The sequence below is a fragment of the Ziziphus jujuba genome, chromosome 9 (assembly GCF_031755915.1).
Source record: "Ziziphus jujuba cultivar Dongzao chromosome 9, ASM3175591v1".
Lineage (NCBI taxonomy): Eukaryota > Viridiplantae > Streptophyta > Magnoliopsida > Rosales > Rhamnaceae > Ziziphus > Ziziphus jujuba.
This window is the reverse complement of record NC_083387.1, coordinates 9,425,466-9,558,493: the sequence shown is the minus strand read 5'-3', so window position 1 is coordinate 9,558,493 and position 133,028 is coordinate 9,425,466. Positions and strand designations below refer to the sequence as shown.

The following is a 133,028-nucleotide window of genomic DNA, read 5'->3' as shown; positions in this document are numbered from 1 at the left end:
TTATTTGATCCTGTGTAGTATTGTTATTCTAGGAGCACATGTGAGTCGTAAATTGATCCTATGGAGGATCTTGATTGGATTGCGTGCTCAAGGTGAGTGACCCACCTTCAAAATTATTTTCGGGTGTTAAATTAATTACATTTTGGAATATTCTAATATTTGAATGTTTTTATTCTATGTTGATTATGTGATAAAATGTGAATTAAATTTTGATGCCAATATTTGAATAATTTGAAGTATATGATTTTTTGACAAATTATGAAAATTAAGATTTTATGGAAATTTGATATTTAAAGAAATTGTAAATTTAATGTTACTTGATTTATTGTGGAATTTATTTATGAGAATTTTGATTGTTGTGGATTTTATGATGTTTAAATGACATATTTGATTCAAATTGGTTTTTTTGAAAGTTTGAGAAAGAAATATTGATTTAAATTATTATGTTTCAAAAATATTTACGCCATTGGAAAATTTGTATATTTAAATTGATGGATTTGAAATTGATGAAATTTATGCAATGGAATTATGACGATGATTTATAAGGAATTGTGAAAAATTTACGGATTTAATTGGATGGAATAAACTCGATGGTATTTATAAGATTTTGAGATTTGAAAATAAATATATTAATTTTATGATTTTTAGATGCACCATACACGTACTGATATTCTGTATACATGGATATGATTAGCGCGCAGGTGGATGTGGTTAGTGCGCAGGTGAGTGTGAGTAGCGCACAGGTGATTATGGGATTGTCCTGTGGTTGCCATCGGATAAGGATAGGCCGCCCCTCCATGGTCGGAACACCTGTTTGCAGCAGCGCGATGGGACGCCACACGACCGTATGCCGGTTTCTCTCTTTAACCTCCTGTCTGGTGGTGCTCGGGACGCTGGGTACCATTGGCACTACTGGTATATAATGGTTGCATCAAATAGTTTTCACGACGTAATTTTAATCATATAATATTTTAGAATTTTATTTAAATTAAAATGTTTTTAATAGTGTTTTATAAATTAAATTGTTTTGGTAATCTAAATTGAATTCTATTATTAATTATTTGGTTTTATTTTATTTATTTAAATATTTCTTGGATCATTTTTCTTAATGTAAATTTTATTGTGTTTTTGTATTAATTGTTTACAATTCGTATTAATTGTTTACAATATTTTATTCCCAATTTAATATTTGTTATTAGCATTATTTTTTTTATAATTATTTCTTACTAAGAATTTTGGATTATTAATTTATTGTCTTTTATTTGCAAATTATTAATTAAATATTTTTCTAGATTTTGGGGGCATAAAATGTTGGGTTTTGCGAAAATGTTTTAAAAGTGAAACTTTTCTAACTGAGCGAATCGTGAGAGTTTTGAGAGAAAATATTATTTTTAACTACCTGTTATTTATTTACTTATTTCTTATTAATCAATTAACTAAGTTATTTACCCTTTTATTATTATTATTGTATAGTAGATTGGGTTACTCACTGAGATGATTAGCATCTCATATTTTTAAATTCCGTTTCCTTAGGCCCAGGTTAGTCAATGTTGATCATCCGGAGGCGAGCTCGACGTCTTGGTTCGTTGTCGAAGACCAAAAGGCTTTTCTTTTCATTTCTATCTTGTGTTATTTCTTTTTATCTTGTATTGTATTAAATTTCATATTCAATTGTAGTGGATAAGGCTCTGTATACTATTTGGACGATTATTTAAATTAATTCTACACTGGTTCCCTGTCATTTATTTGAAGTCTTGCAAACTTGTGGAAGTAAATTGTAGTAAAGTGGGAGGAATAAGGTGGTGCATATAGAAGTGCGTTTTCTGTGCAGGGAAATTGTGGTAAGTTATACCCTTAGGGGAGATACTGTCGGATTTTCTGTTGGGAGATTCGGTAATGTTTCCCTGGGATCAGAACTTGTCTAGAGTTTCAGTGAGAAATTTTGGACGGGTCCTGACAATAAATCAAAATCTTAAGTTTTTAAGTTCATTGTAATTCCATTTTGAGTTCTTGAATTGTGTGTTTGTAACTTGAATTTCTTTTGTCATGTCATTTAATTTGGTTTAATTTAAGATTCTATTGTTTAATTTATTGTCTTAGTTTTATTTTTATTGTCTCATTTCAACTGTATACTAGATAAAAAGAATAAATCAAAATTTTAGTAATTAGTTAAATATTTAAACCAATTCTTATGGGAATGATACTCTCTCATCACTCTTATTTGATACAACCCGTACACTCACAGAATTCAACCGTCAATTACAACTACATTATATTTTATAAATGTCATTTTAATACTATAAAAAATTTCTGGGTAGTTGAAAATTATAAATGTCATTTCAACACTATAAAGAATTCCTGAGTAGTTGAGAATTGTTTGTATATGAATTCCTGAGTAGTTGAGAATTGTTTGTACCTTCCTCATTTTTATTTTAAAATGTGAAATATAAGAAGTAATTATTAAAAATGTATCTCCCATGTTTTTTCTTTTTTTTTCTTTTTGGGGTCACATGTCCAAAAGTTGCATAATGATTTAGATGATAAAATATATGGATAGTCTCTTAGCCCGCATATCATGATTTTTAATTAAATAAAAAATGCTTGTTTATCATGCATATGCCTGTCTGTCGGATGAATTTATAAATATTGTTTAAATTTAAATCTAAAAATCTGGATATAATTTTTGTCATTGCTGTACTTTCATTACTCCAATTAGGTGTATTACCCCCCCAAAAAAAAAAAATTGCTCCAATTAGGTGTGCATGGTCAATGTTGGAGCCTCTTTACATTTGCTCTTGGAAAGTTGTAAAACTTTGCTATTATTAGCTGATGTGATTAAAAAAAAAAAAAATCTAAAAATCGAGTTAAAATATACTATGCATTTTATAAAGTCAGATATATAGGGTCTATCAGCTTGCTTTTAAAAGAAATTTTACAAATTTATTTTTACAATTAAATTCACATTAAATTTATTTAAACTTTCTTTATTAATTATTGTGTTATTTTAAAAGTTAAAATTTAAAAATACATTTATTGTTCAATGGATTTTTAAAAATGTTTATTTTTTTTTAAATTAAATTTTATTATATCATTAAATTCATATTATATAATTAATTAATTTTTAAATTTAAGAAGTAAAGCTAATCAAAAACTAATACAATTATTAAATCAATCCATGTGAACCTAGCTTTTCTTTTTGTTCCTGAATTTTTTTTTTTTTTTATGTGAATTATTCCTCAATATTTTCATCATCAACAAGTAGTTGGCCTTTAGCATTGAAGAAAGTTTGGCCTGTTGGCTCATGAGGCATGACCATTGTTTCTTTTGTTGGTAAATTCGTGCGTCATGACCATAAACAAAGATGTAAAGGCATGTCTTATGCCCTTGGCTTAAAATCATCGTGATGGCTCATGACAAAGGATTGCTCTATCATGATATGCCGGTTTGTTATCTGAGCCGAGATTATATCTGCCTTAAAATCATTTTTTATTTAAATATTAATATTTAAAGTATAATGATTTCAAAGTTAAAATTGTTGATCAAAAAAACAATAGTTTTACATTTAAATTGTTCTTACAAAAATAGTTGGAATTGTTCCCACAAAAATGGCCGAAGTTTAAATTATGGTCCAAAATTCGAATGAACAAGCTCCGTGATGGCTTTATTTCATAGCTCAATTTTATTTTATTTTATTTTTTTAAAATAAGGATCATACTGAGACACAATACAAAATATCTAATTACAAAATATACGATAATTGTTGTTATTAAAAAATAATTAATAGATATATATATATTTTTTTTACCAATAAGGTTCGAACCCAGCTCATAAACTAGGATATTGATGCTTCTATCTATCAGCACTACCATATGACCTCAAAAAATAATTGATATTATATCATCATTTATCTACTACTTTTATTCTTATTCATGTCTAAAAGCTCGAATGTACTTAAAGGATTATCATGAGCTGATAAAAATTTGTATACAATTTATTTAACTTAGAAAACACTTTAGGATGTAGTTTTTAATAACTGTAACTTCTTATTCTAACTTTCTAAGGGAATACCAATTAGGTCTTGTTTGTCATTAGTTTTTTCAACGTTGCTTTTAACTTTTAAGGTTCAAAACTAGCTTTAAAATTGTTTAGTTAGATTTTTAAAAGAGTTTCAAACCGAAAAATTAAAAAAAAAAAAAAAAACTTTTAAATAATGTCATTGAAATGCGTAGTTTTCTAGGCTTTTCTCCAAAATTAGTTTGTTGAAATTCAATTTCTAATAATCAATTTTTGAAGAATTATTTTTTTTTGAGTGTTTAGAACTTAAAAGTGATTAAATTAATTTGTATTCTGAAAATTAAAGAGAATTGTCTTAATAAAATATGTAAAACTATTTTCTTCCAGGGATCTATCTACCTTACTTGTCTACATTATGAGATTTAATTTTTTATTAGGATCCACAATTTTCTTTTTCTTTTTTTTTTTTAATAGTCATCCAAATTCAAAAAAAAACTTAATCGGGTCTTAAAGAAATTCTTCTAAATGAGCTAAAACACTAATAAGCAAAAGTAATCACCACTTTAGTGTTTATATATATATATATATATTTTATATCAACAATAAACTCATTGCAACCAAAGAGAAAGATTTTATTCAAATCAAATTTAAATTCTAAATCTAAAAATGTATTTTTAATAGTTTTTATAATTAAGCCAAGCCTAAGAATACAAGAGGATGACATTTTTTTTTTTTTAAGTGTTCTTTTACTAGTATTGAAAGAATGTTATCGAAAGTAATATATATATATATATATATATATTATTAAAGTTTTTAGTAAAACTTTGAGATTAAAAATATATGTCAAGTGTTAGTTAATGGTAATATATAATTTATTAGACATTTAAATTCTAAATTAACTATAGAATTAAGGAAGAAAAAAATTAAATATAAAATTGAATACAACTGCAAATTATATATATATATATATATTATTTTTCTCATTTCCTTCAAGTTTTTAATTGTTAGGGCCGTAAATAGACTTAAATAGCTCATGATCCGTTCAATTTTAACTCGCTCACTCAATACTAAATAAAATGAACCAACCTTAAGAAAAAAATAAAGCTCACAAATCGATTTTAAATAAAATAAATCAAGTTTAGAAGTAGTTTGAATTTATCATTTATATATTTGTACAAAAATGATATTATGAATTTACACATAATAAATATTTAAAATGCATAAACAATACTTTTTATATTTTAATTTGTTAACTTATTATAATAAATTAATTTTTACAAGAACATAAATGAGATTTATTAATTATTAATGTTTAAATTTTTATTTTAAGAAAACAAATGTTAAAGTTATTAAATTTTTATATTGTAATGAAACTAGTTGATCTAGGTTCAAACCTTTTAGTAAGGAAGCTGAATTAAACAACTTATTTTAAAATTTTATAAGTTTAAGCCAAATTTGAATATTCCTAAAATCATGCAAGCCAAATTTAAAAATACTAATACTAAGCTCAATTTGGCTCATTTACGTCCTTAATTACCAGTTAGCTAAAATTCTACATAAATAAATTACACTCAATCAAGTCCAAAAAATTATAAAACAAAAACTAATCATAAATTATTATTATTATTATTACTATTATTATTATTTTGTTAGATACATGTTAAATAAACGATGGGTGTACCTGTTTAACATGGACCGCCACTACAGAAAAACCCAACACAAAAATTGCTAATGTCACACAAAAATTTGCTTCTCTCAAACCATTCACATGCCTGACTGCGAAACGACATGCTTTAAAATTGAGTGGGGGGAGGAAATGCAGCTCTGGCAATAGTAAACTAGAGGGGTAGTCGATATCTTCAGATTTTGGAGACGAACACACAGAATCACACTCTCGGCTTCATTACCAAAGCTGCTCGAAACAGAAAAGCCCGTCGATGGAGGAAAAACGCCGAGATGCCGGAACCCTAACTGCGGCGGGTGTCGATTCGCCGGCATCCGAGCCGGCCTCGTCACGGCGTAGAGGCGGGTCCCAAAAGCGAAAAGCCGGCGGTGCCGGCTCGTCGGGTTCTTCATCCACACCTTCGAAACGCGTTACTAGAGACAAATCTTCGCTCGCTCATCTTCCGATCCACAACGGGCCGTTAACAAGGGCTCGCCAAGGGCCCAGCAGCCTCGCTTCGGCTTTGGCCGCTGGTGGAGCTACGTTGTCAGCGGGTGCCACTAAGCCGGCGGAGAAGTCTAGGCTGTCTGTAGCCACGGCAGGAGATGCAATGGTGGCATTGGCTGAGGAGGTGAACAAGGAGAGAGAGTTGCAGGCGTTGGAGGCTCAGTTTGAAGCGGAGTTTGAGGCCATTAGATCTCGTGGTGCCAGCGCCCATGTGGCTCCTAGCCATTGTGGTGAGTCTTCATTGCCTTTTTCTAAACCCTAAATCTTTTTTCCCGCATTTTCGCAATGAATCGCTCACTGCTTGTTTGGCTTCTGAGGAGAGTGAACGAGATGAAATGAAATGAAATTTTGGACATGGTTAATGAAATGTTTTTGATTACTTTGGTTCCAATTGGGTCAAAGAATTATGGTTGACCTTTTTTTTGGTCTGCTGTGATTCGTATTATGAAACCGTAATTTGTGTGCATTTCGTTAAGTAAGCTAGGAAAACTGGAATTATGAAGAAGGACAACAATAAAGTTTAATTGTAGTTATTTTTTATTTTTTATTATTATTTTTTTTTTCAGAATTCTAAATTTTGTTACTTCTATATGCTGGATATCTTGTTTTATGGGATTTTGTGATTTAAAAACAATCTAGCATTATTTTGTTATAATTTCAAAATGCTTCTTTCTTTTCTAATTTAAAAGGTTTGGTAATGTGATGTGGAAGTTTTTGGGTCACAATATATGTATTTTTACTTTCTGCTTTAGGTTGGTTTTCATGGACTAAAATCCACTTCATTGAGGAGAGCACATTGCCATCTTTCTTTAATGGGAAATCTGAGTCGCGAACCGCTGATATGTACCTGGAGATTCGTAATTGGATTATGAAGAAATTTCATGCAAATCCAAGCACACAGATTGAACTGAAAGACTTGTCAGAGCTTGAAATTGGAGATTCAGATGCAAAACAAGAGGTAATGGAGTTTTTGGATCACTGGGGCTTGATTAATTTCCATCCATTTCCGCCAACAAGTTCTGAGGCGGAGATGGTGGCTGCTGATGATGGTGATGGTGCGGCAGAAAAGAATTCTTTGGTTGATAAGTTGTATCACTTTGAAACACTACAATCATCTATGACTGTCATTCCCAAGACTAACATAACGACTCCTGCTGTGCCGTCTGGATTGTTTCCAGAATCTGCTGTTGCTGAGGAGTTGGTGAGACATGAGGGACCATCTGTCGAGTACCACTGCAACTCTTGTTCAGCTGATTGCTCTCGCAAGCGGTACCATTGCCAGAAGCAGGTTGGTGGTTTTAATAATTTCACATATTTTAGGTTGCTTAGTAGGCTGATCCAATCTACACAGGGTGACATTTGGGTTTGAGATTCCACTTGACATATCACATATGCTTAATGTTATAAATGTGTTTATCTACTCATTACTCCTAAAAGTGAAAAGGACGGGATTCCTTACACCACTTAAGGAATAAACAACTACTAACATAAGATTATTTTTCTTTTAGGCCAAATTTTTGCTTAGTAGGATGATCCAATCTACACAGGATGGCATTTAGGTTTGAGATTCCACTTCACATATCACATATGCTTAATGTTATAAATGTGTTTATCTACTCATTAGTCCCTAAAAGAGAAAAGGACAAGATTTCTTACACCACTTCAGAAATAAACAACTACTAACTGAAGAATTCTTTTCATTTACTCTCAAATTTTAGCAGTATCTAAGTTGGGAAGTTGCAATATATGTGATGGAATTTTTTGTTGCATGTGAAAGTGATATCTTCCTCGACCAGTTTTGTTAGGGTTGGATTTGTTATTCCTTGGAAATATTCAAGATCCATTACGAACCATATTTTCTACAATATGAAATTTGACCATACATGTACAGTCAGCACATTGGCAAATAGATCACTGATAACTAGTGGCACAGTTGAAGTGAATGACTCACTTTGTCTCTTGTCCTATCATGTTGCTTCTGGATGGGATCAAATGTGCTGCTATGTGCAAATTCGCATTTATTTACCATAGTATAAATTTTTTTATAGTGTGCTGCTGCATTGCAAATTTGATTTATGCATTTTTGCAATTGATTTTATAGTTGTATGGACACAATTCGTAATTAATGCCATCTTATTACTAGTGAATTGTTAATTGCCAGGTGAATGTCAGACTCTCTGGTATGTATAGTAAAATGGGCTTTGGTAATCGAGTATAAAAACTGGGACTTGCCTTTTACAGTTCCAATCTTTTACAAAGATGTAATCTTTTTTTAAGATATCAAATTAATCATGCTCTTGAAACCTCTACTTTTACTAAAGATGTTATCGTGTTTTATGTGTAGAGTGATACTTTTTTATTTAGATATTTAGAATATGCTTTTCAAGTCCACTCAACTTCCGACGAAGGTCTATGGGCTATTCAATTAATTTAAGCTTTTTCCCGTTACCTGTGTAACTTGCTTCAAGTGTTAGTGCCACTAGAATCAGGCAGGTAGTTTCTGTTGTTATTAAAAGCTGAGAAATCAGAATAGTCCTCTAAGATCTCTGACTAGAAACCAAAGATTAAGATTGTGGCTAATAATGTTTGTGTAGAACTGGATAAGAAGGCCACATAACTATCTTATGAGTGGGATATCATAGTATGTTAATTACATGCTTCTTCTTTTTTCTTTCTTTGGAAAATAATAGTTTCCAATGAGGTGTATTATGGTTCTGATTATATTGTGATTTGACAGGCAGATTTTGATTTATGTACCGATTGCTTTAATAATGGAAAGTTTGACTCTGGCATGTCATCCTCGGATTTTATTCTCATGGAGCCTGCTGAGGCTCCAGGGCTAAGTGGTGGGAAATGGACAGATCAGGAAACTCTGCTTCTCCTTGAAGCATTGGAACTTTATAAGGAAAACTGGAATGAAATTGCAGAACATGTTGCTACGAAAACAAAAGCCCAATGTATATTGCACTTTGTTCAAATGCCAATCGAAGACACCTTTCTTGACTGTGATGATGATATTGATGCCAATTCTAAAGAAATTCAAGATATAGATTCAACAGAGAAGGATTTGTCGATTCCCAAAGATGCATCTGAAGCTACAGAAAGTAAGACTGGGGTTAATGAGAATCACTCCCCAAGTTCCCCAATGGATACATCAAAAGAAAATATGACAGAAGTAAAAGATGGTCAGGACAGTTCAAAACAAGAAGCTACAAATGAAGTGAAAGCTGGTCAGGAAACTTCAAAAGTGGAAGATACAAGTGAAGTAAAAGTTGGTGAGGAAACAGGTGAAAATTGTGCATTGAAGGCTCTTAAGGAAGCATTTGAAGCAGTGGGCTACTCTTCAACGCCTGATGCCCCACTCTCGTTTGCAGAAGTGGGGAACTCTGTCATGGCATTGGTAAGTTGATCACCAATATATCTCTATTTAGGCAATTAGCAGGTCAATAAGTGACAAATGGCTTCAAAGATCTGGAACTTGTTTACAGCAAGAAAAAAGAAAATGAAATTGAAGTTATGAGCACATTGCATAAGTTCTTTTATACAATCTAATATGTAATCTTTTGCAATTAATTTGTGAGCTAAATCATTATATTTTGGTTTATTTGTTATGTTCACATTTATAAGTTTAAGCGCTTCCAGGAATTTCTTCTTGTCATTGGAATTTACTCTCTTGTTAATCACCTTTAAATCCTCTGGGAAAGGCACTTGAATGGGCTTCCATATTTTATTATATTACATCACTAATTGAACTTCCAAGGCTATTGAGATTGTTTTACCATTCTAGATAAAATATCAAGAATTCTGGCATTCAAAATGGCTGCTAATATATCAGTGCTTAGAGGTTGCTTTATTGCTTTATTTTCAGGCTATTTTCTTGGCACGTTTGATAGGACCTGAAGTTGCAACTGCTTCAGCTCATAATTCTTTAAAATCCATATCAGGAAACTCTTCTGGTATTGAGCTGGCTACTAGACACTGCTTTCTTTTGGAAGATCCACCAAAAGGCGATAAGGACAGTGTAGATAGGTATGTTATTTTAAATGGAGAATTTACTTCTCTCGGTTTTCATTGTACTCTTTGATAAATTAGAAATTGCAGTGTTGTTGCTGAAGTGGATAATAGAGAGACTCAGAAAGAGGAAACCCAGGGAGAGGAAAGCCACAAAGAGGATTTATTAGATGGTAGTCATGACAAGAAAAATGAAGATTCTACTCCTGAAGCACAAACAATATCAAATTCAGCAATTGATGGTTCAACAGAGAATTTAGATTCTGCAAAAGAACAGGATGCTAAAGTTTCAAGTGAAGAAGTTGGACCTGGTAATTTGAGCACATCAAGCAATTCTGAGATACCGAAGGACCAACCAACATCTCCGATGAGGGAATCAAATGGTTTAAAATCTGAGGCAGAGCTTCCAGCAAATTCTGTGAAGGAGTCGGGAGAAGGAACTTCAGCAAGAGAGCATTCTGAACCCACAGAAGCATCAAAGGATGATTCTCAGCACTCAGAAAAGAATGATGCTCAGCAAATTGCTGTCTCAAATTCAGCAAGGGAGCCTTCCCATTCAACGGAACCTTCAAAAGATGTAGATTTAGTGTCTGATTCTCTTCCTTCAGAAAATAATGATCCACAACATCGAGTGACCTCCAATGCAGATAGAGAACCCAATCAACCTTCAGAGACAGCAAAGGATGTTGATATGGTCTCTAATGCTGAGCACTCAGAAAAAAATGAGCCTCCTCAATCGGTTAAATCTAATGCAACAGTTGAAAATGGAGAAAGTATGTGACTCTCTTTTTTGTATCTTTCAGTTTATAGAAGTCGGGTGTTGATGAAATTGTGTTAATGGGAATGTCATTAGTAACAGTTTACAATTTCAATGAACGAAATGTTTTCTTAACCAAAAAGAAAATATGTGGTGAAGTATTGTGTCATAGCTCACTAATTGTCACATTTTCTTTTGCCATTTGCAGGTGAGGACCAAAATAAAGACGCTATAAAAGAGAAGCAAGACAGTACAGAGACAAAAGACATCCTCAAAATCGATAAAATAAAACGCGCTGCAGTTTCAGCTATCTCAGCGGCAGCAGTGAAGGCAAAACTCCTAGCAAATCAAGAAGAAGACCAAATACGGCAACTTTCGACACTGTTGATAGAAAAGCAGGTAATATCCTCTAGATGAACTGGTTTCTCACAATTGTTGTCTGTGTTAAACATAGAAGCTTACTCCTTTGGAGGCTTTATCTTCACCTGCAGCTGCAAAAGTTGGAAATGAAGTTGGCTTTTTTCAATGATATGGAAAATGTTGTAATGAGGGTAAGGGAGCAACTGGACAGATCAAGGCAGCGGCTTTACCATGAGCGAGCACAGATCATAGCAGCCAGACTCGGCATACCTTCTTCCTCATCAAGAGCAATGCCACCATCTTTGCCTACTAATAGAATTCCCATGAACATGGCAAATGCAGTTCCAAGACCGCCATTGGGCACGATTTCCCAAAGGCCACCAATGTCAAGACCCATTGGACCAGCAGTTCCTAATCCTTCGGTACCACTTCCCTCCACAACAGTGTCAGCTAGTTCAATTCGACCTCCTAGCCAGGACACACTTTCTTCTGTTTGAACCTAGTGAAAGCTTTTCAGAGTACATCTCAGAATACATCCATTATCTCACTACGTTTACCAACAAGATACGCACCCAATGAGTTTCTGTCTGCACCGGCCCAACTTTATTTGTGGCCTTAGGCGAGAAGCGATGGGGTCTTTTAGTTGAATATTTTTCATATAAATAATATTATAATTAATTATTGTTTACAACATATTTTATGGTAAATTATACGTATGCCATTTAAGTGGTTTAAGTACAAAATTATTTTCGCAGTCCCGCAAAATTAAATTGCCTCCTCTTCCGGGAAAATGCCATTTGAACTCCCTTCTACCAATCGATTAAAAAATCTCTTCACCTAATAATTTATCTTAAAAATAGTTTGATAATGACGATAATTGTATTTTAGTTTACTTTTTTAAGCTAACGTTCCATTCTTCCATGCCTTCCACGCTGCAAATTCTAACATTTTAATCTGCTAAATACCAAATAATGTGATATAATATCAAGACCTTGATTGCTTCACAAAAAGTTTGAGTCACAAAAGAGACCATAATTTTTATTTAACTTAAAGGTGCTTCAAACAACGCAGTAATGGGAGAAGTGAGAAGATAGAAAGAAAACAATAAAGCTCAGGGTATTTATACAATGTCATAACCAGAGTAAAAGCATTCATTCATCTCTGAAGATGTCGGACCCATAATCATCAAGCACCAGAATCAAATACCAATCCAACTCAAGCCCCATCTTTGGAACTGCCCCGAAAACCAAACCGATAAACATACAAACTAATAATAACCCCAGAAGTTAAACCAGAAATATCCATAAGCATCATGTTTAGGAGAAGAATTTTCGCGAGAGCTGCTGTCCTCTGTCATCAATATGCGTGTTCACCATTTCTCATAACAAAGCTCGATAAAAGGATACAAGCATCCGAATTATAAAAGCATAATTGAATCCAGCATATCTTCTCTCTCTCTCTCTCTCGATTATTTTATTTATTATTATTATTTTTTTTTTTTTGGGGTGAGGAGGTGGGGGAACAGTCCTCAGTCAACAGTAAAGGGAAATGGGGAGGATTCAAATGTAACTCATCAAAGCAAACAGTAGTTACACAGAAGGCACATTACAATCAAACCCAATAAGCATTAATGGAACCAATTTGTTTCCCACAAACACTAATGTACAATTTAGTAGCATACAGTACCAATTAAAATGACAAAATATTTTGCAGCACTTCAAAAGATAAAACTTATTGATTACTGGGAAAGAATCTGGCACATTATTTAGCACTCGCATCCGGCTGACCTTGGCTGACTGTTGGTCGCAACATCAATGGTGTCTGGCAAGTATCTTCAGAATGCAGAAAATTTCCACCAAAGGGAAAATAACAAGATGAAAGAAGTCAGACAAGAATTGACTGGTAAATTTTGGAATTAGAGCACTAACAATCAAGCCTCCAGCAAACATGAAATTCTCAGAATCACAAGAGCGAACAAATGATTTCACTTTTTTTAACTGCAATTATGAATCTATTATGATCTTGACATACTGAAAATTTCCAAGCAGTTTAGTAAATTATTAGAGGAGATGATGCAGCGCATTTTGATTATATAATAGGGGTTTATCTTTTAGCAACTAAGTAATTCTCAGAACCACAAGAACCAACAAATGGTTTCACTTTCACTACATTGATGATACTAGTAAGACATCAAGATACCACATGTAATTTTGAAGTAATTGAACATATTAGTGAAGGACATTGTGAAGCAACATGTTCTGATTATATAAAAGATTCTATATGCTCAGTATAGGTCTTCAGCATTCAGGACAGTGAGCTTGGTAACAAATTTCTATTCTGATAAAACTAATATGTTAAGAATTAACTTGAGAGACCGTCAGCACTCATTTGGTGAGACAGCGATAAAAATGATGGCTAAATATCACAAATGCAGTAACTAAAACAAATTTCAGAATGATCTTTCTGGAAAGCCATAAAATTAGGGGGTTAAAAAAGCATAATCTAGCATATATACAGGTTTATCAAGATAAGGTTTTCTGTTCACTTACATCTCTTCCTCTTCCCCAGTCTTGAGAGCATTCTTTGCTATGCATTGGAAAGCTTCTTCCACATTGATACCCTCCTTGGCAGAAGTCTCAAAGTATGGGATATTCCCTTTTGATGCACACCAAGCTCGAGCCTTTTTTTCTGAAACCTGGACAATGAACATTGACATATGGGCTCAAATGCACAGGACAACATATCATATGCATCTCTATATGTGTTTACATGAGTACGGATATAAATAAAGAAAGGAGAAACCATTCCAGGAAATACATACCACTCTGCTATTTCCACCATCTACATCAATCTTGTTTCCTATAACAACAAATGGGAAATTTTCTGGGTCTGAAGGGCTTGCCTGCAGAGACAACCTCAAGAAATCACTCATGATAAATTTCAATTTTTAATTGTAATTAATAGATCATGGGAGGATCCACAAGACCAAGAGATGTAGTTTCAAGAAAATTTAACAGGGGAAAAAAGTCATACCTGAATGAGAAACTCTTCCCTCCAGTTGTTAAGGTTGTCAAATGATTTCATCGAGTTCACATCGTAAACAAGAACGCAGCAATCAGCACCACGGTAAAAAGCAACTCCAAGGCTTTGAAATCTTTCCTGACCAGCTGTATCCCAAATCTGTCAAAACAATTTTGTGGAATTTATTTTACTAAGAGTTAAAAACTTGAGAACAACACCTCATAATTATGGGACCAAAGACTACTCAAAACACTTCTATAACTTGCAATGTGGTTGTGGACATAGCATGCCCTTCAATTGTGTAAAAGAAGGGAATTAATGAAACCAGGCCCTCAACACATTGAAGATTCCAAGGTTGTAACTTATAATCCTAAAAGATATCACTTGCCAATAATGAAGAGTAACTGTCCCATTTTCAACATATTCTGTGTACATTGGTTTCCTTTCCTGGTGGCTCATTCTCAAAACCTCGAACAAGGATGGTCAAATACCATAACTCCACCAGAACTCAACATATGGCTTTGCAAACAGTACAAAACCAAACAACATCAGGTTAAGATAGATACCTCCAGAGACTAAATCAGTAACAGACACATTAACTGGAATAACACTGTACTAATCTGAGCACTGTCATTTTTCGTTATCATGGCTATGAATTTTTATACAAATATTTCATGTACAAGGAAAAATTGCATCTCTCAATTAATGTTTTTATGCGAGATGATAAAGGAAATTTACCAATACATGGTAAAGATCTCCAGATTTCTCATAGTTTCTTCCCCTTAAGTCAGTCAGAACTCACTAATTTTCGTTCTTTTTAACTTTGTTTTCTTATCTTATCAATTTTCCTTTCCCTTTCACTTTTGGTTGTTTAACTTATTTTTCTCCTGCATTAACTCACCTAGTCAAACTGTTCTGGATAGGTTCCTATATGGCTTGCTCATGAAAAAATCCAACAAGAAATTGAACAAACACAAATAGACAATATGAAAATAGCTCCAAAAGTAAACATCCAACATAGAAAATCAAATCAATCACTCATTTCCAGTGATGCACATAAATTTATGTATTAATTTTTATTTTTTTTAAAACAACTAGCAAATGGAATAAACCTAAGAGATATAAGATATAAAAACCATTGCTAACCTGCAAGGTGAAAAGCCTATCTTCAAACTGCACCTCTTTGGTCAAAAAGTCGGCTCCAATCGTTGCCTTGTATTGGTTACTAAACTTCTTATTTACATATCTATAGGAAATATGTCAAGGCAAACAGCACCACAGCTCATAGAAGAGCTTGCTTTACCAATACAACACGCTATTTAGATTAAATCACCAAACCACATAACGCTATTTAGATTAAATTACCAAACCACATAACACTATTTAGATTAAATTACCAAACCACATAAGAGAAAGCAATATAACGATTACCTAAAAACAAGGGGGAAAAAAAAAAGATTAACTTTAAAATTGAGCGTTGAAGGATACTGATTCATCAAAGAGGTCTTCCCCACCCTGCATATTACAGATAGAATGAATTTAACGAAACTAATTCACTTAAAACAGAATGAAGTTAACGAAACTAATTCGCTTAAAACAGACATAAATGGAATAACCAAAATTCTAAGAAACAATTTTAACTACACATTCAAAATGAAGATAAAAAAAAAAATAATCCCCTTAACACAGACTTAAGCGGGATTACAAAAATTCTAAGCAACAAATAACTTCTCATTCTAAGAGGCAGAATCTAATACTCATGCTTTGTTTATCTCCAAATTAAATCCTCTAGCCGGAATAAGACACAGCTTTATGTACTACAACAATTGTGAATTCCATTGCCATAAATTTAATAAAAATAAATAAAAATAAAAAAGTGATAATTTAAACACCTAACAAAGTATAAACAGAATTGAAAATAATTTTGAGCACCTAAAAAAGTATAAACAGAATTGAAAATAATTTTGAGCGCCTAACAAAGTATAAACAGATTTGAAAAAGAAATTAGAGAACAAAAAACAAAAAACACAACAATTTTCTGCCGCCGAAATAAGAAACAACTTTATCTACCACAGCAACTGTGAATTCCATCGCTATAAAATAATATAAAAAAAATTAAAAAAAAAAAAAGCAATAGAAAAAATTTTTGAACACCTAACAAAAGTATAAAGAGAACCTAAGAAGGAATCATATACAATTATTCACTAAGCTCATATTCGAGTAAACCAATCAAACTCGTGTACTGATTCAGTATCAACAACTAGGGTTCTAGATCATTCTTTGTACAGTAAGATCTAGAAAGATCCACAAAAATCTTCCAAAACGAAACCTCGAAATCGAAAAATCAAAGCGCAAAATGCACAAACAAATATAGTAAAATATCTATAAATTACGAGCAACGGAAAGAGAAAGAGAGAGAGAGAGCGAAAAGTTTGTTACTGACCCGCTGTCACCGAGGATGATGACCTTCAAGAGCGTTCTTCTTCGGGAAGGCATCGTACGGATATGGAATTGGAAAACGATCTCAGAGAGAGAGAGAGAGAGAGAGTCTGAAAAGCGGCTTCAAATAGGGTATTGTGGAGGAGACAGAAAGAAGACCTGCCTTTCTATACGGTTTTGTCTACGCTGCTTCTGGTCGGAGCTTTCTAGTCTTTGCCCTTCCAAAGCTGGACTGACCTGTTGTTTGTTTGAAATCACACCAAGCCAAACCGAATTTAATTTTCCTTTTTTACAATTATTTTTATTTTCCGAGAATAAGTATCCACAATAGGTTGGTGATTTTCGTCAATGTGAATGTCCTGTCGAATCCTTCCACCTGTAACCCTTATCTGACCCCCTTCCCTCTTTTTTTTTTTTTTTTTTTTTTTTTTTTTATTTATTGTGCCATTTTTTCGTCAATTTTATTAAGTATATATTTCTGTTCAAATGTTTCAAAATCATTTCTTTAATTAAAGTCGAATGTAAAAACATCTATCAAAGAATAGTCAGTGCAAAAAATATGTACAAGTTCTCTTTGCCTTGATTTGAAAAATCAAAAAGTGGTAGGAGGCTAATGATTTATATCGAGGAAAATGAATTCTAATTGAACATATGTAATACTTAATTTCAAACAAATATATGTGTTTAATAACAAAAAAATACCTAATATTGATTAATAAAAAAATGAAAAATAAAATAACTGATTTTTAAAGTCATTTTAGAGATACCAATAGTTCTTATTTTTTTATTGGTTGAAAAAATAATATAGTTTAAATATGATGAAAAAATAATGTAATTTAGATATGGATAAATAGACTTTTAAAAAATTAAATTTAATTAAATTTAAACCTTTTTTTTTAATACTAAATCTAAACCAATAAAATAATTGCACTCTATCACTTATAATATTGTAAACTTTTTGGATCTTGAACATTTTAGTATATTTGAAGGGTAAAATAACCATAGTTTTAACAAAATTTTTTTTTTTTGAAAGGAGTTTTAACAAAATTAAATCACCAAATTTTGTCTATCAACTAATGTAATAATATAGCATGATATTATTGGATTCACTCTCAATAATTTCAAGATTTAGTGCTTTATCAACCACTAATCTTTTTCTCATCACTTGGTAAACATAATTTAATAGGGATGGCAATTTACCCCGCACGGCCCGATACCCAAGGTGCACCGCCCCTAATGGGGCGGTTTTTCTTCGAAAATTCAGGGATGCGGGATGAACTCGGGGCAAATGCCTAAAAACCGAGTCGGGGACGGGGAATAATAACCCCACCCCGAACCCACCCCGATATATATATATATATTTATTTATTATTTTTTTTTTATAAAATTTCATTTATGTAAAATCATTTTCTTCTTTTTTTTTCATTTATTTTTTTAAATATGTATTTTATTATAATTGTAAATTTGTTCTTTAATGTATTTTATTATATTTTTATTGCATTGTAGTCATTTCCTTTATATTTTAATTATAAAATAATTTTTTTATATAAATTTCTAAAAAAAAATCAATTAAAAAACAAAATAGGAAAAACCGTCCTGCCCCATCCCTGCCCCGCAAAATCCCCGATCCTGCCCCGCACCTAAATAAACGGAGAAAATCGCGGGGATGGAATGTAAAATTCATCGCGGGGACGGAGAGGTGATTTTAAAAACCGGCCCCGCCCCGCCCCGTTGACATTCCTATAATTTAATCAAAAAATTTAATGGCTCTTGCATTAATATATTTTTAGAAACTTATTATTTACTATTCAGAAAAAAACCTGTTATATACCAAAATACATATATATATATATACATATTTTTCAAAGCTTTGTCATTATTGCATGATCTAAAAAGGCACATAATTTTTATATATTTATTTTTTTATTATCAGAACAATTTTAATTTAAAAAGTAAAAAGAAAATGTATGCTTAAATCCAAAATTTTATAGATCATTTGAATCAATTTCATTCAATACACAAACATTTAATAATGCTTTTCATTAAAAAAAAAAAAAATCAATAATGCTTAGCTGGAATACATGACTGTATGAGATTGTAATTTGCAGAGAACAAAATAGGTAAAAACAGGGATGAGATCCCTGGCATGGGATTTTAGTTCAGGGTAAAGGGTAAAAAGGACAAGGATCCTCATTTAATCTTTGTCTAATCTTGCAAGGACGTTTTGCCATATGGCATTAAAAAATTGTACTTCAATCTAAATATGGTTAATTTTTATTTTTTAAAAAGCATGATTAATTTTTTTATTTTTTAAAAAACCATGGTTAATTTTTTATTAAGTCAACGTAATTAATATATTAGACTAAAACTTAATATTGTTCTTTCTAATAGAAAGATTAATATATTGTTCAAACATGATCAATTAACTTTTAATCATTGTGAAACTACTTAAAAATCTGAAAAAAAATATTTTTGAAAATAATAAAAAATTCAAATTTATGTATATATATATATATATACACACACACTATAAGATACACCAAAAAAATTCGAGAAAACAATAATTCACTGGAGGAGAAAAATAAAATAAAAATAAAATATACATGGTAATTGCCACAACTGATTTGTAAGTATTTAATTCAAACAAGAAAACAACTTTTCTAAGTATATGTAAAAAGAACGTTTAGAAATATATATATGTATATGTACCACAGGAGGTAAGTCTGGCAGTTATGCAATTATTTTAAACTCTTTTTAATATTATTTTTTTTAAAAAAAATCTTTTAGTACTTTTCTAGTTTTTTCATAAAAAAAAATATTATTTTTTTCAATTCCTTATTTTTTTTTCTTATTTTTTTTTTTTTTAGTAATGTCATACAGATTTTAAAATATTTTATTATTTGTAATGTTTAAATGATTTTTTTCCAAATATATATATATATATATATATATATATATTTTAGTTACGTTAGAATTTGTAGAAAATTTTAAGCTATCATATTTTCTTACAATTTATTTTAGATTATTATATTAAAATAATAATTAAAATGTCGAAAAATTAACAAATAGAAGAATACAGGGAAAAAAAAGGGGGCATATGTTATTAGATTATAATCAGATAAAAAGAGAATCCGATTTCAATAAGGGGAATCCAAACATTTCGGTTTGAACTTTGAAGAATGAACGAGTCTGCCTTGTGAGTTATGCCGTCAATAAAATCGTAACAGTCAGACAACAATGCCCCCCCTTGTAAATTGAAAAAAGAGGGTACATGTGTTTTCTCTTCTTTTTTTTAAATAAAATTTTTCAGGTCAAAAATAGAAAAAGAAAGAGAAAAAAATGTGGTTAAAAATAGTAGGTTGGAAGTTTGTACAGAAAACATTCCCTGCTTTGTAGGAGGTGGTCTGAGGTAGCGAACACGGTTTCATTGTTTTCTTGATGCCACAATCACCATGCAACCTGGTCTTTCTAATTTCCTTCCTCTGAATAATTAATTAATTAATTTTTGAGTATTCTCCTGCGTGTGCCCTTCTCCTTCAGGTATTCCCACCTCTCCGCCGTCACCATTTCTCTCTTTTGTTGTTTTTCTTTCACTTCGAAACCAACATCATTATAACATCAAAAATTCAATTCTAATCCCTTTTTTTTTTTTTTTTTACTTGTTACATTGCTAAATTGATATTAATTTCTTGTAATGCATGAGAAATATATATATATATATATATTATATAATAGATCAAAATTTGAATTCTAACTCAAATCTCTTTTTTTTTTTTTTGTTTGGGCATTGCTAAAATTGATATTTCTTGTAATGCATGAAAGTATATATATATATATATATATATATTTATATAATTATTTTGTAATTTATTGATTAATAGGGGTTCTTGGGGTCATCGTTTGGAGGAGAATCGGAGTATTTCCGGCACCTTTGGAGGGTGAAATCTTGGTCGGGAGCTCCGAAAATGTCCTCTACATCCCCTTCTCCGTCAGATTCCCCACCTTCACCACCATCTTCATCTCCACCACCCTCATCACCACCTCCCTCATCTCCACCTCCATCTTCACCTCCTCCATCATCTCCTCCACCATCATCGCCGCCTCCCTCATCACCTCCACCGTCATCTCCGCCACCATCTTCACCACCTCCATCGTCATCATCATCTCCTCCTCCAGCCTCCCCACCTCCTTCGTCACCTGCTCCACCACCGCAAGACTCCGATTCCTCTCCACCACCTCCACCGTCTGGTTCGCAATCATCTCCACCGCCTCCTCCTCCGCCTTCTGGAGGAAAAGGTGACTTCCATCCACCACCGCCACAGCCACACCAATCTTCCTCTGATGGCGATTCACCGCCTCCTCCACCGCGATCATTGTCCCCATCGAAAAGCTCGCCGCACTCAAACTCTAATGATTCTCCGTCGGGTGGTTCGGGCTCTTCCAATACGGGTCTCATAGTAGGAGTTGCGGTTGGGGCAGTGTTCCTGCTTCTTGTCCTGGTTGCGATCTTCGTCGCATGCACTAAAAAGAAAAAGAAAAGACCGCCCACGTCGTCGTATTACGCGGATAGCGGACCCCAAGGTACATATATCAGTCCCATCTAAGCCTTCGTTCTTAAAACAATTTGACAAATTAATTGTTTTTTTATTATTATTATTAACATGCATACTATGAATAATATATGACAAGTTGACAATTTCTTTTCGGTGAATTGAAAAAAAAAAATTCATGGTATAATTTATGTGATCTCATTGGAATCCTTCCAAATTTGCAATGCATGCTAAGTTTAATCATCATTTTAAAAGAAAAAATGTTTAATCGTGCTATAATTATGGCTCTGGTAGCTTTGGAAGAATTAAAACAATAATTTTTTAATTTCAAAACCGGATTTTCAAGACAAATAAAAAAAGTGGCACTTATAATCTTTAATTTTCTCATTTTCATCTTTAATTTAAAATAACTTTTACTTTTCTATTCTGAAAAAACAAATTGCGTCATTCTTTTCTAAATAAAAAAAAAAATTAAAGGACAAAAATTACAAACTCCTTGTACATAATTCTATATGGGATTCATATGATGTAATAGGTTGTGTGCATAGGAATTTTGAAGCATCAAAACCATGCAATTTTTTATCATTACTTTTTAAGCTGTAACTTTTAGAAGTTATTCTCAAATTCTATGCACCTTAGTAAACCATCCACTAGTATTTATCAAAGAGATAAGGAAAAAAATAAATAAATAAAAAATTCAATAGTACATAATGAGTATTCTAATTATTTTGTTTCAGGAGGTCAATATTACAACCATACACCACACAACAATAACAATTGGCAAACCGGACCCAAACCTAACGACCACGTAGTGACAATGAATTCAGGCAATGCCGGTGGTGGTTGGCCAATGCCACCGCCGCCGCCACCGCACATGTGCAGCAGCGACATGAGTTCCAATTTCTCCGGTCCACATGGTCCTCCTCTGCCTCCCCCGCCACTTCCACCATCTATGGGATTCAACAAGAACGCTTTCACATACGAAGAGCTAGCCTCTGCTACATCCGGGTTCGCCCAGTCTAATTTATTGGGTCAAGGCGGGTTCGGGTACGTCCACAAAGGAGTCCTGCCAAATGGCAAAGAGGTGGCTGTCAAGTGTCTCAAATCGGGTAGTGGACAAGGAGATAGAGAGTTTCAGGCCGAGGTTGAAATTATTAGCCGAGTTCATCATCGCCACCTTGTTTCGCTTGTTGGTTATTGCATTGCAGGTGGTCAAAAATTATTGGTTTACGAGTTTCTTCCCAATAACAACCTCGAAGCTCATCTTCACGGTATTTTTTTTTTTCTACGAAATTTTTTTATTTCTCTATAGCAATTTGTTCAACATTAATTTTATTTATTGATTAATCTCGTCTTCAAACTCGAATGATATATAGCGCCAAAGGATCGACGTGCATTGGACTGGGCCACTAGGTTCAAAATTGCAATGGGATCGGCCAAAGGACTAGCTTACCTGCATGAAGATTGTAAGTAGTTAATTTTTGCAACTCTGTCTCCCTCTCTATCTTTTTTGCTGATTAATGATTTTATTTCAAAATTTGCAGGCCATCCTCGCATTATTCACAGAGACATTAAAACTTCGAATATTCTACTTGACTTTAATTTTGAACCTAAGGTACGTCCAACATTGATATATAATCTTTAGTTTTGTTACGTAAGTCCAGGGAGTAAAAAGTATTGAAAGATAAGAAAATGAAAATATTTATTGGAGTTTTAATAAATTACCCGTACATTATTCAGGTGTCGGATTTCGGCTTGGCAAAGCTTAGTCAAGACAACAACACCCATGTGTCTACTCGCGTCATGGGAACATTTGGGTGAGGAACTTAATAAGCTCCTAATTTAATCATACACAAAATTAACTATTCGGTGAATTAGGCTACAACATGTATATATATAGAGAGAGAGTACATAAATATTGTTTAAATATGCATTTCTTAACCAATATAATTTTTTTCTATGATGAGCGAGCAACTTCAATAATCCTATTTGCACTAATATAGGACCACCTATTATATATGGTATTTACATCAAATTAACAATAATATCCAGGTACTTGGCTCCTGAGTACGCTTCAAGCGGAAAGCTAACAGACAAATCCGATGTTTTCTCATTCGGTGTTATGCTATTGGAACTGATAACTGGACGACGTCCTGTGGACACTACTGGTGATTATATGGAGGACAGCTTGGTTGATTGGGTTGGAACGCTAGCTCACTAATATATAGTTCAAATTATTTTGGAATTGCTTGGTTAAGGGGTTATAATTTATGAATGCGTAATGATTAACAGGCTAGGCCAATTTGTGTTCGTGCTTTGGAGGAAGGAAACTACGATCAGTTAGTGGACCCACGTTTGGAGGACGACTATGACAAGCTTGAGATGGCACGCATGGTGGCTTGTGCTTCTGCAAGCATTCGTCATTCTTCAAGAAGACGACCCAAGATGAGCCAGGTCATAATTTCATTTTAGTTAACTTTTCTTTAATTAAAAAATAATAAGAAAAGATACATATTCCATATTATATATATATATATTTTTAAATAATTTTGGGAGCACAGATTGTGCGTGCACTGGAAGGTGACGTGTCACTGGAAGATTTGAACGAGGGAGTGAAACCAGGGCAAAGCTCATATTTTAGTGGCGGTACCTCAAGCAGTTCTGATTACGATGCTAGCTCATACAGTGCTGACATGAAGAAGTTCAGGAAAATGGCATTGGACAGCCAGAACTATGCAAGCAGTGAATATGGGGCTACCAGCGAGTACGGCCTAAATCCTTCCTCCAGTAGCGAATCCTCCGGCGAGATCGGCAGGAAAGCCTCTCGGGTGCAGAATTAACATTTTGAAGATTATTCGCATAATCATAACATGCTGGTTTTTAATTTGAATTAATGGCGAAAAATTGACAGATTTTTTCTTTTTTTTTATAATTTTTATTTTCTTCTAATTTTTCGACGCATTTTATTCGCACCGTCTTGTATTTTGACATGCTGACTACAAGTCGAAAATGAATTAATATTTGAACAAGAATGGTGGTCACGTTACCAACTGAAACGCCGTCGTCAAGAGTCTCATGGTTGATGGTTCTCACTGGTGTATTTATTAATTTGTATATTTTATTGTTTCTTTAAGGAAAAAAGAAAAACATGGGAAGGGATTAATTATACAGCTTATTAATTTGTTTATATAATCTATTTATGCATGTATGTGCTAATTATTTACATGAATTGTTTTGGTGTATAGGATCTAAGATGCTGATTATATCTCCATGATGATATGCGTTACCTGATTTTAATTTATCTTTAACATTGGTACATTGACTCTTTGGTGTTGGTATCAATATTTTTCTTTTTTACAATATGGTTCTCCAAAAATGCTAACTATACTTGAGTTATTTATTTATTCACTTTTATGGAAATTTGCTAACTTTTTACTACTAAATATATTTTTAATTTAATTATAAAACAACTATATTTATTTGTTTTTAAGAAAATTAGCTACCTTCACTTGACTTCCTCCATATATTTTTAATTTGATTATAAAACAACTACACTGACTACAAATTTAAAAGAAAACCATAAATCCTATCACCAAGTGGATTGGTATTTTTGTTTGAAAATATATATTAAATTTTTATATGTTAGTTTGATTAATAATACATATATTATAAGATAAATAACCTATATGACATTATAGATGTAATCATATATTCTATTTAATTTGTGTCAATTTTTTTTGGTCATCCTATTTGGTGTGCAAAATTTATGGATGCTCGATCAGGACTCCCATATTATTTTTAGATTATAAAAGTAAATTTCAAAAGGTCACAAATTTTTAAATTTTGAAAAATTATTTTGTGTTGAAGTCTTAATAGACATTAGTATGCCTTAAATCTAAAAGGACAAAGCTTTCAGTCTTTAGACATATTTTTTTTTTTTTTAAACATCTTAAACAGTCCGGAATTTGACTTAATGCCGCGGAGAGAAAACATAATTTTTTCAGTTTCCATGCCAAAGTACTGAGCATACGAAACTCATCAACAAATAATAATGATTTAAGAATGTTTATTAGAAAGTATGCATGACTTTATTTTTAAATTTAAATACTGTAAGATATAAAATAATAAACACAGCTGTTCAAGTTTTGAAGGATAAAATAATAATAATATATATATATATATATATTAATTTTCACATTGAAAACTACCAAGATAGAAAACCATACATTTAAAATATTTCTTATGAATTTTTAAATTTCTTTTATAATTGAGATTTAAAGATATAAAGTCTTTCTATCACAAGAATTTGCTGACATGTGATAAAATAATAATTTTTTAAAAAAATTGTTGTTAATATATCATTTATAGACACTAGTTTATTCAAAAATTATTATTTTTATTTTCATATTTGCATTTACGTCATAAAAAATCTATAAGTATATATTTGGATTCATGATAGAACTTTAGTATTTTATAAGATTTGTATAAATTTAAAATATATTTTTAAATTTTAATTTTTAAACTAATTCAAAATCTAATAATAAAATTATATATAAGAATGACAACGTATAATATATATTACATATATAATTAATTTCATATTAGGTCAACCTATTAGGTTGATAGTAAAAATTATCAAACTTCTTTTGTAATCTTTGTGGATCACTTTCAAATGCTAGCATTAAAAAAATAATAATAGTTTTTTTGTATTTGAATAAAGTATACTTTACAATAATTAAGATTTTAGTATATTATTAAAATAACATATGCATGTACCAAATGATTTGCTAAAACATTTACAAAATTATATGGTATTAATTTAATATTATTATCTTATTAGCTTATGTGTAATCTAATTATACATAAATGAACATTTAAAGGATAAATGTAATATTATATGATTTTATTAAATTTTTTTTTTTTTAAAGAGATTGGATTGGTGAGGGTTACAAAATTAATTTTTGTTTTGAAAAGATATTAATTTTTTTAATCTTTATATGTATTGTTTAGTTACATTCTTATTTTTAATCCAAAAAAGTTAGTTTTAACTATATACATTTTCAATTTTAATTATTTGTATTTAATATTTATACTTGTTAGTAATTATACTTTAAAGTTAAAGAAAAAAAAAATATATATATATATATATATGTGTGTATAGAGAGAGAGAGAGAGATAAAGAAGAACATTAAAATTATTAAAAAAAAGGATATATTGCATTGGAATCCTTGTCATTTACATTTAGCACTCATCCCAAATGCCTATATGGACTGTCAATAGCTTTTAAAAATAAAATGTACAATTTTACTCTTGCATCATTACATTTAACAATCAGACCAATGGCATAGAAAATGTTTACAATTTAGGAAAATCCTAGAAAGTACAGTGCGATTAACATATGGAAAATAATTACGACTTAGGAAAATATCAAAGGGTGCAATGTGATCAACCAAAACCTTAAAGAAGGGGATGAAATATACCCTTAATTAAATCCTTCCAAAAGTTGACAGAACGGACATATTACTTGCTCTATAGGTATATTTGCTCAAGCAGTGAGATTAAGAAAATTTTTTAATTGAATGGACATTTTCTCCTTTAAGCAAAGAAGTAAGAAATAATTTATCCAGAGTTGTTTTGGCATCGTTATAAAACAGTAAGAAAAAAAAGTTACAAAAAATAAATAAATAAATAGCACTTACATTTTAATTGAATGCAATACATTTTCAATAATTAATGATTAAAAAGGACTGGATTTTTAATTCTCTCCCAAATAACAAAAATATCTACAGGTATTTAAGTAAAAAACCATATCCCGTGAATTAAGATATCTCAAAATTGTATTATTATAGAAAAATGAGCTAGCCAATGCAACGTATAATATCAAAAACTTGTATAGATTCGTAAATTTTGCAATATATTTTGTAACAAAACAAAAATAATTTTATCATCTGAAATAAATTAGTTCCGATTAACTAACTTTTCATCTGTACAATTTAAGAGTCAAAATAATGATGGTGTAATAAAAAATGAAAAAAAAAAAGTGATGGTTTATAAATAATATATGTGAAAATTACAATTATGTAGTATTTGTTAATTATTACCCACCTGGCTCAATCGTAGCAAAAACAAAAATTCCTATGCACCTTTTTCTCTGTAATTAAGTTAAGATTTGTGGGCAATTTTAGCGATATAGTATAACATATTCTAAAGCGACGCAATTTGGTTTGGTGGGTACTGTGGCTCTATTTACGTTTACCCGCACTAGATCCTAGCCCATCCACACCATCTGATCTGAGCCCTCTTTAGCTTGTGCATTTTAGAAATTGGTCCTCTTATTAGTCGCATTTGCGAGCCCATCTTCAAAAACCTCACTACTGCTCACAGAGACAGAAAGAGAGAGAGAGAGCATTACACAGGTCCGTCCGTACAGTCCCTCGAGATCTCGGAGATTCATTTCGGTCGGCCATGGCTCAGCCTTTGGTGAAGAAGGACGATGATCGTGACGACGAAGGTATGCCCAGGAAACTACGTCAGAAGTCCTTTTTTTCTCATTCGCTCAATTGCGGCAATCACTCATTTGTCATTCTCCGAATTCGATCCGCGTCTCGTTCCATTTCCCGTTTTGATTTTGATTCGTGATTTGTTGCAACTGCTAAATTAGCCAATTTTTATTTTTCTCAGATCTCGTTGTTTTATATGTTTTACGTTTCAATTGTTGACGTATTGTGGCAGACATATAGTAGATTTGAGTGAATTAGGGTTAAATTGTTGTTGATCTGGTTAATTCTTTGCTTGATCTGATTAATTTCGCTATTGGTTATTAGCTTCTGAACATAGTTTATAGTGGTTGGCACGAAATGTAGATTGTTGAATTCTTTAATATCTGCTTGTTTCCTTTTGAGTCAATGCGGTAGTTTAGTAATTTGGATCTTGTATCATCTTTAGGTTTGTTGAGGTCTAATTTCCTTTCTATAGTTTGATTTTCAATTTGTCGTGGATGGAGGGAGGTAGCTGTTTGATGTTAACGGTGTCTCTATCATTTTTACAGCGGATTATTCTCCGTTTCTGGGGATCGAGAAAGGTGCTGTTCTTCAGGAAGCTAGAGTTTTTAATGATCCTCAGCTAGATGCTAGGAGATGCTCGCAGGTTATTTATTATTTGCCTTTGGCCTTTAGTCTTTTCTGTTTCGCAGGAACTGATTTTGGTTTATTGATGTATTCTCTTTCGTTTGCAGGTTATTACCAAGCTTTTGTATCTACTGAACCAGGGTGAAACCTTCACAAAGGTCAAGTTTCCTACAAACTGGATGATATGTTATTTTCGTTTCATTGAAAATCCATGCTTCTTTCACATTAGCAAAGGATTTTTCTCTTCCTTGCGTTTTCCTTAATTATCTATCTGTGTATGATGTTGAGATCTATTGATATTTTTGCATTACAATAATAGATCGAAGCGACAGAAGTATTCTTTGCTGTGACTAAGCTTTTCCAGTCAAGAGATATAGGATTAAGGAGAATGGTTTATCTAATGATAAAGGAGCTCTCTCCCTCTGCAGATGAGGTAGCACACATTATTTTAAATATATATATTTTTTTAACATATATAGTTGCATGTGCTAATATAGTTACTGACTTTTCTATAATGCTTCCAAAAATTAGGTTATTATTGTCACGAGCTCCCTTATGAAGGACATGAATAGTAAAACTGATATGTATCGGGCGAATGCTATCCGTGTGCTTTGTCGGATCACAGATGGAACTCTTCTCACCCAGATTGAAAGATATTTGAAACAAGCCATTGTTGACAAGAATCCAGTTGTTGCAAGTGCAGCTTTAGTTAGTGGGATCCATTTGCTCCAGGTACTGGTTGCAGCATTCTCTGGAAACTAGTTTTGGATATTCAGTCTATATTTTCCTCATGTGCTTTGTTTTTTTTGGCAGACAAACCCAGAGATTGTGAAAAGGTGGAGTAATGAGGTTCAGGAAGCCGTCCAATCTAGAGCAGCTCTCGTACAGTTTCATGCACTGGCTTTACTCCACCAGGTATGCTGGTTTACTGTGGTGTTTTAGAAATTGGAATAAGGTCTTATAACCCTATCTTTAGGATATTTTTAAAATGCCAATAGACAAACAGTTCATCTTCTTCTTAAGCTGTTGTAATGTTAAAATGTTGTGAGTAAGTAAAGTATCAGGAGTTGATTGAGCATGTGGAACATGCAGATTCGCTGGTTATGAGAGCCCAGTGATCGTAGCCTTTAGTTCTTAATTAAGGGCCTCCCTGTCTAAGATCATCTCAATTATCTATGTGGTTTTCTTTTTTTCTCTTAAAAAGAAAAAGTTTATGTTCTCCCAGCTGTTTTAGAATTTCTAGATTATCACTTTTTGTTGTTTGATTAAGGATTTCTTCTCCTGTTTTAATTTCTGATCTATACAATGTGTAGAAATTAGGAGCGATGCTTAATCTCTTTTAGTTCCTAATAATAGAATGGGCACCTCTTTGCATGAGATAAAGCTCCAACATGTAAGCTCTATAAACTTAGCTAAATACTATAGAATTTATCTTCCTTTTTAGAAAATACAGTATAATTATTATGTGGGAACTTGATATTTATTCCATGATATAAATAGTTTTTGGTCTTTTGACTGTTGTTAGAAAATGGAGTATCCTCCAACTTTATTCATTCTTATTTTTGAGGAGTTGAGGTAGCTCCAGCTTGCTATGGTGATTTCAAACCAAGTGAAGTCTCGATCTTGAGCCCTTAAAACCATAGAACTCTTAGCTTCTTGTCATATGTGTAGTTGAAGTAGACAAAAGTTCGAGATGCTTATATCTTGTAACACACAAAATATGGATATTTTAACTCACATTTAAGATGAGAGACACAGCATGAAAGATTTTCCTTTTCACATTGGAGGTCTGACCATATATTGTTTATCCTTTTGCTAGTGTACACTATATCTGTGCCAACACTGGATGTGTTTCCTGAATATTTCTTATTGAAGTCTAAAACTCTATTACCTACATATAGACCACTTTATATATTTAATTTTTCTCTAATAGGTAATGGCTGCTTTCTCAGATTTAGTTTACTGTGACAACTTCTTTTGTTGTACGCCTCCGTATATTATGTAGCACATTGTGTTATTGTTTTTGCGGGCTGACAATTAGGGTTAATAGGCATGATTAAGTTAATTTACAAGGATTGTGCTTAGGATTGAAAGGTGCTAACATGTATTTGCCTAATTGCAGATTCGGCAGAACGATCGACTAGCTGTGAGCAAGTTGGTTACCAGCTTGACGAAGGGAACTGTTCGCTCTCCATTGGCTCAGTGCCTGTTAATTCGTTATACTAGTCAGGTGCTTATTCCCACCAGTAGCATTGAATGTTGAGAGTGATACCCTTTTTTTTTTCTGTTTTTTAATCTTTTATATTAACTGTATCTGGACAGGTTATCCGTGAGTCAGCTGGCAACACACAAACAGGGGACCGTCCTTTTTACGATTATCTTGAGGGTTGTCTGCGCCATAAAGCAGAAATGGTGATTTTTGAGGCTGCCAGAGCAATCACAGAACTCAATGGTGTGACCAACAGGGAATTGACTCCAGCAATTACTGTTCTTCAGCTCTTTTTAAGCTCTTCAAAGCCGGTGCTGAGATTTGCTGCTGTGCGCACTTTAAATAAGGTTGAATTTCCAATGCCTTGTTAAACTACAAATTATTATAATTATTTGTGATTAAAACCATTCTATTTTCTTGTCTTTACTTGATGAAAACTTAAACAGACATGTGGCTAGGGATTCTTTTGTATCTTTATAGCGTATATTATTAGCACAATTGACATGAAGAGACCTTATTCAGAGTCATTGTCCATTCTATTTAATCTTTAACTCCAGCACATTGAACAAATGAAAATATCTGCTCTCACTGTAGTTATTGTATTCGTTGTCCTACTAAATTATTTTGCCAAAATTTGAACTATGGGTATGAACTTTTTGCAGGTTGCAATGACTCATCCAATGGCTGTGACAAACTGCAACATTGATATGGAGAGTTTAATTTCCGACCAGAATAGAAGCATTGCCACTTTGGCAATCACCACACTTTTGAAGACAGGAAATGAATCTAGTGTGGACCACTTGATGAAGCAGATAACTAATTTCATGTCTGATATTGCTGATGAGTTCAAAATTGTTGTTGTGGAAGCTATAAGATCATTGTGTTTAAAGTTTCCATTGAAGTACAGAGCTCTGTGAGTGACTTGTCATCATCTCAATGTTATTTGCTTTGGAAATTTTAAGTTTTCTATAATCCTTTCAGCTATACATATTCGATTCTTCATCTTTATAGGTTATTTACCTTCTTATTTACACAGGATGAACTTCCTAAGCAACATTCTTAGAGAAGAAGGTGGGTTTGAGTACAAAAAGGCAATTGTTGACTCAATTGTCATCCTGATAAGAGATATTCCTGATGCAAAAGAAAGTGGGTTGCTTCATCTGTGTGAGTTCATTGAAGATTGTGAATTTACGTATCTTTCAACACAGGTGACATTTTTCTCTGACCTTGCCAAACCTTTTCTTTGGTTTTATTTATTTCTTTTAATTACCTTATCTCCTCTTAGCACCCTAAAAGTCATCAATTTCTTTTGTTGTTAGATACTCCACTTTTTGGGGATTGAAGGGCCAAAAACCTCAGATCCAAGTAAATATATACGATACATATATAATCGAGTGCATCTTGAGAATGCAACTGTAAGGGCCAGTGCTGTGAGCACATTGGCTAAGTTTGGTGCTATGGTTGATTCCTTGAAGGTAATTTGTTTTCGACCTTTTATCTATACCCTTCAAATGACATTTTTATCAACCCTTTTAAGTTTTTGATATAAGATGGAAAGTTAAATCTTTTATCTGTTGCAGCCGCGGATATTCGTTTTGTTGAGGCGATGTCTATTTGACAGTGATGATGAGGTGCGTTTCTGTTTGATATATCAGTATCTATGGCTTTCCTACATTCATGTGTTAATGCTTTTGTACTGTACCTGCACATGATGTATGTATATCTATGGGTTTTGCAACTATGGGTGTGTATGATCATGTGTTTGTGTTGCTGCTTCAGTTAGGTGGTGCTCATTTTCCATCTTATTTGAGTCTTAAATTTAAATTTGCTAAAAGCTTTTTTGGATAATTAGACTATGATAAATGGCTATGGTTCTTCACCTTTTGCAGGTTCGTGATAGGGCAACGCTTTATCTGAATACACTTGGGGGAGATGGTTCTGTTGTTGAAACTGACAAAGATGTGAAGGAATTTCTTTTTGGTTCTCTGGATGTCCCACTTGTCAATCTAGAGACGAGTCTGAAACATTATGTGAGTATTGTCCAGCATTTTTAGCGTTATGTGTCATCAAGGTTATCTCATGTTTTTAATATGGCTACAGGAGCCTTCAGAAGAGCCTTTTGACATCAATTCAGTACCCAGGGAGATCAAGTCTCAGCCACTTGCTGAGAAGAAAGCTCCTGGTAAAAAGCCTACTGGATTGGCTGCTCCTCCAAGTGGCCCTGTATCTACAGTAGATGCTTATGAGAAGTTGCTGTCCTCTATCCCAGAATTTGCTAGCTTTGGGAAGCTTTTCAAGGTTCATGAATTTTCACCCTAATGCTTTACGAGCACATTACAATCTACAAATATTTTATTTAATGATTTATATCTATTCGTTCTTCTTATCAGTCCTCAGCACCAGTGGAGCTCACAGAGGCAGAAACTGAATATGCGGTTAATGTTGTTAAGCACATTTTTGATAGCCATATTGTGTTCCAGTACAACTGCACCAATACAATCCCAGAGCAATTACTGGAAAATGTAATGACTGCTTAAACAAGCAGCACTTACCTCTCTTGACTCTAATTGAGAATATCCTTCTTGCGACTCTAATTGAGAAATATCCTCATAATTCTTTCCATATGCCATCAGGTCACTGTTATAGTGGATGCTGCAGAAGCAGAGGAATTCTCTGAAGTTGCTTCCAAGCCTCTTAGGTCCCTTCCTTATGATACACCTGGACAGACCTTTGTGGCATTTGAGAAGCCAGGAGGAGTTCCTGCTGTTGGAAAATTTTCAAACATTCTGAGATTCATAGTTAAAGAGGTATCAAATTCTTTACTTCTTCAGAAGATATCTTGCATCTCTCTCTCTCTCTCTCTCTCTCTCTCCTCTGATTATGCTGAAATGTGCATCCTTTAGACAAGTTCAATTGTTTTGATTAAATTACAACCAGTCATTGGATAAAGTTTAGTTAAGGTGCTAAAATTATTAAGTATATAAAATATTAGCTGTTTTGATGTTTTAGTTACAAGTGTGTATATCTTATCATCGTGCGCTAAATTCTGGAATATTGTTCCATGAGAGCTTATGTGTTTAAACTTTTTACATCTGACCTGCTAAACCTGACCACCTTAGACTTTAGTGGCTCTTAATGGTCGTTGCCTCTATTTTGAGCCAACTCATGTTGTCCTCTGAATCATATGATTAAATGAAGAAAGACTACAAGGAAAAGCATCCGAACTGTTTTCCTCTAGGATTTATGCCTTCCTAATAGCTGATCACTTAGACCTCTAGTTGGTTTTTATTTCTTGTCTGTTTTCTGGTACTCGTCTTCCACACCTTTAGTTGGTTTTTATTTCGTGTCTGTTTTCTGGTTTTTCCAGGTTGATCCAAGTACTGGTGAGGCAGAGGAAGATGGCGTGGAAGACGAGTACCAGCTGGAGGACCTTGAGGTTGTTGCTGCTGATTATGTGTTGAAAGTTCCAGTCTCCAATTTCAGGAATGCATGGGAAAGCATGGGTCCTGATTGTGAGCGGGTAGATGAATATGGCCTTGGCCCAAGGGAGAACTTGGCTGAAGCTGTGAATGCTGTGATCAATCTTCTGGGACTGCAGCCATGCGAGGTAGGTCTTTTAGGACTCTGTAAAATTGCATTATTTTTTTAATTTAATGATCATGGAATACCACTTGAAGTATGATTGCGGAATACTACTTGAAGTATGTTTACAGTTATGAAAATCCATGATTTAAATGAGGTTCTCAATAGTCCATCACCAAATAAGGATAGGGCCCAGAAATCAGATTTCTGAAAGGAAATCCTGATCCTCATTTTAAAAATTATATACGGAGGTCTGTTGAGTGTTTCTGGACTTGCATAAAGTAGAGAATTCTTTCCTTTTGTTTTTCTTATATTGTGCTGGTCTTTCAGGGCACAGAAGTTGTTCCCAGCAATTCAAGATCACATGCATGTCTACTCTCTGGTGTATACATTGGCAATGTGAAGGTGTTAGTGCGGTTATCTTTTGGAATCGATAGCTCAAAGGAAGTTGCTATGAAACTGGCTGTTAGATCTGAGGATGAGACTGTCAGCGATGCCATTCATGAGATTGTGGCCAGCGGTTAGTTGGCTATGTTTCATCCTGCGCTAGGCATTTTTTCATTTTCTCCTGGGAGATATGTGGAGGATGGCTGCCGATTGCAGACAACTTTTGTAGAGAGATGTTCACATTACTATGTTATGGTCCTGAAGGAGGGTTATTTTGCAAATAGGTTCTGCTTGCTATCCGTTTACTTAGTAAGTAATAATACTCAAAAAAGAATCATGTTGATCCGGCTCGTTAGAATTTACTTATTACATTATCATTTTCATTTTCGTTTTTCTTTCTTTTACCCGTCCATCAAATTGTAGTTCATATTTGCTCATTATATATGTGACATTGAATTTTGAGGCACTGTCTTGGTTAGAAAAATAGGGAATTGTATTTGTTTGGATACTTTTTTGTATTCTGTATTCAATCTCTATATACAATTAAGTAATTTTTCTTCTTATATTTGGCATTTATGATGAACACAGATTAATTTCTATCCTTATAATTCCATATCATCAACATTATTGGAAGATTTAATTTTCGGTTTCTTTTTAGTTGAATTGATGATTTAAGTTTTTATTTAACGTTTGTACTAAAAATTTTGAAAATCTAGGAGGTCTTTCCATTTGAGTTTTAATTTCTGTTTTCTTTTTTTTATATTGACTGTTAAAATTTCTATAATAATTTATACACACCCTTTTAAAGGTCACTCAAGTTGGCAAATTATTTCTTGGGCAAACATTATTCTCCTATTCTCCATGTCTGGATAAAGGGGTCACTTAGCAAGAAGAAACTGATACGACAACGTTAACCAATCTCAATTAGCACATATTCAACCGTTCTTGACAATAGAAAAATTTGCCAAGTATATCACGAAAGAGATAAAATAGGTACTGGTCAACGAAAATACAAAGGAGATTCTGCCAAAAAAACAGTAAGAACGGTTTAATTTTATCACTCATAAATCTAAAGAATGACATCCGTGCAATCAAAATAAAAATAAAATAAAGAGAAGCCAATCTGGTTTACTGGTTAGAGGCCGAGAGTACCCAGGTGGAAACATAAGAAACCAGGGAGAAATGGAGAAGAAACAGCAAAGGAAGTTCTCAAGCATTGTATATTCTTTTCAGTAGTAAAATTGTCAGTTTTCCCAATTAGGATTACAACAAGCAACACATTACAGGATTGTAGTTTTCTCAAACCCGAGTGATTGCCAACAACATAAAGGATCTATGAAAGAAATCCTCTGCGAAGGCAATGAATAAGAACCATGGTTTTGAGAAGAGATGGACCTCATAATGAAGATAGAAGCTTTGCTCCCCAACGGTTCAAAGAACCCTCCTATGCCCTCCAAAAGCCCATATCTGCCAAATTTCATACCAAAAAAATTCAGATGTCAGAAAAGCCTGGAATTAGACATTATACCTATTTTTTCATTAAGAAGAAATTAAGAAGAAATGCACTATAAAAGAAAAATGTGCCAAAAAGCCAATATAACCGTCTTAAACAAGAACGGAGAATGATAATTGGCAAGTTATAAGCATATCAATTTTGCATCGATTAGTGGCTTGTCTCATAAAATAATTATCATAACCATCAGATATTCGATTGAACACTTGAAAACATCATGGTATATGGAAGAATTATCAATAATATCCCATAGAGAACTTGATTCCAATACAAAATAAAGTTGGATGAATAGAAAAGTACTAGCAGCTATTTCAACAAGTTTTAGCTCCATTTTATGCCTATTTACAGTAATTTCTTTCTAATATCATGTATCAGTGAACTTTATAAGAACTGTAAAGATGTTTTGCTCTTTCAGTACTCCGCCATCATTATTTTTAAGCCCCATGTCTAATTCTGTACATTCCACATTTCAGGAAGTCTAAAAGCAAAATCCATGATAGCAAAAACTGACCTATTCAATTGACTTCGGCTCATAGGAAACAATTATTATTATTATTATTATTATTATTTTTTTTTTTTATATTCCTACATTTCAGATTTCAGTACAAGCCGAGACTATGACTACATCCAGATTAATATCATTGAAAAATAAAGGTACATAGCGTATTGAAAAATGATTTAACAAGTCATTGAACAGAGCAAAATGAGTTTAGACTCATGCAAGAAGCATCAGCTGTAATGCCTCAATGCTTTTTCCCATTTATGCTTTACATTTTATTGCACCCACTAGTATATTAGTTTCCCAAATATATGCATATATTTATACAGAAGCACTACAGTGGGCTACCTCGCCCTCTTTAGAAAAATTTTATACATATATATACATGTGGTAGTTAAAATAACTTCAGCCAAAAAAAAAAAGAGGCAACACATAAGAGACAAAACTTAGAGAAGAAAGGAATCTTCTCATGAGCATCAAACTTCCTGTACACAAAGTAAGGTAGGCATAAGAAGATATTTACCTTCAGGTTTGTATCCCAACTTCCTGTACACAAAGCACTTCCATCAGCTGACAAACCCAAACAGGTAATTCGACCCTCATGTGAATTTTGGAAAGATCGCAAGTTCAGAACCATCTGCAACAAATTAAGTAGTTGAGAATGAAATCATCACTAACATGCCACCCATGGGATCCACCAAAACAAAAAGAACAAATTGATAACAGGGTGGAAGGTCAAAGAAAAACAAAAAGCAAAGCCCACAGAACGAAGTTATGTCTAGGACTCAACAAAAGCAGTATCACTTTTTATCAAAAGTGCGTATTTGCTAAATCTGATATTTCTGTTGACAATTTTGTGGACAGACCATAACCACCCAAGAAGGAAGATCCTGCTGTCACTCTCTCGCCCCCTTTTCCATCTCAGGTATTTCAGGATGCATGCTTGATATAACATGCAAGAGTAGTTTGTTTGGACATGCACAGTGAACCAAGTAAATGGAAGTCATGGAAAATACAAGTAATATTAATCAAACATGCCCTTGAAATATATCTACTGAAGCATTCTACTAACAATATATTAAATGATTGCCAATGGAGAGAATAATAAAACAAACTTATCGTCTCTCCAAATTTTAAAAATTACTGGTGCCTCATATTTAAAGTCAAATATAACACTAATGTCCACAAGTTGTTAATAAAAATTAGTTTAAATAACTATTATATGTAGCAAGGCAAAAAGAAAATAGAAATAACCCCCAAAAAAAAAAAAAAAAATGAGCAAACACACGCAAAATGTGTATTATACTCCATGAAAGAAGTTGCATTATGGTCATGTTTACAATAATCCTTGTACCCAACTCAATGTTACAAACTCAAAGGAAAAGTTATCAAAATGCATTTAAAGAAAAAGACCTTCCAAAAGTTGAGATGCTTAATGAATGATGCAAGACAATAATTGTGCAAAGGTAATCAAAGAATATTTTATTTTAATATTGAAGTGCAAAATACCTGGGCCAATAAAGTATCCCATACATAGCAATCACCGTTGGAGTATCCAGCAAAGAGAAGTCTTCCTGATATTGAGAATGCAATGGAAGTCACATGTGGAACATCATTATCACCATGCTGCTGATAGTATACTTGAAGCTGGTGTCCAGTCCTAATGTCAAATAACCTGCAAGTTCCATCATCGGAGCCAGTACCAAATCTATTGCCATCTGGAAAAAACTTTACACTATTAACATCTCCCTCGTGCCCATGAAATGTCTGTACTGCCCGACTTGCAACACGAGTGTCCCATAATCGGGCTGTTGAATCACATGAACCAGATACAAACATTCTTGGATTGGATCCATTAATTGAGACACTGAAAAGATGCAAAACAACTATAGAGTAAACATTTGAGTTGTTTGTGATTGTTTTAATCAGCAAGTTCAAGCTACAATGCTCTTGTTGGTTGTTTCTGTGTTGAACAGAACAAAAAAAATATGTGTATATATATATATATATATATGAAGTATGGCCGTAGACAAACACACAAAAGAAAAAGAAAAAGAAATCTTCATTTTACTTGATGAAATATATAATAATAAGATGCATTACATTGCAAAGGAATGTGAATATCCACATTACAAATTTTATGCCTACGCTGCTCTAATCATATGGTGAACCACAATAACCCTGCATGGGTAAAATCAGTTATGATTTCCCAACGGCAGAATCATAGTCACATTAATTCCAAAGAAAATGGAACCTAAACAATGCCGATGTGGCAAATTCAACTGCACGACACAAATTTTCCTCGGTATAATTTCCAAAGTCATCAAAAACAATTTTAACCGCTATTTAATGCAGATATTTCATCCTATAAAGATGAAAACTATATATTAAAGAAAGTAAGAATGCAAGTTATTGTTCCATACATATTTAGAATTTTATACATAAAGCATTCCGTGACCGCTATAAACTATCTCTGTCAAAAATCTGATGCAAACATAAGTTAGCTTGACAATTGCCAGCAATCAAACATACCTTAGTACATCTCCAGTATGTCCAGACTGAAATTCACCTCCAAAAACTGAAGTTCTTAGGCCAGTACTGATATCCCACAAAACACATGTCTGATCACCAGAACTGGTAATGAGGTGTGTATCCTCCTCTGGAACATACTGACAAGAAGAAACATAACCCTTATGCCCACTAAGTGTTTTTGACACAGGCAGATTCCCATCCCGGTCAGTTTGAGAATTAAGGTTGAAGATAGAGCAAACACTATCAAGACCACCACAGGCAACAGATTGACCAGTGTGCGAGAAAGCACAAGTCATGACCCATGCACAAGGCAGTCTTATAGCATGGGTTTTCTGGCTTGTTAGTGCATTCCACACTATTAACCGCCCATCTTGAGATGCACTGACAATACGATTCCTTTCAGGAGTCCAATCTAATGAATACACCTGAAAAATTCTCAGTGAGGATAAACTCTATATAATCTCATCTTGGCAATGGAACAAAGAATAACAACCATTTGATTCGCACAATCCTTGGCTAAATTATTTAGAGAGGATATAAGGAAAACCCGTTAAGACACTATGAATTAGTAAGATATCATCTGCAGTCGTCAGTTGCTACTTATTGGCATTAGGTAGAACATCTCTGAACAACATAAAATAACATTCAAGCCAACAGCAGAACAAGAAGCAGAAAAGGAAAAGAAAAATCAAACATCTCTCAATTCACAGAGTAGATTTGGACAGCCATGAAGTTTTATATGCATACAACTGACTTAATTCTACATGTCAGAAGGGCCATGATTGGCAATATGTATTCAAAAATATCAGTTTCTTCACATCTGTAAATCTCAAAACTTCGAAATTTTGACCATAATAAGGGCATGTACCAGATTTCCCTTTTCATTCTTTCTCAATGAACTAAATGCTTAATCCAGAAACTTTACATTTTAAGCACTAAACAGTACCCCTTAACCCTCAGGAAAAAAAAAAAAAAAAAACAGCCCATGAATATGCAGCAGAGCACAATCTCACATATACTAATCAGATGTCTTAAATGACTGCCCATTCACAGAAGAGATGAATAACCGGGTTTCCAAATTAGGTCATGTCTATTCTTCATTCTATATGGCCTAAATGCTTATATCAACGACAAAAAAAATTCTTTCATCAAAAACACTACAAGATAAATTCCATAAATTGACATAAGGAAAAAATAAATAAATAAATAAATCTAGCAATTAAAGTTTCCTCACTGGACAGAACGAATTCAAGATAAAAAGTCTCTATTCTACCATCACCAATCCATGTACAGAGACTATGATAAGTAATACTTGGATATTACCTTCTTCAATCGCCAGAGAGTTGGCATGTCTCTGGTCCATTATTTTCCCCATATCTCACGAAAGATAGGCTAAAAGCAAACATATTATCATTAACTCTCAACTTCTAACTCTCAAGTAAAGAGAATAATCCAAATTTGAAGTTACAAATTCCATCTAATTTATGGTTGTGGAAATCTTCAATTATACCACCTCCAACTACAAAATTATAAAATTCAGGAACTTAAAAAGATACACACACATACATAAATACATACATACAAAATTATAAGCATTCTCGAGAAAATTCATACATAATTCTATAAGGCACAATGTGTTTATATATGCATATCTTAAATAAACTTCGTAGATTCAAACACATACATATATATAAATGCGTATACCTTTCCTGTATGACCTTGCAACGTTCTACAGCAAACCAGATCCGTGGGTCCAAAGTTGACCGCAGTCTTCCCCTGAGACCTCGAATAGCCTGCAACTGCATAAAAAAAAAAAAATTCGGCACCGAGACCAATCAGATCCAATAATACCTATCATTACCAAAAATCTCCACCATGAAAAAACAAAAGCAACCAAACCAAAAACCGAAAAGGACAAGAAGGAAGACGAAAATGAAATAAGTAAATACAGCCGCCCACCATCTGTGTCGAGCAGAGAAAGCCGCTTCTGCTTCAAGCGCTCTTTGAGGGAGTTGACCGTCTCCGTGGCCAATACGTGTCGCTCTTTGAGCTCGGCAACGGACATTCTTTTTGTTGGGGGGGGGGGGGGGGGGGGGGGGGGGGGAATGAAGTTTACACGACGGCCATTAGAGCAAAACTCCAAGTGGATCCCCTAGAAATTCATGGACCACCAAATGCCCCCAAAAAAAAAAAAAAAAAAAACTGTGGAAATCTTTTAGTATAATTTCCGGCTTCCAGAGTCAAATTAGGGTTTCCATCGGCTTTGTTTGTTGCAGAGCAAAAGAGAGAGAGAGAGAGAGAGAGAGAGAGAGAGAGAGAGAAGAATAAAACGGTGAGAAGGTGGAATTGGAAATGGAAATGGTGGCCGAGACTACAGAGAGAGAGAGAGAGAGAGAGAGAGAATGAAGAGGTGGTATTATCAAATATCTGCTACGGTAAGCACCTGGTAAAGGCAGCTCCTCTCCGACTCCGAGGTCAGGAAGCGTAAATTTTGACTGACGCCGCCGGGCCCACTCTGCCTCCACGTGTTTTCTCCGAATCGTACATGTCACCTCGTCACGTGTGGGCCTGTCCTTTACAGTTGTCCATTCCATTGTTACCGTTGCACTTGCACTACACCACCATTTCTATTCTAATTGCCCTGCCATTTCCCTGCATAAACCATACTAGTGATTTGGATAATTTTCTAGGACTTCCGAAGTATTGTTATTTGTTATAATAATTCATTTAGGTTATTTGGATTATGACCAATAACGTAGAAGTTTAAGTTTTACCACTGTAGGCTTAATTTTGAAGAATTATTAACATAGATATATGCAGACATATCCACTATTTTAAATTTGAGATATGCTAGTCTTACAGGCTTCATTTTTTTTTTTTTTTAATTTGAATTTCCACAAGAAACAATCAGTGATTCGGTTTTATTTGCTTTTTTATCTATTTTTTTAAAAGCAAAAAAAATAATTATAAAACACAAATTCTGTATTAATAAAACAAATTATATATGGATAATTGTTACACTGAAAAGACTCGGATTAAAAAATATATATATATAGATACTTGAGAGGAATACTATTTATCTCATCCATCCGCAGCTATATTTATTTTAAACTATCAAAATTTGTATAGAGACGGTCAATAGTTTATATTGAATGGGTTTGAGCAAGTAATAGAAATCTCAGGGGTGTAAAAAAAAATGTATTAGACAGTGTTACGCAGTGATGGAAGAGTAAGACATTACTTTGGAAAAGTTGAGGCTGTTTTATATTGTAAATTTTAAATATTTTCCATTAGATTGAGAATTAGTCATGAATCGCACAAGAAGAACCAGTCCAGCTGTTAAGGTCAAGCCCAATTGGATTACCAAAAAAAAGAGAATTGCCAGGACCGATTCTAATGGTTTTCTACTTTTCTAGAAAAAGAAAAGTCTATAAGGATTGATGAAAATTGGGGGTATTAATAATATATAATTAAAATAAAATTCCATTGCCGGGAATCGAACCCGGGTCTCCTGGGTGAAAGCCAGATATCCTAACCGCTGGACGACAATGGATCGGTGATTCTTAACACTAGTTTAATCGTATTTGTATTCTCAAGTAAAATTTATATGAAACAGTAAAAAATTGTTTGCTCCCCAATTCGAATCTCTCCACCCGAACATTAGAAAACAATAAACAAAAGGAAAAAAAAAAAGGAGGTCCAACTGAAAGTGACAACAATCAAAGATGTTGGTAAGAGTTGCATAAGGAATATAAATTAGAATGAAGATGACCATTAAAGTACTCTAATAAACGAATTTTTTATCTTTTTTAATTTTCTTATTTGGTGATTTTTTCATGACTATAGAAGAATAATAATTTTTGTTTATTATTATCATTATCCTTATTAATATTTGTGACCATAATTAAATGGATAATAATTAACTATCAAGTTAGAAAATCCAAATATAGACAATATTTCTTTCATCTTGCTTTGTTATTATTATTAATTTTTAAACCTATTTCTATAATCCGTTCTAATAATAACGGTTCAGTTGCTAGGTGGGCTAAAGAGAAAGAAAGACTAATCAATCATGGAGTGAATCGTAGATGAAACGTTGCAAGTGTGGGCGTCATTGTGGGTGATAATGCTACAATCTTCAACCACATCATAAAGGTTGAAGAAAGTCCAAAATAATTGCGTTAAATAAAGTTATTCTATTCTATTGATTAGATAGAGAAATGGGATATAATTTTTGGTTCTCGAGGGACCGTGTGATCAAATAGGAGGAACTCTATGTTTGGCAATTAGATAGTGCCAATCAAGATTCATATGTAATTACAAGTTGAAAGTTTAAACATTTTTATCCAATAAAGTTCATTTTATTTTTCTTTTGTTCCCAAAAAAAAAAAAAAGTTCATTTTATTTTTGCACGTTTGTAGAAAATAATAATAATAATAATAAATAAATAATAAGTATATTTTTGCATTATTGAAATCTTTATCTGAAATATTTGGATTTTTGATTTCAATATCTCAATAAATTTAACAGTTTTGCGTTCAACATCGTCTTATAAAATTTGTAAATAATGCAACATCATTGCAAAATCTTTACATAATTATACAAACCATGATACAATTTTCATTCTTGAAAAGAAACATTTCCATGTGTAATGCAAACGAGCTTTGACTATTAAAAAGTCAAAACATCAAAGGTTTTTTTAATCATTTATAATAATTTTTACATATTTTGATATTTTTGGATATTTCGATATTTTAAATCGTGATCTCTTACATATAGAAGTAACTTATCAAACAAATCAATCTCATTTGATTTTTACAATATATTAGTGTTAATTTCATACTATAGGAAGTAAAATGCCAAAAACCCTAATCTTTTTATCTATCAAAATATTTAATTATTATTTCAGATTAATATCAAACTTTTCTCTGCATGTCTTTTGGTTAAGATCAATGACACAGTAATATGATAGAGAGAGAAAACTTAATCAGTACGCCCAAACTAGAGCAAAAATCCCCATTAAAAGTAGCAATCCTTTACGATACAGAAATCGAAAAACAATTAACTAGAAAATTTTACATATAAAGGACTAGAAATAAGAAAAAGTACATTATGACCTTATTCCAGGTTATTATTGATTGTTTTTTGACCTTAACAAATCCACTGCTCAAATTCTGGTTATTTCATTTACTCCCACCACCTGGGTAAACACAAGCATTATAACCTACAATCAAATAGACAGGGAAACGAACACGTTAAGAAGAATGATGGACAATAAAATAATTATATGAATTTGTCCTATTTAAAAGAAAGAAAAACACTTGATGTTCAACACCTCTGTTCTCAAACCAAAAAGGCACCAGAAATGAAAAAAAAAAAAAAAAAAAAAGTTGAATAGAAATTTGAAAAACTACTAAATTACCAAATAATGTAAAAAGGAGAGTGTGGTTGTGTTTTAAAGACAACTTTACCCCAAAAAAAAAAAAAAATTATATATATATATATATATATATATAGCGAAAGCCAATTCTCTTTTGAATTTCTAATCATGCACCTTAAAATATGCCAAACACCATTAATAAAGAAGATCAACCTTTTGTGAACCAAGTTCAATCAGGGAAAAAAGGGGCACTTTTTATGCGGTCCCTTAAGATATTCTCCAAAACGTTTTTGTATTTAGACACTCAATAAATTGCTCATATTTGCACATAAATTTAAAAAAAGAAATAATAATAATAATAGTAGTAATAATAATAAATGAATGGAGCCAAAAGGAGCTTACTAGGATTTGAGGAAGTGAGTGCTGCCGTCTGTGAGAAATCACAGTTTCCTGGACTCTTGCTAGAATTTTGATAATAAAGATTCATAGCATATGCAGCATGTGATGCCACAGTATTTGGCTCAAAACATGCACCTCCTGGTTGAATTGGACTGCAATCGATACCTTGACCACAAGCATAATCAAGAGCAGCTTGCAATTGAGCATCACTAATGCCCGCCTTCGGCACACACCACTGTGACACGGTTGGTTTCGGTGACGGTGTCACCGGAGTCGTCGTCGGTGTGGATGGAGTCTGAAAATTTCAAAGTTTATCAAATTAAGGGATAGAATGAAACTAATAGAAAGTTGTTCAAACTATGCATAGGAAATTAGAGATATTAATTAATTCCAAACCAATTTATTTTGATAATAACCAATTCAATTTAATTACTAATTAGTTTAGTAATCAATTTTCAATCCAATTCAAACGCGTTTCAAAATCAAATTCAATAACTCTTATTTGAATTGGTTCCAACTATGTATAGGAAATGAAAGAACTGGCGTATGCTGCTCAGTCTTAGTCTACTTATACCTGGCTGCTTTTTGAGAGACCAACATCATAAGTCATGGATAGGTCAGGCTTGAACAGCCCAAACGCTCTCTCGGACCCAGGACCAGCTTTTAAATTCTCATCATAAAGTGCAAATATATATGTCTCCACAGACTTCCCGGGCATCAATGGAGTCCCAGCCAATGATCTAAGATGTGCAATCAAATTCCCATTATAAGCTCTTGCATTCTCAACACTTGGTCCGACTTCATTGCTATCCCCCTTGTACGGCCACCCTGTCTCCGCAATCAAAATCTCAACATCGTTGAACCCGAGTGCATTCAATGCAGACCTTACAGCATCAACCTGCACATACATCATTTTCATAATTTTGTTGCACCAACTAAAATCAATACAAACAACATAAAAAATTAAACATTTTCACAATTTCGAAGACATCAGTATGATAAATGGATGCACCAATTTTTTTAAATTTTTAATCATTAAGGGTAAGTACAAGAATTCGATGCATCAAAACGAGTACAAAAATATTATTAAAGATTTCAAAGTGGGTCTATAAAGCGGCTCCAATTGTTATATGAATTAATAGACCAAAAAATTTGTTGAAATTGGATTTAGTATGTGTCACGTTTAAGGTGGTCCCCCAGAGATAAATAAAATTTTTGGGTCTATTAGACAATCAAGTTTGTGAATTATTGTTTTCTTTTTTCTACAAACCATCCAACACCAATAACAAACCACAGAAATGGAGGTGGGATGGGATGGAACTTATCTAACATTATTGTGATGGCCAGACTGTCACAGAGCATTGATGTCACATCAAATACGTTTCCAAGGCTCCAATCATTTCATTTAAAAGTGACTGATTTTGCAAGGATGATCGATCGTTTTCTGTACATGCAATTGCAAGCATTACACATGCACGTACATATACGCTCTCAGGCTTGCGTTTTTAAGTGGATATTTTGTTCAATTAAAATTAAATTAAACCAACAGAAAATAATAATAATAATTATTATTTCTACTCCATTGATTTAAAGTATAAATAAAGAGGTTCACTCAGATACAAACAATTCAAACCTAATTCTAATCACTATGCCAAAAAAGCTACTTAGGAAGATCTTTAATTACTGGGCAGAAATTAACTTAAGAACGACTGCAGAGGATTACGCCTTTTTTTTTTTCTTTTTTTTCTTTTTTTTTCCTTTTAATAGTTTACACGAAACCAAGCATAGAAAAAAAAAAACCGGTTGATTAACGTATGCGTTAAAGACCAGAGCATACTCTTGACGTTGACTCACACGTCAACCTTTTTAAAATGTTTTTCTTTTTTGGTGAACTTTTAAAATGGGTTTGGTCTGAACGACTTTACACAATTGGAAAATTCACATTAAATTACCTTTTTTATAAAAAAAAATAATAATAAAAAGATAAATAAAACTCTATACATAACGTTTTTTACTCAGTTTCCCTTTTACTTTTCTTTCGTATGGGAATAAAAGCACTAGTACTCTGTTTCATGTTTCTAATAGGGTGTACTAATTTTTCACTTTTATTATATATAGATTCGGATTTCGAACCAATTTTAAAATAATTATTTAAATTCCATGTCGTTTAAAGTTTCTTTTTTTATAAACAATTGAAATGTATTTGAACTTCGATTCTATTCTCATCTTGCTCCGCTATATTATCGTTTTATTTTATTTTATTTTTATTTTTTTAATAATAAGAAAAAAAAATTCCCAAAAAACTCTTCGCAAAACTCACCTGGGCATCAAACATGTTCATGTATTTGATCCCTGACACCGAGTCGACTCGACCCGCGTTGGGCTGGAACAGGCAAAACGCCAGCGTTTCGGGCCTCGGATCGCTCTGGTAGGCGAAGAACGGGTAGGGATTGATAGCAAAAGGCGAGCCATTGTCTCTCTGAAACGCCAGCAAATCCTTGAGAGCGCCCTGAAACCCGGGTGCGAACGACCCGGAAGAGGGAGGATCCGACTGGCCCAGAACCGCCATGGAGTGGACGGTCGAGACCCTGACTTTCCCTCCGAGAGAAGCCGCGGTGATGGCCTTTTGGACATTTCGCATGGCGGGCAGAAGCTGGGAGATCAAGCCTTGGTCGCCGGAGAGCATGACCTCGTTGCCGACGGTGACGAGTGTGATTTTGCTGGCCGGGTAGAAAGAGAGGACGTTGGAGTTCACCCACTGAACGGCCGCGTTCGGATCCGACGCCAAGGCCGGTATGTCTCCGTTCGCAGCTCCAATGACGATTCCGATGCCGGTGTTCGCCAGGCCTTTGATGATCGCTGGATCGGCACCGTAGAGTCGGACATTTTCAATGGTGGTCGACTGGAGTAGCTTCGCGGTGGCCGTCGGTGGAGGGAGATTGTCGGCGAGTAGGCCGTAGTTTATGCCGATGAATTGCTGCGACTCTGAAAAAAAAAATAAAAAATAAAAATCAGAAAACTGAAACCGAAAAAATTTCAGAGCAAAGACGTTGGAACTGGGAAGCGACGTCGTATAGAGCGTGGACGATCTTGATTGGCTATCAATACTATTACACTTTTGGCAAATTCAGTTTCAACCACTGGACTTAATAAATGAACTGAAAACAAATAACCACAAAAAAGAAAACTTTCCGGGAAAATCAATATCCAGCAAGAAAATTAAGTTGATGCAAACTGACCTGCCAAGTAAAAGGCGGTGAGCAAGAAGCAGAGAGAAAGAAAGAGAGAAGACGAAGGTGGAGAAAGCGAAGCCATGGCTGAGAATGAAGCAGAGGTGAGTCTATTCCCCACAGCGCTGTGTGAAATTTATAGACGCTATTGGCCAATAAAGATAGACCAAGTGGAAACCGAATTTTATTTTATTTTATTATTATTAGTTTTTTGAGGGGTTTTGAGGACGTAAAGGAAATGGAATTAAATAACAATTTTACACGAAGTATATGTAAAAGGTAAAGAAATTTACATGGGTTGGTAATTGTGTGATTGAGAAATGAAAATTCAAGCAGGCTTAGATAGATAGCTGGAGAGGACTTGGGTGGCCTCGTGGAGTGGGACCACGAAGCTTGAAATTTTTGCACTTCGGTTGGTGGGACAGAAAATGGCAATACAGTAATATCACAACTTCAATTCCAGTGTCAATTGTGAACCACGGATGGGTTTCGGTGTCAGAGTGGCAACGTTGGTAACTGTTTCCGACAATAGGCCAATGTTTCAGAAAATATGTTAATGCCCTGTTTCTTACAAATCCTTAGCTCTTGTCATATGTTCTTGATAATGATCCTCGATCAAATACGAATGGAATTTTGGTTGTAATTTATTTATTTGTTTGTTTTCTATATTTTGATATGTATTTTAACATTTGTGGTGGACTTCTTTTTGTTACATGTACACTAAAACATATAATATTATTTTTTGTTATGGAGATAATGCCTGTCACGATCTTGGAAGTGCTGATCCACTCTTTTTACTGTAGCGTGACAGTTAAAATTGACCATAAAGAAGTTACTGGATTCATGGAAATGCATGTATTATTGTGTTGACTATAGTCTTTAATGATTTCAGTCGCTTGTAGTGCTTTAAATTTTAGTTGTGGACTTATAGTTGATAGGTTAATGAATGCATTCATATTTGTTGACTGGAAATTAGATATGAAGTAGCAAGGAAAATCTTGGAACTTATTTATTTTTTGTAAATTCTTGGAACCTACCAAGCTGAAAAAATAAAATTAAAAGATAATAATCTTGGAACTTTATTTTTGTTTAATTGTTATGGGTTAGAATTTCCACAAACGTACTGTTTAGTTGCAGTGGGTTCATTTGGGTTACAATTACCGTATTCTCCTTGTCCCCAGGGTGTTCGATGCTTCTGAAAGAAACTCTGGCTATGCTTATTTTTGGACAGGGTAACTTTTACATTTCTTCTGATCGGTCCCTCTTTGTTGTGTATTAAACAAATGAATAAATAAATAAAAAGAAAAAAGTTAGTAGAGGCCCTTTGTTTTGGCGTGGATCTGAGTCTGCGAAACCGCCCATTGTGTGTGGAACGTAGAAAAATGAAATTCTAAATCCTAGAAACTAAAAAGCAGCATTGCTTTTCCTTGTAACTTCTAAATCACAAAATGGTTCTAAATAACATACTTCTGGCACTGAATGCTATTCTCATCTCCTAGGCATTTTAACTTCTTTTCACAACTTAAAATGCTTATCCTTTTTGTTTAATCTTCTTATGCTACAGCGATATTCTAATGGGTAGATGCCAGAATCTCATTCCAACTACTTTTTTATGGCTTCGAAAATTTAGAAGTAAATGGACAAGACCCTTGTCTTGGAGATAAAACGTGGAACATTCCCAACATTACCAAACGGTGGAACCATCCAATTTAAAAGTCAATTTCACGTAATGTGAAAACTGAAAAATAATACCTCCATTTATTCCATTGATAGTAACAGTTACTCATTCTAGAAGGATTGAAAACGATAAAGCTGTATCTGGCTCTTGCCCAAGTCCACGCATCGTCAACTCATTTTTTGGTCTATTAGTTTCCTGAATAACTACGTAGACTTCGAAGCGGTGGAGCTCAACTTCTTATTGGATCCCACGACATGTGGCCTCGATAATGCTTTTCCTTCCATGCCTATTCATCTCACAAGCTATTAAGCTTAGAGCCTGCCCGTAACAGTCCATGGCAAAATCACAATTTCCTTAGACCAATTATTCTAAATTCCATTTGATCAAAAAAAATATATATATATATATATTTCTAATTCTAATTTACCCACTTTAATATTATAATAAAATAAATTAATAAAAATTAGTTATTAATTAGTATTTTAAAATTTCAAAATTATATAAATTGAAATTTAAATTTAGAATTACTTAAATTAAATCTAGAAGTGTCAAATTTATTGCAAAGCAATCCAATTAACTAATGATGTTAACTTATTATTAGATAAGGTTAGTATACCGGTTTCATATTAATGTCATAATTTATTTTTTAAAAAATAATTAAAAAAATAAATTTTTTATTTATTCATTTTATATTTATGATTTTTTATTTCAAAATTTCTATTTTATTTAAATTAAAGTTCCGAAAAATTAAATATTTTTAGATCTAAAATTAAAATAAAATTAGAAATTTTGATCTAATAAAAAATTTTTATTAGATCAAAAATTAAATTAAATAATTTTGCCAGACCAAAAATTAATAATATGTTTTTACGCCTAAACCATAAAAAAAAAGACCAAAATCACAAAAATATAGATTTAAAATTAGACAAAAATATAAATACAACTAAAATTGGAATATTTGCTCGAGTAAAAATATTTTTATTAGATAAAATAATTTCAGACCAAAAATTTATAATGATTTTTTTATGACCAAACCATAAAAAATAATAATAATAATAATCAAACAAAAAATAAAAATAAATTTTGATTTTATGCTTTTTTATTTTAGTCTAATATAAAAAATAAAAATAAAATTATTATTATTGATTTTATTTTTATTTTTATTTTTATTTGATCTTATAATTTATTTTTATTATTTTTAAATCGTTATCTTTTTAGGCAAAAGTGGATAATTCTATAATTGTTCATTTTTTTACATAATCCAATAAATCACAAGTAAGTGTAGGTAAATCTACAGTCTTTTTTTTATAAAAATAAAATTTTATTTTTATTTTTTGTGTAATTTTTATTTTGGACTAATTTATTTTATAGTTTGGGCGTAAAAATTATTATTAATTTTTGATCAATTAAAATAATTTTATTTAATTTTTGATCCGATAAAAATATATTTATTAGACGAAAATTTTAACTGTATTTTAAATTTTTATTCATGATATAATTTTAGTCCAAAACATTTAATTTCTTTACATTTTAGTTTAAACAAAATAAAATTGAATACGATTTTTTATTAAAAAAATCATAAATATAAAATGTAAAAATAAAAAAAAAAATTATTATTATTATTATATCATCTGACATTAAAATTAAATCTAATGCCACAAAATTTGAAATTTTAGATTCAATTTAAATAATTTTAAATTTCTATTTGTATAACCTTAAAACTTCAAGGTATATAATCAACAACAATTGACCCTTTAAACTCAAAATGCATACCCATTAAAACTTTTCCACTCAAGGAACAATGGCCAAATGGTTATCTGAATTCAAATTTTTGGTGCTAAAAGCATGCCGATCCAATGATGATTATTCACATTCACCCAAAAAAATAAAAAATAATGATGATTATTTATTCATTAACAGCAGTAAGCTGGCAGCTCATGGTAACAACAGACACCTAGTCGCTGATTTAAACCTGCATTAACACCTAAAATTAAAATGTTCTTTACTGCTTGTCGGTTGTATTGTACCATCCAAATTGGCTACAGATTACACAGATAATAAAATGATCTCCAGGAAAGTTTTCTTAATTCATCGGTCAAACCCTCACATTTCGCTACTTGTAACCAAATACATTTTAGTTGTACCAAAATAAACATACATTTTCAGTTTTTCATTTAACTCTCAAAATATTTCCACATGAGCAATAAGCAGAATATTGATGCAAATATCTATTAAAAAAATACACAATTTTTCACCATTTTAAACAAAAACTGCCACACATTTCGAGCCAAGGACATAGAGATGAAATCTACAGAACGTATATAAGCAGGATTACAAGATCATAAGGTTCGTTACATACTGATCGCGGTACTAAAAACCTCAGTACAACACTCACCTAGAAACAAACAGCCCAAAAAAATCAAGTAGATAAGTCTCAAGGTTTAATAAACTGACAAGATTAACACCATAAATAACAACATAACGTATGATCATTATATGCTGAAACCAATTGAATCAACAACAAAAGAAAAATATTGAAACCTCTGCCGAACCGCTGAAGGAATTATATGAAAAGAGGAAAAAAATAATTGTCAAATACCACTAAATTAACCTCCAGAGTGGGAAACTGGAGTAGTTTCAAAGCGTCCGTCCTTGAATACGTTAATGAACTGTTGTGGCAAAGCATGCTCCCCCTGCAAAAACATAAAAGATAAGCTCTTTGCTCCATACTCAAATTCCTATTCTATTTCCGGTCCACCTCTTCATCTTATTCAGGGTTTCCACACGTTATATTTAGCAAAAAGATGCATCTACCAAGACACAAATTTTTGACTCAGAGATTCTGTTCATAAATAATCAGACATCATTGACAGAGATTCTGTGAGTAAATTATCAATATACTTGGGTGATATCTACTAGCAAAAGAAAGAATATGTTTAAAACAACATATATCAGATCTAAGCCATCCTTAATAACATTTCACAATCTGAAACATAAAGTCAAACGCCTTGCTTTCACCTCCAAAAATCACCATATTTAATGAATCTTCATCCAGAGCCCTTCAACAAACATCCGATTTAACAAAATATCAAATGCACTTACAACCGCATGCCACTTTACCAAACTTTAGTCAAATCATAGTATTTATACTAGCAACATATGAATAAATTTTTTAAGAGATAAATGTCGCTTTAACATCCACCATGAAGCAAATGAAAGTGGACCATTTATCCTCTAGAAACCAAATAATATTTTAGTAAAAGCACAAGAAATCTATAAAAGAAGAAAATAGAAAACACAAGGAAACTTACCCAATCATCATCAGGCCCGGAACCAGGAATCAATACATTGATCTCACTTGATTTTGCAGTTGTTATAGATACCCCAAGAGAATCTTTGCTTAAATATAATTGGCATCCTGACGTATTATCGATTGAAATTGTTGGAGCTGAACCCTAAAATAGTCATGAAATAGATTAATGCAACGAAAATCATAAAAATTTTGCATCTAGCAACATCAATAATATTCTTCCAGAAATGCATGCTCTACAGTTTGCTAGCAACATATGTAAGGCTAACAAAATCTGTTCATGACATTTGATATGACAGCATCATAAAAATTAAGTTCCAAATTGTATAACCAAATGAATTCATGTACAGCAAAACAAGTGGGCACCTGACATTGCACTTCAACACCATTGCAATTTACAATCTCAAAAGCAGCCACAACATCCTGTATATCCAAGCAATGGGTATGAATGGAGCCGATATACGTCAAGATATACTTGTTTGAATTAATTGTATGACACTAACCGTAAATACAACCCCCATCTTGTTACATTTGTCAACTGTAATATTGTTGACTTTCCCTGCACATTTTAAAATAATAATAAGTTGCGCATTATTTTTGTTACTGCATATAACATAGAGATAATGTTGGAGACAGTCACATTTAAATTAACAAATAAATGAGAAATAATATTTGTGAGATAAATAAATTACCTTGAACCTGCAAAACAGAATCTTTGCATCCAAAAATGTATACTGACTGTTTAGCATCACAATCATCAATAACTAAATTTTTCCTTCCAATTTGATTCTCAACAACCCACCTGGAGAGTACAAATGAGTAACCGAAGGCAAATCACATACTGGCACTAACTCTATATAATTTAACCATATATCAAGACTAAGCATACTCACTTACGACCCATTTGAAGTTCCAGCTTTGGAGGTCCTGTTTTAGAAAAAGAAGGTGAGCTGGTACGAGTTTCTTTTTCATTGGCACTAACAATGCCAGTTCTATCCGCACGATTCTTCGTCTTCATGTCAGCTGTGACCTTTCTCAAACCTAGGAAGCAAGAAAATTTTGAAACACATCACAATCATTCAATATACACTTTAAACAGACAAAAGATAAAGAAGAGGAAAGCTACCTGATGTCACAGAATTCCCAGAATTAATTTCTTTAAAAACAGCAGCCATCCCCTGTTTTCCACCTGATGATGATGCCTGAGAAGTTTCAGGACTAAAGAGTGAAGCTGGTGGAGGAGGTGGAGGAGCAGGGGCACTAGGTGTAGGAGCTTTCGTTGAAGCAGCAGTCACTGCCTTGCCAGTGGGACTCCAAACCGGGCCCAAGGGATAGTTAGTCTTAACATAATCTCTCAAACCAGGCAAATAGAGTTCCTTCAGAGCTTTGGCCCACTCTACATGATTCGAGTCTTTGGTTTTGTACTCCACAAGAATCTGATATTTAAAATAGCAAGTGTCAGAGCCTACCCACTCAAATATTTCCTCCACGAACCATCATGTGGAAAAATAAATGTGGACTCATTTGCTTATGGGACCAGAGGAAACAGTGACTGAAAAAAGTGACTGCTCTTTATGTGCATTGTCCTACTTCATGGGAGATTTTCTATTCATTATTTCTTTTCAAGGAATCTATGAGGTGCTTTCAGGTTCAACTAAAGGTATTGTATCAGGATAGCATGGAAAAAATGTAAAATAACACAATAACGAAGCCTGAAAAATCATTCCTACGAGTCTTTTTGGTGATTCAAATTATATTCACAGCATCGATACCACTCATTAAACTGACATGGAAAATTTGAGATATAATCCAACAAGGAAGTCTAAAAAACTGTTCCATGTGTCTTCTGGTGCTAGTGAATTTGAGAGCTCAAATATTGTTACTCTCAGCACAATGTTGACCTCACTTGACTACGTTGAAAGCTTTTCAGGTAGAGGAAAATCTATTATGGAAATGGAGATTCAGCTATTTAGATAGCTCTTTGAATAACAAAGAAGACTCCTAGTGATTTTAGTTTGTATCATATTTTGTTTGGTTCATTGCACTTTTTGTTATGAATACAGCTTCTCGTACTTGGATTTCACCCACCTAGCATATTTAACTATTATATTTTTTTATAAAAGAAACAAATCACGTCACAAAGTAATTGCTGATAGAATAATGTAAGGACAGGACATGTAAATGTTAGCACAATACACTTTCAGATACCAAACCTTTGAAAAATGAAATCAGTAGACATCTGAACCTCCTACTACATGTTTCACAAGATGCTTTTCTTCAGTACAAAATTGATATTCACAAACAGAACAGCAGCTCACAGTCACATGAAGTGTAAAGAAGGCAGCTATGCCGCATAATTTCTTAAAACAATACGAAGGACTAAATAATTTTTTTACACGAGCATCATAGTTGTGTTGCAGTAGTTTAACCCCTAGGCGCTACCTCTATTGTTGGTTATGTAACACAATGCATGATAAAGTACTTTGTCTTATGTTTAAGGCAAGTCGCTTGCTTCATATAGTATCTAGCTTACCTTGTTGTTATAAAATTCAGCCATCTGCCAACTTTCTTCCACATGTGCAATAGGCATGCTCATTCCTTCAAATGGAGGAAGCAGAATAAGGAACCATGAAAAAGAATCATCTGTTTTCAAGAAGAAAATCAGCCATTTTGGTTACCGCATTCTTTTCCAGTGTATGCTATCCATGCTAAAGCTGAGAGACTGTCAGCAGCACTCTTCAAGTGGTTAAAAAAATCAGACCGCCTCCCTTCTGTCAATGAATTTGCTTTCATGATCACATCATTTAATGGCTTGAGAAATTCAGCCAATCCCGCAAGATCTGGCTTCTGCACAATAGGGACCACAACAGGTTAACATCACATCAGTCCTTTCATGAGGAAAATACACAAGATTAGGTGCATTGAAAGACGACATCCATTGGAAATCTCCATTTCTCCTAATAGAAATTTCATCTCCAAAATTTTTAGACTTATCCTATGAATCTTACTCTATGATAGCAGTAGCAACCAGCCAGATCACTCAAAGATTGTAAAATGTTTATTGAAAATAAAATTTGGACAAAACTACTCATGAAGAAAAAGACAATAGTCAATCTGTATTCAAACTAAGGACCTATAATCCCAAAAAGGGTTTTCCTCTTTATATGGGATGTTCATTGCTAAACTTTTTAAGGGAAAGCAACCAACGTCAAATAGATTTCGTGACACAACCTATACTAACCAAAAGAACTAAAATTTATTGTTACCACGAATGAATTGGCATCATTCATCAATCACTCAACAACAGGAAATGCACACCTACAATATAAGATATCCAGATCCAAAGTAAAAGGATCTATACAATATACCATTACAGAACAAATTTCACTTAGCTTTCAATAGTTACATTCATGATGCATCATGCTTACGACATAATTCACAAAAACAAAACTTGCAGTTCAACATCAAAAGCCAATGGATGCAAATTGAATCACAATTTCGCAAGTAAGAAAGAAGACAATATGCATAATCTGTCCTCTTAATACCCTATGAACATAGCAAATCTTATAATTCAGCAATCCTAACCCAATCTCTAATAAAAAAAATTAAAAAAAAAAAAAACTCAACCAGATTCCAAACTTTCTCATTTCATAAACTGATACTACAAATGCCACCACACACAGCCAAAAACAAACAAAAACTCCAAACTCACAGAACCGAGATCCCAAAGAATATGGACATTACGAACCTGTGTTTGCTTGACTTTGATGAGCAGCTCCTTCTGAACAGCAAAAGCTTGTTGAACAACCTTCGTGACCTCCAAAACTTGTCCCCCAATCTTCTCCGCCGCAGCAGAAACCCTACCAAGGTACTGTTCTATCATGCCATCGAAAGCCACAATCGAAGGATCGACCGGGGCGCCATCGCCGGTCTCCGGCGAACCTCCGGGCCTGAATCCGGTGGAAAGTGCCTCTAAGCGCGCAACCGCCGATTCCAACCTCTGTATCAGCTTCTCTTCCATGGCAGAAACCCCACCCTCTCTCTCTCTCTCTCTCTCTCTCTTATGGATCTACTGCGTTTAGTGGCTGTTAATTATGTACTTCTATTTTTTTTCCTTTTTCTTTTTTTTTCGCCGAAAGGCGAAATTGATTTTTTTTTTTTTTTTTTTTATGCAGTGCAAATGGAATTTGAAGCTTTTGTGGGCGGGTTAGGAGCACTTTAAGAGGATTTAGAGTACACGTGGCAACTAAAGAGATAATCTCGGCTGATCGTGCGCTGTGTAGCAACTGTAAAAGTAAAAATTAAAAAAACAAAAACCCCAAAAAAAAAAAAAAAAAAAAAAACAAGTGGGACCTCGGCTGAGATAATCTACCGTGGAGCCCATGAGTTTTTGCGTACGACCTAAGCGATATCGGTTTATTTTCGCTTTTGCCTCAATTCACTTTCTCAATTATCTTTTTAGCCAACAAAAAAGTAAAATAAATAAATAAATATTGTACTATAAAATATTTCATAGATAAATCCAAGTGAATGACTAAAATAGTTGGACCAATGAATTGGATAATAATGAATCGTATCGAATTAATTAGATAATATAATCAATGCTTGATACAATACAGAAAATCTGCTATCAACCATTTTTTTTAATGATAAATTAATATGTTTTCCGAAGCCTTTTTCTTACAAAATTGGAATCAGGATCTTATTATTAATATTTGCAAATTGCAAATGTTATGAAAAATGTAAACTATATTTCATATATTGGTTTTGCAACTAATTATGTTAATTTGGACAAGAATAACTGAAAAAAAGAAAAAAGAAAAAAGGAAAAACGGAAGTAGTAAATAATCAAGTATGATAATTTAACACAGCCTGTTAGCACTTAATGCTTTTGAGTTGCCTTAATGTATATATTTGGTGATGGCGGTGCACGCGGACAATGAGAAGGGGCATAATAAATTAATAATAATATTAAATGATTATTATATGCAAGAGGCCCAAAGGACGGGAACTACATTATGATGTCTCTGAACAATTTACCACTCGTTGAGTGTTTTAATATAATAATTACAAAAGCTTGAAAAGAAAAATAAAAACCCAGTAAATTCACATTAATTTCCAATGAATATTGTCTGGTTTCGTGTATTGTTTAATTCTTTCCAGTCGGATCCTATAAGGAAGAGAATTTTGTTTTCCAAATATTGGTAGTGAGCTGGTCCACAAGCCTTGTCTACCTTATGATCATGTACTGTAAGCATTGAATAAAATTCTTTCAATTGGGTGACGCCAATAAATAAGCACAAAAATTAAGATACATTTTTTTTTTTCTCCTGTAATGGTTTCATTCATGTAAAAAACTTTATTTTTTTCCATTTATAATATCACAAAGTATTTATAACTGAACTCTTAAAAAATATATTTTAGATCTAGATTTTTTTTATTTTGACTTGGATAAGTCCTGATTAGGGTGTTCAATTTATGTTGTTGGTTGGGCCATCTATTAATTTTTTCAAATTTAATATTTGAATTTATTAACGTATTATTTTTAAAAATTAATTAACTTATATTAAATTTCACGTTAATTGGAAAAATGATACAGACATATGATTTGTATATATATATATAAATTGAAAATTTAAAAGTGAAATGTGCAATAATCTCATATCAAAAACACAAAATTATGTTTCATTATTTTTTTCTTTAAAATAAAAAATATATATATATTTTTTTAATAATATTATACGCATTAAACCGTAATGTTATGCCACTCAGCTTGAAAAGGAGCTCCATGTCTACACATCAGCTATTTGAGCAGTTTGATGATTAAAAAGTGACATAGGGATGGAATAGCATACACGTTACATGCAACATATTCTCAATTTATGCATCTTCCTACTTTCCATTGAAGTCCAACCCACCAAAACACCTTTCGGGGCGTCTGTCCCATTCATCGATGTGTTATGGAGACCACCAAATGTCTCCACTTTTGTTCTGCTCAGCCTATCCTCTCTGTATGGGTATTATGGTGATCTAAAGTGTGTGTGTGTGTGTTTGCGCGCGCGCGCCTTGAAGAGCTGGCTGGCCTGCTTTTGTTGGTGACATTTATTTTGTCCGTCACGCCTCCTGATACTGCATTTGGTAGTTGATGCAGCGTACGGTATGAATGGGCTATTGCAACAAACAATAACCTTTAGTGACAAATACGGTAAGAAATAGAATAGTGAAAGGATTACTAGAAGGTTGTGAAGCGATGGCTTGCCACTTCATAAAAACAAGTTCATGTGGTAAACAAGCTTCAAAATAATATTACCAAATCAAAATAATAATAATTAAGAATCTGCCTTGCAATTTTGGTGACCGAAGGGACTTCATTGTTGGTTCTTGGTGAGAAGTAGGTGGTGGTAACTTCTGAAGAGTTAGTTTTATTTTATCCAAAAAAATTAAATAAGTAAATAAATAGAAGAAGAAGAAGAAGAAGAAGAAAGAAAGAAAGGCTCCTGATAAAGCTTTAAAACTTGAGGCATTAAGTGGCAACTAAAATTTTAAAGAAAATCAGACAATGCTTGAATTCCAGTCGAACAGATGAAACATCGAAGCACATACTTTTCTAAATGAGTATTTTCAAAGCGAAAGAGATTCTAGAGAAGCCTTTTTCTGAAAAAAACACTATCCTAACACGTATTCAGAAACAATTTGTAATTTTTTAATTTAATTTCTCTCAATAGTATTTTTAATATGACCAGTGACCACAAACTCAACACAAATTTAGAAACACCTTACACATTTTGTAACAAAAACATAATTTGAAGTAACATAGACACATTATGTGTTACCAAGAATTCCGCTAGCTGGTAAATTTTTGACATGTTATCCATCCATTTATACGTTCATGTTACTAAATTTTTAGCATGTCAATATTACTGAAAATTTATTTTTATATAAAATTTGTATAGAGTGTCACTAAATTCATGATCATGTTAAAATCACCAGCAATGTTGATAGTTTTTCCCACAAGTAGCAAGGTCAATTTTTCCTATGATCTAAGCGCAATCTAGGACTCTTATTTTTAGTAGGATAAGCAAAAACTAGGACTTGTTAGGCAAATAAAAGAAGAAAAATGAAATGCAAGCAGTAGGATCTTTGCCATTGGTATTCTGGATTTGTAAATTTTCACATGATAAGGAGTATTACATATTTACAAGGCCCATCAATTTATAATATGCCGCAATACAACAATAGAACGTATATGAGATCAGGAAGGATAATTCAAGAGGATTATATGCACATTCAAAGCTTTGTAATTTCATATCGGCAAAATAATGGAAAAATTATGATACAAAATAAAATGATCTTCAGCCTTCAGGAACTACCATATATTTCCAACAAAAAATTTAATCATCTCCATCTTGGTCTCTCAACGTCATCTTCCCTGGACTGCTTGGGTTGATTTGGAACTCTAGTAGATACAGTTGTTGCATTGGATTGGAGAGAATCTTTGTCTTTGGCTGATCGATGTTCCTGTAGATCATCAAACAGATAACTGAGGAAGCAGAAAGTAAAACACAACCAATCGCAATGAAAAACTCTTGTTGTCAAGAAAATGAAGTATTGGGAATTGTTCAAATAAAATGATACAAACATCTTTGTCAGAAACAATTAATTTCCTTTTGGGTTAGATATATATGTATATATTACTCATTCACAAATAATGATTTCTCTTCGAAGATATGTAATATATGGTTTTAAATAAGCTGTCCAAAAGTTGACCAAATTCGAAAAGCTGTGAAGTTTGTTATAATATTGTTGGTATGAAGTTAGAATCTACAATTACAACCTTAACAAATTTGAGAGGAACACATATATAAAGACTTCTGAAATACCAGTAATGATAGTTAGAACTGTAATTTTAGCAAGCAACAATCATTAGCTAGCAATAAGGGCATGCAACCTCTTAATCTAATATGTGTACTTTATACCTAGTGCTCGGTGAAATTCCTAGCACTGCTGCTCATGCCTGTGTGTGAAAGAATGCAAGCTTGCAAAATCAATGATAAAAATTTAACAATATCAGAGGAGTGACGGAGGTTGTCAGGAGGAAACATGTAATAGACTATATCCAAATTGATTCACGGAGAGCAAACAGGGCTCACCGTTCGAAAAGGGAAATCATCTGCCTCAAGCATATGAACAATTTGCCCCATCTTTGGTCGCTTAACAACATCCATGTCTATACAGCGGAGGCAAACTAGCAATGCCCGCTTCAGGGCTCTTGGAGAGGGCTGAACTTCAATTAGAGGATCAACAACCTCCTCTCCACGACGATTTGCAACCATTCCTTTAAACCAATCAACCAAGTTCATCTGAAACACGAAAATAAATGGTTATAACAGTGAGTTTGGCATTAGACATGGATGCAGAAAAAGGGGAAACTTTATTTCACCTCTCCAGCTGGTCTGGAATAATCAATTGGGCTTCTTCCTGTAATTATCTCCATGAGTAGAACTCCAAAACTATACACATCACTTCCTTCGTTGAGCATTCCTGTGCTTGCATACTCTGGGGAGACATATCTGCAGCCAAACGATGATAGAACATTAATAATAATACTGTAAAGATGAAATCCACATCCGTAGTCTAACGTGACTTATCCATCATTATCAAAAACTGATTAGCAATTTGAGAAATCACATACCCAAATGTCCCCATTACGCGGGTAGTCACATAACTTGCCTCAGACCCTAATAGCTTGGCCAGTCCAAAATCTGATACTTTTGCATTCCACTTTCTATCCAGAAGAATGTTGCTGGATTTTACATCACGATGAACAACTTTGGGTTCTAACCCTTCATGCAAATAGGCAAGCCTGCAATGTAATCCAAGAACCATAAGTTTGATATCATCATAAAACATCAAGGAAAAAAAGAAAATAAAAAGGACACAACCATATCTAAAACACACATAGCTTATGATAACCCCACTATCTAAAGCACAAGCAAAAGATTAGAGTTTCGCACCCTTTTGCTGTCCCAATGGCAATCCTCATTCGAATATCCCAGGTTAGAGGACTGACAGGCCTAACATCACCATGCAACCACTGCTCCAAATTGCCATTGTCAATATATTCATACACAAGCATCCTGAACAACCGGAAGTAGTTTCAACAGATATTAGAAAAATCACGGACAATCTTTTTTATCAATTTGACTTACACATACAGTTAGAAATCTACCTTTGAGCACCTTCTGCACAATAACCAATTAAACCAACTAAGTTCTTATGCCTTACTTTCCCGATGGCTTCAACTTCCACCTTGAACTCTTTTTCCGCTTGTCCCCTGCAAAGAAGATGTTACAGCATATCAAAAGTTTGATGATTTTACGGTAGACAGAGCAACCTATTAACAGTGCTATAACAAAATTCTATTAAAGATACATTCACAAAGAAAAATCAATTTCACTCCATAAAATTTTACAGGTTAAGAAAGCCTCGGGCAATATTGGGAAAAAAAAAAAAAACAAAAAAACAAAAAATGCTTGCACATATACTAGCGGAGTGTTTGCACACACTATCATTCTGTTTCTTTCCTTTTCTGGAAATCCCGAATTCATAAAAAGAAGCTACCTATTTTCTCCAGAAAAATGTTTCAAATTCCCAGAATTTAATGACATCATTCTTTCAGCATTTTCTGAGTAGTTTTTTTTTTTTTTTTTTTTTCCTTTCTTTTGAAAAAAAAAAAAGGAACAAAGAAAAAAGATGAAAATAAATTCCAAGGCACGCCTAACAACGAAAAGTAACAAAAATACCGAAAAACACGAATCATTAAAAAGAAATTATATAAAACTAAAATAGAAAAAGAACAAAAGTGAAAAAAAGCACAAAGTAATCCTTCACTTTTCCTATTATACCCGCAAGACCCGCAACAAAAGCAGTCTCTATAGACTTGGTAATAACCCAAAACAAGAAAAGTTCAAAGAACACAGTTTACTGCTGAAATAGAACCATATACAGTCCAGATCTAAGTTGCACTCTGCTTAATTTACAGTTAAAAAAACTATCATAACAGAACGTTCAACTGTCAAATATTAAACAAACTAACTTAAAAAGTTAACTGATGAGTTTGTTTAGTTGTCAAAATTAATATGATATGTTTACTTCCACAGAAAATGTGCCAAGCAATTTTTCTCGAGAAAAAAAAAATTAGTAATAATTGGACAAGGCATAGCAACAGAAAAAAGTGAGAAGGTGAAAGATGTCAAAAAAAAAAAAAAAAAAAAAAATTCAACGTACTTGTTGTTAAGAAGATTCTTTACGGCGACCACAGATCCGTCTTGCAAAACCCCTTTGTACACAACCCCATACCCTCCTTCTCCAATAACATTCTCATCGGCGAATCCACGTGTCGCCATCTCCAGCTCCCTCAGGCCATACCATCGACCCCACCCAATATTCTGCGGCTCCACCGACGCGTCGCTCCGGCCTGACACGTCACTTCCTCCGCTACTTTTCCCTTTTTCAACATCACCAAACTCCTTCTCCTCCTCATCAATGACATCACGAGGAGTATGCGCTTCTTCCTTCTTCAAACCCTTGTTGTGCTCGACGATTTTCACCTCCTTCTTCTTCACGCAATTCTCGGCCGGCCGATCCGCAGCTTTGATCTCCACGATGTCTTTCGTTACCAATGGGATTGAACCCGAGCTGTGTTTCACGCGCATTTTGCGCTTCCGCGATATCCGATTCGTGCGGACGCAGAGAAAGATCAGGAGGAAAGTGGCGAGCACGCACAGAACGAGGATTGCGATGACTGCGTAGAGTTTCAAGCTCAGAAACGGAGTTTTGGAGGTCAGCTTGTGGGAGATAGAGGACACCGAACCTTGATTCTCGCCGGAAGAATTGCCGGAATCCGACATTGTTCCCGGCGAGGTGAATGTTTTTTTTTTTTTTTTTTTTTTTTGAGGAATGAATTTTCTCGGGAAAATGTGTGAAATAAAAATGGGTCTTTAAGAGAATGAAAGAGATAGAGACAGAGAGAGACAGAGAGAGAGAGAGAGAGAGAGACGTTGGTAGTGTTACAGTTGACGTGAGCTTTAGACAGATTTTAGAGCCACTGAGAGAGAGAGAGAGTCCGCTGTTTCAACGGATACAAAAGGAAAAGCAAAGCACAGTAAAAGAAAAAAACAATAAAGGTGCATGAGAGCTTTTATTCTTCAGGTTTAGTAATTCATATTATTACTTTAATGCCACTGTTTAGACTATTGTAGTGTAAACCTGTTACCACTAGTCGTTTGACACCTGTCCATTCAAAATGACCAATTTAGCCTAGGCGACCGTGAAGATCGGATTACGGTCAATTTATTTTCTCCCCAAGCTCTCATCCTTTATTGCAATTTTCTTTCTTTAAAAAAAAAAAATAATTAATAAAGAATTAATTTCTGGACTATTTAAGTATTACATCTTCAATCTTCATATAGCAACCAAAGTTACGCAAATAAATGCGGGTGAGAGCTCTGATTAACAATTGGAAATGAGACAATAATGGAATTGAATTACAAGTTTTAACCACCATTTTTATATGTATGTCTATTGAGTATTGACTGTATGAGACTATTTCGTAGACCCTAATCTATTGACAATAGATAGATAGATTTTGGGTTTCCAACGAATCCCGGTCACTGTCTTAATTTACCATATTAAATGTGTGATTGTCTAATGCAACTCACCACCTAACTAATAGTAATTTCATGTTAAAAAAATAATAATAAAAGAACTATATTGAAAATAAAAAATAAAAAAAATTAGCAATCTCTTGGAAGAGAAATAGAAAGAACAAGAAGAAGATATAAAGATTAGGTAGGAGCCAATGGTTTGTGAATTCAGGCATTGGGATAACTTCTGGCTATTGGACACTTTTTTCAGTTAAAGATTTTTTAAAATGTTTTTTTTTTCTTTTTTTTTTTTGTTTTTGGGAAACTAAAGATTTTTAATTTTAAAGATGGTAAAAGAAATTGATGGGAAAGAGAAAGGTAGTCCATATGTCAAAATATGTTTCGGAACCATATGTTTAAAGTTTTCCCCAACAACAACAAAGGAGGTTCATATTAGCAACATTTAATGACTGGTTGCTAACCAAAAAAAAAAAACAAAACAAAACAAAACATTAATGACTCATTGAATGATGAAATAAAAACTTCTGAAGGCAATTTTTTTTTTTTTTAATTCCGTTTCGTTTAATATCTCTACCAAACATCATAATATAGTTTTCATCATGAAATTAATCAATATAAAATATATCTTGATTTTTTCTTATACTAGATCTCGATGGCATGAAAATAGAAATACAGTAATAGTCTTTCTTTGTTTTATATATATATATATATATATTAGAATAGGAAATTCAAACTTCATATTTTGGCTAGAAAAATAATGATTTTGCTATTAAATTATATCTAAGGATTATTTTTTAGTTTTTTTAATGTAATTATAATATATTTTAAACTAAAAAGAAGGGAATTTCACCCTAATATTCCTATTGCTTAGTTTAGATGTTAATATAGTTGCATTATCCCACCATATTCTAATTATTATTTTGTTATTGTTGTTTGTTCTTTTTTCTTAATTCCTTTGTTTTTCTATAGGCCTTGTACAAAGAAGATTATATGAGAGAGAACTATTTCATGTAATGGTATATAAATAACATAATATCACAAGTCACTCATAATTGTATATTTAATAATTATTTTGTATGATCTACTTATTTTACATTTTTTACAATGAAAAATATAGATTTCATCATCAAATTTTAAATTAAATATATAATTTAAAAAATTATATGTTATTTGATTTTTTTTTTTTTTGGGTAATTGATATGTTATTTGATTTATATTGTACATAATAATCGAAAATGTTATGGAATAACATGAGCCTTTTTTTCGTTTTTCTTTTTTTTAAAAAAGACAAAAGATATGACATGAGCATTCGATTTTTTTTCTTTAAAAAAAAAAGACAAATGATATGAGCATTCGATGTAACAAAATGAAATTGGAGTTAAGGGCCTGTAAGGGAAGGGCTTCTTGTAAATTTATGGGAAATGGAGGTTATATATATTAAGATGTAAGTCTGTCTGTCAAATGGGACCCATGAGCGTAGGGACGTCCGACATTGATGATATCTTGAAAAACCCATGAGTTTGAACCACTTGAGTGACTCGAACGTTTTAATGTTGAATCCTCTTCAAATCTAAGGGATCGAGGGAGCCTCCATCCTTTAAATGGGCCATGCTCTTCCCTCCACTCTTCGATTTACACATTTTTATTCAAATTTTGCAACCAAACAAGTAGGAGCAAAGAAATAAAAGTAAAATAAAATGCATAGAAAATATTTTCTTCAAATGGTGATAAATTATAAAGTTTTATTTGAGAGAAAAAAAGAAAAATATTATTTATTATTATTGATGATAGTCAATTCAAAGATACATATATATTTTTTTTGACAGTTTAAATCTTTTTTTTAAATATTTATTTTTTCAAACTAGAATTTTAAATAAAGTAGTAATACATGATATAAATGCTGTCAATCAGCCACTAATATATCAATAATAATTTCGCTAATAATAAGTAGCAAAATAAGAAAAAAGATTAACAAATATGAGAGACAATCAACAATTCAGCATAATAAAATGTCACAATTTACATTTGCCACATGGATTTCATTGATTTCATTTCATATTTAGAACATGATTTTGATAAAATATAACTCTATAAAGTAACATAGGCAAATGTGTGCAATTGTAGAATTTACATTTTAGCTTAGATGAATTAAAGCATAAGTCTCTTACGTATAGGCTTTTCTATGATATACAATACTACTGTATGTTGTTACCAAAAAAAAGAAAAAAGAAAAAAAACTATTGTTCAATTTAAAAATTATATAATACGTATAACTTGAATTCAAATAACAATGTAAGAACAATTTTATGTTTTATTTTATATTTTTTGTGCTAGAACATAATTTAAGGACTATTGGTATTTTGTTAAGTAAACATTTTTATGGGCCTGACGATAATGATGTGTTAACCGAAATGAGGTTTAGCGAAATTTTTTTATTGCAAAATAAATTGACCAGTTGAAAATGACAACGGAATATTTTTAGCAACAAGGTGAGTAAAAAAAGATTGATATGATCTTGTACAATGCAAGGAGGATAAGGGAACAAATTAACTGTAAATCTTTCTTTCAAGATTTTATGAAGGGTTTCATTGGAACTAGAGCCAAAGATTTTGTAAGGACTATTTGACCCCAAAAAAAAAAAAAAAAAAAAGTTTTGTAAGGACTAAATAAAAATCTATTTTACCAAGACACAAGGAAAAAGCACGATCCAAAATGCGAATTGTATATGCATTGAAGCTTCCTTGGATTGTTTTTTCCCTTCTAAAATGTGTATCCCATTAGCTTGGCCTTTATATCAAATTAAAACACAAATTAAAGACTCTGAAATTTGGAAATTTCATGCACAATTTCCCTGCTACTGCTTCAAACTGGGAAATATTATCATGCCCTGCTGCCTCCATGTGTTTATTGGTAGAACTTTGAAGTTTTTTTCACACACACCCAAGATTTATTGGGTCCACTCTGCAATATATCTAATTCTTAATTATTAAGGTAGTTTTATTTTTTTCATCATTTCATGTGTCTTCCTTTTGTGGACCCAAATTATATCATATACCAATTTGGCCTTCAATACATACACATTTGGATTTTCTTGTTGCTTGTAGGCCAGTAGGAGAATTTGATCTATAGCCATCTTCCAAATGGGATTTTAACCAGATATTTTACATGATTTCTTTTCAAATCCATAAATCATGCAATTATTTGTGGGATTTTTTAACGTATAATTAACAACTAAAAAGGTGATCTGCCTACTTAAAATAATACACTTCACTTTTTCTTTTTGTTCCATAACAGGGACCTTTATCATTCTCATTAAGAAAGGGATAACGATGATGCAACTTTAATTAATTCTCATCATGATTATGGTTTAGTATATGGAAAATGATCTTTTGCACCTCCTTTATTTGTGTTTGGTTATCAATTTAACCACATAGCACTTGAGTACCATACCATCCAACATATAAGCAACAAACCTTTTCTGAAATATTTGGAGACAAATTAAAGGAACACATGGTTGGGAGTTTGAGTTTGATTGACTTCAAGTGATTTATCATCATTTGGAATAATTAAGAAAAGTAATACATAATTGAGGTTTCCCTGCAATTTCATAATGCAACAATCTATGTATTGCACGTATCAATTTTTATCTATTGTTTTTCTTATGTTAACTAATATTACACATAAATTTCATTTATGAAAATATGGATATAAAGTATGGGTAATACAGGTTAAATATGATTGATGATTTTTGACATTTTAATTTTAGTGCATGGAAATGACATTCATAGTACTACTTTTCCTTTCAATAGTCTATCTACATGGAGCCGTGTGATTATGGCCTATATATTCATGTGTTTTTATTTTATTTTAATAGGTATATATATGTATATATATATTCATGCATTAAGTTGATATTGTTGCGGTCTAAAATAATATTTTTAACTAGTTTAGATCTTTCTTTAAAAAAAAAAAAAAAAAAAAAAACAGTGTTAGATCCCGTCTTAAGTCATTCCGTAGTTAAATAGTTTCTCTCTCATTTTTGGTCTTGGAATTGAATTTAAATGTACATATTTTATCACAATATCACATCTATTTTCATAAGCTGACCAAAGGATTTATCGAAAAGAAAGACAAAAGAATTGATAAAGTTTATATCATATTCAATATTTTTATTGCCTCCTTAAAAATATATATATATATATATATATAGAAGAAAAAGTGAATCCAATGGAATGCTATCAAAAGTCACAACCCAAAAATGGGCTAAGCATGTTTCAACAAAACAAAAAAAGAAAACAAAATTGGGCTAAGAAGATGTTCATTATTGGGTTCTGATGGCTCTTCATCTTTGGGCTCAGGAAAGCGTAATGAATGCGCCCATACGTACACTAACTCTAAAGCACAGCCCAACATTGTTCAAGCAAAAGTAATGAATTTATGTTTTTTGCTTCGTTATTATTCATTGATCTGGATTAGGGTAAAACTATAAAAAAGAAAAAAGAAAAAAAAAAGATGGAAATCCACTCCACTGTCCCCATAATTATCAGTAATAAATCAATTTAAACATGTGTTATATATATATATATATATACTGTATTAACTGTTAGATTGTGTTTGGTCCAGTTAATGAGCTTCTTGATCAATTCATCTTTGGAGCGATCTTGAAGGGTATTCTCCTACAAGGGTTTGGTTCAAAAATTGGATAATCTTTAGACATGGTTATCATTCAACATAACTATAAATATTGCTGTACAAATTATCTTATTATCACTTCTAACACTAATTTTTTTTTTTGCTAGCACTAATTAAGTTTTTAGTGATGCAGCCAACATATTTTTGCAATGTGTTGTCGTGTGGGCATAACCATTGGCACAAAACTAATTATTATTATTATTTTTTTTTCCAAAGACAATGATTCTGATTTTTATTTTTTATTTTTAATGGATTAGATCTTACAGTTACTTAATTATTTTTTGTCTATAAAATAGTTTGATGTTGTCTATTAGATTGATTGATGGTGACGAATTACAAAATAAAAATTGGACAGAGATGAAGACTATGGAGATCATGCAAAGCAACCCCTTATCGTCAGTACCAAAAAAAACGCAACACTTGTCAAAAGGTTAGTTGACAATGAAGCGTGCAAATCACGTGTCTATGAAGGTCCTTCCTTCCTGTGCAAAGTAATGGATTGCCCTAAATTCAATACTTCAACCTTATCCAATCTTTGACTCATTCACCAAATAAATAAAATATCTCTTTGTCCCTTAACCAATCTTCTATTGCCTACCAATGTGCTCATCCTGTTCTTATCCTGTACTCATTCCACGTTCGCTTTCTACATTTTCTTTCATTTTTATATTTTAAACCAATTTCAAATGGTACAACTATATTTTATATCTCTTTCAGCAAAAAAAAAAAAACTATATTTTATATCTATATATATGTATATTATGTGAATTGGACAACATTTTTTAATTTTTGAAATATTTCAAAATAAAACAAAAAACAAAAATTATCAGTTCTCACATGCTCGTCGTTGCAGGAAAAAAAAAAAAAAAAAAAAAGAGAAGAAAATTCAACACTAAGCTTTATGCTTCAAGTGAAAGGATACTCGCTCATATAGCAGTCCACGTGTACAAACCCTTTTGTTCTCTTTCACGCAATCCCTTTGTTTTAACTTCCCAATCCAAACGACATCCACCCAGTTATTTATTTATTTTTTATTAGCTCTGCAACAGAAAATGACCACAGGAGGATCCAAGAAGAGGCCGCGCGTGGGACACACCGCATCCTCCGCCACTGCCTCCGCCAAAGCCAGCCGTCTCTCCTCCACCGTCGCCGTTATCGATTCCAATCTCTCCGACAAGACGTTTTCCCAAGTCTCTCAAACCCACCACAACACCCACACTTCCTACTCTCTCCCAGCTTCAACCAACGACGCCGTCTTCAACGACTCGTCGTCCGCCGACGTCCTCCTCCGTCTCTTCGTCGAGGTCTCACACTTTGAATCCGACCCAGATTCCCTCTCCACCACCCAATCCGATATACTCCTTTACCTCCATTCCCACGTGCTCCGTCGTTCCCAGTACTTCGCCGCCCTATTATCCGACCGATGGCAGAAACGCAGTTCCGGCGATAACGACGACGACGACGACGACGACGACGATGGAGAAACCACCGGCGAGAAGTTGCTCCGCATCAATCTGGGGTTTTCACCCACCTCAGGCTCCATTGATTCTCGTATCACAGTCCTCGAACTGCTCTACACCAGCGATTTTTCAAACACAATCAGCAGCGCAACGATAGCTCTCGATCTCCTCCCCGTTGCCCTAGAATTGCTTTTCGAGGATTGCGTTAGGTCCTGCGTCCGATTCCTCGAAGCCGTGCCGTGGACCGATGAGGAGGAAAGGAGGGTTATGGATCTGATACCTTTACTTAGGGAGGAAGAGTCCAAGGAGCTCATCTCTAGGGTTTCTCCTGGGAAAAACGATTCGTGCGAAGAAATGCTTCACGGTTTGATTCTAGCGGCGATTCACAACCATCCCAACATGGCATTCGTAAAGGCGTTCGTGGCAAAGTTGTTGAGGGACTTGTCGTCCAAAGAATCGGCACAGAGGGTTCTGGAGAGAGTGTTCGAGAGGTGCTTGAAAGTGGTGAAGGAGTCTCTGGAGGAGTATTCGAGCCCTGATTTTCGAGGGGATCATAATGAGACGGAGGCTATTCAGAGGCTGAATCTGCACACCGCCATGACCAATGGCAAGCATTTACTGTGGCTGGTCGAGAGGATGATCGAACTCAGAGTGGCCGATACTGCCGTGAAGGAGTGGAGCGACCAGGACTCCTTTACGGCCGATTTGCAGAGGGCGTTTCGGGACGATGCTTGGAGGAATATTGTACCTGGGCTCCCTTCTGTGGTGCTTCGCTGCACATGTAAGCTTGCCAACGCGGTTGCTGCTGGTACCATTTTGGCTGCCAGACAGGTAGTGCTTTTGATCTCTCTTTCTTAGTTTTTTTAGTTTGAAGAAGAGCATTTTATTTTTCTATCACATTTCATTAAGGATTTTCTAGGTTGGAGTTGGAAATTTGAAACATTGGTGTTTGATTTTTATTTTTATTTTCAGCCTTCTGTGTTTATGTTATTCCTCTCTTTGAAGTTGGAGTCATACCTTAGAAAATGCACTATGCACTGCTAGTTGAATCCAGCATCTAAATATGAGCAACTGAGTTTATTGGTAATGGCATTATATATCGCTAGGATTGGTGGGTGGTTAGCTTTTTTCATCAAACTGTTACAGTTCCTCTGGATCTCATATCCACTATATTGTTTTCTGTTCCATACTATGATTCTTTTGGATGTACAATAATTCTCATCTGGAGATAATTAATGGGCATTTGCCAGTGATAGACTCCTTTACTTTATGGTCATGGGTCCATTATCACCCTTAATGGCATGCTTGCTCTTAACTTTTCTTACTTCAGTCTTTTAGTAGTTTCTATGTGCTTCGGTCACCCCAGGAAAGTAAATTAGGTACGAGATGAAAACAAAAAGAAAGTATTTAGCAAATTGAGAAAAGTTTTGATAATATTGGCAGAGTTGGTAAAATGAAAGGAATCAAGCTAGGATGTTGAAGAGGCTATGCCCTATCACCCTGTAGAAAGCTTATTTGCCATTGGATGGAGAATTCTGAACTTGTCTCTTGAGTGTAGCATTTGCATAAGTGCTTTTAGTTTAGACGGTCATAGGTCCAAATTCAATATTATACTAATGATTGATGATGAAGCAGTGCTAGAGTAATGCCTCACAGGATTTGCCTTGTATGCATTGCGTTGCACATGTTGTCCATTTTTAGTTTAGGGAAAAAAAAGAAAAAAAAAAAAAAAAAAAGAACTTATAAATTATAATGCTTAACTTAGATAGGAGGTAGGTTTTGTAAATTAGAGGTGGTTTTATCTACATTTACCTGTGTTGCTAGATGATATTTGGCTATTTGCTTACTTCGAGGATTGGGACCTGCGGTTTGATGAGTCTTTTATTGGATTGTTCAGTACTATCATATGTGTTTTAGCAGTTGGATTTGCATATTTATAAGGGAAACAATTCTTCTGTCCTCAATTAAAGTTATTTCCAGCGGCTAATTGTTCAGTTGTTCATTATTAAGTCTCATAATTGAAATTCTTTAGAAAAGCAATAAATGTGTGTTGATGGTGGATACATAAAACTGGATTTCTCCATTCTTTACGTAATTTTTATTTATTTATATACTTTTTCATTTTTTTATTTTTTTTTAATTTTGAATGGAGAATGTTTATTTCCAAAAAGTTGATTGGTGATTTTGTTTTTGGTAGAAGACTGATGGTTATGTTGAATAACAATAGAGACTTGCGCGCATGAGAGAGAAAAATTGACTTTTGTTTGTTTCTTAGTTCTTTTGAAAAGTAGACCAGGATTCAAAAAGTTTTTAAGTTATATGCATGTCGAAAGGAACTCTTTTGGGTCTTAGATCTCCAAAGAAGCGTGATGGATCAAGGTTAATGTTCAATTCTTTTTTCAATGTTTCAGGTTAGAAAGAAGCTGGTAAAAGATTGGCTTCCTGTTCTGATTGTATGCAAAGAGAATGTTTCGCCTCTTTCGCCCGGTAATAAATCGCTCTACTTGGAGTTGGAAGAGACATTCCTGAGAATCATCTCCACGCTTTCCATGTCAGATGCGCAGGATTTGTTGCAGCAGTGCCTCAGTTTCTCAACACGAAATGTTGAAGATTGTCCTCACTTGGTTACTGCATTCAACACCTGGTTCCGCCGTGCAGCTTGTCCCCCTCAAGCAGACAACCAACGCTAGTAATGAACTAGTGCCTCCTTTGCAATGCCGTTTGTGGTGATGTTCAGTGCCATTTATTTTATGGCGCTTTAGAATGAAATTCTCCCCCTTTTAATGTCATTCTGTGTTTAGGATAAGCATTGTACATAGTTAGCAAGTTGTTAGGATCGGCTCAACCTGTAAAAATTGGGCCTTTTGATCGTGTAGTTCTTATTATGTCAATAATAATAATGTTAATAATATATATTTTAATTAAATTTTATTTTTCTAGCTTTGATCCATGATTGTTAACTATTATGTTTTATTTATTTTTTTTATAAAAATAAAAAATAAAAAATTGGACAACGCAATTGCGCAATGTACACTCTAATTGGAGTTTGACAGGGCTAGATTTCAACTGGATAATTGGTTCATCATTCGAGTATCTTCATATTAACTTCAAATTAATTTTCAAAAATGTCTCATTGGTTGCAGTATGCTCTCTCCAAGGTTAACAAGAAAGTCGTTTGGACAATTTAAAGGAAGGCCTATTAATTTGGTTACCCATTACGGCAAAAATTTTCTCCGACACTTGCTTATTAGCTATTTCAAACAAATCATAAATATAGTCGTTTGACTTTTATGAGGGAAATTTCAAGTAAGAAATCAAGCTCTAAGGGTGCGTTTGGTACGTTGGTACGTAGGACAGGTTCGGATCGGACATGATAGAATAGTACAGTCCTGTATTTGGTATAGTTTCAGACTGAATGATGGACTAGCTGTTCCATATTTGGTACAGGATTAGACTGGATTGGACTATTTTAAAATTTTTTAATTTTTTTTAAAAGAATATTTATAAAATTCTATTTATAATTATAATAAAAAATAATGTACTTAATTAATATTGGAAATTGATATAAAGTTTATTTACATATTTCATTTACCATTTTTATTACATCCACAAACTATATTAATTTGTAATTTTAAAATTAAATGAAAATTAAATTATAACATAATATGTTATAAATAAAAATTAATGAGAAATAAAGTTAAGTAATGAAATTTTGTAATTGTAATTTTGTTTTTACATTGTAATTAAATTGTAATTTTTTTTACACCCACAAATTACGTTAATATATGGTTTTCAAAACAAATTAAAATGATATTATAATATGTTAAATCATATGTATAAATAAATAAAGTTAACATCATATTTAATTAAAAACTTGTTGATAAGTACGATTTCACATGCTTGTCTCCATACAAATGTATATATTTGATTTTACACCAATAATCTACTTATATGCCAAATAAGTAAATACACCCATTGATAGTAATTCAAACAAACAACCGATTATAAAACCATTACGCCACTCATTATTCAAGTTGGTACGTGTATGCGCGGTGATATATTGTATTGGATTTGCCTCATTTAGATTCCTCATAATTCATTCTACATACTCAGCATATGCTATTTCAGCTTCTTTAGTTGTATTATAGGCTTGATATAAATTATCCTTAAATCCTTGCACCTGTTGATGACATTCACGCCAAAAATTATATATTCCTGATTGTCTACCTTCAAACATAACATAAACTCTTCTCCTTGCCATTTAATGTTCCTGCATATTATAATAAATTATAACATAATATAATAAGATAATAATAAAATTAGACAAAATAACAATTAACTAAATCAATCAGGTGCATATTAATACACTAAAACATAACACATGTTTCATATAAGTGTCTTTACATACATAATTAAATACTAACATCCATTACCATACTACATGTCCATAAACAACCATACAACATATGTCCATAAAGTTCACATCCAAGTGTTCATAGTTATTATCCCCTCATACATAGTCTTAAATATATGATACACAACAACACTTAGTAATTTAAAATTTTTCTAGCAAATTCAATCTTGCCCGTATCCGTTCTAATAATCTTAAAAACCTCAACGTTCGATGGATCCAATCTCATTGCCTTAGAGATTTCGAAATTGTCATCAACAGAGAAGCGTAACTTGTATAGCTCCATAGCTAAGTATTGTGGATAATTGGCTTCAGATTATCTAACTTTGCAGCCAATTTATCAAACAATTTCTCTGCTACATTGCCAAACCCGCTCACAATGTCATCATCCTTCAATCCAGATTTTCTCTTACCTCTTGATTTGGGTCGGGTAGATGGTTCACTATGGATTTCATTCACAGACATTGGAGAACACACATCATTAAATTGTTCATTTCCACTCTCCAAATTCAAATCATTGACCATATCAATTGGAGTTTGTGCTCCATGTCCCGTTGCCCGATCCTTTCCAAAAATACTAGCAAGCCTCTCATATAGTGGAAACGGTTTACTTCTCCATGCCTTTGTACTTGGGTTACTCTAAAATAAAAAAACAAACTTTTATTTGTAAACAATAGAAAAACATAACTTCATATATCAAGTGAAAAAATTCAATGAAAACTCATGTCCAAAGTTTCAAAACCTGCACATATGCTTTCCAAACTTTGTCATTATCAACTTCCACACATTTAAGAGAGTCATTCCATCCGAAGCCACTTTTGTTTAGCATATCATATATTATACCGTATTGTAGACCTGGCAATTTGGGTCATGACACGACGACATGACTCGAAAACGACACGGAATAAATGAGTTTGGATTTATTATAAATGGGTTTGGGTTATAATCGGGTCAACCCGTTTAATACGAATATTAATCGTGTCATTTTCGGGTTGACCTGTTTAACTCGAAATTGACCCGTTACGACCCATTTATTAAACGTGTCAGTTTCAACCCAACACGATTATACACCTATTACAACCCATTTAAATTTAATTTTAAATTAATATTTTATCACTAATATAATATTTAATAACTAAAAAATATTATAAATTAAAAATTTTATAAAAATAATTTTCTATTATTAATTTTTTAAAAACAAAAAATACATCTTTAATAAAACAAAAACATAAAAATAAATAAAAAATAATTTTTTTTTTCGGGTTAATAGGTTAATTTTTAGGTTAACAGGTTAATAAGTTAGTTTTCGGGTTAATAGATCAATTTCAGGTTAACGGGTTAATAGGTCAACATGACCCGTTAAAATAATCGTGTTAAACGGGTCGTGTCGTGTTGACCTGTTTATAAACAGTGGGGTTAGTGTTTTAGGTACCTGACACGATTAATAAATGGGTCGTTTTTGGGTCAGATATTTTTGACACGATTATTAAACGGGTTGACACGAACACGACCCACGAACACGAATTGCCAGGTATACCGTATTGTTTCTTCCACTTTTTCAGCTTTGACTCAATGTGTGGATTTGCTCGCAAGCCCGAATTAGGACATATCTCAGCCAATCGCCTCTCAATCATAGTAATTGTGCCAGGCTTGAATGATCCGGTGTCACACCGCTGCCCACTAGCTATAACCTCATCTAAAATAAGCAGCGAAGCATCTTCCTCCCCTTTACTCCATGTACGTCTAGATTCAATCCCTCGGATATCGTGACTGCTACCTCCAACTTCCATTTCTATTAAAATACAAATTTTTATGATTTCAACAATACAATAACAGCAAGCAAATAACAGCAAGAAAATAAGAAAAAATCATTCACAGATGACAACAATGGCATATAATATAAATTGGTTTTCATATAAATGATCCAAGATGTTTAACAAACAGTATAAAATAAAACAATTACAAGAGCATTAAAACACTAAACCACTAATGTCCATGACATCTCCTCTCATCAAACATTTGCTTAGCTAATGGCAACATCTTCACTCCTATCAAACTCAACTTCCCCAGGATCAGTTATCATTTCTCTTCTAATAAGATTATGTATAAGGCAACATGCGGTAATGATCTTGATTTGTGTTGCAATAGGATAGAAAGATGGACTTCTTAAAATTGCCCACCGCTTTTTAAGAACCCCAAAGCATCTTTCTATGACATTCCTAGCAGATGCATGCTTCATGTTGAAATACTCTTCGTGATTTATGGGTGCACAACCATCTCTCCACTCAGAAAGGTGATATCTTGTTCCTCTATATGGTGCAAGAAATCCTTCACCATTAGTATAATCAGCATCCACTAAGTAATAATAACCTAAAAAGTAAAAACATATCTCCTATTAGTGTATGCAATGTTGGTTACTACAATTTAAATTTTGAGAATTAGCCTTACCGGTTGGTACTCTTAACCCATTTGGCCTACTTAATGCATCACGGAGTACTCTTGAATCTGAAGCGGAACCTTCCCAACCAGGTAATACAAATATAAATTCCATATTTGGATTATATACACCTAAAACATTTGTGGCTATCTCAACATTTCTTGTGCGATATCTTGGCTTATCGATTTCTGGTACATTCACCTTAATGTAAGTTCCATCTAAAGCTCCCAAACAATTCTACGCCATTAACAAAGTTACTAACATCAGATAATGTTCCAACTAATTGAACTATAATATTAATAACGAAGCTATTCCACAAACGTACCTTAAATACTTTCCATCTATCATCTAAACAATTATCTGATACAGGTTTTGGATGGCTCAACAGAATCTTATGTAAGCGCAGTACTCCATGCAACACAGAATTGAAATATCGACTTATTGTCTCTCCAAAATCTAGTGAAATATCGACTTACTGTCACTTGAATCTTCATTTATGTTATTCCATTTTTAATTTGTAGAAAAATAACACCACCCCGCAACATACACAAGGTAACCAGAATACCCAAATATGGCAAATGAAAACCACCAATAGAAAATACAAAATTTTGTAAATTAGATTAGTAATCATGACCCTATCAAGATCAGCTAGAAAATGAGTGTAAGAGAATATTTATTAGATTCTATATAACCGACTATAATACTGTGCAGAGAACTGTTTTTACCATTTCAAATTGAAAAATCTCTTACATTTCACCCCCCAAATTATGAATTAGAAAAGCACTAAACAAGTTATAAATGAAATATACATCTTGAATCCTTGAAAGGTAAATATAAAATAAAAGAAAAACATGAATATGTCGGGACTGGCAAAATGTATAGAAACTTCCTAGAAGACCATACAAACAAAAGCCAAAATCTTCTGTAATGCTCTTCTCGAAGTAAAATACCCTACAATTATTGTAAATCCAAGAGATTCACATAATTTTTCTATCTAAAACAAATTTCAAATTTCAAATTTCAAACTTCATTTTAGTGCAAAAGCTTAACTAGTTCAGCTATGAAACCAAAAACTTATCAATGAAACTAAAACACTTCATTCTAATCTATACATGCTACACAAGGGACCCTCACAAACATTGATAACCTTGGTCAATAAGCCAGACTCTAAAATCAATGCAAATAGAAGAGAGAGCTACCCTAACATATAGATGTTCCAACAGCACACGTTAATATTGAAATTGAACGGTTTAAGTACATGAATATAATGCATTTTCAGGAGCTGCTCCTCCTGTTTCAAACTTCACACTGCATTATTTTTGCAATCTTTGGTCATTCCCAGATTAGCTGAGGCAGTAAATATACCAGTTTAATGGGAGAAGTGTTAAAATGACTTATATTGTCCTATTCATCACAACTAAAGATATAGAATGAATGTTCTTTAACAAGCGACTATAGCACATTAAGAACCTGCCCTAGATGCAAGTTGTGGTATCTAGTTGAAGAGTAATGACCTGATATTATCTTATCACATGAATCAAGACACTACAAGAGCATTTCAGTTTGATGTCTTTCTTATAAAAGTTGGGGATGGTTCAATGAGATCAGACAGTTTTTGTCTTGTTTTTGTTATTGCATGTGTGCGCGCACGTTTTATTTTTTTAATTTTTAATTTTTTACTTAAACTAATAAATAGGCATGGCTTACTAGAGAACTTGTAACAAAAGGAGTTTCAAAAAGTCCAGTTTCTTTGGGATGTTGGATTGTACTAAGATAACTTAAACTGGACTTTTGAAAATGTTTTTTGGACCAAACTGAATATAGTTCGGTCCAGGCCAGTAAATCTACCTCTGCGGATTTCCATGGGCCTCACCTGACAAATTCAAATTACTTAGTTTCTCCAACCATATGGCTCTTATTCATATCACACAGCTTATATACTGGTTCTCGAAACAAGCAGACATGGTAAACAATTGTTTCCAAAATCTTTAATATATTATTATTTTTCTTTGCTAAGAAAATTCATTTATAAAAAAGCCTTTCCCCTAACATAAAAAATTACAGCCCATTTACAAAGATTATGAGATACCTTGTTATAACTTTTACTTATCCAATCAGAACATTTAGAGAGAGACTTTATCAAGAGATGAAAAGACATAACATTATAAGCCTTTCAAGTAGAAACATTAATATCTTAATACTGCCAATAACCAATCCAAACCTGAAAAACTCATAAAAAGCAAGCAATAACGCAACCCTACGACCCAAATGCAAAATAAAAGAAACAATAATCATGATCATATCCAGAGACATGAACAAAACCACACATTGTTTTACGTTAGAAGCAATAATCATGATCATATCCAGAGACATGAACAAAACCACACATTGTTTTACACTATATAAGATCTAGGAGTGAGAGTAATAAAAGCCTAGACCGTCAAAATCGAAATACGTGTCTAAAACCAAGATCTGAAAAGCTTTACAACAGATTTATCATGCTAGAAATAAAAGAAAACGAAAGTGTAGCTTACAATCTTAGTCTGCAGATCTAGCAATTTGTGCCAACCATTAGTCAATAAGCTTTACACCAGCAAGCATTCCAGTGCCAGCGATTTAACCATCATCTGTGACAAAGAAGGCTAGTGAAAGGATGCAAGAGGATTAAAGAGTTTGGGAACAAGAGAGGCAATTAGTCTATCGCATCACCAGAAAGAAGAAAGGAAAAACTAAATTTTTTGGTTTTAAAAAATGAACCAAAAAATGCAAGTATTTTTGAGAACAAAAATGGAAATGGTTAGAAAACTTGGTTATGTTTTTAGTTTTCAAAACATTTGTATGGAGATATCTCGGTGAGAGATCAAAAGTGGGTTTCAAATCCACACCCACGACAACATAAAACAGAGAGGAAGATGGAAGCCCTTTCCCAACCCGAAAGAAAATACAAATTGAGGGAAAAAAATTTCCCAAACGCAGAGAAAAAACTAACGATTTTTGGGTAAAATTTTTAAGGAAATTTTTTATTTATTTATTTTTTTTAAAGATATATCGGTGAGATATGACATTTTCAAATCCACACCCACGACAACAAAACAGAGAGAAGAGAAAGATGACACTTGCCTGGGTTCTTTGGAGTTTGGGGTTTTACTTGCAAATGGAAGCCCTTTCCAGATCGAGTATAAGATGGCCTATACGAAGAAATGTCACAATACATCAAGAAGAAAACAGATAGAGATGCAGAGAAGAAAACAGATAGAGATGTAGATAGAGATACTCATCAACCATGTTTCTTTCTCTGAGAGTTGCAGCTGTGATTTTTCCTTCGATCTTCCACGCGAGGCAACGATACGCGAGAGAACAAGGGCTTTTTTGAGTTTGGGACAAAAATGACCTAGGGGGGGAGACGGGGTCAGCTGTGTCCCGATCATTTGGGATTAAATTACTATTTAGGTTAAACCTGTCCCGAGCTCAAAATGATCAACCAAGCAGCAGATTGGGACTGTGTCCCATCCAATTCTGGCCAATCCGACAAACCAAACACACCCTAATGGTTTTGTTGTTTGAAAATGCCCATCCTTTGTATACAATTTGGTATGTGACTAGCGTGGAAATGTAGGTTGATTGAACAGGGGCTGTGCTCTAGCATGAATTTAGCAAAGCTAATCATAAAGACTTGCCAGTAGATTCTCATCATCTCAGAAATCAAATTAATTGCCACTAGATTCTCAACATCTCAGAAATTAAATTAATCTCACATGTGAAATTAAACTTATTAGAATATGCTTGTACGCCTGATTTTTTCATGTCATATATGAACTCCATTCATAAGCAAGAATTTCAAACAAAGTCAAAACAAATTTTTAACCATTCCAAAAACTTCTAGACCCTTTGTCAAAATGCCACCATCAAAAATTGCTATCTTTCCTCGGATAGAGTGTTTCTTAGCATATTCCCACGATTAGATATTAAAGTTGGTAGGCGAAACTACAATATTATTCTGGGAAGTAAGAATGGTCGTAAACAAAGCTAGAGAATTCCTACAATTAGTAGTTCTACTCTAGCTTGGATCTGGCGACATATTGTGTACAATCGTTTTTTTGTGGTGTTAGAATTTAGTTAACTTAAATACAATCCATTAAACTTTTATGTAAAAATAAATAAATTTAGATTCATTCGTTAAATTATTGTGTAATCCGTAATTTGATCGTTAACCCATAAAAAATATATACAAATTTAAAAATTTTAATTTGGTTTAGCTTTTAAATAATAAAATAATATTTTAAAAAAAAATCCTACAAAGACTTATTTGTTTTCATATCTTTTAAAAATTAAACTGAAAAAAAAAACAAAATAATACATATTTAACAATAAAACAAGTAATTTTAATAATATAGAATTTGTATAATTACAAAAAAATATATTTTTAATAGATTTATCATATATTATTGTGTTTCACCTCTTAAAATCGATTTATTTATTAAATCTTATTGGATAACACTAATATAAATCCGATACGATATCTTCAACACAAATTTGTAAATTATCACGTAGATTCGTATCGTGTTATCGTGTGGTGTAAGATTTTACCAGACCTACTCAGACACATTTGATTAGTTTTTTTATCTGATTTGTCTTTCTTTATCTCCATAAGCATAACCAAAGAAACATAATTTGCTGCACATCCTCACTATCCACTTCTCTACCTCCCATTTAATGGCTTGTGCTGAACTAATAGACAACCAACAACAAGAGATATCGGCCCTGGAAAGGTGCAGATTAGAAACAATGAATCTGAGTTCAGTGTAAAAATAAAGGCCAGACATGCAAGAAAACCAAAGATTAAATTTGCAAATATATCTTATCCATTACCAAAATTCCATTGCTATCAGCATCTTTGAGAATATACAATAGCCTCTACAGATGAAGAAGTCTCAAAGCAGATTGCTAACATTATGAGGATCTTGACTCAATAACACGTTCGCTCATTACCTGGAAACCTGGAAACTAAAAAATAGTGTAGGAATTTTTTCTCTAGATATTAAACCAATCCTTCTAGCTGTTGACTTACATAGACAAAACCTAATGCAGATAATAAAGGAGAAATGATGAAGGCGCGAATTACCTACACTCAAAAGAGTACAGACATGAGACCTGAGTGAAATTCTGATACCTCAAAAACACCATTAAGTTTTCTCTTTCTGTATGTGGATCATAAAGGAGCTTTACTAGTTATATTAGGCTACAATGGAAATGGCAAAAATACTAATCAACTATAATAGCCGCCTTCTAAAGTTTCGTGTGGTGCCTTGATAGGTCCGAACCAGCAAGCCCACTCCAATTCCAATTCCAAGACATACGCTAAGACCAATTCCAACACCCACCCTCACACCAGCATTGAACCATGAAAGCTCTCCATCTTCACGTTCTAAGTACGCTGTCCCTAAGTATGGGTCATAATCTTCATTTTCTGGCTTGCGATGTGGGTATTCTGATACCTGTTAAAGTAGAAAAATAAAGCAGAAGGCCGGATGCTTGGTGTAAATAACAATTAGAGTAACACCTTCCAATGCATTTGAATAAGAAAAATTTTGACAGTTCTTTCAGAAATATACCAAAATATTATGTTAGAATTAAAAATATCTTGAAAGGAAAACTGCTTCCAGCTGCATAAACTAATTTCATGTCTGGGATAATTATCAAGGCACCCAATTTAATTTCAGAGCAAGAAGACTGGGTTTTTTGGCTTAGGTTCTGGTTCAACAAAATATGCTTTAATCAGCGACTGGACGGCATCTACAGGATCTAACATGGCTGTAGTTAGTTAAACAAATAGCAGAGAAATAAAGTTGGAAAACGTTCAAAACCAATACTATCACTTTAAATTTTCAAGATTAATTGTGAAATCCGTACCCGAGGAGCTAGAGTCGAAAGAGCACCTTCTGAGTCTTCTGTTGCCTCATACTCAGGAATTGAATTTAATAACCCCTTCCTCAGATGCTTCTTCCTAGGATTAAGCTGCAGTGTCTTTGTTAAAATAATTGGACTGCCCAAGAATGACCCTGCAATATAGACCTCAATTGTAGGTGAACCATATTCTGCACCTATCAATTGCTTCCCTCTAAAGATGCCAGTGCCTGCAATCAAATCTGATTCACAGCTCATGCTCCATCCCTGCACTTGATGATTTGTTTCCCCATTGTGACCATTACCATTACACAATCCTAAAACCCCAGATAACACAAGCACATCCTTATCGAAAACCTGAAATTTAACACTTCCAGTCATCCTTATCCTATCAGTGCTTACAAATGTAGCTTCTTCAGATTTTTTATCTATTCGATCCCTTCGGAGAAGGGACATTTCCCCATCTGAATTGATACTAGTTCTAACTCCATTAACTTCAAGAAGGGTGTCCGGATCCATCGGAACATGATTTAGCATGAGGTATACAGGAGTGGGGTCATCGATCTCACATTTGCTAATTCTAACATAAAAAACTTTAATATCAAGCCAAGGTAGTGATACCTTGATGCAGGGTTGGTTAGGGGAGTGCCTCACAACTATGTGGCCATTATCGGTTGGCCCATTTCCATTTGATGTCTCATAAGAATTCTCCATGGCCCCTCAATGAATTCCTTCCACCTCAATCAAGTTGATGAACTGGGGAAGTCCATATACAAAGAACTCAAATGAACATACAAAACCTGCATCCATATCAATGAATAAAAATCACAGCAATTTATTCAATGTTACTGGGAGGAGATTGGCTAACCAAAAGAGAAGCAACCATTGAAATATCCGGCTGATTAGTATGTGACAAAAAGGAAAGACATTTTTCAATGATACTGATGAACTATCAGACTGTGGCATCTATGATCATCAACGAGGCGACCAGTAGCACACACCCCAGAGCTAAAGAGATGGCGAGAGGAAAAGCTAAACTCGATCAAACATGAAACCCATGAAGCAAAGAACTCGAACACTACAGGAGTCATAGATGTACTAAATAATTTGTAAGAATTAAACAAAGAAACAAAATGCATATAATTGGCAGAGAAAAAGCACCATGGAAAAAACCAACCAGTAGCAAAAACAAAAGATAAAGAAGAGATAAGGAGATGGGACGTTATTGGAGAAAAATCCAAAAAGTCGGAAATTATGAAACCCAACAAACATTGATGACTAAAGCCAATCAAAATGGTTAACAACTCAGAAAAGTGAATTTACACAAAATTTGCATCAAACTCAGCGCTAATATCAATTCGGAGACTAAACGGAACCCAACTATAAATATACACAAATATGATTCTAAGCCCATGGATTTAAGGAGGATTAGAAACCAAAAAGGAAAACAGAAAATGGAAAATATACCAGCAGTACCAGAGCAATAAAGGCTGACAGTGGAAACAGAAACCATAAAATATTATTTTCATTTGTCAGAAAAACGATGCAATTCAATTGATATTACAACGAAATAATTGTCCAGCAAACTACTTATTACTAACCAATACACAGTGCTAAAGCAATATAAATCCACTCATTCTCCAACGAAATTGCAGGCAATAGACGACACATTTCTCACGTCATACAAAAGACAATAAAATAAAAGCTCTCTCTAATCACAAAGTTTTATTTAATATCCAGAAAAAAAAAAAAAAAAAGAAAAGAAAAGAAAGAGAAATGCTCACCACACTAATATCCCACATCCTCAATCTCAGCCTTTAAGCCCTCTGTTAGTATTTGATCTCCTTCCAAACGAAACAAAACAGAGCTTTCGTCCCCACAGCGGAAAAACTATAGCCACAAGAAAGCACTATCTGCAAAATCAGGGGAAAAAAAAAAAAAAAAAAAAGGGGCTATCCAAGACCTCAAATTTCAACTAAAGGACTGGGTTTTTCCAGATTTTCTTCAAAAAGAATAATAATAAATAATAAATCAAATCCAAGAATAAGAACAACCCAAATCCTGAAATGTCCCAAAGAATAATGGGTTACTCTCAATTCAATCAAATTTCAATTGACAAAGCTTTGATTTTTAGTGATAAATAAACTTAAAATAATACTATTCTCATAGAGGGGGGTTAGTGTGCATTAGGATATTCTTTAGATCTTATCCTATGAAAATAAATAAATAAATAAATAAAACAGATAGGTTCATTGTGTGTCGAAAAGGACGTGCAAACTTTTTCAATTGGTGAAATTACAAGGTACAGATGCTGGTCTCTATCACTCCTAAACCAGTCATTAGGAAAATTTCCTAGAGACAGATTAACGGCTCTGCCATTTCACATGGTGATGTTATACAGCGTCATATATTCTGTTTTCAGTTTTCTTTTGCTACTTTTTCATTAATCAATGTATTTAACTTTGGTTTGTCTTTATTATGAGAGATATTAAACAATCTTTGGAAAAAAAAACTACTTTATTTAGCATTACGTTTCGTCTTATGCTTCTTCTTCTAGGTCGGCATGCGTAGGGTACAATGCTTTTACGGTTTGCGGGTCATGTTGGTTGATGTCGTTTCTCAAGAATTTTTTTCTTTTTATGCTACAGTTGAAAGTTTGAAAATGTATAAAGAGACGTACGAGGAAAAATCAGAGGGTAAGGGAAATCAAATGCCCACATTAAATATAGGATAGGAGTGTTTTTATTTATTATTATTTTTTGTGTTGGATTCTTTAATGGCTGTTGAAATTAAAGCTATTCAATTTCAATAGGAAAGGGGAGGAAAAAAAAAAAAGTTTGAAGTGACAAAATTTGTCCGCACATTCTATGACACCTTTTTAAAGAAAAAAGCAAAAAATCTAGGTTTAACCACAAATCTTATATTGGATGGAGCTGTGACTTAAAATTTTCTCTCTAATTTAAAACATGTTAAGAAAAAAAAAGAAAAAAAAGTCATAAAATATAAAACATTTAAAACCCATGTATTGAACATATCACGACTCCTGGGATATACATGCTTAGATAGGTAAACATGCATAAATTATATGCATGTAATTTATCTATGTAGTTAAAGATACTTATTTACCAAAAAAAAAAAAATATTGTTGTTAAAGGTTTTTAACAGTGTTCTGACAATATTTTATTCCGAGATCATTGTATCATATAAATTTAGAGCAATAAATAATGCTAAGAAGTATATTGTGGCATGGAGCTGTGACTTAAAAATTTCTCCCTAATTTAAAACTTGTTAAGAAAAAAAAAAGTCATAAAATATAAATAAAAATAAAAATGAAGAGTATATGAAATGGAGTCTAAGTTAACATTCATATATGATATAAAATAAAAAGGACATAAAATGTGTTTGAAAGTGATTTCTAGAATTTTAATATGGCAACGTTGTAAAAACGATTAAAATACTTTTTATAGTGTTAGGCCAAAAAAAAATAAATAAATAAATAAAGTGTTTCATATTGATTCTGTTCTAGTAAATTACCTATTTAATTATTATGCTTAGGAATTATTTTCAAGAGAATAAATAATTTCTATGGGACCATTTCCAAACTTAAAATCTTTTGGACAATAATTTCATGATTTCTCAGTTTTCATTTCAATACTTATTAGAAAAGAAAATCAATAATGGCATTCAAAAGGTTGAACTAAAGTAGTTTAGATGTAAAGCAAATCAAAATCAAACTTTTTATTTATTTTTTATTTTTTATACATATAAAGTAACTTTGTTAATTTTGGGGAAAAACCAAACGGTGGTTGCTAACAAAAGTCTAATACCACAAACAGCATAAACAACGTTGTGGTTTTTCTTTTTCACTTTTTACATATCCGGAAAGACCTTCTACTTATTGAAATAAATTTATATCAATTAGATGTAACTTCTATTTAGGTGCCAAAAAGAATGTCTCTTTCTTTCAGTGATACCGTAAACTTGAATTCTACCGGAGAAAGGAAAAAAAAAAAAAAAAAAATTTAATTGAACGATAAATCATATATATTTCTATTTCTATTTTTATTTTTCACATTGTTTGCTTATACATAATTGTTTCCTAACCAAGCGAACAACCGACTACCTCTCGAGGCTGCTTCAAATATTAGGATTAGAAAATGAACGATAGGATTTTCCTCTCATCTTTATGAGCAAATGTACGCAAACCAAATATCAGTCAGACAACTTAGAAATCTCACGTGCATCCCACGTGAGAATAGCAGATGCGTAGCCTATTTATAAATTCTGGATACCCCAAGTCTCCAATATTGTTATAATGTAACAAGAAAGCGATGAGTAAAAACGTTATGAGAATGGCAATTTGAACGTCTTCAGAAGCAGCACAATACAACTTTGTTACAGTCTGCCGGAACCCAGCTTGTCGGCTTGATTTTTAACTGGGTTTGTGATCACTGTTCAGCTTGTGTCGAGCCCAAGTCCTACCCAAGCATAATTTGTAATTAGGCTCAAGCTTAAAGCTTGTCCAAACACATATCAAACTCATTTAACAGTTACCAGAGCAGTATTTGCATTGAATATAACAACCATTTCTAGCCCATTAACTCAAAACAATTTGCGAAAACATCGCAAATGGGTAATAGTTGTATAACTGAATAAAGGGATCCAAATCCAAGTTTTACATTACCGTAAATCTCTTGAGACAGATTTAAAAACACAACCATGAAGTAAACTAACTTCAGTATTAAAACTAAATCTGCATTAATTAACTCCACAAACATAAAATTCTGTTGCCTTTACCTCATTTTTCCTCAAGCATGTTCAAAACATGAAATAAACAATATACTGCTTGAGGCTTAATAAAGGTACAAGAAAATGAATCTCGATGCGATAACCAAGATGATAATGTGGCTCCATATACATGAAACCTATTAAACTATATCCAGTCCTACAAACACTTAGAACATAAGAGGAGAAAAAGTTTATACGCATGTCAAACGACCAATGTATGACTAACTACAGCCTACAAGAACGGTTACATTTTGAAACCGCAAAATGTGATTTTATAGGATAATCCATTGAACCAGAAAGAGAGATTTATTTTTTCAAAAATAAATAATATTGAAGAGCAAAAGTTGATTAACAGATACCTGACATGTAAATCACTGTTATATTAAACATAAAGCAACCTTTCATCTTTGAGAAGTTAAGAAAAAGGACTAACTGTCTGCACCGGTTGAAACTTAGACCAATAGTCAGATATGGACCTAAAAACAAAAGAAGGACGAGGGAGCCAACATGGGAAGAAAACAGCTGAATTGCAAGCCAATTTGGATTGAAACGATTGAAGCCTGAAGTTGTTACCGAGGAACTGCAAAGTCTAGGGAGGGCAATAGAAAAAAACATAGGAAGATAATCAGTAGATGAAGAAATTCTACCGAAAGGGGTAAAAGTTGTAACAAGGGAAGATTAGTATAATGCAAGTGGAAGGACACATCATGCAAGAGCACAAAGATTAATATGGCAAGTCCAAAGGGGAAATAAACAACAATCTGCATCATATTCAATGTCAGGAACTAAATGAGTTTGATAGCTAAACCAGGGGTGCTGCTAGGAACCAAACTAGAGCTATCAGCTTCATGAAATATATTTACCGGCTGGAAAGAGGTTACCCAGAGTATCTAAGTGGTTCTCTCATATAAAGCTCAACTAAATGTCAGTCCTCAATACAGATAACCTAAAAACCAGTAACCTTGCTTAGAAAGAGGACATCGGTGTATACCACTACCACTAGTGACTTTATAATGAGCATACGGAGATTGATTTACTACAAAATAGGGGCAGTCTTAGAGTAAACATTCTATCATTTTTATTAAGAAAGAGCAGACTTGTTCATGACCAAGAAAAGAACTCAAAGAGGCATTTTAACGTATTTTGGTTCATAAAACAAGTAAACACATAATGATAGAGTATAGAAAGTTAGAAACTACATCTTCTAACATCTCTTTACATATCAAAGATTTATATTGATCTCCTTAGCATATTGAGACCTACCCTCTACCAGTTTTTTCAGCTTTTAAGTTCTTATTTTAAATACGCCACACCAAAATGAGAAAAAAGGGCATAAAACCAGTAAACATTACATGTTGCAACATTTTATGCTGCTACCATACAATATTGATGGTGAAGTTTATTCCCTTTTCTACTTCAATAACCAGAGTCAAGTTGCCATGACACTAAAACATCTTTTTCCTAGCATCAAGATGTACTCTTAATTTTTGTGTAAGTTGCAATTAACTTCTCCCTTCCTTGATCCCCACATATTTAATCATCCCTTTATTGAAAAACGAAAAAATAAGCATGATCATTTGCTTGTTTCAACTTTTAAAACCTACATTAACGCAACCAATATTACAAACGAATATTTTAAAGGAAATTGTCTCGAGATAAAAATGCAAAAACAAAGAGTAATTTATTGGCATGAAGCACATTTATCATCAGAAGAAAGCATTCTGAGCAACTTCTGTCCATTTACCATGCATAAATCTTGAAATAAAAACCCAAAATGGAGATGACCCTCAAAAGCAACAGAAATCAATTTATAAGGAGTCATTAAGCCACTCAGTGAACAAGCTTGCATAAGCTGCATTATACAAAGTTCAAAATTTCTAGAGTTGAAGCATTCTTTTCCGTTTACAAAGTCATATAGAAGAAATATCCTAAGCACTTATTTGTCTCACATAGCTGGCGGGCTTTGTCACAATGGTGATGCAAGTCCTATACCATGATGTAGAAAAATAAGTTAGAAATACATACAAAAAGGGAAACTAAAATTAACCAGTGGCCACTGGCTAATAATTTAAATGACACTGGATGACAATTTGAAGATTAATTTCCATTCCTTTTGTTTTTATTTTGAAAGAAACAAAGATCTATATTGATCTCCCTAACATATTGAGGCCTGCATATTAATTCTTTTCACGGTATTTCTCATTTTAAACACACCACAATAAAAAGAGAAAAAAAGGACATAAAAGGCAGTAAACATAACATATTGCAACATTTTATGTTGCTCTAATAAAATATAGATGGGAGAACTTTATTCCCTTTTCTCTACTTCAATAAGCAGTGAGAAGTTGCTACCACAGTAAAACATCTTTTCCCTAGCAACAAAATGTACTCTTAATTTTTGTGCAAGTTGTAATTAAGTGGTTGAGTGGAAATTAATTTCTCCCTTCCTTGATCCCAACATATTTAATCATTCTCTTTATTGCAAAAGGGAAAAATAAGCATTATCATTTGCTTGTTTCAACTTTTAAAACCCACACCAATGCACCAACATTGCAAAAGAATATTTTGAAGAAAATTGTCTCCAGATAAAGATGCAAAAACAAAGAATAATTTATTGGCATGAAGTACATCCATCGTCGCAAGAAAGCATTTCCAGCAACTTCTGTCCATTTACCATGCACAGATCTTGAAACAATAACGCAAAACGGATATGACCCTCAAAAGTAGCAGAAAGACAATTCATAAGGTTAACAAGAGGCATTAAGCAACTCAATCAAACAAGTTTGCATAAGCTGCATGATACAGAGTCCAAAATTTCTATAGTTGAAGCATTCTTTTCCGTTTACAAAGCGATAAAGAAGAAATATCCTATGCACTTATTTGACTCGCATAGCTGGTGGGCCTTGTCATAATGGTGATGCAAGTCCTATACCATGATGTAGAAAAATGAGTCAGACATACATATAAAAAGGGAAACTAAAACTAAGTACTGCCACTGGCCAATCATTTAAATGGCACTGGATGACAATTTGAATATTACTTTTTACTCTTTTTGTTTTTATTTTAAAAGGAACCGAAAATTCTAAGTTCATTTTGCACTGGAAAGCACAAAACAGGCACACTCACAAACTTAAAAAATATGACTCCACACCGGTTTTCGGTTTCTTAACTATAGAATGGAACCAAACGAGCTAGCACCCAAGATTTGTTAAGGTAAGAACAACATTTATAGAGACGTGAAATTACATAAACAACAGAAAAAAAAAAAAACCTCATTACTCTGGAAATTATTCCTATTAGGCAAAACAATAAAAAACCAACCAACAAAACAATGCCATTGCACTAATGTTGTACACCAGTCGAATTATCAACAACAGGTTAATTAAAAACAATCAGAAATCTTCTGAACAATTTAACTTGTGGGTTTTATAAAATAAATAAATAAATAAAAGTACCTTGAGAAAGGCAGCTCCAGCAGGTAGAATCCATGGCAATGCTAGATTTGAGTCGAGCAGATGCAATGGCACTGTGAAGTGGCATCAATGACTCGACGCTTCCCAATACCGTAACAATCCTAAATAACACAAGTGACATTATCAAAAACAATATCCTTTCCCACTATTTTTTTTTTTTTTTTCAGATAACTAAAACTAAAGCAAATATAACAATAAAACCAGCAAGAAATAGTAAAATAAACACAAATCACAATTGCAGAGATAATCAGAAGCTGAAATTTGAAAACTTATTTTGTACCGCGAAGCACGAGGGATGGCTCGGGTGGTTGAAGAGGAGAAAGGAGAGGGAATTGATTTTGGGGTCACGGTTCTGGAACGAGCTGCGATAGACCTTGTACCCGCCATTAGAGCTGATCTGCAGAAGAAAGCCATTTTCTGGTTTTAAAGGTTAGCAATTGGCTTGCGAGATTGAATAGACGGAAGCTTAAACCCTAGTGGTACAAGTAGCAAATGTTTGCTAGGTTTTAGCAGTTTTAGTGGGCTTAGTGTGCGTTCGGTTTTTGCTATGGTTTTTCTTTTTACCTAAAAACAAAATATTGAACATTTTTAGTTTAAAAAACTAATAATATATTGAAATGATAGTTTCTCAATTTTGATTTTTGAGTTTTCTCTTTCTCTTTTTTATTTTTTATTATTTTTTTTAGCAATCGTTACTGATCTCACTAATAATGAAAATTACTGAGAAGTGAATAGGATGCATCTAGAGAAAGTAAAGTTATAGACATTAAAATTGTTTAAATTATTAAAAAAAAAGGTGGTAAAATAGTAGGATAAAAATAGTAGGATAATATTTTTATCTGTTGAAAAATTAATATAAAATAAAATAAACATGTAAACGCATAACATTATTTTTTGACAAATGTTAAAAATGCCCCTTTTGTAATTTCCATTTACTAATTAATAATTATAACAGGAAAAATATATATATATATATATATATATATTTGGGTTAAGATGTTATATTTTTTGGTTGAACAAATAAAAAATATATGATTTTTGTAGTGGAATACTATAGTCACCGTTTAATCTAATAACATATTTACTAATAACATAATGTTATTAATTAATTAAGTAATATATTAATATAATTTATAAATAAATAAATGGATTTTTTAAAAGATATATATTATTAAATATAAATAAATTAAATAAAAACATATATATTTTAAATTGAAATACATTGATAAAGTTAGATGGTGTCCATGCTATTATTCCTTTTAATATCCACTAAATAAAAATACAATTTTATTATTTAAAACAAAAATATTTTAAAAATATTTTTCCATAATATATATTTTTTTAAACTAAAAAAAGGCGCATGGCGCATGGTAGGATCTTTAATTAATAGAAACGCAGCGTTTTGAAAGCGGAACCGACTCTTGCTGCCTTGCGCTAACGCATCGTTTATCCCCCAGTTCCCATTCCGAATCAAGTGGGCTCAGTTGATCGCTTGCTCCTCCGAACCGCTTCCGAGTTACAGAGAAAGCATAAGTACCCATTTGCCTCGGCCACCACCAGCAATGGCTGCGTTCTTAGCTCGCAAATCTATTCTTGCTCTTCGCTCTCGGCAACTCGTAAGAATGTCTTTTGCCCTAACTTATTCCATTATTTTTTTCTTCCGTTTGGTTGATGAGAAAATGTATTAAAAAAAAAAATTAGAAAAAAAAAAAAAAGAAATCGAAAAATTTTAGTGTCAGAAACCTTTCATCAACCATCAGTCACCATCTGGAAAATCAGAACTTTTTAAGTAAAACTAAGCTAATTATTTTATTTGCGTTTGGTATGTCCCTGTATTGGCAATCTAATACCATTAATTGGTTTGCTAGGGTGGAAATTTTTCTGGAAAATCCTTGTAAAATACAAGCTGTAAAAATATTAACTGCATGATTTCATTTAATTTCTTCATTGCATAGGTGTAGGTTTTGAGTGATTTGTATCTGCCGGTGAGGTTTCCATTTATGCACAAATAGATACACTTATTTTTAGTTGACCCCCCAAAAGGAAAAAACCCTTATTTGCAGGTTTGAGCACTGATATGAATTATTACAAGAAGATTTTGGATCTTTTTCATTTTATTAAGGGTTCCCTAGGACATTCCTAAGGCTTGTGTGGCTGTGAGATTCACAATTTCACAGGATTCTAATATATTGTGGTGCCCATGTCTCATCTTGTTGTCATTGCACGGTCAGCCAGCAACATTGTTAGTTAAGATCCGTTGATACAAAGAAGGACGTGTGAAGTGAAAAACCTTGGAGAAATAGGAGTGTCACTGAAGGGTAGCTGTAATACTTGCCTGAGTTTAAGTGAAAATATTGGAAACTGGTTTTCACTGGGTTTCTCTCAATAACCCCATAAATGATTACTCAGACATCATTTATTGTTTTCTTTATAATTGTGTGAAGGACGTTGTTTATACATAGGATGATGGATTTCTCTATCTCTGTGATCCTCCTCCTTTGTAGCTGTTGGAAGATTGCTTCTTTTCTTAATCAGCCTGTCTACTTTTTTGGTTTTTGTTTAGGCAGTACCAGTGCAAACATTGCAGGGTTCACACCATTATGGGCTTCGTTTTGGTGCACACTCTTACTCCACCAAACTAGGTATGCTTTTCCAGGGAGCATGTGTTTGGGAAGGGACCTTTGGGTTGAATAATGATACTTCAAAGGGAAAAATATAAATTTTATTAACTATGTTTTGGTTGTATGAGCATGTCTATTTATGTTGTAAATCATTTAACGGTCATTATTTTGATCTTTTCCAACTGCAGAAGATGAAGAAAGAGAACAACTTGCAAAGGAGATATCAAAGGATTGGAATTCTGGTAAGTCCCCATCTCCGAACATTGTGTTTTCCCAATTCGATTTTACTTAACTTTTTGATAATGTGCTATATATGTTCCTGACACATTCTGAGTACTACAGTTTTTGAGCGAAGCATAAACACATTATTTCTGACTGAAATGGTTCGGGGTCTGATGCTGACACTCAAATATTTCTTTGACAAAAAAGTCACTGTAAGTATCTTTATGAACCCATCATCCATCTTGTATTGTGGTGGATTACTGTATTAAGCCTATCTTCTTATACAGATCAATTATCCTTTTGAGAAAGGTCCTTTGAGCCCTCGTTTTCGTGGTGAGCATGCACTACGCCGGTACCCAACGGGAGAGGAGCGTTGCATTGCATGCAAACTTTGTGAAGCTGTAAGTGTTGTTACCTTGTTGCTACACTTTTTGGAAATTAATCTATTTCAGTTGCCTTGCACAGTAGAATATGACAATGGTGCAGTTTCCTGTTTGCTTATATTGGTGAGAAATTTGTGTTCTTCCACTATTATGTTGGATATAGTTAACATGCCCTCTGATTTAGAGTTTATCCTTACATGGAGTTAGTTACTTGTCAAGAATATGAACTCCTGAAAATATTTTGGACAATAGCCAGAGGTCGTCTATGGTGGTTCCAGTTGGATATCCAGAGTTCTGTAAATATTTTGGACAGTGCAAGTGTGTCTGCATTTTGTACAAACATATGGGAGCTTGAAGAACTGAATTGGCAATTAATTATTTAAGTTGATGATACTGCACCATGAATTATCTGTAGAGTAAAAACTTCAATTTAATGAGGAATTTCCGAAGAATCTCCATTGGCTTAATGAGTTCATTAAGTTGATATTGTCAAAACAATTATGGAGTTATTCCAAGTTAAAATTCTTCTGGGTTAATGCATCATTTGGTTATTGTGCCTAAAGCTATGATAAATAAGCCTCTATTTGGCCATATACTCGGCAATTGTTTTCTATGTTTTAAAACCAAAAGAAAAATATTAATGTATCTTTGAATAAACAATTTTGTGTTGTAAACCAAAAAACAGTTTTTTGGTACATGGCTAAACAAGTTCTCAGAGTTTCCATTGTCTGTTTGGTAAATCTAATGCTTGTACATATGGAGGAGATTATTGTAACTGATGAATTTGGACACTTAGTGTCCTCCACCAATTTTCCATGTAACAAACCTCATAGAAGAACTATGTATTACAGTATTTTATGTGGGCATCTTTGATTGAATTCTTATGTTTTCACCATAGGTCTTATTATTCTTGTGTTTAAGTGCTGGTAACAAATATCAGAGATAAACTAATCTCAGTCGTAGATGTTGCTTTTAAGGTTTCTAAATATGAACTACAAATTTGCTCTAATGAATTCGGTATACAATTTCTAGCCATGAAATATGAACTTAATCAATTGTTCACACTGCTGTAAATCTTGGTTGGGCTGTGGTGCCATCTCTCATTTAATGGGGCTTTATTGGATGAATGTAGCATTTATCTCAATAAAAGTATTGGATGTTCATTAGGTATGTCCAGCACAAGCAATCACAATTGAAGCAGAGGAACGGGAAGACGGTAGCCGTAGGACTACCAGGTGTGGAATCTTTCACTCTTCTTTCTTTGTCTCCTCTCTCCCTCTTCCTCACATTGAGTCATTATGTAAATTTTCAGGTATGACATTGACATGACAAAGTGCATATACTGTGGATTCTGTCAAGAGGCATGCCCTGTTGATGCCATTGTTGAAGGACCAAACTTTGAATTTGCAACTGAGACACATGAGGTTGGTATCTTTTCTACTAGACGTAGGCAACCAATTCAATTTTGCTCCTATGGCTATGACAGATCCAAAATTTCTGCTTGTTGTAGGAGCTTCTGTATGACAAAGAAAAGCTTCTTGAGAATGGAGACCGTTGGGAGAGTGAGATCGCAGAAAACCTCAGATCTGAAAGCCTCTATCGCTGATCTTCCACCCCATATATAGAAGAATGAGGAAGGGAAGGTACAGGCGACTTATTAGTCATCTTCCTTCCTAGTCAAGATACTTTCATTTTCTCGACATTTTGAATGTGTGGAAATAAATAGATCTGCCAATGGGTCTTGAAGATATTTGTGTTGGGATTTGAGACATGATAATCTTTGTTGTTGATTTGTATTAAGTTAATGGATTCCAAATGCAGTGAAACAAATTTCTTTTTGGTAATTTTTAGCACAAATGAGTTTTGTTTCTTGATGTGCATCGGAGAAGAAAGGAAAAAGAAGATGGGAATGATAATAATGCCTTACTGTATTTTATATTGCATTATCAGCTGGTAGAAATGTTGATCTCTGCGTCTGGTTGATTCTTGTGTTTTATTTTCATCTGAACTTCATCGAGGTTATTTATCTTTATTTTTATTTTTTGAGAATATTTTGCTTGACTGTAGAAGAAACCTCATATATGTAGCAACTTATGATATTTTTAACCTAAATTTGAAAATTTCTGAGTATTTTTTTTTTTTTTGGGGGGATGAAAATAAAAATTCTGAAAAACTTTTACGTGTTGAAAGAGCATAAAAATCCCTTTTGTTTGTGAAAAGCAAAGAGGAAAAGGTCATTTGATTAGTCACATATGTTTTTTTTTTTTTTTAAATATATATATATTTTTATATATGTATATATTTTTATAAAAATTATTTATGTTGATTGTTAGACTTGTTATTTACCATAACAAGAGCCACATGGTAATAAGTTTTCTCGTTTCACCAAAAGTAAAAATAGTAATAAGTTTTCTAGCCACTTCACGTGATGAAGCAATGGATTTTCTTTCTTTATTTTTTTTTTTAATAAAATACGCAATAAAAAGGCCATATAGTCATCATGCTTAATAACATGACACAATTCTTTTTACAATTTATGTGATGCTTAAATGGTTTAAGTGCAGAGGTTAATAAATAATTTTTTATTATATAACATCAAAAGTATAAATAGTAAAATACAGTTATTAAATCTGACAAAATTTGAAAGGGAAACAAATGCATTTTCATCCCAAAAAAAAAAAGAAAAAAAGAAAACCATACAGCTGAGAAATATTCCAAACCAAATAGGATCTAACCCAAAGAAAAGAACCAAAATGAAGAAGCCCGGCCCATCCAACTTTGCCCTATCACAAATTCACAGCAAAGCAAAAAACAGCAGCGAAGAAGTGAAAGTAGTCCACCGTAGGCCATAGACTGTGGGAGGGAAGGTACAGAGTATAGAGAGAGCAAGCAAAAGAGAGAATAAGAAAGCGGACGCCGGACGCCATTTCATGAAAATTTGAAGAATGGCGGAGGAGGCGATTCTAGGGTACCTGCAACATAACCAAGAAATCTCCGACTCTGGTCGGTTCGCTGCCGAACACGGAATCGATCACGACGAGATCGTCAATGTCGTCAAGAGCCTCAATGGTTTCAGATACGTCGATGCTCAGGTGTACTCTTTCGCCTCCTCATTCTTCTTCACTCTTCCCCATTCTTTTTCCATTCGAGCTCATTATATGCTGTTGTTTCAAGCAATTTTTTTTTTCTTTTATCTGTTTGGTTGATGAGAAAATAAAAATTGAGGACTTGCAATTCATTTGCACGTTTAATCTTCAGAGCATTTCCTTGAAACATTTTGGTTTTTCTATGCATGAATATGATAGCTTGTTTATTTCTATTTTTTTTCACTAATTGATAACCGTGTTAGCGTTTGAGTGTATGGAAAAGGATGGGAAAATAGATAGTTTAATCTCTCCAGTCATTGATCATCAGCCTGTAAATTAGTCGAAATGGTCTTCCTAAATAAAAATAAAATGAAGCTTATCAATACTTGGGTTAATTGTAAATCTGCAGGACATTAAAAGGGAGACATGGATTCTTACCGAGGAGGGAAAGGCATATGCTTCTGCTGGATCACCCGAAGTGCATCTTTTCCTCGCCATACCACCCGGGGGTATCGCAAAGGAAGAATTGCAGGTAATTTGCTGCTTCTTTACTTTAATTTAAAATGACACCGTTAAGGAATCAGAACTTCTTAGAGTAATGCGTGAACTCGCTGGTGATTAAATGGAAGCAGGTTACAGATTGTTGTTTTTTCATATCACATTTTATTTGGGTTTCCTGTAATTATTCTGTTGAAAATGATGTGTGAATGCAGAAAAAGCTTGATCCATCAGTTTACAAAATAGGTTGTGCCCAGGCTGCCAAAAATAAATGGGTAGAAATGGGGAAACTAGTAACCAGAAAGGTAAGGATACTCTTTAATTTATTTTCCCCCTTCATGAATTTTATGTGTTAAGAAATCTTTCTAGACTGCAATTGGACTTCAATGTACTAACTTGTTTCCATGTTTATCAGGCACAATATTAGATGTCTTGTTTGGTCGTTTGATTAGCTTGATTAACCTTTAGATCTTGTTGTTCAATGTTACTATACGTTCTGCTTATATGATTTCTAATCAGGTCTGAGAAGATTGATTAAGTTTTAGCATTTCAGATGATTATTGCACCTCTCAACTCATAATTATTTTGTTTTACTGCCTTAAAAAGTTTTATTATAACTTAACAGTTTATAAATTTCCTTGACTTATTTATTGTTTTAAGTCAGGAGTTTATGATGGTGGCTGATGATAATTCAGCCAAAAAAATCATTTAGGAAGACTTGATCTTGGATGATACTCTGTAGTATGACTTTTGCGAACTTGACAGTTTTCATCTTCATGTGATAATTGCTTTGTTTTCCTTGATCTTTGATCATTTTCTATATATCTATCTATATATATATATATATATAATTTTGGAAGGTTCGCATGATGGATTATAAGTTGTGTTTCCAATTTTACTTTGATGTTCTTTCTTGTTTTGTTTTGGGTGTGTTTTGGTTAATTGATTTTAGTTGTCTTTCAAATCCAAACATGTTCTCCAAAAACTAAGATGTTTTTGGTGCTTTATATGAATTTGTTTAGTTTGAGTTGCATGCCTCTACCATGTCTGTTACTTCATTATGCTTCTTATTTATTTTATGTAGGTCCAACATGTGGATGATAAGGTCAAAGCTTTGCTTCTGCAAATAGAAGAAGGAAAGGTGCATCAGTTTTACCTTGACCTCTCCTCATATGTATCAGATTAATTACGTTACATCTTGGATTTTCCTTCATTAGATTTTTGTATGACTAGATATGTATAAAATATCTACTTTATGTCTTTTTCTTTATTCCTTTGTGACACTTTCCAAATCTTGGCTGGTGTTACATAATCACCCTATTTCTTCTTAAATAAAAAAGAATCTCATCTTGATTCTGCCCATATTTTCTGTTCCAGGTTGTTGGCCAAGATGATATTAAGGCTCTCAAAGCTCGAAAGCTTATTGCTCCACAGTAATTATCATGTTTTTCTTTTGATATTTCTATCTTTATCCTCTTTTTAGGTATTTTTCACATGGTAAATTTCTTTTTATGTGGTTGTCAACAGTGCATGGAGAAAGATATATTATGCATGCATGTATTTATGTACCCTTCTTTTGTGGTTGGACATGGTTTGGACTCTTGGGGGGGGGGGGTTTACTTTTTGGATCTATTCTAAGCATGGATTTATAACTTTATATTTTGCGATCAAATTCTTGTATTCTTTTAATACATAAAACTTGCATAATATGGTAATGTATACGTATGGTGTCACATTTACCTTTTTTGTTTTTTGGCCATTTATTTTGCGTCATGTCACTTCCATTTGTGTTATCCATTTGTTCTTCATAGGCAGTAGTAAGTTAAATTTCTTTCCATTATGAAGTTAACAGTGCTTGTGGTTCCTCCTAAAGAAACCCATCTATAATTTTGATATTAACAATTTTTAATTACTTATCCTGTAGGACATGGAAGGGCTACTCAGTGAAAAAGGGTCCTAATTATGCTCCGAAGAGAAAGAAAGTTGCTACAGATTTGACTCGAGATAATCTACAGAGGTATGGTTTTTTCTATCTAATATGCTTACTGTATTTATTTGTTATCGCTTAACATAAACCATGTCCTTTTGTCAATCTTCGAGGTCTTTAAACAGAACTAAATCACAGCTGAGATTAGTCTTTAGATATCTATGCTATCTATACTGAATGTAATGGATAATTTGTTATTGCTGTTATCTTGCTGACTGGAATATGTGATGTTTTGGCTAATTTAGAGGTGACTGGAAGGAGTTAGAGTTCAAGGAGTATAACTTCACTGCTAAAGGTTTACCTGTGGAAAGTGGTCATCTTCATCCACTGCTCAAGGCAAGGATATAATTTCGACTTGTGTTTCCCTTTTATTATTGTTCTAATTTATTTTAGTGATTGTTTCATACTTTATTCTTTGTGGCTACAATGTGAGTATGATGAACAACTTGATAGTAAAATCAAAGCTAACAAGAAATATCATTGAGGGAAAAATATGCACTTTTGGTTTATTTAAGATAGATAGGCTAGGAACTGTTTTTGTATATATATATATTTTTTTGTGCATTGGGTTTGCTTACTGGGCTAGGGTTGATATATACTCATTATAATTGATTATTGCAAGCTTGATGTGTCATGAAAGTTTGATATGTGACATGAATGGTCATTTGTGACACCCTTGCTCTCAAGTGACTTTCAACTAGATTGGGTTTTAATCAATTGAGGTCAACCAAGCCAAATCGATTAAACCTATGACATACTTTTAGCATTAAATTATTTGATCTGCAGTTCATATAATTGCTGCTTCTGAAAATTCCCAGGTACGAAAACAGTTGAAGGATATTTTTTGTCAGATGGGGTAAGAATTGTTGTTTTCTTGTGTTACTACTGACAGTCTCACAGTTCATTTTCAATTTTAACGTTTGGTATGGTGGTCTTGTACCGGCTGCAGGTTTGAGGAGATGCCTACAAACAAATTTGTTGAGAGCAGGTCATTGATCTTTCTTTTTTTGTGCAAAACTCCACTGGTATAAAAATATTTGAGTACTCTATCCATTATACTCGACCTAACCGTGTTATTAACACATATGATGACCATAATGGATGTGGATGCTTTCTAAAAGATGAAAATAAATACATGGTTTGCAGAATAGCATAGAAGATCATCAATGCTTTTTCACTTATATTTTATTTTACTCCTTTCCCTTTTTAGGCATGGGAAAAGTTGTCTTTCTCAATTCTCGTTAATAAGCTACCTTTTGAAATATTGTTTTCAAGTCAAATATGGGCTCCTTTCACCTAGAATGCAGGATTATACATCTTAACGATTTCTAGTGTTAACTTGATATGCAAAACTGGGTTCACTTCCTATCAGTTGGAGCATTTGTGATGGATGGAATCCTACATTGTAGAACTCCAGAATGTGCTTCAAACTGGTTCTTTATTTTCTACTGACAGCATCTGAGAAGAAAACATGTTGCCACAATGATTCTTTCTTTAGCATTTCAAACAATGGGGTTTCCATTAGGAAAACTTCTCATGAAGTCGATGTATGCTGGTTTTTTTTTGTTTTATTTTATTTTTATTTTTTTTCCAAAAAAGAAAAAAAGAAAGAAAGAAAGAAAAATTGAAGTTTTTGAAGTTTTCTCACTTATTCTTATCTGGGATTTGAATGCTTACAATTCAATAAATTAATGGAAATGGTTGCGTTTTTCTTTTAAATGCTTGCTGGTTCTGTTTAACTTGCAGCTTCTGGAATTTTGATGCCCTTTTCCAGCCGCAACAGCATCCTGCCCGTGATTCACACGATACATTCTTCTTAGAAGGTCTGTTATGACTGCTTTTTTCAAATCTTTTTTTTTTTTTTTTTTAATTTATAAATTAGGGACCGGCAGTTTAAATCCTGTTGGATGGTTCCTTATCTGATATTTATTTGGCACTTGAACCTTTAGCTCCTTCGACTACAAAAGAATTGCCGGAAGATTATGTTGATCGGGTGAAGAATGTTCATGAGTCTGGTGGTTATGGTTCTAGGGGGTACTATATGCATCCCATCCAAATTTCAGTTCATCGGTTTATCCTCTTAGTTTCAGGAAATTCTTAATTAATTTCCTCTGGCAGATATGGATATGATTGGAAAAGAGAGGAAGCAAACAAAAACCTTCTCCGAACTCACACAACTGCTGTTTCCTCCAGGATGCTTTATGCGCTAGCACAGGTATGTTGTTTTAATTTCTAGTTAAATGCTCTTGTTGGTCTCTATTACCATTTCGTTTTACATATAAGGGTAGTATTTTGTTTTATCAAATTCTTGTTTTGTAACTGCTCCTTTTCTTCTCTTTGTTAAGCAGTTATTCTGTGTCTGGGTGTCCTGTGCATATGAGCTTTCTAAATGATTCCCTTTTGTTGCTGGTGCTTTGTTGCACCTTGACAATGTCAATGAAAATAAATTTTAATTCTCAGAGCTTTGGTCCTTTTGCCGAAGCATTTAAATCTTTGAAAATTTCTCGTTGAAATTTTGACATGGTAAAGTCCTAATGTATGCAATTAACTGTGAACTTTTAGAATTTTATTGTCCTTATTTTTTTTTATTTTTTTCCTCCTATAGATCTGTTTCTATAGTTTGAATTAAATGTAGTCATTACTTTGGAGAATTTTTTTTGGCTACATTATGAGGATTTGAATATTCAATTAATCTCTTTTCCTGCTTTGCTGATGTAGATGCACATAAACAGACATTTGGAAGTCTTTGTAATCAGAGTTAATTTCCTTATTGTTTGCAGAAACCATTTGTCCCCAAAAAGTACTTCTCTATAGATCGTGTTTTCAGAAATGAAGCAGTTGATAGAACTCATCTTGCAGAGTTCCACCAGATAGAAGGTATTAATTGGATTTTATACATACACCATTTGGGTGTCCATGAGCACTCAATTGATATGTTATGCCATCTATTTGTTTCAGTTTGGTCTTCAGTAAGACTATAAAATTAGGATTTATCTCATCAAAATAAAATGAGCAATCTTGATCCTGTTTTTTTAAACTGTTATTAATGACTACAGGTTACTACCTGGTCAGACCTGGTTATGTAGGATACCTATCTAGCAGAATAATTTTGCATTACAAAATTCTCAGTTTGCCTGAGTTTTACAAGGCCCATCTTTCTCTATTTATCACTAGTTGGATTTTAAATTCACCTGACACAAAATTGCCATTATAACTGTAAAAGAAGGCTGATAACTAATAAAATGACTACGTTTGAGTTCTGTCAAGAGACTTAGCTGTGAAGCCGTGTTGCATTGCCTTTGAATCTTTGGATCTTTTTCAAAATATTATAAGTTGTTTTTTGTAAGTTATTCACCTGTTTCATTCCTGCGTCTGGTTGTAGGCCTCATATGTGATCGAGGGCTCACCCTTGGTGACTTAATAGGAGTCTTGAATGACTTTTTCTCACGTCTTGGTAATACTCTGGCACTCTGCTGTGATTTTGTACGTGTGAACTGTGATATTGAAAACAGGCTGTTACTGTAACAATAACCTGAATTTTTTGTTCCTCCTAAAATCATTTTCAGGCATGTCTAAGTTGCGTTTCAAGCCTGCTTATAATCCATATACAGAACCCAGCATGGAGATTTTCAGGTGATAAATCACAAACTTCTCTAATAAGGCTGTTAATTATTTGGTGGTCAAGTTTTTGTGTAAAAGTTCTCTTTTTGCCAGTTATCATGAAGGTTTTGGAAAGTGGGTAGAGGTTGGAAATTCCGGCATGTTTAGACCAGAAATGTTGCTTCCTATGGGACTTCCTGCAGATGTTAGTGTTATTGCATGGGGCCTTTCCCTTGAAAGGTAAGAACTACTCCAATTACAACGTTGTTAGTTCACCAGATAAACTCACTCCTCTGTACCTGTATAAATGTTATGACCATCACCATCGCTTAAATAACTCTTACAAGAAACTATTGAAATTATATTGATTATGTCTTTCATTACCTTGATTTCTGACCCAGACCGACCATGATTCTATATGGGATTGATAACATTCGGGATCTCTTTGGACCCAAGGTAATGCATTTCGATTACGTCATAGCTTCAATTTTTAGGTTTTTCAGCCTGTCCATATAAAATGGGTTTTGTATTTCTCTCTAACAATTGCAGGTGGATATTGGTCTCATCAAGAAAAACCCGATATGTCGGCTTGGAATTTAGTTTACGAGATCTGCTGGTGTAAAATTTTCCATTTATTCTACAACTACTGTCCCTTTTTGAGAAGAACTGGGACACCATATTGAGTGCCTTCATGTTAAGGCGCCACTAGTTTCTTTGGTGCAAAATGTCATGGAAATCCTATTTAAAACTCTGAAAACAAATAGATCAAATATGTATTAAAATGCCATCCGTGGTTATTTTTTGTTAAACAAATTTTATCCTTGGTTAATTGATAAGTTGTCAAACTTTATTGTTGTTGATGTCTTCTTGTGTTGAGGCATCTTGTATTACATCATCTCGAATTTGAGACTCAAGGGTAGTTGGAAATGCTTAAATCTCATTTCTACGTTAGTGTTTGCTTCTATGTAAATCAGATTAGGATCCAATCTTTAGTAATAGTTGATACATTTTTTATGAACTACTACTTTCCTATCAAGTTAATTTGTTGAAAATTTACTGACTGGAAAGTGATAGTCCATGGGGGCAATGCGAGGGTTTCTGTAGTTCACTTGCTGTGCAAGAAGAAACATAGAGGGGTACAAATGTAGCTAAAGAATATTTATTTCTGTCAAATTTTTTTTCAAAGATAATAATATAAATAATTTGGTAGTATGTTAACCATTGACATTGAACAACTTCATATTTCTAAAAGAATAAATTTATCTTAATTATGTGATAAGTTAATCGACTAAACCAGTTTTAAATCATGTTAACAATTTAATAAATATTACATTGGTATCTTAAGTTAAAAAAAGTTTAGTAAATAAAGTTGAAGTACTATATTACATGGATGACGTTGACGCAATTCTTTTTTTTTTTTTTCCCTTATTTATAATATAATGATTCTCTTTTATCAAAAAAAATAAATTGGCTTAACTTATGTTTTTGGACCATCTACTTTATCCGCAATTTCAATTGAGTGTCTTAATTTTCAAATTTTTTTAATTGATTACCTCTATGTTCAGGCTTCATTTTCAATTTTTTCAATTAAGATTCTCGATTTTAGTTTTTCTTTTAATATTGATAATAATAATAATAACGAGAATTGTCTTTATTAATCCAAAAAAATTATTAACTTAAGATGTTAAAATCTAAATAAAAAAATTCCCTATCCTAAGTTGAATATGCAATGCCCATATTGAAATAAAAACTAAAATCAGGGATCTCAATTGAAAAAAAAAAAAAAAAAAAAGGGAAAAATTGAAATCAAAATGAAAATTGAGGTATTAAATTGAAAATTTTGAAATTTGGGCACCCAATTTTTATTTTTATTTTTTTTAAAAAGTTAGGTGCAAACTAGAAAATCAGACCCCGAAAGGGAAAAATAAATATATTTTATTTTTCTATTCCCATGAAAAGAATATAAAAAAAAAAAAAAGGATCCACAATAAAATTAATACCACTTTTATAACAATAACAATAATAATAATAATAAATGGGCTTCCGATTACAACAACAACCAAAAACAAAAAAATAAAATAAAATAAAAATACAACTCACGCTTATAGGCTCACAGCGCCACTCGAGCCCTCACTCTTGCTTACGAGTCGCCGCCTTCCTCCGTCTCTCATCGAACCTGGGCACGTTCAGCCCACGGCATCTTCTCATCTGGGCCGCCATTTCTGCAAATTCTTGTAAGAAAAAGTTTCCGCTTGCGACCTTACAGACGATGACTGGCACTGTATTTCTTTTTCATATTGTTCCTGGGGATAGATTTTTGCTTCTTTTGAATTTGTTGTTGATTTATTTTTCTTTATTATTTTTATTTTAAAATTTTTTTTGTTTAGGCTAGCGCTTGAAATTTGGGTCCTGACGCGGAGTGGTTGGACCAATTCGATATGCTTCTCGTACCCAATTTTACATCTTTGAGTCGGATTTGATTCGTTGCCATGGCTGCTCTTATATTTCCTATGCTCATTTTCGTTTAGTTTAACCAAAGGAGCTATTCCCATTTGTCCTTCATTGGTTTTATAAACCGTCAAAAGCTTTATTTGGGTTTAACCAAAACAGAACAATTTTCAAATACTGGATTCACTGCTGAGTCTTTTGCTTCCATGTTTTTATGCATTGACATTATTAGTCTATAGGATGTGGTGGAAACTTGCATTGCATTCAAAATTTACGACTAGTGCAATATTCTTCTGCTTTGTTTAGCTATGATTTCTTGGGAATGATGGGTTTTCCACCTTAGTATTGGTCACCTACTTCTTGCTTGGTTTCCTTTACTTTTTGTTTTCTGAATGCTAGTTGCTCACTTGGCCAGTGTAAACACATTGGATGGTTTGCTAATGGATGGAACTTGGAATTTGGAAACTGGTATATTAAAGGCAAAATGTTGGATGCAGATGGGGGGAAAAATACGGGTTGATTTAATTCCTCCAAACCAAGGGATAGGCGATATGACAATAAGTTTAATCAGACTAACATTTGGAAAGGATATTGGAGATTTAGGAATTGGCTTTGATGAGACAAAAGAGATTAGATTATGTCTAATGAGGTTCATGTTCAATGATTTTGTACGAAAGGTTCAAGAGCAACGATATATTTTTTGATAGTTGCTGCATATAAGCTGACTGTTCCTATCCAAGTAAACTTTGTTATGATCCTAAACTAGTGTAATTCTGCATGCACTAGGTTCCGTACACTGCTTAAGGATTCAACAAAATGAATTTAGCGGCGGCATTATGCAATAGATTGAGTTTAAAGCAGCTGGTTACAAATACTCCTGTTTACAGCCGTGCCGCTGGTACAAGTTATATGTCTTTTTAATTCTATAGTAGATATTAGATGTTCCATGGATATGCTGTATTATTGGTTCTAATGATTTTCTAATGATGATTTAGATGTTTCTGGAGAAGGATTGAGTTTGATATTCAGGCGCTGGGCTACCAAAAAAACTGCGGGATCAACAAAGAACGGGCGAGATTCAAAACCCAAGAATCTTGGAGTGAAAAAATTTGGTGGAGAGGTGAGAGTTAGGTGAAGCTAAGACAGGAATTTGGGGACTAATTCCTGCTGAATTATTTTTGCTGCCCACTGATTCATGTTCTGATTTTTAACAATTGTGTTTTTATGTTACAGAGGGTGATACCTGGAAATATCATAGTTCGCCAGAGGGGCACTCGTTTCCATCCTGGAAATTATGTAGGAATCGGGAAGGATCACACCCTCTATGCTCTGAAAGAAGGCAACGTAAAATTTGAACTACACAAGCTAAGCGGACGGAAATGGGTGCACATTGAGCCGAAGGAAGGTCATGTTCTTCACCCTGTGTATGCAGATGGTGTGGCTCCTAAGCTTAAAGCAACAGCTTAAAGTCTCATTGTCGGGGTTTAATGCTTTTTTCTGTTATTAATTGCATCTTGTATTTTTAATCGATTTTGCCTAATTTTTTATGGAGATCGGTATCAATTTAGTGAACAAGCCAGTAGGATTTTTATTGCTACATAGTTTCGAGGAAGATTGACTAAAAATGTTCTCTTGATTTCAGTCGAGACTCGTTAGCTATCTATGCAAAACATGCTCTAATTGTAAACATATCGCTTATAAGTTGGCACCGCATAAAACGTTTGAGCAATTTAGAATTCTTTCGGGCAGAGGCAATAATGATCATTCAAGAAATCTTGTATCACTAACAAGAAATTTATTTATCATGGTTCTTTTACACTTCATATAATAATTGAATTCTTCCTCTTCAAAGTAGCACTTTTCACAAGCAGTCTTCTTGGTTAAAATCCAATCTTCCAGCTATCTGCCAAAATAGATAGTCATCACAATCAGTCAAAGCAAAATGTGTTTCTTCTGATTTACTTATTCTCCCAAGGAATTTTTTGACGAAATAAAAATCTTAGTTTTGTAAAAAGTGGAAGTATTGATACAAGAAAAATTTTATAAGGCAATCATAAAGCATACCTAACAACTACCTCGTTAGACTTCTGGATTGGCCCTTTTTGGTGTAGCAGATCTGAATTGGTAGTCACAATTTTTTGAGGAACTCTTCCTCTTGCGGTAGCTCTAGTACAAGCAAGGTTTGTAAATTCAAGAGGAATGCTTTGAAAGGACAAGGCAGAAAGTTGGTCAATACTGTTAATGGCAATTTTGAAAGCTCGATTCATGGTCAGAAGAGCTTGGATGGTAGAAACTATGATTCTGCATCACTCAGACTCACTGTCAATATTATCAATCACTGTTTCATTCTCCATAGGGTCATGGCCATCGATTGTCTGGGGATTAGGGAGAGCATTATTCACAAAATTAGATTCAAATCTTTGGCGCCTTTCTATAATAGTCTTGATCCTGTTCTCAAACTCTTCATCAGTGCTGGCCAGCATGTAGCGCAACTTCATGTTGATCCTATTTTCTACTAGAATTTTGTGCCTAGGACTAATTCGACCCTCAAGAGAATAGCTGAAAAACCTGCAAATAATTTGGTCCTGGTCATTGTCAATGTACAAAGGCTAATAACAAATTATGGGGAAAAAGTGTTGCCAAAACAAGTCTCAAACAAAACAAAGATACCTGGAACAATGTAACATCAAAAGAAGTAAACGATTTACCGGACATCTAATTTGGTTGGGTAACAGTGAAAACAACTACTATTTTTTCGAGCAATAGTGAGACCCTGCTCTCTTTAAATATAATGGAAAATATTTATGACGATTAGGATTTATTGGGTGGCTACTTTTAATCAAGAGAAAGGCTGAAGTTTAACTACAGTTTATCACAGGTATATGTAAAAATGTTCACCTTGGAAACTCAATAAGATCTTGCAAAGGGCGGACCATAGTCCTCCGCAAGTAGCGATACTTTGGACGAAGAATATCTACATTGTATCGGAGCAGCATTGGGAAATCAGCAATCATCTCACCCAACTTTTTAACGTGTATGCCAAGTGACAGAAAATATTTCACATTAATCTCAAGCTTATGTACAATACTGCATCCCAAGAGCTCAGGTCCCAAAGCTACAACCTTCCCAATGTCCTTCTCATTGACTCCTGCTCTCGTTATCAAAAATATTACCTGCATTACATTCCCCTATCAATAGATTATCATAGGTAGATAATAGATACTTGGTGCTTCTCCACTAAATAAAAAATGGCATCTAATTGTTATGTTAGATCCGCACAAATATAAAGCTCCAACCATAATCTATCAATTTCAACATAGAGGATGCTATTTGAAAGAGTTAAACAGCTAGATAATCATCTCTCCCACCAAATCTTCCTAGTGCATCTATATTTACACAATACCAGCCTACTCTGGAGTTCTAATATGTGGAAAGAATTGAAATGAAAGCATAAGGAAAACAGAATATGCCATTCTCACTGAACGGTAAATGCATTTATTTGTATGCATTGTCAATAGCAATTGTTGAAATTCTTTTGTCAAGATCATGTGGTAGTTATTCCAAGTCAATGCAGTGAATCCAACACTCTTAAGTCAAATGTATATCTACTTCATGCTCTTCCATCAGAGATTGTAATTTAATGAGGAACGTATTTTACGTTGGACCATGTGGTAGTTATTCCAAGTTTCTAATTGTTTAAATTCTTTAGTCAAGATAAGTACCTTGGGCCACTATAAAGAACAAATCTTGACAAAAGAATTTAAACAATTAAAAACTTGGAATAACTACCACATGATCCAAACTAAAATACGTTCCTCAATGTCATTAAATTACAAATTCTGACGGAAGATCATGAAGGTAAATATACATTTGACTTAAAGAGTGTTGGATTCAAATATTCAAACCAATCACTTTAACAAGCTTATTATAATGTGAAAAAGGACATAAATTTCCTTTTTACATCTATAAATTCTAAAACCAAAAACTCTTATCCCTTCCTGGAAAAGTGAAGGATGGAGGCTGTTGAGTGAATAAGATAAATTTGGGGAGAGGAGGAAACAGGGACATATACAAGAAAAGTACATACCACTGGCCGGATTTTCTTGTGGAGGCTGTAAGTAAGCAATGGAGGAAATTTTACAAGCATGTTGCCTATCGCATCATCTCGAACACCTATGTCCCGAAAAAATTGTACCTTCACGATGACATATATATGCATGTCAATATCAATTAGAAAGTATGATGCCAACCATAACAAAATTTTATCTGTTATATACCTACCTATTCAACAAATCCATAATCAACAATAAACATAAACAAAGTGGAGATAAGAAGACCACTTACAATTAAAGCCTAAGAAATGCAGTGTGGCATACCTTTGGCATAATGGTTGTCTTCAAATCGACACAGAAAACCATTGGTTTAATAGTGAGCATTCTCCTCATATCATCTCGTGAAATCCCATGGTAGTACAAATACCTAACAAGAGGCTTCCATCTTTCCTCAATGCTACAACCCATCAATTGTGGCTTAAATGCTAGCAATTTCCCAACATCCTCATTGCTAAGGCCAAACTCCTTTAAATAACTAACCTGGATTAAAAGGAGCAGCATCTCACTATATGTTTATAGTGATCACTGAAACAGCTTCACAATGCAGCCAAATTTACCTTATACTAGTCATATGATACTTCAAAACACTGAATAGGGTATCATAAAGTTCCAAAAATGTAATATATGCTCATCATTGCCTGCTAATACTTTAATTAATAAGCATTAATTAGAAGGACGAACCATCAAAATGCATTAGAGGAAGGAACATGGGCATTTAATCAGTGAAGGAAAGCAAAGGGATTAAGCTACCTTTTCGTTCATCTCTGATAGAGCATAGAAGCCAAGTACTCTAGGATAATCGAATACCATTGTTCCAAAATCATTCTCACTCATGCCCATATTTAAGTAAAACCCAACACGAGTTTTAATATCTTCCATACTGCAAGTCAATAACTGAGGACATCGACTCATGACATAGCCCATCCAATCTCTCCTGACTCCATTTCTCTCCAGATACTCAACAATCTCATCAAATTCTTCACTGCTTCGATCCAAAAGATTATCCCCTGCTTTCAACAGCACAACCCCTATGAACCTACCCTTCACATGAATGGACTTCAACCACTCCGTAACACGTCTAATGGTTTCAAGATTCCCTTTCGACATGCAAACGAGCTTCCCAATCTGGGGATATGACAATGAATTGTGCTTCAACCACCTATAAGAAAGCAACAAGGAGAAAATTGTTAGGTTTGAGTTTTCACTTATCCAAGGGAAAGTTCTACCACCATAAACAAACATTTTGTCAAAATCCCACATAAACTACAAACCCCCAAAAAAAAAAAAAAAAAGGGAATTTAAGTAAAAAGCAAGCAACAAAAAAGTTCATACATTATCAATGTTACCTAATAAGGCGCACAACACCGGAGTCCTCAATAACAGTCTTAGCACGAACATTGAAACTGGAATTAGAAAATTCAGGTACCCTCTTCAAGGATGCAGCTTCAACCATCACATGGTCGATAAAAACAGACAACCTGCCGACCAAATTGGTTGTATATGTGATTCCAAACTTACCCTTTCGCATAGCTTCCTTGAAAATCTCCTCAGTAACCTTCCTCCGAATCTGGAGAGCCCGCATCAACATCTCACGGTCATCATCATCATCGCCACTGTCTCCTCCAGCTTGAAACAGAGTATTCAGCGGAGGAAGAGACGTGCCCACGTCAGCATCGCCGGGGGACTGAACGTAGATGGAGCCGGGAAACTGAGGAGTCCTTTTGCGGACAAGGGAAAGTTCCAAAATCTTGGCTTTGTCTTCTGCAGACAAGTTGGGGTATTGGAGGTCCTCTTGTTTTGGGTTTGGATGGTTGGAGTGAGAGTGAGAGTGAGTGAGGTGGTGGAGGAGGGCGGTGGACTTGGAGTTGTGGCTCCGAGGATTAAGTTGTGGGGGTTGTGGGGTTGGGTCATGGAGGCAAGCGGTGGAAGCTGAAGGGTTGCGACGGAGGAGGTTTGGGGAAGCAAATGGAAGGCATTGGTATGGCGGACAAGAAAGCATCTTTTTCAAAGATTCTGTTAAACCCACAATTTGGATAGAGTTATCGCATTGGAGCCACGCCTGTGGGAAAAGTTGTAACTTGGATTGAGACAGAGAGTGCTTCAGAAGTTGAAATGCCAGTGTGAAGTCCTCCATAGCCGAGAAATATGGTCAATTCGATAAGAAAAATCTTGCACTATTTTAATATTGTTTTACATCGAGGTCACACCAAAAGGTCCCATGGTCTAGTGGTCAGGACATTGGACTCTGAATCCAGTAACCCGAGTTCAAATCTCGGTGGGACCTTTTTTAGTTTTTAGTTTTATGGTTTTCGTTTTGGTTTTAAGGTTTTACCAACAAATTTATTTCGTAAAGCCATGACGAATAGTTTTCTAGTCGGATTAAAAATAATGATTAACGAGGACCGAGCTCATTCACGGTAGATGTTGCCATTTCATGTAAGATGCGCCAAGAGAACAATTTTGGAACTGAAAAATCACTGTAAGCTTTTATGTTTTTGCCCCATTTGGTCCTTTTGTCTTTTTCCTGAACCAAAATGTGAAATCTGATTTGAATGAAGATACCTATGACGATTACAATTTACACTCCAAAAGAAGACCCAACAAAAAGAACCCAAAAAAAAAAATCAATTACACATAAAAATTGTAGCTTGTTTTTTACAATAAACAAGCCGTCAAACAAATAAGAGCCATTTACCCCTAAAGGCACCCCTTTACTCTTCTTTCTTTCCAAATTTCAAGTCCGGATTCATCCACAGACTAAATCGAGATTCCTGAGAAAACCATTTCCAAGGAACTTCAAGATTAGTTTCCCCAAAAGGAAAGCTATGTGACCTTGCAATCTCACCAAGTACAAAAATTGGTTTGAAAACAGCACTGCACTTTTCACTTCAAAACCGAGAAGACCTTCCTGGGTACCTAACAAACAGGCACTCGAAATAGGAAGCCTGTTGGTATTATTGACAAAGAATCAAGGACAATTAACATGTCTCTGGTTAGTCCTGATCTGCTCTCTCTACATCTTGTACACTGGATGGTTCAGGGAATATCTCCCTGGAATGCCGTCTGTGTGAGGAAGAATGGTCACCTCCACCATTTCCGCTTCCCTGGGAACCTGTGGTTCCAGAACGTTTTAAACCACTTCCTCCCTCAGTTCGGGTAGCAGTGGATGCTGGAATAACTGTTACATCAGATGAGCTACGCCAGCTGCCAAACAAAGCAGCATTCCAAGAACCTCTAGAAGAGGTTGTTCTTAACCTGGCAGAGCTGGAACTTTCTTCCCTTACTACCTTTAATGGGTTCTCCAGAGCCTTAAGAATGTATCTCATTAACGGGCGCCTTGACGGCTTTGGATTCAAACATGATCTGGCAACAATAGCCATGGCCCATACTTCCTCCAAAAGGTCCTCATCTATGAGCAAAGATGGATCCAGTATTTTTGTCACAAGTTCTTTGTCATATATACTGATATATGGCAGTGTCTGTTCTAACCATTCTTTCATCTGAGCATCACTCGAAGCACTGATGCCCAGCTTACCTGTTACCAGCTCTAGTAAAACCTTCCCAAAGCAGTAAACATCATAAGCACATACTGCTGTTTGTGAACCTGGCATTTCAAGAGACACACAAACTTCAGTAGCAACATTTAAATTACAGTTTCATATTGGTAAGTCACCACCAATTAACAACATAAAATGTTGACACAAGATCAGAATAACAACGAGAGCCTTGATTGACATGGATTTAAGCATTTTTGACAGATAACCATTGGAGTTATTATAGTGCATGTAAATATCCTGGGATTTTTCAAGAATCAAAAGCACAAGGACCATTTGATCAAAGAACAGGTTGTTGCCTATGCCATTGAAAGACATGCACAAACTACCCAAAACTCAATGGTTGACCGCCTGACCTGGCCCCTACTTCAAGTGTTTGCATGTATTTCCTTCTTCAAAGTCACAACAGCGATCTAAGAAAACTTTACTAAAGACCAACTAAGTATGTCTTTTAATGCAATGTCACACATATAAACTATAAATGAATCAAATAGTCTTAGTTGATGCAGGATCATCAGACGCAGATAGTGATTACCCAAAAAAAATAAAAGAAAGGAACATTTCAAACCAAATCTTAATGCAAACCTCAAAGGTACATTGTTGACTTCAAGTATAGGCAACTCATGGAAACTGATGCCAAAAGTAAACAGCTTAGGTTGAAATGCTGGGTAACTTATTGTTAATTCCACACTACAAAACCACAAGTGTCTAAGACAATTCAAACATGACCTTGTTCCATAAGCATCTCAAAAATGTTCGGAGTTCACAAGCTTGGAAACTTCTAACCAACTCCAAATCATAACTAACAAGAATCAGACATTACGGACTTTCCTATGTCTTTTCCAAAATTGCAACTTCCATAACTCTAGGAATACTGCTCAGCTTAATTCCTTGCACATCAAGCTAAAATCCTCAATAAATCCATTATATATTAATTAAAGATCTATCTAGTACCTTTATACAAGGATATACAATATTTGGTCTGCCCAAGATAGAGAACCCAAACACAACAAAAACAAAAACATATATATAATTTATATATATTCAGACAATATTAATTTCTATTGAATAATAATTTGGCATCCAGGGATCACCCGTAACGTTTTCCCACGAAGCAACTGAATCATATAATGAATAACATTCATGATTCATATTAAAAACATCTAATCATATTCAAAATATCAAAACAGGTGGCAAGAAATTAATCAAACAATGGTTGCAAAAATTACAATTAAATATAAACGTACCAGAGGAACCTTGCTCGGAAGACCTGCATTTATTAAGAAGAAACTAATAAGAAACCTCAAATGAGCTAATGCATCAATAATTCACAAAGTTAAAAAATAACTGAAAGAAAATTACAACTAGATGACTTAATGACTTTCTAAATTTACCATTAACTTCTTATAATTTACAATTAGACTTCTTATTTTAAAAGAATGTGCAGTTCTGTACAAAATAAATTTTTTTTCCCATCATTAACAGGATGCTATCGAATACCGTTATACTTTATTTTAGTTAGTTCAAACCTTCATTAGGCAAGTTTCAGGAACATATGCAAATTATTTTGCTTTCAAAATAGAATCCAACGAGCTGCACATGAAAGAAAAACAGACTACCAGCCAGATTGGAAAAGAGATTTAATTATTTAGTCAGATCTAACATATGATTATGAATATAAACGGTTACTAACGGAATACTTACTGTGGCAACCGCAGCAACCTGGTGATCCTGCTTTGATGGGTATCCCCTTCTTGACCACAGACCTCGCTCAAGCTCCCTAGTCGCACTTCAAATTTATCATCAAGAAGTATACTGCTTGCTTGAACATCTCTTTAGTAACCAAAAAAACAAAACTGTCAACTTGCATACTAGGCATAAATATGAAATCACAAAATTCATTGTAACTTTCGAGAATGCTCAAAGTTAACCATAGGAAGATCATTTGCTCTAACTTCAATAACCAACTTTTAGATCAAACAAATAGTAATGGTAAAAGATCAAGTTCTGCAATATCGTATGGTTAGAAATTTTACAATAGGACAAATCAAACTCACACAGAAGTTACTAGCCAATTGATAAGAGTCCTTCCGAAACAAACTACTAAAAAACTCCACAAAAGATTTATATGGACATCTTATATAGATTTTTTATCACAGCTAACTGATAGTAAGTAGGAAAATGTAAAACCTGATTGTACAGAAAAAAAGTGAAGAAAAAGGAAGAAGGGGGAAAAAAATGGAACACAATAAAAAGCATGTTCATCAATACCTGTGCACAAGGGGTGGATTGCATTCATTATGCAGATAAGAAAGACCCTCTGCAGCACCCAGTGCTATTTTCAATCTCGTTATCCAATCCAATGACTGTAAACCATTATCGTCAGTATTGGCTTTCTTGTACAAGGAAGTTGACAAGTCTCCATTTGGCATATGTTTGTAAACTAGGAACTTTTCATTCTCATTCTCTAAGCAGTGTCCCACAAAGGGTACAAATCTTGTATGTGAAACCTTACTAAAGAAATCGAACTCTATTAGATATGATTCCTTTTTAATTGAGCGCAAATCTATCCTTTTGATGACTACAGGCATTCCATTTTCCAATTCGCCACGGAAGAGATCCCCTGAATGACCATGTTTGATGAGGTTAGCATCACTAAAGTTACCGGTGGCTTGGAGCAGCTGCTGATATGTAAAAGCATCTCCTACACTCGAAAAGTTAATTGGTACTCCAGGAGCAGGTGGACTGCTACTTGCAGGAACTGCCCCGACCCCGATTCCTCTTTGATTTGCACTTCCCCTCCTACGGGCACATAGGCGCAACAATAGCAGCAACAAAAGCAATATAACAACAATCCCTCCTAGAACTGTTGCCAATATAATAACTAGATTTCTATTGCTCTTCCCACCTTTCTCAGCTGGAGGAGGCAGTGTAGAATTTGGGTGCCCAAAATTATCAAAAGTCAGACCCCTTTCAGCATAGAATGATGTGCATTCTGCCAAAGACCTCTGATTCTGCAAATTTTGTAGGCAATTGCGGTCTAAAGACGCATTAGTATTTGCAAAGTCTGGAACCCTGCCTTCAAAATAGTTACTGGACAAATCAACATCGCTGAACCGCCCAAGTAACGGTGTAAGATTTCCATAAAACAAGTTCTGGGAGATATTGAGTACTGCAGCAGTGGCATTAGCATTGGAGCCGGAAATCTTTAGCTCACCAGTGAAGTTATTACCAGATACATCAAGAAAACGCAATCTAGGAATTGACCACAACACAGTAGGGAGACCACCAGTGAAATTGTTGCGGCTTAGAACTATGAACTGCAGCTGAGTCTGAGGAGAAAACAAATTGTCCGGCAAAGTCCCAACAAGGAAATTGTTCCCAAGTTCCATTCTCTGCAAGTTTCTTAACCCTCTCAAATCCGAAGGCACGGACCCAGACAAAGAATTAAAGCTAAGATCAAAGTCAACCAAGCTGTCAAGGTCTCCGAGTTGAGCAGGTATAAAAGAAGACAAATTATTCCTTGAAACATTCAAATACTGAAGCTTTAGGAGGGTCCCAATGCCCGGAGGTATCGACCCAGATAAGGAATTGTCTGAAATATCAAGAAGAGAAAGATTCTGAAGATTGGAAAAAGAACGAGGAATAGATCCAGCAAACAAATTCTGCGAGAGATCAAGAACCGAAAGACGGGATAACTGGCCCAAACTAGCAGGTATTGTCCCCGAAAGGTTATTATTAGAGAGATAGAGACTAGTCAGATTGGTTAAATTTCCAAGGCTCATTGGAATAGAACCAAACACAGAACAAGACCGAAGATCAAGCATCCGCAGAGACGAAAGCCGTTGTCCGAACCAGTCGGGAATGGAACCGGGCAACAAGAACTTGGAAGCATTAAACGATGTTAGGAGCGTCAAATTGACCAAAGCATCAACTGCGAATTGTGGGTTTTGACTGCCAAGCCTTGTCCGCCTAAACCCAGAAATGTTAAGCCCAACGACTCTACCATTCTCGCATTGAACACCGTTCCAGAAAAAGCAAGGGTCGGCTTTTCTCGGCCACTCTTTGCTTCTCAAACCCAACGACGATCTGAGTTCCAGCAGAGCTGCTCGCTCGGCTGGCGAACTCTGCTGTTGCTGCTCAAATGTGGGCTCGAGCAGCAACAAGAACAAGAAAACCAAGAAGAAGGCAGACGATACTATGCTTCGCGATTCCACCATGGCTTATGAACACTGTCATGTAGATCCAACAAACATACCCATCTGTTGCTTCTTTTTCTTTGTTCAAATATGTATGCATACCTATATTTATCTTCTTCCACTGTAACGAAACTGCTCAAATTTACACATATCCATTACCAAACAATGCATTCTCTTTCTCTTTCTCTCTCTTTCTCTCCCAAAAGCCTCCAGCTTTCTCCGTCCAAAAGAAACCCAAAAAAAAAAAAAAGGGGGACAACTAACCAAATGGAAAAAAAAAAAATTTTAAAAAAAAATCTCTTTACCTTTGAGTTTTTTCAAGCTTTTGATTCTTCTTCAAATATTTAAGGCTTATGAGAAAACCGTACCACTTTCTTTTTGGTTTTTTTTTTTTTCCTTTGTTTCTCTCTCCTACCTACTCTCCTGCCTCTCTCTCTCTCTCCCTAAAAATCCTTCAGTTTCTTCGGTTGACAAAGAAAGAGAAGAAAGAAGAAGAAGAAGAAGAAGCGAGGGAGAGAGAGAGAGAGAGAGAGTGAGAGAGAAAAAGAGAAAGAAAATTAAAAATTTTTGGGTTTAATAAAATTTACAATTTAATAAAAATACCATTAACAAATTTTTTAAATCAAAAAAATAAAAAGACCGGTCAGAGCTACTGTGGACTATCAAACACTCCTTGTTTTTTTCTTTTTTCTTTTTTTTCCTTTTTTCTAACATAGCTGCGAATATCGTGCTAAAAAAGTTTTAAAAAATAAAAATAAAAAAAGAGAGAGAAAAGAAAGTTTTTTTATATTTATAAATCTTTTCTTAAAAAGGGTCTGACAATTATAGGAAGTTGAGTGCAAACGTGGCCTGTGATTCAACCACAGTCCGACGGAGTGTCAGCCAGATAGGGCGATTGAGATACACGCGCGCGCGCGGACGCACACAGATAACCAGGCCCGGCGACGATTATATACGTCTTCCTTAGGCTCAGTGGGGGTGTTTTGGACCTCTCCGGTGATCCCCCCCGATCCAGCTAAGCCCATATCAATTTTTTCCATTTTTTGTATGATCTTTTCACTCTGTATATATTTAATTTTTTACATGGATTTTTTTTTTTTTGGGGGGTTTGGAAACTTTTTTTTTTTCTTAAACATATTTATTATTATTGTCTTTAATTTAATTCCTGTATTTATTATGATCCAACAGTTTAAGGAAGTTCCTAAACGCACTTTTTATATATATATATATATATATATATATATAAATTTTTAATTCTAGGCTGTAATTAAAGTAATGGAAAATCAAACATCTTTATAATTTTTTTCTTTTACCGAGAAAAAAAGACTGTGTTTGGAAACGATTTACGCTAAATGGCAGGGTTGGTTGAGGGAGTAGGTGAACTTGGTGGAGTTTCTGGCCTTTTATGGATGCTTGGCCATATATGTAATAATTTATGTGTAATAGCAAAAATAAAAAATAAAAAATAAAATTATATAGATTGTGAGAAAATCTCCTTAAAAAGAAATTTTTGTATTTTTTTTTTCTTTTTTTCTAAACCCCATTGAACTCACTATCATTGGGATTGAAATGATAAAAATTTAACCTCATGTAATAACTATTACATTGTATTTTGATTTCTTTAATTAATAATTTCTTTTTTTGTTTAGTATGTATGATTAACTTGTTAGGATGTTTTTTATATTGCTATGAAGGTTTCGAATTTTGGACATTTATCCAAAAAAAAAAAAAAAGAGTAAAAATTGTAGTTTTGCTATTAGATTATTAGATTGATTTTATTGAAACCTGATTAGGTTATTAAATTATACATTTGCAAATTGATTGATAATATTAACTACTTAGGTTTTTTATTTAATAATGAAAAAAAAAAAAGATAAGATTTTAGCTGTGACAGAATCAACAGGAAGACAGCATTTAAGCCCCATCGACAAAAAAATAGCAAGTATATCAAATAGTTAAAGCTTATATTGATTTAGTCCTCTAATTAGGTTTAATTTATTTTGGCAATAATGCATTGATTTTAAAATCTACTTTTATTAATGAGTGCAAGAGTACTAAACTCCTAAATCTATATGTCCCTTTTATTCATCTCACCCTAGTAGTGGTGATTGGCTATAAATAGGGACTATTGTTTTTATTTATATATAAATATATTGAAGGATTTGACTAAAATTTAATAAAGTATGTCCCTTGGGAAAAAAAGGTAAAAAGAGTAATATAGTATGGTTCGATCCTCATTTGTCATCATTCACCAAAAATAAATAAATAAATAAATAAATCCTCATTTATCATCGATATCAAAAAGAAAAAGCACATTTATGATTTATATTCTTCTGCTTCAGATTTTTATCCCTTTTTATGTTCTTTGTATTTTTAGCATGTTAAATAACAAATTTATGTTCAAAAAAATTATTGAATTACCTTCTTATTTTTGCCTTTTGTTTTGTCAACATGAAAACTAATATATTTTTCCCCAAAAAAAAAAAAAAAAAGGAAGACCAATAAAAACATTGTATTGGACTAATTAAACCCTTTTATAAAATAATAATAATAATAATAAACCCTTTTCTTTTTTGGTTGACACGTGATCAATAGGTAATTCAATAGGTAAAAGAAGAACTAGATACAAAAGCTAATTTGAATGCGTGTTTTTAACTTTCTATGGTATATGTTAATATTCCACGGCTCTATGAAAGCGTTCTTAGTTTGTCGGAATATATGATTTAATAGGGTACTCTCTTTTTTGATAATAGAATCGAGTACCGTCTCTACTCTCTCTGTTTTAACTTGTCAATGTGTTACACATTTAGATTTATTGTAATGTATTTTTTAAGAAGTTAATTAATTCATAGTTTTAGAGTACTGTTTTTTATTGAGTTTATTTATTAGGTATTTTCACTACTAAAACTGCTCATAATAAAAACTACTATTTTTTAGAATGAAATTTGAATTTTTCATAATAAATATTAACAATATATATATATATATATATTAAAGGTTTTATCTCTAATTAAAATAAATTAAAATTGACTAATCGTATATCTCACATCAAACGTTATTCATATTTCTATGCATTTTATTATCTCATTCTAAATTGTCTAAAATCAAATTTTCAGAAAAATGACTTCGAAATCCCACGTAAGTTTCGTGTATAATTTTACATTTCGTTTTCAAAAAAACACAAAAGTCTTAAAATATTCAAATTTATGGAACGAAGTAGAGAGTGATAATGACAAGCCCCATAGACAGCAGGAAATAGATATGCTTATGTTTTTAAGCAAAAAATAAATAAATTAATTAAAAAAATAGATATGCTTATGTTGATCTTTCATTTTCTTAAAATACAAATGGTGATTTATTAATTTCCCAATTGAACTTTTCTTTTTTAATAAACTTTAATTATATATATATATATATATATATTTTCCCATTTCTACTGTTTCAAAACGTGTCTTTGTTGTTCATTTTCTTTTCCATCCCCAACTTGCACATTCAAATGTCTCTCAAAAAAAACAAAAAAATTAATCATATTCACATGAACTTCAAACCATAAAATTAAACACATGCTCTGAAATAGTGGGAGGAAAATAATTAGTCAAGGATGTTGAACAAAATCATTATCAAGATTAATATTGAAAGAAAAAAAAAAAAAAAAAAAAAAAAAAAAAAAAAAAAAAACAGCCCACCCGCTATACCAAACCTATAGTTCCACATATTCACAATCGAATTAATCACAATAACTCTCTATTAATACCTAATTTCCCTCTCCTCTCCCTCTGTGACCCATTCTCTTGCGCTATTCAATTCACATATTTTGAACTTTGTGAGATTATCTACCATTCTATATATATCTACCTCCCAATTCTTTCTTTCACCTAAAAAAAATTCCAAATTTTGTTTTTCATCGATTTAAAATCTATGCATATCTTGCTGTATATTATGAACATAAAGTGGTGGATGGCAGTTCGCCTAAATCTGATCAATCCACCTACATATATGTAAATGTGCGTTTGTTTAAAACCGGTCGTCCCATGGACTTTAATTCGCTTTAATTTATACTACAAAGTCAAAATGTTAATTTCAGTGTATGTATATATGTATTACTGACATTGAACTCGCACATTCATTACCCCAAAAAAAAAAAAAAAAAAAAAGATTTTGGATAAGATAATCGATTCGAAGACATACTTTCCGTGTAGAATTTTTTTGTCACTTGATAAAAAAATTTGTGTTTAATATATATATGTATATATATAATTAGACTCTTTATTATATGGATATGATAATTTATTTTTAGCTTTTCAATAGTTGAAGTTGAAAATTTTATTTATAATTATTTAACTTTATCCAAATTAAATTTTAGTATATAATCAAATTTATATTTGATTAACTATTAAATTTTAAATTAGATGCATTAATGAGATCTAAAAGTTATTAATGGAATATCTAATGTTAAATTAGTAAATTTTAATTCCTATGGAGTATTATTATTATATGAGTAGAAATTATCTTCCAGATTATAATTTAGTATAAATATTGTAATAAGTTATATAAGTGATTCGATTAAAATAGTTATCACTTTATTGTATTTTCTATTATAAATAAGTTAGAAAATAACTTTTAGATTATTAAATCTAAATTACTATAATGTATCTTGTGAGGAAGCATGTTATAGTGATTCTTTGTTTGGATGCAGCTAGCCGGAAAGTCAGATTCTATTTTTTAAAAAGTACGAATCTTCGGATTGAAAAACGGAAAGAGAGAGAGAGAGAGAGAGACATGCATAAAATATCAAACACACCAAAAATTGCATGTCTGTGTCTACAGAGAGAGAAAGAGTGAGAAGGGGGGGGGGGGGGGGGGGGGGGAGAGAGAGAGAGAGAACATTGTGCGCTGTAGAAACAATGAATTTTACCAGAGGAACACAAAATTATATTTCACCGGCCAAACCCCCCAAATACAATGAATATATAAATACAAATAAGTGAATTCAAAGTCGTTCAGATTTAACTTTTGCTATCTTGTCCATCTGCATTTTAAGTCAACATCTCGCATTTCTATTATATTATTAAAAAAATATTTGAGATAGTAATTTTTATTAAATAATAATGATTTATTATTTAATTAATTTATATATGTATTTAGTTATATTTATTATTTTAAAAATTCATTTATTAATAAATTTTAATTAATAAAATAATAATACGTTACCTTAGCATATTATTTTTATAAACATATTAGCAAATTTGGGATGTTCCACACCACTCATACATATCGTATTAATATTTATAAACATATTAGTAAACTTGTGGCATTCCTAGCAACACTCATATATGTTATATTAAGGTGCTAATTCTTTTTTTTTTTTTTTTTGAAAGAAGGTGCTAATTCACTAAAAGAGATTTTCTTATCATTAATTATGATATTAATAGTTTATTATCTGAATCTAACTCATTTTACATATTGAAGGGGATTTGAACATTGTAAGTATAGGGAAATAGGTCTTACTATAAATGAGGTGACATATTTATGTATATGCCCGCTCCTGTATTAATTAACATGCACATTGAGTTGATCTAAATTGTTTACTTGCCGCATTGCCTCAGAATTATACTCCAAGCAGGCCACCATCACAATACAGATTGGTCTTCCTCTGAAGCTCATAAATTTATTTCATTTTCAACACCAAAATTGATCAAAACTTCTCTCAAGTCTTGGTCTGTCCAATTACCAGAAAAGCATATCAAACTTTGCTTTGGGTAAGAGAGAGTGGTCCTGCCTCTAATAATACTATTCTCTGGTTTTGGATCAACAAAATAATACTGTCAATTATTGACTTTTGTGACTAGTACTATTATACTACCCACCTCCTAGAATATCTCATATATAGTACCAAACACAAAGAAATATATGTATAATATCATGATCATAAATGCTATCTAGCCACTAACGTTTTATATTTTATAGAGACATTTGATTTTTGTTAAAATGAAGAAATATAGCCGTTTGATTTCAACTGACCCCCTTAATTATAGTAAATTAAATCGGTTTAATATATCATTTTGTCTAGACAATTTCAAACTTTTCGGAATAATACGATGAGAAAACCACTATATTTTTTTTGTTTAAATCTTTAACTTCTAAGTAAAGAAAATAAATGACAAATACTAATAACATTCAGGGAACTAAACCTTGGGGAGTATTAATTAAGTACTATGGCTATCTGAATAAGGTTAGGATATAGGTCCTCCAAAATTGTAATTTAAGTTTGACCCCAAAAAAAAAAAAAAAAAACAAATAAATTGAAAATTAGTTCAGAGCATGAGAAATAAAGGGGCCAAAAATGTAAAATGAATGGAAATCAAATAATTTGAAATAAAAAGAAATTGGACCATTTTGGGTACGTGGCAGACATCCCCACGAGGGGAGTCTTTAATTGGAAGTCAAAACAAGCATAAAATAGTGGTCAAAAACTCTGTTTTCTTTTTGGATCAAATCCAGAACTCTCCCTTTGCAAGTCACTTTGGTCCCAATCACAATTATTAAAGACTGCAAATGGCAATAACATTCCATTAAAAGATTCAAAAAAGAAAACAGAGCAAACGTATCGTACAGCAGAAAAATCAAGTGCGTGTTACTGTTGCAAACTGTATTTATTTATTTATTTTATTAAACTTTTTTTATAGCTTTCCCTACAGCTTCTGAGAAATGGTGATTGTTAATGTTCTTGAGTAAGAATTAATAAACATGTAAAATACTCTTTTGCTACAGTCCATTTTCCTTATTATTATTATTATTATTATTGTTGCACAAAGAGTGGATATTGCCGTAAGGTGGTCACATGATTGGTTTTTAATTTTAATTTTTATAATTTTTTACTTAATTGTATGTAAATCTTTTTTGCTTATAGCGAATGTTAATTAATTAAAATTTTTTAAATATATAAGTTAACTATAAAATTAAGAAAAAAAAAACAAAAACATAGTAATTAAACATGATTTAAAATTATATTTATTTTTATTTTGAATTTTTTTCCTTTTTTTAAAGTTGATAGCTGTTTAAAATATCTAATATAGTATAATTGTTATTAGTTAATATTTGATGTAAACAAATTACATACAATTAGATAAAAAATAATAATAATAACAAATTTAAAAACTAAATATGCTACAAGGGATCAATAGGTTGTCCTTTGGTCTTGCTTTCAATTTTTTTCTCCAATTTTTTCTTAAATTATACATGTTTCGCTCATATTTTAAATGATAATTAGACTTCTTACTAAGCTATATGCTTTAAAAACATTACTGAATTGAAAATCATTTCAAAGTGTTTATAAAATCAGGTTATTATTTTGATATTTTTGTTTATTTTTTCCACATTATAAATGACTATCATAGCACTCATTTACCGTTATTTATGTTAATTTTGCAAGCAGTAAACGACAAAAAAATATTTATATATGCATAAAAACATTATTAACAAGCATTTAGCCCAATAAATTAAGGATTTTGAGTTCTCTCATAATTCTCACATAGAAAATACTAAGGACAGTCATGGTTGATGCCGATACATTTCAGTTTTAACGCCATGATTTGAGTTCAAAGCATTTAATTTAAAAAAAAAAAAAAACAAAACTCCCCATATATATATATATATATTATCATTAAAAATTCTCCATATTTAAACACTTTTTTTATTAAATGGGGAGGAGATTAAATTTCCCATATTAAACACTTTATTAAAGCATTAAAACCTCAACATACAATTTTTTTTTTTCTGTTTTACTTTTTTTCCTTGATAATAAAAATTAGAAAAATAAAATATAAAACCCCATGACGAACAGTAAATTGTGCACTTCACATGAACTCTGTTTGTATTAGAAAGTAGTAATCAGAAATCTCTATTTGGAAGAGTTGACCAGGAAGATATTTTTTCAAACGTATGAGAGGAAGCAAAATTGTGTTTTGTACTACAATTCCACGTCTCCAGTCTCTCTCTCTCTCTCTCACTCATTCCTGGTCTTGTTTACGCGTAAACTTTATCATTTTTCTTACTGTTTTGTTTGTTTGATGGGAAAATCTTTATTTCACTTTAATTTGCCAAAATGGAAAAAAAAAAAAATAAATAAAAAAGTCAGTCAACCACTAGTGCCTGTGCCTGCGCTTGTTGATGCTGAGAGGTGCACCACTTGCATTGCATGCTCTTTCTTTCTAAAATAAAAGTCGGCTGCGATGTCATTCTCTTGGTCTACATTCATACCACTCTCTCCTCCATTTATTTTTTAAGAAATTTATAGTAGGACGCTTTTTATTTGCTTAGAAGTTTTCAGCGAAGTCTTTGTCTTTAATATATATATATATATATATATATTCACTTCCATTTGTATTTTTGTTAGAATATCATTTTTGCCGTACATATATGCGGTTTCTGAATTTGTCACATGTAAATTATCAAATTTTTATGTAAGTTGTAGCTAAATATATTTGCTGACTCATTTGACATTTTAAATTTTAAAATTTATGTACAAATTAAGGTATAATACATATAAAAAGATTAACTATGATATGTTGTTTTGTATTTTTTATAATATAAAGACATCGATACAAAATTGACAAAACAAATAGGTTCCTATATTTCTGAAAAAAAGAAAAGAAAAAAAATGGGTTTTCAGTGACAATCTGAATTTTGCATATTTCTTTCCCTAAAACTGCTTTCTGATTCATTCCTTTTCTTTTATTGTATTTATTCTAGAATAAAAGTAAAAAATATATGTATTATTAATATTTATAAAAATAAATAAAAGTAAAATACAAACATTTGTCCACGTGAATACCGGCGGTCAGTGCGTTGTACGTCCTATCAAATGTCTTTCATTCAATTTTAAACGCTGAAACAAATTCAAATCCAGGCCAAGCAACCTATTACTTGGTCACCCAAAAAAAAAAATAGTAATAATAATAATAATTTTTTTTGTTGAAAATAATAATAATAATTAATAATTAATGTCAATTTCACTTCCGCAAATTTCCTGCACTCGACCTCCAGTAAACGTTTTTATTTTTTGCCATTTTCTTTTTTTTAAAAAATTAAATTTTCATATAAGGTCATTTAAAATTAAAGAATTACTTTTTTTTTTCAATATCAATCGATCAGATTAATTAATTCATCATTAAAAAAAAAAAGGGTATCCAGAGTAATTTTAAAAAATGTAAAATAACATCCTCATTTCAAGTTTATAAATATTTAAAACTTAATTATACTTCAATATCTTAGATTTTAAAAGTTTTGTAATTTAAATTCTCTATTTTTAAATTCAACAATTTCAATATGTGATTTTCAATTTGGATCTTATTTGATTTTTAAGTACTAAATTTAACTATCATGTCATATTATTGATATTAGACTATATTAAAATTTCTAATTAGAAAATATTATAATGTAAAATATTTACTTTATTTTTAAAATTTTACATTTTATTATATATATATATATATATATATATATATATTTTTAAGTTTGTACAGCTACTTAACCAATAGTAAACGTTTCAAATTTTAAACTATAAGATATAAAAAATATAGATTTTATAACTAGTTAATTCTAAGATTTTACATTTGCATATATTTTAAATCAAATTTTTTATCGCTGAATTTGAATCATATGAGATTGTTATTAAGACAAAAAAATTTAAATTGCAATAAATTAGAAAATAAATAATTTAAATTATTGAATCGAAAAGTAAAAAATTTAAATTGTAAAATTAAAAAATTAAAAATATCAAAATATAATTAACTCAGTATACAAAGTAATAGAAAAAAAAGATTGGCTTACATGTTCAATGTTGGATTATAATGAATTAGATTGGACTATGTAAATGCTTTATTTAGCATGGTTTTTTTTTTTTTTTTTTTGGGGGGGGCTAAATTGGACTATTTAAATGTTCTATTTAGTATGGTTTTTTTCTTAAATTTACAACCAAAGGAGGAGAATTTTGCAAAGATCAAGGTCTAAACTTTGAATCAAAATGTATATTCTTAGGGATTTTTACTTGTTTAAGCTAATGCATGTTTTTTGTGTCCAAACTAATACTTTTTTATAGTCATGTCAAATTTAAGTGCATGACACTCTCCCATTAGTTCGTTACTCGGGTTATTTTCTAATGACACTTTAATTTTTTGGATTCTCAATTATAGTGTATTTCATTATAGTTATCACTTTTTAAAAAATTGTTTGTTAAAGTGTTTCATATTTTTAAAAGAGTTTTAAACTAAATTTTCTTCTTTTAAAAAGCATAAATTTTAAGATGCAAAACTAAAAAGCTATTCCAAATAAGTTGTAAACTTCTAAACATTCATGAGAACTCTACAATATATAGTATTTAATAAACTTGACCTAATACTAAACTCACCTAATACTAAACTCATTAAGAATACATCTCCAAATCTAACATTTAAACTTTAATTTGGATGAAAATCCTCCATTCCCCATTATTAATTAAAAAAAAAAAAAACTCTGCAATAAATAAAGGAATTTTGAAGAGTTCAATAGGATAGGACTGCTTATACCTAATATTAATTGGCTGTTTGATCAAATTTTGAAATTTTACGTCTTTCTCAGACGTACATTTCATTTTCGTGTTTGCTTCCATTATTTTCCGGAAGTGTTTGTCCCTTCAAAGTTGTTGAGGGCTCCGGATTTTGTTGTTTTCTTTATTAATGAGAGTCTCTTGTTGCCAAATAATAATAATAAAAAAAAAAAGAAGTATGAATATTTTTATTGGAGAAAAAGCTCGGACCTCGAAAAATAAATAAATCACTACAGCAACAATCCAGATGCAATGGAGCAGCCGTTAATGGCTTCTTTCTTTTTCTCTCTCATCATAACAAATATAATAACACTGATTTTGATTAAATTAATTGAATATCAAAGTGCTACTGACTCAACCAGATGAATGATTAGGATATAATTATACCTATTAATTTTAATTATTATTGTTTTATAAAAAAATAAAAAATAACAGAGTCAGATGGCACACCATAATCTAATGATAGCCCTCAATTTCAGGTTACAGACTGTGTACACTAAAATAATTACTCACCCATATACTTTGGCAATTTGTTGAATACAAAAACATTATTGGAATCACTCAATAAGACTCTCGATCAACCCCCACCAAGCATCACAACCCACGTGTATATTATTTTTTACTCAAAATTTTATCCAACTGGAGAAATTTGATTGTTATATTTTATATGGAATCACTGAATATTAACAAAATTATTATTTAATTTAAGATTTGTTTAGGATTACTTTGCAAAGCTAATCAAACCTAAACTACTCTTTAGTGAATGTGGGTTATCGTTATTTTCTACATTTCTTTTTTTAATTTAATTTAACTTTTTTATTATTTTTATATTAATTCGTTAATGTTGGACTTTATATGACAAAATGAATTATATACACAACACAACTCACTGAATGTCATACTTGTGAAAATCTTCAGGTTCTTGGAATTAGTGGTTGGCACACATTGTTCACAAACTCATGCGCATGTAATGTTAGGGAGAGACATAGAAAACGGGTTTCACGAAAAAAAAATATATAAATAAATAAAAAATAATGAGAGAGAGAGAGAGAGAGAGAGAGAGAGAGAGAGAGAGAGATAAAATGGGGTTGGCTCGGCTTAGCCAACAAAAATAAAAAGGAAAAAAAAAATAGTGGTGTGGAATATGGTAGTTTTCTCCAAAACAAATAATAATAATAATGAATTGTTAACTGTAATAATTTTTTTTGGATCAATTGCAACCATAGATTTGGATGACATATTAAAAGATGATCATCATATAAAATTTAGTTTAAATATATTATTTGGATTAATAACATTTTATATTTTGTTTTTCGAACTACAACGACACTCAGCATTTATTATTATTATAGTGCATTGTATAAGATTAATTTTGATAAATCTGTTAGACAAAATTGCATGGTAGGAGTGAAATTTTAAAGAAATATTAATCTATAAGGCAATATGAAGATTTTTCTAGCTTAATAGGAAAGGGATAAAATATGTAAGCAATAGTTCAAGAGCAAAGCTTTATGAACTTTTATTCCCATATAATAATCACATCATTGTTTAAAACCACCAAAAAAAAAAAAAAAAAAAAAAAGAAAAGGTAATCACATCATTGATATTTTATAAAAATTGATTATAAAAAATTATTTTTCTTTCTTTTTTGGTTTCCGTTGACGATCATAATACCTAATAAATAATCTCGTCCTTGCGTAAGATACAAGGATTTTTACTTTAAACGGATATTAAATGTCAAGCCTCATCACTTCTTCAATGATAGAATAGTAAGTTTGCTGTAAAATATCCCCAATAAGAAGTCATCAATCTCGAGAGAGTTTTACTTCAAAGACAATCATGTAAAGGCTATATAACAGTGCAAATCCATATCATTTTAGTTTTATTCACCAAAAAAAAATAAAAAAAAATTGTTATTTTAGTTTTATTTTCCTGCCATTTGGGACGAAAATACTCAGAAATTATAGCCAATCAAATCATTATAAAATACAATTTTGTTCACCCAAAAAAAAAAAAAAAAATATATATATATATATATATATATATATAAAAGAAAGAAAAAAGTAGGAGAAGGTATCATATTTATCGTAGTCCGTTCAGGTGCAGTTGAAGTGATTGATTATATTTGGCGTAAAAGTCCTTACAACTTTCATCATAAATGTATATCATGTCTCCATTTAAGCAAAAAATAAAAAAATAAAAAAAATAAAAATGTATATCATGTCTCTCAACAGCCCCACTTCTGCCATTACCTGCATACTTGAAGGTTAACAAACGAAACAAACCTCAGTCATACATGTACTACCCACAACTATAATATATAAAATAAATAAATAAATAAACAGACGAAGAAGAAGAAGAAGTTAAATTTTGGGTTTAGGAAGAATGAAATATATGGTTCTATTTGGATTCAACTATAATATGCTTCAAAATGATTAACTGTATTAATTTGTTATTTCAGAAATTGTCTAATTTTTACCATAGCATTGATGGCAATTGGTGAAGCTTTTGCCTTTTGCCAGCAAGTTGGTGTTAGTGAGGGTAAAATTGTGAGTAATTCACAATTGGTTATTTTTATCTTTAAAAATCCGATTGTGTTTTTAGGTTTAAATTGTTTTCTTAGGGAGACATTAAGAATTTACTATGTTCTTTTAGTAATTTTTGCTCCTAGAGAAACTAATGTTCTTGCTCATTGTTTAACTATGTATGCTCTTTTTTCAGATTCGTTAGAATTCAAGATGGATACAACGACTATTAGGAATGCTGAATGGTTGTTTAAAGTTTTTCAAAATGATATATTAAGTTCTTCTTGAAAAACTCTCTAATTTTCACAATAATAATTATATTTGTCATTTTAAAGACAGCTTAATTTTGTCATATACAAAAATGAATTCAAATTTTGTCATTTTCAGATGGAAATTAAACAAAGTAAAATTAATTACAACATACACTCACTTTTTGTTATATTTATTTTGCTATCTTTTGTTGAGACACACATTAATTTGTTTATTATTTACCAACCATGTGGCAAAATAATTATATTATGAATTGAAAAATTAATAAAATTAAATATAAATAAGTAAAGCTTTAAAAGAATAAATGATATTTTATATGAGTTAATAAAATAACAATAATTGTTACAGACATCAATATAGTTATCAACTTATTTATCAAATGTTATATATTAATATATTAGTTATCAAATTCAAATAATATAAATATGGATAAATGAATAAAAAATAAATTAATTAAATATTACTATATCACATAACATATCATTATCTCATAAATAAATTTGATAAATATTTTAATATTTTTATTATTATTGATTAAATAATAACATATTATTTGCCACACTAGTTTATAGCTAGACTTGGTAAACATTTTGATTTTCATATGCCATTATTAAATTAATTATTGAAATAATTGTAAAATTAATACCTTATCCCACCTAATAGAATATTTAGAAATTATAATGTTTTAGATGGAGCATTTTATTATTATTATTATTATCATTGCGTTTTAGATTGAGCATTTGACTATATATAATTATGTTTTGTTTTCAATTAAAAAAAATATCATGAGTGTTTTATGTTATGTATGTAAAGCACCTTAAGAAGTCAACATCTATATTAAAAAAGTTAAAATTAAACTCAATTAGCCGGTATTCAATTTTGACACGCCCACTCCTAACGGAAGTCAGTTGTCTTGTTTTTCTTCTTTGAGTTCTTGAC

General features: G+C 32.8%; 18 protein-coding genes and 2 non-coding genes across 33 annotated transcripts; 8 read left to right on the top strand and 12 right to left on the bottom strand.

Moving 5' to 3' along the window:
• The first annotated feature begins 5,801 nt into the window (after window positions 1–5,801).
• Window positions 5,802–12,005, top strand: LOC107426854 (SWI/SNF complex subunit SWI3D). The gene is made up of 7 exons (XM_048480294.2): window positions 5,802–6,414; window positions 6,937–7,472; window positions 8,922–9,584; window positions 10,053–10,213; window positions 10,286–10,968; window positions 11,161–11,351; window positions 11,444–12,005. Exons 1-7 carry the CDS (start codon window positions 5,952–5,954, stop codon window positions 11,807–11,809), a joined length of 3,063 nt encoding a protein of 1,020 aa, XP_048336251.2. The 5' UTR covers window positions 5,802–5,951; the 3' UTR covers window positions 11,810–12,005.
• An 846-nt stretch (window positions 12,006–12,851) lies between these two features.
• LOC107426925 (ras-related protein Rab7) lies at window positions 12,852–17,043 on the bottom strand. The gene is made up of 7 exons (XM_016037234.4): window positions 16,777–17,043; window positions 15,822–15,848; window positions 15,480–15,579; window positions 14,346–14,492; window positions 14,134–14,214; window positions 13,862–14,007; window positions 12,852–13,144 (listed from the first exon to the last, which is right to left on the bottom strand). Exons 1-7 carry the CDS (start codon window positions 16,827–16,829, stop codon window positions 13,078–13,080), a joined length of 621 nt encoding a protein of 206 aa, XP_015892720.1. The 5' UTR covers window positions 16,830–17,043; the 3' UTR covers window positions 12,852–13,077.
• A 3,114-nt stretch (window positions 17,044–20,157) lies between these two features.
• On the top strand, window positions 20,158–24,494 carry LOC107426856 (proline-rich receptor-like protein kinase PERK5). Its single transcript, XM_048480825.2, has 9 exons — window positions 20,158–20,312; window positions 20,654–21,353; window positions 22,060–22,593; window positions 22,699–22,788; window positions 22,867–22,937; window positions 23,063–23,139; window positions 23,375–23,522; window positions 23,615–23,776; window positions 23,884–24,494. The coding sequence occupies exons 2-9, from the start codon at window positions 20,738–20,740 to the stop codon at window positions 24,160–24,162; spliced, it is 1,977 nt and encodes a 658-aa protein (XP_048336782.2). The 5' UTR covers window positions 20,158–20,312; window positions 20,654–20,737; the 3' UTR covers window positions 24,163–24,494.
• Window positions 24,495–27,655: 3,161 nt separating this feature from the next.
• On the top strand, window positions 27,656–35,190 carry LOC107426916 (coatomer subunit gamma-2). Its single transcript, XM_016037225.4, has 18 exons — window positions 27,656–27,833; window positions 28,371–28,468; window positions 28,557–28,607; window positions 28,769–28,882; window positions 28,981–29,181; window positions 29,263–29,364; window positions 30,572–30,679; window positions 30,772–31,005; window positions 31,321–31,571; window positions 31,695–31,866; window positions 31,978–32,133; window positions 32,239–32,289; window positions 32,548–32,688; window positions 32,759–32,956; window positions 33,049–33,180; window positions 33,292–33,465; window positions 34,026–34,265; window positions 34,571–35,190. The coding sequence occupies exons 1-18, from the start codon at window positions 27,788–27,790 to the stop codon at window positions 34,763–34,765; spliced, it is 2,664 nt and encodes an 887-aa protein (XP_015892711.3). The 5' UTR covers window positions 27,656–27,787; the 3' UTR covers window positions 34,766–35,190.
• A 633-nt stretch (window positions 35,191–35,823) lies between these two features.
• LOC107426919 (guanine nucleotide-binding protein subunit beta-2) lies at window positions 35,824–41,751 on the bottom strand. The gene is made up of 6 exons (XM_016037229.4): window positions 41,131–41,751; window positions 40,876–40,970; window positions 39,172–39,596; window positions 38,149–38,506; window positions 37,163–37,276; window positions 35,824–36,094 (listed from the first exon to the last, which is right to left on the bottom strand). Exons 1-6 carry the CDS (start codon window positions 41,234–41,236, stop codon window positions 36,059–36,061), a joined length of 1,134 nt encoding a protein of 377 aa, XP_015892715.1. The 5' UTR covers window positions 41,237–41,751; the 3' UTR covers window positions 35,824–36,058.
• A 901-nt stretch (window positions 41,752–42,652) lies between these two features.
• Window positions 42,653–42,724, bottom strand: TRNAE-UUC (transfer RNA glutamic acid (anticodon UUC)). Its single transcript has one exon. It is a non-coding gene; the product is annotated as a tRNA-Glu (tRNA).
• Window positions 42,725–44,154: 1,430 nt separating this feature from the next.
• Window positions 44,155–48,350, bottom strand: LOC107426914 (glucan endo-1,3-beta-glucosidase 7). Its single transcript, XM_048481301.2, has 5 exons — window positions 48,190–48,350; window positions 47,271–47,935; window positions 45,525–45,848; window positions 44,954–45,245; window positions 44,155–44,395 (listed from the first exon to the last, which is right to left on the bottom strand). The coding sequence occupies exons 1-5, from the start codon at window positions 48,263–48,265 to the stop codon at window positions 44,355–44,357; spliced, it is 1,398 nt and encodes a 465-aa protein (XP_048337258.1). The 5' UTR covers window positions 48,266–48,350; the 3' UTR covers window positions 44,155–44,354.
• Window positions 48,351–52,154: 3,804 nt separating this feature from the next.
• LOC107426904 (cyclase-associated protein 1) lies at window positions 52,155–57,340 on the bottom strand. The gene is made up of 10 exons (XM_016037201.4): window positions 56,917–57,340; window positions 55,847–56,015; window positions 55,702–55,766; window positions 54,295–54,604; window positions 54,062–54,209; window positions 53,861–53,970; window positions 53,672–53,727; window positions 53,535–53,591; window positions 53,170–53,313; window positions 52,155–52,551 (listed from the first exon to the last, which is right to left on the bottom strand). The coding sequence occupies exons 1-10, from the start codon at window positions 57,187–57,189 to the stop codon at window positions 52,465–52,467; spliced, it is 1,419 nt and encodes a 472-aa protein (XP_015892687.3). The 5' UTR covers window positions 57,190–57,340; the 3' UTR covers window positions 52,155–52,464.
• A 2,946-nt stretch (window positions 57,341–60,286) lies between these two features.
• LOC107426926 (probable receptor-like serine/threonine-protein kinase At4g34500) lies at window positions 60,287–64,278 on the bottom strand. 3 transcript variants are annotated; one of them, XM_016037239.4, is made up of 8 exons: window positions 63,456–64,278; window positions 62,398–62,502; window positions 62,183–62,305; window positions 61,861–62,031; window positions 61,609–61,738; window positions 61,319–61,528; window positions 61,145–61,203; window positions 60,287–60,686 (listed from the first exon to the last, which is right to left on the bottom strand). In XM_016037239.4, exons 1-7 carry the CDS (start codon window positions 64,076–64,078, stop codon window positions 61,177–61,179), a joined length of 1,389 nt encoding a protein of 462 aa, XP_015892725.1. In that variant the 5' UTR covers window positions 64,079–64,278; the 3' UTR covers window positions 60,287–60,686; window positions 61,145–61,176. The 3 variants fall into 3 exon arrangements, with proteins under 3 accessions (XP_015892725.1, XP_048336749.1, XP_015892722.2); XM_048480792.2 differs by having other exon boundaries at window positions 61,145–61,182; XM_016037236.4 differs by lacking the exon at window positions 61,145–61,203 and having other exon boundaries at window positions 63,456–64,276.
• A 6,110-nt stretch (window positions 64,279–70,388) lies between these two features.
• On the top strand, window positions 70,389–73,925 carry LOC107426920 (BTB/POZ domain-containing protein At1g63850). Its single transcript, XM_016037230.4, has 2 exons — window positions 70,389–71,817; window positions 73,398–73,925. The coding sequence occupies exons 1-2, from the start codon at window positions 70,579–70,581 to the stop codon at window positions 73,674–73,676; spliced, it is 1,518 nt and encodes a 505-aa protein (XP_015892716.3). The 5' UTR covers window positions 70,389–70,578; the 3' UTR covers window positions 73,677–73,925.
• Window positions 73,926–75,390: 1,465 nt separating this feature from the next.
• On the bottom strand, window positions 75,391–82,844 carry LOC125421415 (uncharacterized). Of its 2 annotated transcripts, XM_060820304.1 has the most exons (6): window positions 82,704–82,844; window positions 80,955–82,595; window positions 80,369–80,461; window positions 76,935–77,189; window positions 76,140–76,252; window positions 75,391–76,036 (listed from the first exon to the last, which is right to left on the bottom strand). In XM_060820304.1, the coding sequence occupies exons 4-6, from the start codon at window positions 77,185–77,187 to the stop codon at window positions 75,686–75,688; spliced, it is 717 nt and encodes a 238-aa protein (XP_060676287.1). In that variant the 5' UTR covers window positions 77,188–77,189; window positions 80,369–80,461; window positions 80,955–82,595; window positions 82,704–82,844; the 3' UTR covers window positions 75,391–75,685. The 2 variants fall into 2 exon arrangements, with proteins under 2 accessions (XP_060676287.1, XP_060676288.1); XM_060820305.1 differs by lacking the exons at window positions 80,955–82,595; window positions 82,704–82,844 and having other exon boundaries at window positions 80,369–80,931.
• LOC132805401 (protein ALP1-like) lies at window positions 77,302–80,375 on the bottom strand. The gene is made up of 2 exons (XM_060820306.1): window positions 77,846–80,375; window positions 77,302–77,767 (listed from the first exon to the last, which is right to left on the bottom strand). Exons 1-2 carry the CDS (start codon window positions 77,946–77,948, stop codon window positions 77,421–77,423), a joined length of 450 nt encoding a protein of 149 aa, XP_060676289.1. The 5' UTR covers window positions 77,949–80,375; the 3' UTR covers window positions 77,302–77,420.
• LOC107426906 (uncharacterized protein At1g01500) lies at window positions 82,674–85,928 on the bottom strand. Of its 7 annotated transcripts, XM_048480729.2 has the most exons (4): window positions 85,523–85,928; window positions 84,622–84,746; window positions 83,745–84,538; window positions 82,674–83,329 (listed from the first exon to the last, which is right to left on the bottom strand). In XM_048480729.2, exons 3-4 carry the CDS (start codon window positions 84,450–84,452, stop codon window positions 83,105–83,107), a joined length of 933 nt encoding a protein of 310 aa, XP_048336686.2. In that variant the 5' UTR covers window positions 84,453–84,538; window positions 84,622–84,746; window positions 85,523–85,928; the 3' UTR covers window positions 82,674–83,104. The 7 variants fall into 7 exon arrangements, with proteins under 7 accessions (XP_048336686.2, XP_048336682.2, XP_060676286.1 ...); XM_048480725.2 differs by having other exon boundaries at window positions 83,745–84,816; XM_060820303.1 differs by having other exon boundaries at window positions 83,745–84,746.
• A 1,968-nt stretch (window positions 85,929–87,896) lies between these two features.
• Window positions 87,897–92,556, bottom strand: LOC125418369 (protein NONRESPONDING TO OXYLIPINS 2, mitochondrial). Of its 4 annotated transcripts, none has more exons than XM_048461749.2 (3): window positions 92,280–92,554; window positions 91,982–92,100; window positions 87,897–88,216 (listed from the first exon to the last, which is right to left on the bottom strand). In XM_048461749.2, exons 1-3 carry the CDS (start codon window positions 92,411–92,413, stop codon window positions 88,194–88,196), a joined length of 276 nt encoding a protein of 91 aa, XP_048317706.1. In that variant the 5' UTR covers window positions 92,414–92,554; the 3' UTR covers window positions 87,897–88,193. The 4 variants fall into 4 exon arrangements, with proteins under 4 accessions (XP_048317706.1, XP_048317708.1, XP_048317707.1 ...); XM_048461751.2 differs by lacking the exon at window positions 87,897–88,216 and adding an exon at window positions 88,636–89,115 and having other exon boundaries at window positions 92,280–92,556; XM_048461750.2 differs by lacking the exon at window positions 87,897–88,216 and adding an exon at window positions 90,183–90,512.
• An 872-nt stretch (window positions 92,557–93,428) lies between these two features.
• Window positions 93,429–97,069, top strand: LOC107426858 (NADH dehydrogenase [ubiquinone] iron-sulfur protein 8, mitochondrial). Its single transcript, XM_048480721.2, has 8 exons — window positions 93,429–93,615; window positions 94,563–94,641; window positions 94,809–94,862; window positions 94,963–95,054; window positions 95,130–95,243; window positions 96,393–96,460; window positions 96,538–96,649; window positions 96,736–97,069. Exons 1-8 carry the CDS (start codon window positions 93,562–93,564, stop codon window positions 96,829–96,831), a joined length of 669 nt encoding a protein of 222 aa, XP_048336678.1. The 5' UTR covers window positions 93,429–93,561; the 3' UTR covers window positions 96,832–97,069.
• Window positions 97,070–98,039: 970 nt separating this feature from the next.
• LOC107426860 (phenylalanine--tRNA ligase alpha subunit, cytoplasmic) lies at window positions 98,040–105,256 on the top strand. Its single transcript, XM_048480720.2, has 18 exons — window positions 98,040–98,317; window positions 98,721–98,843; window positions 99,025–99,114; window positions 99,894–99,950; window positions 100,187–100,242; window positions 100,734–100,826; window positions 101,042–101,132; window positions 101,615–101,652; window positions 101,746–101,784; window positions 102,543–102,619; window positions 102,746–102,830; window positions 102,915–103,011; window positions 103,577–103,673; window positions 104,179–104,250; window positions 104,363–104,429; window positions 104,511–104,636; window positions 104,798–104,852; window positions 104,946–105,256. Exons 1-18 carry the CDS (start codon window positions 98,171–98,173, stop codon window positions 104,994–104,996), a joined length of 1,461 nt encoding a protein of 486 aa, XP_048336677.2. The 5' UTR covers window positions 98,040–98,170; the 3' UTR covers window positions 104,997–105,256.
• A 1,214-nt stretch (window positions 105,257–106,470) lies between these two features.
• LOC107426894 (uncharacterized) lies at window positions 106,471–108,485 on the top strand. The gene is made up of 4 exons (XM_048480257.2): window positions 106,471–106,630; window positions 107,631–107,742; window positions 107,840–107,964; window positions 108,078–108,485. Exons 2-4 carry the CDS (start codon window positions 107,661–107,663, stop codon window positions 108,309–108,311), a joined length of 441 nt encoding a protein of 146 aa, XP_048336214.1. The 5' UTR covers window positions 106,471–106,630; window positions 107,631–107,660; the 3' UTR covers window positions 108,312–108,485.
• A 142-nt stretch (window positions 108,486–108,627) lies between these two features.
• LOC107426883 (transcription termination factor MTERF2, chloroplastic) lies at window positions 108,628–113,105 on the bottom strand. Of its 2 annotated transcripts, none has more exons than XM_060820198.1 (7): window positions 112,303–113,105; window positions 111,707–112,115; window positions 111,221–111,436; window positions 110,932–111,039; window positions 109,743–110,017; window positions 108,909–109,412; window positions 108,628–108,747 (listed from the first exon to the last, which is right to left on the bottom strand). In XM_060820198.1, the coding sequence occupies exons 1-6, from the start codon at window positions 113,088–113,090 to the stop codon at window positions 109,151–109,153; spliced, it is 2,058 nt and encodes a 685-aa protein (XP_060676181.1). In that variant the 5' UTR covers window positions 113,091–113,105; the 3' UTR covers window positions 108,628–108,747; window positions 108,909–109,150. The 2 variants fall into 2 exon arrangements, with proteins under 2 accessions (XP_060676181.1, XP_015892665.4); XM_016037179.4 differs by having other exon boundaries at window positions 108,920–109,412.
• Window positions 113,106–113,168: 63 nt separating this feature from the next.
• TRNAQ-CUG (transfer RNA glutamine (anticodon CUG)) lies at window positions 113,169–113,240 on the top strand. The gene has a single exon. It is a non-coding gene; the product is annotated as a tRNA-Gln (tRNA).
• A 156-nt stretch (window positions 113,241–113,396) lies between these two features.
• On the bottom strand, window positions 113,397–119,350 carry LOC107426921 (probable LRR receptor-like serine/threonine-protein kinase At2g16250). The gene is made up of 4 exons (XM_016037231.4): window positions 116,782–119,350; window positions 116,215–116,343; window positions 115,758–115,780; window positions 113,397–114,560 (listed from the first exon to the last, which is right to left on the bottom strand). The coding sequence occupies exons 1-4, from the start codon at window positions 118,728–118,730 to the stop codon at window positions 113,950–113,952; spliced, it is 2,712 nt and encodes a 903-aa protein (XP_015892717.3). The 5' UTR covers window positions 118,731–119,350; the 3' UTR covers window positions 113,397–113,949.
• Window positions 119,351–133,028: the final 13,678 nt, after the last annotated feature.

What these genes read in the sequence shown, in the direction of transcription:
- LOC107426854 (XM_048480294.2), top strand. Translation starts at nt 5,952, where the DNA reads ATGGAGGAAAAACGCCGAGATGCCGGAACCCTAACTGCGGCGGGTGTC. An exon ending in GGTACCATTGCCAGAAGCAG is followed by an intron (nt 7,473 to 8,921) that starts GTTGGTGGTTTT and finishes GTGATTTGACAG; the next exon opens with GCAGATTTTGATTTATGTAC. An exon ending in GGAACTCTGTCATGGCATTG is followed by an intron (nt 9,585 to 10,052) that starts GTAAGTTGATCA and finishes CTTTATTTTCAG; the next exon opens with GCTATTTTCTTGGCACGTTT.
- LOC107426925 (XM_016037234.4), bottom strand. Translation starts at nt 16,829, where the DNA reads ATGCCTTCCCGAAGAAGAACGCTCTTGAAGGTCATCATCCTCGGTGAC. An exon ending in ATCATCCTCGGTGACAGCGG is followed by an intron (nt 15,849 to 16,776) that starts GTCAGTAACAAA and finishes TGTAATATGCAG; the next exon opens with GGTGGGGAAGACCTCTTTGA. An exon ending in ATAGGCTTTTCACCTTGCAG is followed by an intron (nt 14,493 to 15,479) that starts GTTAGCAATGGT and finishes TTGTTTTGACAG; the next exon opens with ATTTGGGATACAGCTGGTCA.
- LOC107426856 (XM_048480825.2), top strand. Translation starts at nt 20,738, where the DNA reads ATGTCCTCTACATCCCCTTCTCCGTCAGATTCCCCACCTTCACCACCA. An exon ending in CGCGGATAGCGGACCCCAAG is followed by an intron (nt 21,354 to 22,059) that starts GTACATATATCA and finishes ATTTTGTTTCAG; the next exon opens with GAGGTCAATATTACAACCAT. An exon ending in CCTCGAAGCTCATCTTCACG is followed by an intron (nt 22,594 to 22,698) that starts GTATTTTTTTTT and finishes AATGATATATAG; the next exon opens with CGCCAAAGGATCGACGTGCA.
- LOC107426916 (XM_016037225.4), top strand. Translation starts at nt 27,788, where the DNA reads ATGGCTCAGCCTTTGGTGAAGAAGGACGATGATCGTGACGACGAAG. An exon ending in TGAGATTCATAGTTAAAGAG is followed by an intron (nt 33,466 to 34,025) that starts GTATCAAATTCT and finishes TGGTTTTTCCAG; the next exon opens with GTTGATCCAAGTACTGGTGA. An exon ending in TGGGACTGCAGCCATGCGAG is followed by an intron (nt 34,266 to 34,570) that starts GTAGGTCTTTTA and finishes CTGGTCTTTCAG; the next exon opens with GGCACAGAAGTTGTTCCCAG.
- LOC107426919 (XM_016037229.4), bottom strand. Translation starts at nt 41,236, where the DNA reads ATGTCCGTTGCCGAGCTCAAAGAGCGACACGTATTGGCCACGGAGACG. An exon ending in TTCTCTGCTCGACACAGATG is followed by an intron (nt 40,971 to 41,130) that starts GTGGGCGGCTGT and finishes TTTTTTATGCAG; the next exon opens with TTGCAGGCTATTCGAGGTCT. An exon ending in CATACTGGAGATGTACTAAG is followed by an intron (nt 38,507 to 39,171) that starts GTATGTTTGATT and finishes GCATCTTTTCAG; the next exon opens with TGTCTCAATTAATGGATCCA.
- LOC107426914 (XM_048481301.2), bottom strand. Translation starts at nt 48,265, where the DNA reads ATGGCTTCGCTTTCTCCACCTTCGTCTTCTCTCTTTCTTTCTCTCTGC. An exon ending in TGAACATGTTTGATGCCCAG is followed by an intron (nt 45,849 to 47,270) that starts GTGAGTTTTGCG and finishes ATGTATGTGCAG; the next exon opens with GTTGATGCTGTAAGGTCTGC. An exon ending in ACTCACTTCCTCAAATCCTA is followed by an intron (nt 44,396 to 44,953) that starts GTAAGCTCCTTT and finishes ATTTGATTGTAG; the next exon opens with GTTATAATGCTTGTGTTTAC.
- LOC107426904 (XM_016037201.4), bottom strand. Translation starts at nt 57,189, where the DNA reads ATGGAAGAGAAGCTGATACAGAGGTTGGAATCGGCGGTTGCGCGCTTA. An exon ending in TGGGAATTCTGTGACATCAG is followed by an intron (nt 54,210 to 54,294) that starts GTAGCTTTCCTC and finishes CTTGCTTCCTAG; the next exon opens with GTTTGAGAAAGGTCACAGCT. An exon ending in GAACTTCAAATGGGTCGTAA is followed by an intron (nt 53,971 to 54,061) that starts GTGAGTATGCTT and finishes TGTACTCTCCAG; the next exon opens with GTGGGTTGTTGAGAATCAAA.
- LOC107426926 (XM_016037236.4), bottom strand. Translation starts at nt 64,078, where the DNA reads ATGTCGGATTCCGGCAATTCTTCCGGCGAGAATCAAGGTTCGGTGTCC. An exon ending in TGTGCAGAAGGTGCTCAAAG is followed by an intron (nt 62,306 to 62,397) that starts GTAGATTTCTAA and finishes CCGGTTGTTCAG; the next exon opens with GATGCTTGTGTATGAATATA. An exon ending in ATGATTTCCCTTTTCGAACG is followed by an intron (nt 60,687 to 61,318) that starts GTGAGCCCTGTT and finishes GATGATCTACAG; the next exon opens with GAACATCGATCAGCCAAAGA.
- LOC107426920 (XM_016037230.4), top strand. Translation starts at nt 70,579, where the DNA reads ATGACCACAGGAGGATCCAAGAAGAGGCCGCGCGTGGGACACACCGCA. An exon ending in CCATTTTGGCTGCCAGACAG is followed by an intron (nt 71,818 to 73,397) that starts GTAGTGCTTTTG and finishes TCAATGTTTCAG; the next exon opens with GTTAGAAAGAAGCTGGTAAA.
- LOC125421415 (XM_060820304.1), bottom strand. Translation starts at nt 77,187, where the DNA reads ATGGAAGTTGGAGGTAGCAGTCACGATATCCGAGGGATTGAATCTAGA. An exon ending in AAAGTGGAAGAAACAATACG is followed by an intron (nt 76,253 to 76,934) that starts GTATACCTGGCA and finishes CCAAATTGCCAG; the next exon opens with GTCTACAATACGGTATAATA. An exon ending in TTTGGAAAGCATATGTGCAG is followed by an intron (nt 76,037 to 76,139) that starts GTTTTGAAACTT and finishes TTTTTATTTTAG; the next exon opens with AGTAACCCAAGTACAAAGGC.
- LOC132805401 (XM_060820306.1), bottom strand. Translation starts at nt 77,948, where the DNA reads ATGGAATTTATATTTGTATTACCTGGTTGGGAAGGTTCCGCTTCAGAT. An exon ending in TGGGTTAAGAGTACCAACCG is followed by an intron (nt 77,768 to 77,845) that starts GTAAGGCTAATT and finishes TTTACTTTTTAG; the next exon opens with GTTATTATTACTTAGTGGAT.
- LOC107426906 (XM_048480725.2), bottom strand. Translation starts at nt 84,452, where the DNA reads ATGGAGAATTCTTATGAGACATCAAATGGAAATGGGCCAACCGATAAT. An exon ending in TTTCGACTCTAGCTCCTCGG is followed by an intron (nt 83,330 to 83,744) that starts GTACGGATTTCA and finishes CTACTTTAACAG; the next exon opens with GTATCAGAATACCCACATCG.
- LOC125418369 (XM_048461749.2), bottom strand. Translation starts at nt 92,413, where the DNA reads ATGGCTTTCTTCTGCAGATCAGCTCTAATGGCGGGTACAAGGTCTATC. An exon ending in GCCATCCCTCGTGCTTCGCG is followed by an intron (nt 92,101 to 92,279) that starts GTACAAAATAAG and finishes TGTGTTATTTAG; the next exon opens with GATTGTTACGGTATTGGGAA. An exon ending in CTGGAGCTGCCTTTCTCAAG is followed by an intron (nt 88,217 to 91,981) that starts GTACTTTTATTT and finishes ATGCTTGGGTAG; the next exon opens with GACTTGGGCTCGACACAAGC.
- LOC107426858 (XM_048480721.2), top strand. Translation starts at nt 93,562, where the DNA reads ATGGCTGCGTTCTTAGCTCGCAAATCTATTCTTGCTCTTCGCTCTCGG. An exon ending in CTCTTCGCTCTCGGCAACTC is followed by an intron (nt 93,616 to 94,562) that starts GTAAGAATGTCT and finishes GTTTTTGTTTAG; the next exon opens with GCAGTACCAGTGCAAACATT. An exon ending in TTGCAACTGAGACACATGAG is followed by an intron (nt 96,650 to 96,735) that starts GTTGGTATCTTT and finishes TGCTTGTTGTAG; the next exon opens with GAGCTTCTGTATGACAAAGA.
- LOC107426860 (XM_048480720.2), top strand. Translation starts at nt 98,171, where the DNA reads ATGGCGGAGGAGGCGATTCTAGGGTACCTGCAACATAACCAAGAAATC. An exon ending in CGAAAGCTTATTGCTCCACA is followed by an intron (nt 100,243 to 100,733) that starts GTAATTATCATG and finishes CTTATCCTGTAG; the next exon opens with GACATGGAAGGGCTACTCAG. An exon ending in ATCTTCATCCACTGCTCAAG is followed by an intron (nt 101,133 to 101,614) that starts GCAAGGATATAA and finishes GAAAATTCCCAG; the next exon opens with GTACGAAAACAGTTGAAGGA.
- LOC107426894 (XM_048480257.2), top strand. Translation starts at nt 107,661, where the DNA reads ATGAATTTAGCGGCGGCATTATGCAATAGATTGAGTTTAAAGCAGCTG. An exon ending in TGTTTACAGCCGTGCCGCTG is followed by an intron (nt 107,743 to 107,839) that starts GTACAAGTTATA and finishes ATGATGATTTAG; the next exon opens with ATGTTTCTGGAGAAGGATTG. An exon ending in TGAAAAAATTTGGTGGAGAG is followed by an intron (nt 107,965 to 108,077) that starts GTGAGAGTTAGG and finishes TTTATGTTACAG; the next exon opens with AGGGTGATACCTGGAAATAT.
- LOC107426883 (XM_060820198.1), bottom strand. Translation starts at nt 113,090, where the DNA reads ATGGAGGACTTCACACTGGCATTTCAACTTCTGAAGCACTCTCTGTCT. An exon ending in TATCAGAGATGAACGAAAAG is followed by an intron (nt 111,437 to 111,706) that starts GTAGCTTAATCC and finishes CTTTTAATCCAG; the next exon opens with GTTAGTTATTTAAAGGAGTT. An exon ending in AGACAACCATTATGCCAAAG is followed by an intron (nt 111,040 to 111,220) that starts GTATGCCACACT and finishes GTCATCGTGAAG; the next exon opens with GTACAATTTTTTCGGGACAT.
- LOC107426921 (XM_016037231.4), bottom strand. Translation starts at nt 118,730, where the DNA reads ATGGTGGAATCGCGAAGCATAGTATCGTCTGCCTTCTTCTTGGTTTTC. An exon ending in AATCCACCCCTTGTGCACAG is followed by an intron (nt 116,344 to 116,781) that starts GTATTGATGAAC and finishes TGGTTACTAAAG; the next exon opens with AGATGTTCAAGCAAGCAGTA. An exon ending in TTCCGAGCAAGGTTCCTCTG is followed by an intron (nt 114,561 to 115,757) that starts GTACGTTTATAT and finishes TTGAAATGCCAG; the next exon opens with GTTCACAAACAGCAGTATGT.